The following is a 131,199-nucleotide window of genomic DNA, read 5'->3' as shown; positions in this document are numbered from 1 at the left end:
TATTAAACAGCCTACAGATGAAATAAAAACATTAACTATACTGTACAGTGGCATCAGAGACCTCAATAACCACAGGGTGGGGTTGTGCAGGACATTATTGTAAGTACTAGTTTTTTTATTCAAGACAATAGACATTAAATTATAATGTACACAGCACCATATAGAGGAAAATGTGTTAAAAAGCCATATTAGTCTCCTCTAATGAGAATATTAACTTATCTCTTACTAATCCCATGTCTAATGTCATGCCATTTTTCTGTGTGCACTTGTGTGAACTTGTTTCTCTGCATGCTGAGTCAGTGTTTGCTTTGTGAACACAATGAAGGGACTATAAAAACATTCAAAAAGATAATTAGACAGCTTTCATGCATTGTTTGTGGCAGTGATTGTAAACTGCGCCTTAGACGTAGCAATAAAGTTTATGATTCCGTGATATTACTGATGCAGAAGAGGACTACTTTTAGAACTTGGTTGATGAGATTTTTTTTAATTGAATTTCAACTACTTCTCTCTGAAATACATCTGAATACGGTCTTATTTAAATATATTTTTAAGCCTAATAAAGAAATAAATTGCAAAAAAAATCTAACTATTAGAGAAATATGTCAAGAAATGGTTGTTAAATGCATTTTAAGAGCATAATGTTTTATCATTTTGGAGCAGGACATCAAGTGGAGACAGGTCAACTGTAAAAAAGGTCCAGTTTGGAGGAATATGCAGCTTTTGAATGGGAGACTTGGACACAAACAGGTCAGCACAATAAACCCTCTCTTTAAGAGGAAGTTATAGTAAGGACATTTGGTAATAATGTACATTTTAAATAACTTTTATTATACAATTTAAAAGGAATATTGAATGAGAGAATAAACTAGAGGTCCTCAGTGACTTTAACCACCTGTGACAATATTAAGTTGGTCAGTTTTAGCCAAGAAAACCAATTACAGCTTTCAATTTTCCATTATCAGCCTGAGTGCAGTTTTTTGTTCACCGCTTCATTAATCATTGATCAACTGCAATCTCTGCCTATCTTCACGTGAGGGCAAAGGTCAAGGTGTGTGGAACTATAACAAGCACAAAGAGGCAGCTTGTTCTGTCAGCACATGTACAGCAACATGATACCAACATGTCGCATCATAAACTGAGCATGAGCCTTTTTTAAAGTTGCTGTGTGAATTAGTGCCATCTTGACACCAACTGCATCTCAACACACTCATTCAATTTTAAAGCTGTTAGTGAGTTTACAGACATAAGGGGTGAAAAAAACACGGGTGTAAGGACCAGATTTTATTAAATGAATGTGACACGGCTCTTACAATCACTTTCTAGTCTTTTACCACATCTGTGCACATGGAGCAAAGCACCAGAAACAAGTATACTGGCAGATCTTGAGATTAAGAGCCCTTTCTGTTGGCTGGTAGCTAAACAAATCCTACCCTAAGTGGAAGATGTTAGAGTTTTTTTTTTACTATTATTATTTTGATAGCACAATTCCAGTATCAAAATAAATACCACAGATAAGAAAGAAAGTCACAAGATGTTAGTAACCCTGCCTACTAATCTTTGATTGCAATTACATTATAAAAACAGCACAGTGAGTTCATTCATTTATTCTTCAAGTGACGTAATAAATCTATCATATGCAGCTTGATCCATGAGGCCTTCGAGTTCTTCCGGCTTTTCAATCGTCATCTTGATTAGCCACCCTGAAAAGTAAGTGATCAAAATGTTATCATGAACAAGCGGTGATATACGTTATTCTGGTTTATTACACAGCTTTGTTGAATACTCGATTCTGATTGGTCAATCATGGCATTCTACGGTCTGTTATTTCTTTATAGCAGACCGTTGCTACTGGTGCCTACAAAGGAAACTTGTGAGCTTGTGTTTACAACGTGGGAAGTCGTGTACAGGATATTGAAGTGGTTAAGTCGTGAGAACACCGCTGTTAAGCAACGGCAATATTAACGTTACTGCCAGCGACTCGAAGCCACAGAGGCTAACAATTTAGCAAGCTAGCAAGTGTGAAATTATTCATTGTAAAATTACAATATATTAACTTATTGTGCACCGAAAAATTAACTTAAATTTCTGACAACGTCACCATCCCATTTCGGGCTGTGGCTCAGAGGGTAGAGCGCTTTGAGTGGTCGGAAGACTAGAAAAGCTTCATATAAACACAAGTCCATTTAGCATTTGAAGGCACCATATCTATAACAAACCGTTGCTATGGACGCAGTTCTGAGGTCAGACTCTGGAGGACTATTTTATTGTCAAATAATTGATTCCTTAGGTAAGTAGCAATGTAATAAGCAGGATAATGTACAGCTAGCAGGTGTTTGTTGTGAAATAAACCCCTACAGGGTGATGAGAGACCCCCCCGTCGGGATTTATTTCACAACAATGACCGGCTCGCTGGACACTATCCCTTACTTGGCAACTTGTTATCTATCTTGGCAAGAAATCTACTGGGAGAAAAGGACTAGAAAAGGACTAGAAAAGAACAGTGGCTGCAAGACACTTACCCTCTGCATAGCAGGCTTTATTCACAAGTCCAGGGTTATCTACCAGCTCCGTATTGATCTCAGTCACTTCTCCTTCCAGTGGAGAGTAGAGTTCACTGGCGGCCTTTACGCTTTCCAAGGCACCAAACTCCTCTAAAACACACACAAACAGACACAACATGACAAATACTTCTTATCACACCGCTTGAATTACTTTCAAAACAGTGCAGCGTGTTTCAGGCTCTTACCCAATTGTTCAAGTCTTTGGCCAACTTCAGGGAGTCCACAGTATACCACATCACCTAATGCTTCCTAAAAGGATAGAACACAATTATAACCTAACAAAGTACTACATAAAAGTGAGTAATCCAAGGATGTGTTACATGCATTTATGTATTTTGAAAAGGATATAAGGCTGCCTATATTCTATATTCACTATTGTCAATGAATCCCATGAAAAGGGCAAAGCCAACTATGCTTCAGTCCAGTGATTCCCAAATCTCTGTACACGTACTACTGGTGGTACGCTAGAGCCTTGCTAAAGTTGAACTCCAAGTCCTTAATTTAAAACCAAAAAATTGTCATTTAATTTAGTTTTATTACAGACAACAGTTATTTATTACACATACACATCACATTACAATGATGTTAACATTAGTTTTTATAGGCAGGGTGGTTGATCTTGAGAAACTAGCAAGAGTACACTCGATTTTTATAAATCCAACTGAAAAAAAACAGGTCTTTTCCAATGAAAATATTTAGCAGCACTAGCTCTAAAAGCCCCTAAATCTAGCGAGAAAGTCGCCGAGTCAGCAACAATGACAGTCCGCCCATTCAGGTCTCTCTCCAAAGCCATTCCCCCACAATTATCTTAATGAACGTGAACGGCAAACATGACTATTACTCACAGCTGTCAAGCTAGCAGCTTGTGGAAGACTCGGATGACGAGCAATGAGTGCACGGGCAGAGTGCACGTAGGCAGGTAGGCATTCGGCCCAACTAAAATGATTGGACGGGTTTATTAAAGTCCTGTGACGGCCACATATACCAGATTTCTTTCTCTTTTTTTGTCAGAGCATTTGATTTATTGATTGCTGTCGTGATGTAATGAGAATTTCAACTAATAAAAACAATTTTTTTTTTCTAAAATCTTTATCAACACTGCCTTTAATCCTTTAAGTATTTTAGGAATACAATTTGGTTGGACGTGACGTCTGACATAGCATGCACTAGTAACGTTAGCGTTATGCCGCCAATTCCTGTGCCACATGCCAGAGGAAGAGCAAAGGCTGGATATAGGTGAGGTTGCTCTTTCATTGTTACATTGTTGGTATCTGCAGTGGGAAGTGGGACTTGGTAATTTGGTTTGATACATCGTGGGAACTTCTGCTTCAGTCAGTCTCTCAACACTTTATGACTTCCCCAGCCTGTCCGGGGTTCTCAACCCCCAAGCCCATTCATTTCTACTGAAGACGGACATCTTTAAAAACAAGTCACAAATATATACTTCATTCTTTTAAAAAGTAATAATAATAATAATAATAATAATACAAATATATGGGCACTGTAGTTTTAAGCTAATATTACTCAAACAGGAGTAAATAGTGCATTTGCTGGGGATTATTTACAGCTGCAGATTAATACACATTTGGTGCCCTAGTGAGTATTTATAGCAGCAAGACAGTGACATGTCACCCAGTGCAATGGTGTGGCTCTTTTAACATGTTTTAATAGTTTCTGAGCAACAATGGAGCTCAATGCCACAGAGGAATACACTATACATAAGCCATACATAGACAATTCTTGTTAGTAGGATCAATTAATTGTTGGTTTTAGTCTTTTCATGCGGTTTGTTGACAATAAGCAAAATACAGAATTTCACCACTTATTCTTTAAGTCTATCGACATTTTTAAAAGGTTGCTTAGAGTCAGATTTGCAACAGGGCCGTCAGTGAAGACAAAATTAGCAAAGAGAAATCAAAACTAAATCAGAAATCACTTGTCTCAACTTGTCTAAAACTTTCTCCTGCTCATTCATACACAATAAACTGGAATAGCTGTACCCAGGGTGTTCATGCTTGCAGTAACTGAATGCATTGTCCTAGGCCATCAGAAATGACTACTATTAAGAACTTTCTATACTAACTATACATTTTTGGGCCACATTACAAGGCAGGTAAAATTGACCAGTTAGATGTAATATGTGGTATAATATAATATAATAGTATCCATAAACAGTATAAACTGGTTGGAGTTATGAGCTGTCTGCTATCCTGTGGTTTGTTATATCCATGCAGTTGAGCTAGTGGGAAATGGCACATTTGATTTTGGAATTTGAAGCCCTTACATGAGAATCAAATGCAGTGGCTGGCTCAAGATACTCCACTCAGTGATGTGCGATTGGAAAGCAAGCCAGTCTCCATGCCTTCGTACACAACAGCATGTAGGGAAGTGGACTAACCTGGACCTCAAAGACCAGGGACCTCATTTACAGTATCAACACTGTGTAGACTTAGACCCCCTTTACACCTGGTATTAATGTGTGTCTCCAGTGTCCATATGGAGATCAGATCGCTCTGTCTTAAAGGGCTGAGAGGAAGCCTCTGGAGGCTGCACTATGCATGGGCTGGCAGCTGGGCACTGCCGGAGAAGCAGTGCATAATGTGTGGACACAGCCGCCTTGAAACGCATGCCTGGATTATTCTGTCTGTGTACAGCATGTCTCATTTGCTGCTCCTAAATAACCGCTTATAGTCAAAATGTTCCCTTGAGGGACTGCAGGAAACTTCACTCCTTTAACATGGAGCAGTCCAAGATAAGGAAACTATTTGGACACCCTGTAATTGTTGAAGCTGTTTTAGACTCAACAAACTTTAAGGTGTTTTAGTGAACTGCAGGAACAGTGACTTGATGCATTAGTTTATAATTTCACAACACCCTGAGAAAACTATTAGTAGCCTAAAGTCTATAAAAGACTATCAGTGTTATCTATGGCAATTCTTGTTTCCTTTACAGCTTGCTCATTCGTTCTCCTGGGCCATGGGCTGGCGGTATTTAATTTATAGTTCACCTTTCCAAGATGCTGTGGGTACAACACAGGGTCAGAGTTCTGCTCAAAGTTCACATTGTAAAGTACAGTAGAAGTGCAGATTGATTAAGTCCACACACTCAGAAATAATCACATCAGTAGTTGATCATTTCTTTTTGAATGTAGTGGTGATATGAGGGTTAATAAATATAAACCGAGGCAGTAAAACACTGCAGGGTGAACATGTCTGAAAACGTTCAGCCTGATATTGAGGTAAGCTATCTGAATAGCTGAGAGTATTGGAGGAGCAGCGATCCTGTCTTGAACCGAGCTAGACAATCAATGTTTGACAATGCAAATTAGAAACAAGCAAACAAACACAGTAGTTCGAGTTTCTCCTCTGTGTCTTCACATCTCCGTCTTGCACCACCACGTCCGTTCAGCAGCAGAGATCAAATCGTTTGAACTTTCGTTTTGAGTGGCAAACCTGAATGGTGCCCACTGTCACTGCTCAACATATGAAAACAACGCCTCCATGTATAGTAATAATCTCTAAAAGCTTTATTCAAGCCAAAGACACCGGCCTTCATTCAAAGCTTTGAACGTCCATAAGTAAATAAGTGCCTGCCCTTGAGATTTTCTGCACACCACTGTAGTTTGGCGATAATCAATTGTCTCAAACAATAGTCATAAAACAGTAAATTAGCTTGTTATAGGACAGTTGCTGCAGGTGAGGACAAAGTGCAGTACTGAACTGCAGACATTAGCATGTCACTATTTGAAGATTGCCATCAGTAAACCTCTGAACCAAGTGTGTCATAAATCAATGGTTAGTAAGTAGACCGGACGACCTACCTGAGCGTAATTGCTGATACCAACTGTGCCAATTCCATCTTCCACTCGCACCCACTCGTGCTTATCTGTGAACTTTAGGGCTGCGGAGAGAACAAAGGAATCATTTAGCTTGGAACAGATTAATTAATTAGTGAGAGTCAACAATAGGGCCAATCCGAATGCTTCGAAGTTTTGACCGTTGCCATGGTAACCGACCTCCAAATCAGTGTTTTAATGTTTTGTTTTTGTTTTTATATATAAGTATGTAATAATAATGCACAAATCCGGAAATAGTTCATGAAATAAGGAACAATCCCACAACATTATTCATTATTCAAATTCAGCATTAATTATTATTAGTTATTCTCAGATGGATATCGCTGTTTTTTAATGTGTAGAGGTGCATGTGTGCCCACCAGAGTCAAATCACATAATTTGGATGTCCTAAGAACATTTTACTGTACTATGGACCAAAGCTGAAGAGTAGGCGGTTTCTTATGAAACACTGTGTGCTGTCAATTAGAAATAAAGAATCTGGAGTTTGCTGGTTACAATGAGACAACCACAAAATGAACATGTCAAATCACGAGCGTTTTGCAGATGCAGTTTTGCATCCTGACCATTAATCAATCTTTATTTATGTAGCACCTTTCGAACAAATCAAATGCACTTCAAAGTGCTATAAATAAATTGACAAATGTCATAACAATCAACAGTTACTTAAAGTAGTAAAATGTGGATAAAACAAAATGAGTAAAATAAGAGTATAAATAATAAAACCACTTAAACTGTAAAACACTACATGAAAGCCAGAGTCAATAGATGGGTTTTTAGTTTACGTACATACGTCTGGAAGGCTGTTCCAGCGGCTTAGAGCTTAATGGCTGAAAGCAGCATCGTCAAATCAATTTTTTCTGTTTTGTGGAACAACTAAAAGAAAAGAACCAGAGGATCGGAGGGGTCTTCCTGGTTCATAAACCAAAAGTATTTCTCAGAGGTAGTCTGGTGCACGGCCACGCAGTGCCTTAAGAAATTTAAATCAATATGAAAACTAAGAGGTAACGAGTGTAAAGACTTTAAAATAGGCGTAATGTGTGCTCTTCTGTGGGTCTTATTCAGCACCCGAGCAGCAGAATTTTGAATTAGTTGTAGTTGATTTATTGTGTTCCTCGGTAGACCAGAGAGGAGAGCTTTACAATAATCTAGCCTGCTAGTTATAAAAGTGTAAATCAGTCTCTCTGAGTGGCTCAAAGAGAGAAATGGCCTCAGTTTGGAGATGTTCTTCAAATGATAAAATGCTGTTTTGTGACACCCTGCACATGAGCCTTGAAATTAAAATCTGAACCAAATATCACTCCTAGATTTCTTGGTTAAGGTTTAGTCCTACTGCATTCAGTGTTTTGACAAAAAGGGTGCAATGTCTGGTTGAGCCTGAATTAATAATAATAAAACAAACTGGAGTTAGAGCCTTTTCATTCCAAGCTCATGCTGTCATCTTTACAATACCCCTAAGGGAAGAATCACAATGCCTCAACAATTTCCAGCGTTGGCATGGCATCTGACCAAGCCGAAAAATACAGGTTTGAACCAGATTGTGAACTGTGGCAAGATTTCTGATGCATGGCCGGGGAGAGCAGAGTCAGTCCTGAGAGCTGAATACTCCTGCTGTAACGGCTGAAGTCACGTTTTTTCTAATTATTAAGATAAGATAAGATAAGATAAGATATTCCTTTATTAGTCCCGCAGTGGGGACATTTGCAGTGTACAGCAGCAAAGGGGATAGTGCAAAAAACAAGATGCATCAGCTAACACAGTAAAAAAAAAAAGAGCTAAACAAAGTGTAACAAAATATGAACCATTTAAATAGAAGGAAGTATAAAAGAAAAAGGAGCAGTATATACAGTATTGACAATAAACAGACTATTAACAAAATTGCACAAATGTGGTAAAATGGGTGAGAGCCTTAAAAAAAGGGCTGTAACATTGCACAGGCTGGCAGACTAATAAAAAGCAATAACTAGGAGAGAATAATTAAATTGTTTAAATTCTAGACCACATGAACACATGACATTCATCACTCCATCATGGGTGACTTTAATAAACTACTGCTTGGTGCACGAGACATGTAGCCTTGGTAATTAAAGAAACAAAAAAAGAAATGCATTAATAAATAAATAATAAGACTGCACTCCATAGTAGCTCTAGGGATCATCATCAAATATCATTTGCATGTTATTTTCTACCCTCTTTTATTTTTTGTTATTATATTATTTGATTTAGAATTTAAGTTATCTTTCCTATCCAATTGTGCCTTGTATGTTAGAAGTATTGAGTTTAGATTATAATGCCTTAACGTTTGTAAATTAAATATCTTCAATAACAAAAAAAAAAAAAAAAATGTAGCCTTAGTAATCTGTTGTTTCCGGTCATTTATAACATCCTAATTTGGAGCGTGGGTTTCACTGTTTTCCATGCTAAAGTTTTAGTGTTTGACAGCCACCTCCGAGTTAAAAACAAACTTTCCTCCCTGTTGCATTCCTCTGCCTTCCCTTGCTGGGAAAGTTAGTACTAACTGCGTGAGTTGTTTGTCCCATTACAGACAGACAGACAGGAATGTGTGAGACCAGCCGCAGCAGCAGCAGTCCGCATGTTAGTTAGTTAGTTAGGATGTAACACTGCAGCTCCTGTTTGTTAGTGTGTCTCTGTGTGTTTTGTTACCTGTGGACAGCAGGGCCGAGGTGGAGCTCAGTGTCCGCGGAGAGTCGCTCCTCCACAGCAGCAGCCGGGTCGCTGGAAGCTGCACCGCCGACGACAGCTGAGGCAGTCTGGGAGAAAAGTTAGCAGAGAGGAGGCACCGCAGCGCTGCTCGCATCGCCATCTTCACTCAGCCTGTGTGTGCGTGTGTGTGTGTGTGAGGCCAGTGCACTTACACTTGACCGCGGGAGCGCGCACCATCCCACAGTGTGCGGGCTCCCGCTGTGAGGGAGGAGGTAGGGAGGAGGGAGGAGGGAGGGAGGAGGCTGGGTTCAGTTTGGGTTCACACTGGTGAGTAAACGTTAACTTTATTGCGAAATAATTTACTTTTTTTCCACTTATTAATCACTACAAAGATCTTATAACTTTACTTTAATATAAAAGTAAACCTGGTTGCTTCCGACATGCCATACTAGCATGCTATTTAGTACACTAAGTATGTGAGATATTTTAGTATGTAACCAAACCTTATAGTATGAAACCAGTAGTAGTACGCGTACTATTTCAGGGGAAATATTTTTTTCAATAAACTTTATTTTAAATTTGTAAACAATACAAAAAACAATTAAATCAACACAGGTAAACAATAAATATAAAGGAAATAAAAGGATAAATACTAATACTAAAATAAGTACTCCCTCAGATATCGTGGTGTACAAATATGGAACACCAAATACAAGTTATCAAGAGCTCGTTATCCTTAGAACATTTTAAAAGGAAATTATCATCACATTTAATTAATGATGTCTAATTATCTTTTGATATGTTTAGATATATTTTCTTTTTTTTCTGTACTGTTTTTTGTATGTATTTCATTGTTTTTATTGGATTGTTTTCCAATGTTTGGTTGTTTTTTCCTGCACATTTTGTGTACTTCTTGTTGTTGTTTAACTTTTGTTGTTTTTATAAAATTATGTTAGTTTAGATCTTTCTTCCTTTTTTGTTATTGTTTTTTGTTCTCCTGGGGTTGGGGGGAGGTCCTTTGTATAAGCCTGTAAGGCTCCTTGACCTCTCCTGACACATTTCTTGTTTTTTTTTTTCATTGACTGGATTTTGTGCAGTTTTATATATGTGCAAATAAATAAAAAAAAAAAATAAATTAAATTAAATAAATTTAAAAAAAAGTAACAAAACACAAAGCATGCCAGGGGTAAATAGAAATAAATAAATAATAGTAACTTAGGTAAAAACATTAAAATGGGAGCACAAACTCACAGTTTTACTAGCCTTTTTTGTTTTTTGCAGAAGATATTGTCTTAATATAGTTCAATTTAAATGTGTAAAATGGCCTAACTGGTATCAGTAGCTGTCATAAATGTAAGGGAGTAAAAAGTACAATATGTTCCTCTGAAATGCAGAAGAAGAAATTAGAAGAAATATAAAATACTCAAGTAAACTAGAACCTATAATGTACATAAGTACAGTAATTGAGTACTGCAAATACTTAGTTACTTTCCTCCCCTGCAAATTAATACATTTATAAACAAATAATATGTCTGTCTTCTGTTGCAGCACTGACTGAAGTGTGGGGCAGTTCATTTTTACCTTGACTTACCATTCAGAACCAGTCAACACAATCAAAGCAGTTATGTGAACAGGCCTATTTATGGGTTGTGGCTAGAGTCCCCAGTTCATCTTAATTAGCTACTTAAGGACCAGCCAATCAGGTGAGGAGACCATTAGTCCTGTAGCTAACATGAGAGGATGTGAAGGTTACCTTGGTGGCCTGCAGCCTCATAACCAAAAACATCAAGTACCTGAAGTCTACTGCGAGCTTTGTGGCAGACATCAAACCTGGAGATGAGACTTCATATTATTCTTAACATTTTCATCCAGAGAGGAAACAGAGCCAAAAAGAGAGTTCACCCAGCTACAGAGGTCCTACAGAGCCTGAAGAGAAAATCCAGTGTTCAGATTTTGGTTTTGGGACAGGGGTGGGAAAGATCCTTTTATGTTGCTCTACTACAGGGGGCAAAACAATGTGTTAAAGTACTTTTAATTAGACAGAAATTATGGGAAATAAAAATAATTGTAAGATGGAATATGACAAGACACTAATTAATGATTAACAAATCATAGATTCTTCTAATTTCATTTAAAAATGCAGTCTAAAGACAGCCTAGTGAAATATAATAGCTAATTGCCATTTAATTACAATTTTATGCCTAGTTTTTTTCTTGCATAACTTACTGTAAATTTTGATTAAGCCATTTATTCAGCTGCAAGGTCAGTGTAACTATGCCAGACCCCATGCTCCTTCACAGTGGAAGAATAAATAAAGTATCATCTTGAATTCATGTAGATAATAATTCAAATGACGTGTCTCATTTAGAGAAAAGAGGGGTTAACATCGTTATTACTACCAGGATTATTTAAATCAGTGAGCTTCAAAGCCACTATAAACATATAAAACTTGTAGGCTCTTGAAATGCATTGAATTTTGTTCTATAAACAGACCACAAACATCACAAGAGAGCAAACCATGTTGATTCATATGCACTTTATTCAGACACAATGTTTAAATGTCTTGGCAGAGGAAAATTGCTTGAAAAATCTCAGACAAGGAATACAAGCAGACCTGGTAAAAACAGATGAATATACTGAGAATCACTGAAAATATCAGAGATGCTTGAGCTTTGTTATGTGGTGTATCTATAGAATCAAGCACCCCTTGAAGTATCTCAAAATATATTCAAAGATATTCATCAACAGCAGATCACACATGACTTCCTGATCAAATACCATCCATTAACTGTCTGGATGACAATGAGGATTAAAATGTCTCAAACGAGGAGGACGCAGCAAATATGATCGCAAAAGTGTAAGAAATACAAAAAAAGAAGAAGCATTCATAATTGTTTAGCACGGGATCATGTAACTGAGACAAGATGATTTCCCTTAATGCCAGCGAGGACCGAGCCTTTGACAGACTAACATGGATAAAACACAAGGCTCCACTGATGACCACAGTGAGGTAAAGGCTCCTACTTCATACTGACTCCTGCACAGATCTGAGAGCAGGAGAGGCCAGAGGTCATGTCATTAGACGGAGGTGCCCTCTACGGGCGCTGATGTTTTGTTGTCGTCAGGCTTCATGGCGGGGAACAGCAACACCTCCTGGGAGAGAACAAAACTGTCAGCTGAGGGTTTCATGTCTTTCAGCATGAACATAAGAGACGACCATACTGCAGCTCATGTATGTGTGCATGCAGTGCAGGAAATGTGCTTTCCTAATGATGTTATCTCTTTAACCCATTGTTCTTTATGCCCTTTTAATCCAGTGTTCTCTTGTTGTATTTCAGTCTGAACGAAGCCTAAAGTCCGCTTGCACCTCGACAATGCACCGAGGGAAGACGCCATGTGGTCACATCTAAATATAATGTTTCTGCTTTCTAAATGTGAACATGTAGACTATAGACTGTACTTGTTTCACAGTACTAATGACTGGAAAGAAGACAGCACTAAACAACTGTCCAGTATAGAATGAAGTAACTTTTCTTCATTTGTTTTTACCAGCGAGGTTTACCATAAGTTTGGGTCTACATCTATGACTGGCGAAATCTCTTCTTCAGTAAATCTCACTGGACAGATTGTGTTTTGACACTGTTAAAGTTCAGTGTCAGTTTGACTCTAAACGTTAACACAGTGCCCTATGTTACCAATCAGAGCTGGAAATTACAGTAAGTAGTGAGACTCTTATAGTGTAAACAAACTCTTAGTTAATTAGATAAATCTGTCGTTTTGGTCTTAGTCGACTAAGATTTCTTTAGTCGATTTGTTATTTTTCATGCTTTTTTTCATGCTGAATGACTTATTTCCAAGACATTTATGAGCACATCTCTGGTAAACACAAGATTTAAAGTGGTGCAGTAGTGTGATTCTCTGCGAAGAAACTAACACTAACTGACTAATCGCTGAGTTGACAAAATCTCATGAGCGTTAGTCAACTAAGAATTTCTGTGGTCGACGACAGCCCTAATTTACATTCAGTGTTGCTCACCAAAAAGCATTGTTTGTATCCCTGAGGTCTAACAAAGTTGGCGAGTACATTTTCTTCCGCATAAAACATTTGCAAGCTGCATTGCAGTAGATTTTTAGTAGTATTTACACCCATGTTTACTAGCTTGCTGTCTTTTTCCCTGCTTTTGTTGCATATTTTGTTGAATTACCACCCTCTGTTGATCAGTGTAATAGCATGCGTGCACGTGAGTGTACGAGGCAAACAAAAGGAGGACCCGCTAATAGAAACAGCTCCATAGCGCTACTAGTTGTCAAAACTCCACAGGGAACCTTTAATTCTCATTTTCTATCTCTATTTTGTCATTGAGGTACAAGGACTTCAAAGTGACTGCATCTGCTAGCATCATGACTCCTACGACAGCTTTACCTTGATGTTGTTGGAGTCAGTGAGGAACATGGCGACTCGATCAATGCCCATCCCCCAGCCGGCAGTCGGTGGCAGTCCGTACTCCAGAGCTGTGCAGAAGTTCTCATCAACGAACATGGCTTCATCATCCCCCTCAGCTTTGGCCTGAAAAAGATCAAACTCAAATTAATAACATGCACTAATATAAACACTGCAACAGTAAGGAGCCTGAACCTTCAGATAATGGGACAATGTACCAGGGGAAAAAAACAGTCCATGCTTGTATACACACCAAGGCTTGTTGCTCGAAAAGCTCCCTCTGTCTGATCGGATCATTCAACTCAGTGTAAGCATTGCAGATTTCCTTCTTCATCACAAAGAGCTCAAAGCGCTCCGTCAGCCCTTTCTGTGTTCTGTGCCTGTAACAGTTGAGGAAGTGTCAGCATGAACTGGAGCATCACATATTTAAAAGGATGAATATGAGGCTTAAACGAGGGGTTTCTCACCATTTAGCTAAGGGACTCATGATCTGAGGGTGATCACAGATGAATGTGGGGTTGATACAGGTGACCTCAAGGTAATCTCCAACCATCTGTGGGGGGAAAAAGTCATTAGTAAAGTCTGCATAGTAAAAAAACAAACGGAAAAAAAGTAATAAACTGTACAACAGAAGGCGATGGTGATGTTCATGAATGGAGGACCTTGTCAAGCAGGCGGGCGGTGGTTCTGGGTGGAGAACAATCAACCCCTTTCTGTGCACACAGGTCGTCAAAGAATTTACGCGTCTCTGAAGAAAAAAAGAGAGAAAGAGAAATCTGCTGTTAGGATAAAAACGTGAAATATAGAAATGACATGAAGAATAAGCCCTACATGTGTGAAAGACAGAGTGAGAGAGAGATAATGTCACAGAAACAAAGTGGTTTATTTAAATGGAGATAAAAGGGTTCAAAACATTGCCTCAAAGAGAAAAGAAAGAAAACAACAAAAGCTACAGAGGCAGTTGTCTTCTCACGTTAAGTCTATCTCTACATTTCTACAGATTCTCACCATCGCTGTCGTAGCTGTCAGTAGGAGGGAACTTCACTCCCATGATCTTCTCCAGGTCGTGTGTCATGCTCAGTCTTCTGAACGGCGGCGTGAAGTCGATCTCATGGGCCGGTCCCTCCGGACCGTCAGGGTGATAAGTCACCTTGTATCCTCCAGTGATGCGCTTCACCATTCCTGAAGCAAAGAGGAAACCACTGAGTTAAGTAGAGCAGCTTTACTATTTGTTCTTTGGACACTTTTCCTGTGACAAAACTGTGAAGACATTGAGAGGAAATGCACTCTGGCCAATTTATACAATAAAATATACAATAAATTCCTGTTGTGATAGTGCCATCCTCAATGACAGACATGAATGAATACATTGCATGTTATCAGTGTTTCTATACAACAGTTACATGCCAACTAGGCTTGCCGCGGTAGTCTGTGTTACACGGTGTTTGGGCACACACAGATTACATTACCTGCCCACCGTCGTTTGGCTTTTTTATAGAATTAAAATCTATTTAGTTAATTAGGCGGAGGATTTGGTGTCGAAGTGAAAAGCAAAAGCGCCTATTTGGTAATCTTTGAGTTTTAAACCCAATGCTATAAGGGAACCATGACGTTAATGAGGCAATCACTGAGCGGAGGACGGAGCGGTCACAGCCGGTGTGCGCGGCGGGGTGACGCTACGTGGAAACCTGCGGCCCCGCAGCAAAAGCTGGACCAGAGAGGCCAGACACACAGACATCCTACGTTAAAGATCAAAGTAAGCACGCTACACATATTGACCGTCATGTTTTCTTGTAAAATGTCCGGCGTAATCTGTAACACCGATGTTGTCAGAAGTTTATTAACCGGTGAGAAAATTTCCTCACCATCAAATCCCTACAGCTAACCTGCTAATTATCGGTTTAACAGATTTTTTGTGTGGAATATTCTCCTAATCCCAAATGGTATCTGTGGCAATTTACAGGGTCGGGCTCTCAGGTTTTTGCTAATCACTGCTGTTACTTTCTATTAACTATTTCTCACTATGTGTTTTCACTTACCTGAGAGTAGTTTCTCTGTGATGTCCATCAAGTCATTGTAATCTGCGTAAGCCATGTAGAATTCACAGGTGGTGAACTCTGGATTGTGAGTAAGATCGATGCCTTCGTTCCTGAACTGACGACCAATCTCATACACTCTGTCCAGTCCACCAACCACAAGCATCTGTGGGAAAGTTGTGATGAGGAGCGTTAATATCTGACAACATGAAACAAACCCCTTCAATTATAGTGAAGTATACAAAACGTATTAGCGGTACAAAATATTCACAAACCTGACTTTGAAATGACACAACACATTAACTAAAATATTCCCCCTGGAAGTGATTGATTACTGAGAAGGATGGCTCTTGAAAAGCAGATTACCTTGTGGTAGAGCTCAGGGGCAATCCTCATGTACAGGTTCATATCCAGATCATTGTGGTAAGTAACAAATGGACGGGCCACTGCTCCACCAGGAATAATGTTCATCATTGGTGTCTCAATCTAAAGTAACAACAAACACATTTTTGTAAAAATTCAAATATAAATCTGTGTAAACAAACTTTTTTCCATTCAAACTAAAGACTTAAATATACTGTTCAATTGATTAGTTGTGTGACGTTGTCAGTTTGGATGTCTCAATACACTACAGACACCAATTCTTACCTCCAAAAATCCCAGCTGGTCCAGGAAGCTGCGCAGGTATGTGATGATTTTGGAGCGAGTTACAAACTTTTGCCTCACGTAGTCGTTGAGAATCAGATCCAAGTAGCGCTGGCGGTATCGCGTTTCCTTTGTGAGAAAGATTAGACAGCGGTGAGAAAATAAATGCTTCAGCATTGGTTACCGCTGTTGTAACGACTGGTCACTTTGTCTTCTTCCTATCAACACAGGATACTGTGAGCAAATTCAATAAAATTAACATCACTTTAAAGGCTAACATCGGTATTTTTCAACCTGGACCTGGGGTCCTTGCCATAATGTTTTATTTGTTGTCTTATAATAACAATCTGAGACTTTCAGTGGCAAAAACAAGCACTTTTAGTGAACGTAACATTACACTGACGCTGCTCACTTGCCCTCTCAGCTCATTTCGCAGCTGCCGTCTACAGCGCTCTCGCTCAATACTGAACAAATTTCCAGGTTTAAAAATACCAAAGTTACCCTGACCACTGAAAAGCTTTGAGGTTTTCCACCTATGTGACATTGCAACTGGGGCTGACGGATATAAAAAAAGACAATTTCTAAACTGTAAAAGCCACAAATCTTTCAGGTAACATTGCACCAGATAAACTGGAATCTTCCCTTCAGGCACATAATTTATGAGAGCAAACGTTCTTACGGTTAAACTTTGACTTGTCATAGCAGGAAAAACATGAGTGGATCTTCTTTATCTTAATCTTAGATACATTTTTGTGTACTTATGTACTTAGACATATGCTTTCTAAATGTTTGCAGAAACACGTGATTTAGTGTCTTTTTGCAAACAAAGGTGCAGGGCGTCTCTCACTAATTCAGAGTGTCTCATCATGATGGGCATTACCTTGTCTTTGAGGCCAAAGTGGAGATGGGGCAACATGTGCAAACATGGTGACAGCAGCATCATCTCGCTGGGAACGATGCTCAACTCCCCTTTCTTTGTCTTCCCTGGGTTACCGCGGACACCGATTATATCACCGCGGCGCAGTTTGTTGTTGATGGCAGCAAAGGCCTCCTCAGACGTGTAGCTCCTGACAGAGTAAGAGAAGATAGGCAGAAATTAACTCACTGCACTCTTAATTATCCACATGGCGAAAAACAAATAGTTAGTGGAGCGATAATATACTGAATAACATTTCACTATGAAAATGTGGTGATATAAATAATCTGGCTGAAACAACCACATCAAGTAATCTTGATTGTGAGTTGAGTGGTTTGGGATGTTTACCCCAGTAACAGGACGGAATTTGCTGCAATAACAAACACTGACTCAATGTGAAACTTACCTAGAACTTTCACTTTCACTATTTTCCCCCACACCCTTCTCCTTTTCAGTTCTCTGTATGAATCTCTGCCTGCAGCCTCTAAAATGCTATTTTTTTTTACCATGGCTATCATTCTGTACCTTGAGTTCGCCATAACTTGCAACTTGACGCCTTCACCTCGCAGGTCGTAAAAAATCAGCTTGGCACCAGAAGCCCTCTTGGCATGGACGCGGCCTGGAAATCATATATCAAGTTTAGCTGCACATTCTACCGCTGGAGTACACTGCACATACAAAACGGACAATACATTTAAGATCATAAAACAATACTGGTACCTGCCACATTGAGAACAACATCAGACAGTTGGTCTCCGGGCTGCAGGTGATTGTATTTCTCGATGAACTCTGTGAGCGACAAGTCCACATGATACTTGTGAGGGTACGGGTCCTCCGCTGTGCCCTTCAGGTCCTGGATGGCCTGGGTGCGGATCTTGTAGTATTGCTGTGTTAGAGGGGAAACAGATAATTGTATTTATGCATCAAAACATTAAGCGTATAATAAGCAAAGAGTATGATCATGACAGGAAAATCTCACATTTGGGTCAAGCGTCTCCTCATCCAACTCAGAGGCATTTTCCGCTCCTTGGTCATTGGATTCCTTCTTTTGCTCCACCCTTTCTTCTTTCTCGGCTGCCTTCTTATCAGCTTTCATTCGTCTCTTCAGCTCACTGATAAGAAATTAACGATCAACAAAGGAATCAAAGATGAGTCATATAGGTTTGGTATTGTTTGCTGTCAATGATGCAACGACAACTGACATTGCATGGATGTTCAAACTGTTTAACTACGGGATTTCCCACAAAACCACACTGTACATTTTATTCTATTCCGGTGTTTAAACCCCCCCCAAAAAAACAAGGCCACGACACAATCAACTAATAAGACTCATGCAGAAAGGGAAAGGGGACCGCATTCTCTCTGGTGACAAAAGGTTGGTTGTTTTTCTCATTGGAATGGAAAAGCCACCAACCTTTTGTCACCTCTCCAACGAATCCAGTAAATTTGAGCTGGGACTGCAGCTGTACATGGAGGTGCTGCACATTTTAACCACTGTGCCCTGACCCCAAAGGCTTGGCACAGCTGCTGCCTGGCTGCCCTGACCAGACACAGCATGCTGAGCTACCACAGTCAGCGGACACACCTGAGAAAATAGACATATAATATATATACAACAGCATATACTTTGTCCCCCGAGCCATCAAACTGTACAACACCTCTCTAGGGAGGGGGTGGTCTGCAGGACAGATAATAATGCACTATACTCATTTTTATCAGTCTCTTCTGCACTATATTCATTTTTTAGTAGTCCTGTATCACAGCTGTTACCCTGCACTATATTCAGTTTTAACAGTTTTCTTCATCTCCTTGTATTTTTATATCTGGTATATTTTTTTGTACTTTGCACTACTAACTTTTGTTACTGCCTTTTTACTAACATGTTTTGCACTATGGAGCTGTGATGCTGGAAACTTGAATTTCCCTCTGGATCAATAAAGTTACTATCTATCTATCTATCTATCTCTCTATCTATCTACAGCAGAGTCTGTCTTTGGCCCACCAGGCACATTTAAACATTATATAACTCTATAACTCTACTAGTCTGCACCAAGACCCCTCTCCTGAGCACTAATCCAGTCATTAGGGTAAAAACACTTATATGAAAAGCTAAACTAGTAGAGAATTTGACATTAAATTAGGATTATTTTCACTTTCGGTTAGCCATGGGTGTGTCAGAGAGCATACCGTTACTAATAAAGAAAGTCAAGACAAACCAAGGAAACAAACTGTGCAACACCTCTCGAGTGGGGGGGGACGACGACGACGACGACGACAAAGGAGGGCGGTCTGCAGAACAGATAATAATGCACTATACTCACTTTTAATAGTCTCTTCTTCTGTGCTATATTCACTTTTGTTAATAGTCCTGTATCACAGCTGTTACTCTGCACTATATTCAGTTTTAACAGTTTTCTTCATCTCTTTGTATTTTTATATCTGGTATATTTTTTTGTACTTTGCACTACTAACTTTTGTTCTGCCTTTTTACTAACATGTTTTGCACTATGGAACTGTGATGCTGGAAACTTGAATTTCCCTCGAGATCAATAAAGTTACTATCTATCTGTCTATCTGTCTGTCTCTCTGCAGCAGAGGCTGTCTTTGGCCCACCAGGTTAATTTAAACACTCTATAATTCAACTAGTCTGCACCAGGACACCTCTCCTGAGCACTAATCCATTAGGGTACAAACACTAATATAAAAAGCTAAACTCGTAGATAATTTGACATTAAATTAGGTTTATTTTCGGTTTCAGTTAGTCATGGGTGTGTCAGAGAGCATAATGTTTCTGCTAGCAGATAAAGAAAGTCAAGACAAACCAAGGACAACACAGTTAGCATCATTTAAGACTTGTTTAGACGCTTTTATATCCCTAAAATACATAATAACAAAGCACTCTGCTGGAGTAAAATGACACAATTAAATATAACATAAGCTAATATCTAACGAACACAAGAAGAAGAAGAAAACCACACGATTTCACCATCAATGTGTGGAGGGGATTTCTGTTGAATGTATTCTGGATCTTGTAGTTTTACTGATTCGTAAAAGCCACTATCCTGATTGGCTTCAGCTCACGTCCAGGACTACAACTACCAGAGGCACACAACCGAACTGCATCCTGGGATACGTAGTCTTGTGCTACGTCTCTCTCCATATGGAGCCCTTTACTTTCGCTATCATCTCCTGACCTGATGCAACGCGGCGTTATATTGCATAGTTACATTGAAACGGTCATAACTGTTAAAACAGTAAATGACGTTAAAGCGTTGAGAACGGTTAAAATGCGATAGGAGACAGGTATTAGCTTACTTTTTGCTGACTTTATCTCCGTCCACCGCTGTCACGTCGGCCATGATGCTATGCTGCGCTGAGAAAGATCAACTGACGAGAACACACCGCAAACAACGCGAGAACTCGATGGAGCGTTGAGGTGACTGGTTGAGTGTCTGAAATCTGGAGACTGGAATCAGAGGAGACGAATGCTTCACTAAATACAAGCACATCAAGGGGCGGGATAATGTAGGCCCGGTGAAACTGAAAGAATGCACTAAATGTTAATCATAGAAAGTTGTTTATTAAATTGAGTCAAAGAGGGGTGCCCAATTACATAGTGAGAATCCTGATTTACTGGTATTCTCAGCAGACCATGCAAGTTAAATGGGGCATCAGTGTCTCAGCCTCATTTGGGGTTAGCAATGCTGTCAGACAAGGGGGAATTTTGTCCCCACTTCTTTTTAATTTATATATTGATGGTCTCTCCAAGCGATTGAAAGCCTGTAACGCTGGGTGCATGGTTGGGAATACTTTAGTGAACCATATCATGTATGCTGATGATCTTGTGGTCTTTAGTCCAAGTAGAGCTGGTCTTCAGCAGCTCCTCAATGTCTCTTCTGTGTATGGTGTGGAACATGATATATCCGATACAATGCCAGTAGGAGTGTATAGTCATGATCTGCTTAACGAAGGAGGACAAATGTCTAACATTTCCAGACTTCAAATTGTCTGATAACAATCTTTTTAAACATTTCCCCAACCCTCCCCCTCCCTAGAGAGGTGTTGTACAGTTTGTTTCCTTAGTTTGTCTTGACTTTCTTTACAACATTATGCTCTCTGACACACCCATGGCTAACCGAAAGTGAAAATAAACCTAATTTAATGTAAAATTCCCTACGAGTTTAGCTTTTTATAGCAGTGTTTTTACCCTAATGACTGGATTAGTTCTTCAAGTTTAGTATGTGTTCAGATAGAGTGAAGATGTCTCTGTTCAGAGCATATTGTACACCACTGTATATACAGCCCACTTGTGGTCAAACTATAAAAAAGCGAGCTTACAGAGACTTCAGGTTGCATATAATGATGCAATGAGAATATTATTAAAAAGACCAAGATGTTCCAGTGCAAGTGAAATGTTTGTGTCTGCAGGCATAAATACTTTTCAAACTGTATTAAGAAATTTATATGTCCCAATTTTCTCCGTTGGGCGTAGCACAGCAAAGATGGTGAAATGTTAACCTGCATTTGACCCACGTGTGCGCAGTTTGACAGCAAACAGCCTCGTGATGACAGCCTTCCCTGCTTTCTTCACAGCCATTGGATAAAAGACAGATTTTAAAAAAGCGACTGTCCTGCAGTGGTTTGACTTTTGAAAACTAGAGCGAATGAAAATGTGGGACATCGTCTCGATATGTGGGACGTGGGACAAGGGATAAAAATGCTGTGCAATCCCCCGTAAAGTGGGACACGTGGTCACCCTACTTTACAATATAATGAACATGTCTACTGTTTTCTAAACTAGACAAGATCCTAAATACAATCTAATTACTTTAAGTTGATAACGTCTGTGTGACAATAAAGTAGAATAAATTAAATGTCTGTCTTAGTTTGAGCAGTTTACAAGTTTGCACCTTAAGGGCAGCTGGTTAAGTCTGCATTGATGCAGACTCGCTGTTGGAGGGTTTTATAATCCACTTCCACTGCCTGCTAATTGGTTTGGGATGGCACTTAATATGGCGGACCCTCCACGTGAACGGAGTAGAAGTGGGTAGGTAGAGGGTGTAGGGGCCTGATTGGAAATGGGCCGTAATGTTGTTTGTCCTGATGGTGGCAATACAGGAGAGGTCAGAGGGTCACTAAAAAACGCTGGTTATTCTCAAGAATCTTGAATTATTACAGTAAAATTCTAAATAAATATTCTTGCATTTGTTTTTGGCACTACTACGATAAAGTGCTGGTCAACAGGAAAATTTGACCTGACAGTGCTAATCAAAGATTAGGGAGTTCTATATGTACATAACATTCAACATAAACCTTTATTCACACAGATACACCTTAAAACTCACATACAATTTTTACAGCTCATTTTTAAGCTTTTAATTTACCTAAAGTCTGGATCAAATCTCAAATGTGTTTTCAAAATCACACTTGAAAATGTAAGGCTACATATTTAGTTTAACACAAGAAAAAAGTTGAATGCCTGAATAATAACAGAAGTGTTAGATGGACAGATGGATGGCCGAGTGGCACATGTCTTCCTTTAAATCAATTCATAAATCCCTTTTCTACATGACATTACATCTTACATTACATGTATTTAGCTGACGCTTTTATCCAAAGCGACTTACAATAAGTGCACTCATGTGGGTACAACCCTAAAAGTGCAAGAGTCATGCAACAATTGCAACTTCAGTGAATATGCTGATAAACAGAAAACAGTCGGTACTGTAGCCGGGCCCCTTCTACATACAGCCAAGCTGATAAACCGTAGCTTAATGTTAGACTGAGCTGACAGGTGTTCTTTGATTTTTACTTTTACTTTAGTAAAGATCTACATTTAGACTGTAATGACACTCTTATATACGATAACTTATCAGGTGGGCAATCCATGTGGTTAATAAGGCCTCAACAGATTTCTATGAGTTAGTCACAACTTCAAATCCAACATTAACTCTAGCATGATGTAAAACAGACCACTTTACTTTTTCTTTTCTGTCTATATTTTACACAGGTACCCCTTACTATCACTCTAGATACCAGATACTAAAATTACACCTACTTTTTATGCAATCCACCTAAAGTGTAACACCTAAAGTCTGACCTGCAGGGCTTCTTTCTCAGACGCCTTCTTATCGGCTTTCATTCATCTCTTCAGCTCACTGATAAGACGGAGGAATCAAACATGAGTCATAGGTTTGATATTGTAGTTTCCTGTAAATGATGCAACTACAACTGAAATTGCATGGATGTTTTACAAAACATCTTTTACTTTTGTAAAGATCTACATTTAGTCTGTAACGACACTTTTATATATATGATAATTTATCAGGTGGGCAATCCATGTGGTTAATGAGGCCTCAACAGACTTCTACGTGTTCGTTCAAATCCAACAGAAATAAATGTAATGCCTGAATAACAGAAGTGTTAAACAGGTCACATACTGTAGCCTACAGTAGGTTGTACAGTATATGCGGATGGTAGCAGGATTAAGGAGCCAGAGGTGATGTTCTCACCCAGCTGTCGTCATTTGGTTTCCAACTTGAGGTTCATCCTTTTTTAATAAAATCAAAGCTAGGTTTAGGTGCTTTCCCAGTGTTGCACAATGACTATTAACATCTTATCCTGTATGCTAAAATCATTTTTTAATTTCCTTTATACTGTATATTCATATCTGATTGCAATCATTGGCCATTGAAATAAAACATAAATCCAAACTTTCCTATTATATATGGGAAGCATAGCACAGTCTGTGGGAGATGGGAACACTTCTGAACACCCCCATATATCTCACGACAGAGGTATCTCATTGTTTTGCAAGTCACAAGTAAGTCTCAAGTCTTTGCACTTAAGTCTCAAGTCCTAAATCAGTCCTAAATCAGTCATAATGTGCTTTTCACCAAATGTAATGCCATTTTAACAACAGAGTTGTAATATATTGCTATATTATATTATTATATTAATAATGCTTTTTAAAATTTGTATTAAAAAACATTATTTGTTAAAACAAGTTTGTTAAAACAAGTGCGACTGAACTTGAACTTGATTCAGGAAATGAAAGGGAAATGAATTGATTCGTGGCACACTTTTTAAACAACCTAATTTTAAATCTTTGGTCTTGGGGGGAAGGTATCAAGTATTTCAAGTCACAAGGCTCAAGTCCGAGTGAAGTCATGAGTCTCTGGTGTTGAAATCCAAGTCGAGGTTCAAGTCTTTCATGATTTTGTCAAGTCAAGTCTAAAGTCATCAAATTTGTTACTTGAGTCTGACTCGAGTCCAAGTCATGTGATTCAAGTCCAAATGTCCATCTCATAGTAAAGCAATTATTGTATAATAATCATGCAAGTTAAATGGGGCATCAGTGTCTCAGCCTCATTTGGGGTTAGCAATGCTGTCAGACAAGGGGGAATTTTGTCCCACTTCTTTTTAATTTATATATTGATGGTCTCTCCAAGCGATTGAAAGCCTGTAACGCTGGGTGCATGGTTGGTAATACTTTAGTGAACCATATCATGTATGCTGATGATCTTGTGGTCTTTAGACCAAGTAGCGCTGGTCTTCAGCAGCTCCTCAATGTCTCTTCTGTGTATGGTGTGGAACATGATATATCCGATACAATGCCAGTAGGAGTGTATAGTCATGATCTGCTGAACGAAGGAGGACAAATGTCTAACATTTCCAGACTTCAAATTGTCTGATAACAATCTTTTCAAACATTTCATTACTGAAGACATGACAGATGATGATACTATTTATAGCCAATGAAGCAAGATGTACGCACAAGCAAACATTCTTGCTTGTGCTCCTTTGTCCCCTCCACCCTCCCCCTCCCTAGAGAGGTGTTGTACAGTTTGTTTTCTTGGTTTGTTGGACGGTCTGCAGGACGGATAATAATGCACTATACTCACTTTTAACAGTCTCTTCTGCACTATATTCACTTTTTTAATAGTCCTGTATCACAGCTGTTACCCTGCACTGTATTCAGTTTTAACAGTTTTCTTCATCTCCTTGTATTTTTATTTTTTGTATTTTGTACTTTGCACTACTAACTTTTTTACTGCCTTTTTACTAACATATTTTTGCACTATGGAACTGTGATGCTGGAAACTTGAATTTCCCTCGGGATCAATATAGTTACTATCTATCTATCATCTATATACAGCAGAGTCTGTCTTTGGCCCACCAGGCACATTTAAACACTATATAACTCTATAACTCAACTAGTCTGCACCAAGACACCTCTCCTGAGCACTAATCCAGTCATTAGGGTAAAAACACATAGCCTATATAGAAGCTAAACTCGTAGAGAATTTGATTAAATGAGGTTTATTTTCAATTTCGGTTAGCCATGTCAGAGAGCATAATGTTGTAAAGGAAGTCAAGATAAACCAAGGAAACAAACTGTACAACACCTCTCTGGGGTGGGGGAGGGGTGGACAAAGGAGGACGGTCTGCAGAACAGATAATAATGCACTATACTCATTCACTTTTTTAATAGTCCTGTATCACAGCTCTTACTCTGCACTATATTCAGTTTTAACAGTTTTCTTTATCTCCTTGTATTTTTATATCTGGCATATTTTGTTATTTTGAATTTCCCTCGGGATCAATAAAGTTACTATCTATCTATCTATCTATCATCTATATAGTCTACAGCAGAGGCTGTCTTTGGCCCACCAGGCACATTTAAACACTCTATAACTCTATAACTCTACTAGTCTGCACCAAGACACCTCTCCTGAGCACTAATCCAGTCATTAGGGTCAAACACTTTGGTAAAAAGCTAAACTGGTAGAGAATTTGACATTAAATTAGGTTTATTTTCACTTTCGGTTGCCATGGGTGTGTCAGAGAGCATACCGTTGCTGCAGGCAGATAAAGAAAGTCACAAGGACAACACAGTTAGCATGATTTAAGACTTGTTTAGATGCTTTTATATCCCTAAAATACATAATAACAAAGCACTCTGCTGGAGTAAAATGACACAATTAAATATAACAGAACTAATATCTAACTAACACAAGGAGAAGAAGAAAACCACACGATTTCACCATCAGACGTGTAGCTCCTGACAGAGTAAGAGAAGATAGGCAGAAATTAACTCACTGCACTCTTAATTATCCACATGGCGAAAAACAAATAGTTAGTGGAGCGATAATATACTGAATAACATTTCACTATGAAAATGTGGTGATATAAATAATCTGGCTGAAACAACCACATCAAGTAATCTTGATTGTGAGTTGAGTGGTTTGGGATGTTTACCCCAGTAACAGGACGGAATTTGCTGCAATAACAAACACTGACTCAATGTGAAACTTACCTAGAACTTTCACTTTCACTATTTTCCCCCACACCCTTCTCCTTTTCAGTTCTCTGTATGAATCTCTGCCTGCAGCCTCTAAAATGCTATTTTTTTTTACCATGGCTATCATTCTGTACCTTGAGTTCGCCATAACTTGCAACTTGACGCCTTCACCTCGCAGGTCGTAAAAAATCAGCTTGGCACCAGAAGCCCTCTTGGCATGGACGCGGCCTGGAAATCATATATCAAGTTTAGCTGCACATTCTACCGCTGGAGTACACTGCACATACAAAACGGACAATACATTTAAGATCATAAAACAATACTGGTACCTGCCACATTGAGAACAACATCAGACAGTTGGTCTCCGGGCTGCAGGTGATTGTATTTCTCGATGAACTCTGTGAGCGACAAGTCCACATGATACTTGTGAGGGTACGGGTCCTCCGCTGTGCCCTTCAGGTCCTGGATGGCCTGGGTGCGGATCTTGTAGTATTGCTGTGTTAGAGGGGAAACAGATAATTGTATTTATGCATCAAAACATTAAGCGTATAATAAGCAAAGAGTATGATCATGACAGGAAAATCTCACATTTGGGTCAAGCGTCTCCTCATCCAACTCAGAGGCATTTTCCGCTCCTTGGTCATTGGATTCCTTCTTTTGCTCCACCCTTTCTTCTTTCTCGGCTGCCTTCTTATCAGCTTTCATTCGTCTCTTCAGCTCACTGATAAGAAATTAACGATCAACAAAGGAATCAAAGATGAGTCATATAGGTTTGGTATTGTTTGCTGTCAATGATGCAACGACAACTGACATTGCATGGATGTTCAAACTGTTTAACTACGGGATTTCCCACAAAACCACACTGTACATTTTATTCTATTCCGGTGTTTAAACCCCCCCCAAAAAAACAAGGCCACGACACAATCAACTAATAAGACTCATGCAGAAAGGGAAAGGGGACCGCATTCTCTCTGGTGACAAAAGGTTGGTTGTTTTTCTCATTGGAATGGAAAAGCCACCAACCTTTTGTCACCTCTCCAACGAATCCAGTAAATTTGAGCTGGGACTGCAGCTGTACATGGAGGTGCTGCACATTTTAACCACTGTGCCCTGACCCCAAAGGCTTGGCACAGCTGCTGCCTGGCTGCCCTGACCAGACACAGCATGCTGAGCTACCACAGTCAGCGGACACACCTGAGAAAATAGACATATAATATATATACAACAGCATATACTTTGTCCCCCGAGCCATCAAACTGTACAACACCTCTCTAGGGAGGGGGTGGTCTGCAGGACAGATAATAATGCACTATACTCATTTTTATCAGTCTCTTCTGCACTATATTCATTTTTTAGTAGTCCTGTATCACAGCTGTTACCCTGCACTATATTCAGTTTTAACAGTTTTCTTCATCTCCTTGTATTTTTATATCTGGTATATTTTTTTGTACTTTGCACTACTAACTTTTGTTACTGCCTTTTTACTAACATGTTTTGCACTATGGAGCTGTGATGCTGGAAACTTGAATTTCCCTCTGGATCAATAAAGTTACTATCTATCTATCTATCTATCTCTCTATCTATCTACAGCAGAGTCTGTCTTTGGCCCACCAGGCACATTTAAACATTATATAACTCTATAACTCTACTAGTCTGCACCAAGACCCCTCTCCTGAGCACTAATCCAGTCATTAGGGTAAAAACACTTATATGAAAAGCTAAACTAGTAGAGAATTTGACATTAAATTAGGATTATTTTCACTTTCGGTTAGCCATGGGTGTGTCAGAGAGCATACCGTTACTAATAAAGAAAGTCAAGACAAACCAAGGAAACAAACTGTGCAACACCTCTCGAGTGGGGGGGGACGACGACGACGACGACGACAAAGGAGGGCGGTCTGCAGAACAGATAATAATGCACTATACTCACTTTTAATAGTCTCTTCTTCTGTGCTATATTCACTTTTGTTAATAGTCCTGTATCACAGCTGTTACTCTGCACTATATTCAGTTTTAACAGTTTTCTTCATCTCTTTGTATTTTTATATCTGGTATATTTTTTTGTACTTTGCACTACTAACTTTTGTTCTGCCTTTTTACTAACATGTTTTGCACTATGGAACTGTGATGCTGGAAACTTGAATTTCCCTCGAGATCAATAAAGTTACTATCTATCTGTCTATCTGTCTGTCTCTCTGCAGCAGAGGCTGTCTTTGGCCCACCAGGTTAATTTAAACACTCTATAATTCAACTAGTCTGCACCAGGACACCTCTCCTGAGCACTAATCCATTAGGGTACAAACACTAATATAAAAAGCTAAACTCGTAGATAATTTGACATTAAATTAGGTTTATTTTCGGTTTCAGTTAGTCATGGGTGTGTCAGAGAGCATAATGTTTCTGCTAGCAGATAAAGAAAGTCAAGACAAACCAAGGACAACACAGTTAGCATCATTTAAGACTTGTTTAGACGCTTTTATATCCCTAAAATACATAATAACAAAGCACTCTGCTGGAGTAAAATGACACAATTAAATATAACATAAGCTAATATCTAACGAACACAAGAAGAAGAAGAAAACCACACGATTTCACCATCAATGTGTGGAGGGGATTTCTGTTGAATGTATTGTGGATCTTGTAGTTTTACTGATTCGTAGTCTTGTGGTACGTCTCTCTCCATATGGAGCCCTTTACTTTCGTTATCATCTTCTGACCTGATGCAACACCCTCGTTATATTACACAGCCACATTGAAACGGTCATAACTGATAAGTTATAAATTCATCTCTTCAGCTCACTGATAAGACGGAATGAAAGGGAAATGAATCCCCTTATTACCTCAAAATGCAGGGATGACTTCTTTTAAAATGATTTTGTTAAATCTTCGCAGAAGCCTTTACAAAGGCAGATTGTGCAGGCCTAAAGCTTTTGGTGGCTCAAAAAGCAAGAAAAGTCAGAGGGATGACACTTGAACTGCCCTTCATGTGTTTATACAATGTTTAGGATTAAAAAATAAAGAGCTGTACACACAAGCTGTAAAGAAGTGGCTAAATGTCGTCACATTGTCTGCCCCCGTGTGCACTTCTGTGGCAACTACATGAAAAAAAACACCAGTCATGCGCCAATATCTTCAGTTGTGTCAGCTGACAACTAAAAGTGAAACCACATATTTCTGAATGAATGTGTGTCCTCATCCCACAGCCAAGCATTCTTCTGCAGTAGCTTACACCGACAAACATGAAATAAAAGCTCAAAGGCCGAACATTTAAAGTATATATGTTTAATATAGATAGCAGCAAGTTTACAGAGATTTAATTGCAAGAGAATAAAAACATCCCAACAAAAGCAAAAATATAAAGAAAGGGGTTTTTCTTTTCTTCCCAAGGGTGATTATTTATGACAGTTGTTCACATGGTTAGAAACAAAAAGGCAAAATCTCCCCCCTTGTTATTTCCAGGATCAACAATAGGCTGTTTACTAGAGGAGTGGTTCACTTGTGTTGGGAGTGAAGATAATAATACCAGACTGAAGACAAATTACATGAAAAATTGCAGAATATCTAGTATGACTTTTACTGTGAGAACGACATGACATGCTGGTAGATTAGGAACCACTGCACCAGTAAACAGTAACCCTGGATCCACATAAACCCTACAAGCAAGGAAGCAGTGAAGAAGACATCACCAAAAAAAATAATTCAAGACTGAGATGGTTGTTGAGAGGAGAAATTTGCATTTTAACTGACTAAAAGATTAAAAATCGGTTCCAGGCGGCACTCAAAGCGTCAGAAAACATTTCAACAAGCAACATAAATAATAGAAAGAACGTCTACTTTGGTTTCTCCTTTATGCTGAAAACGGGAGATGCTATTTAGAAAAATATATATTCAAAAACTAACAGATCTACATTTACAGTATATTAGCTGCATAGCAGTTTCAGGGAAAATTTGTCTGCATCTACGTCGTATAACATAAATGCAATGGATACTTCAGTACAAACAAGTTGAGAGGCATGACAGAAATTTCACAACACGGTTATCAACATTTATCTGGTCACTGTTGTCGAGCTTTTAAAGTACATTTATGGCTTCAAACATTCTATTTAATGAGGACTAATCATCACTGGTAGGACCAGCAGGTGTTAAACAGGCAACAATGGTAAAACATCAATCGACTACAACATCTCCTCAAGGCACATGTACAATATCTACTAGTGTCTAAAGTGACATTTTAGGGAAAAAAAGAACAGTTTGAACACCTGTGATAGCAGATTAAATTTGTTGATATTAAATGAATGGGTAATGTTAAAAGTAAAACCAGTTGTTCTATTGCAAGAAACAGAGAAAGTTAGCCTGTAGCATCTTAAGGAAATAATATGAGAACTTTTATCGCCCTCTTTTCCATACAGTTTAGTAGTGACTATATAATGAGTCACGCTTTTATATACGTCTGATCTCCAGTTACATTGTAAGTACACAAATGGGGAAACTGTAATTTCAAAAAAGTAATTACCTCCCCAGTATGTGTACAAAAGAACATTCTGGATCTAAGTGAGACATTTACGCTGCATAATCACATTCAGTTCGATATTCATATGTTCATTGTAAAAATACTGAAATTTGTTGGTCCTGTTTTGAAGGATTTCTGATTTTTTGACAGTAAAAAACTGTTCAACTATTTGGTCAAAAAGGACTACAGGGCCAATTATAAGTCTTGAGCACACACATGATAGGTACATTTAGGTGTATATAATTATAAAATCACAGAAGAGTGACTGTGCACAGGAATGTACATGTTATTCATAGTGTACAATCTCATTAAAAGGCATCAAGGTGCCAGTTACAGTATCAGCAGGTGTGGGGGGGCCAAATCACATTGCCGTCATCAGGAACTGATTAGGGGAAACAATTTAGATAATAAACAACACACAAATAAATTAGATATGCTTCTCCGAAGAGAGGCACAGGTACTACACAGATTAAAAAAAAAAAAAAGATCTAAACTTTGTAAAACAAACAAAATCATAAATACTCAACACGGGAAAATCTTAGTTCTTCTATTTCACAAGTTGAAGAAAGCCGATCACAGATAGCTCTTTTCTCCAAAGTCAGGTTTCCTTCAGGAGTAGGGTCCCTTTAAAAACCACTCGCAACCGCTCAGACTGACGCGCCGTACGTAGCTCCTTAAATCACAGTCAAGTTTACATAATCTCCATCATAAAACAGCTGTTTCTGACTTTAAAGTGTACAAAATGTAACTGTGTTTCTGACAAACTGTACATAGAAAAAAACAAAAACGACCGAGGCATAAAACTGAGTTAATTGTCGTCATTGGAAACCAGCCCCTTGTTCACGCATGCACTTAAAGTCAAACTAAACAGAAAACACAACAAACAAACAGAAAGAAAAGTGTGGCAGCAGGACATCATGCCTAATAATGAAATCATCTATGTTTTTCTTAAGAAAAAAAAAAAGGAAATAAAAGCTCTGTAGCCATAAAACTGGCCTGTCATCAGGATTTATGCAAAGCAAGATTTGAGTCAAACTTTGGTCCTGAGGCCGCCAGCCAACTGCAGACGACTGCATTTACAAGAAAAACATGTAAAATGGGCTCTGTTCCTGCATGTTAATACCATAGACTGTATATAACGATGGACAACATACTCTCAAAAAGTTATTCCTAATTTACCCTTAGTACATTATACAGTCTTTTCAAAATAAACTTCCGTCTTCACAGGTAACTACTTGGTTAGGTTTAGGCAACAGAAGTACTTAGTTTGGTTCAGAAAGATTGTAGTTTGGCTTAAAATAACTCCAGAAGTGGCGTGACTTCAGTACGTCAGTGACGAGACAAAATAAATCAACGTTGACTTCTGGTTTCACACGGGACACGAACGCCGGTCTCCTGGGCGAAAGTTCGGTATTTCCTAGTTCAAGATTGCGTGGAATATACACAAATTGATTTAGTGGGATATACACGAATTATAGTGCATTCCTTTTCATAGGTATAGCTACGAACGGCGTATGAAACAGCCTGAGATGGACGACATGATAGCACCCCAAAAGTGAAGCCAAAACGTCTCAATCGCCCCCTGGTGGCTGGCTGCAGTATAGGTCATAAAGCCCGCCCCCTCCATGTTAGCAGATGGGCCAAACTAAAAAGTCAAAGTCAAATACATTTTTCCCAAAGATGGTTTCTGTCATTTTAGGTAGTTCTTATCACGCTGATGTATGTTCAAGTGTTAATTTTTTCTGATAAGTTTGGTTTTAAATCAGCTATTTGATGCTATAAAACAGGGGTGAGACGTCATGATTGGAAGCTGTGAGTCTCTCTCGCTATCAAGCTGCAACCATGCTCGGCTTGCGATTGGTTCGGGCGGGTAGCCTCGATACCGTGGCTACAGCCCGATCCCTACTGCGCAGACTCCGGCTCCAAATGACGTCCAAATCTAAAGATGACAGCTCACGTATCCGGGGTATATTTTTGTCTTAACTTCTGTACAGTGGGAGGAAGTGGAGACAGGTTGTCCATCTTTATATACAGTCTATGTTTAATACCTTAACCTGGATGAGATGTACAGTTGCTTCTCCTTAACATTCACTAAATCCATCACATTAATAAAACTGGTAAAAAAAGGCTCTTTTCTAGCTGGTTGAAGAATACTATTCCAGTTCATGCGTGCCTGACGCAGAATGATGCCATCAAAATGGCACTAAAATACATAATAATAATAATAATACACTATATTACATTCTACTCTCTCTACTGTAGATGTGTTTCAATAAGAGTTATATGTCCACTGAAATGAGATTATTTGAATGAAAATGTCTCGATCCACATTTTCCACTGTTTTTGAGGAATAAATAATGTATTATTAGGTTTTGGGAATGAATAGTAACAGCATGTTAGAAAAAATCTTCTTCACTGTAAACAATGAGGAAGAGGCGGCTGAAAAAGAACAAAACACGCCACCTCTTGTGGGACTGTACTGCACTCTCGATGTGTAAAGTGGTCACAAAGAACAGCATCGCAAAATGCCGATTATATATATATATATAAAAAAAAGTCTCAGCCAATATTTGTTATATTTCTACCGCCACACTTTCTTAAAAGATTCATCTCTTTATACTGAATCAAAAAGGAGAATCTGCTCCACAAAGTAGCAAACTGACACAGTTTGGTTTTGATGAATACAGACTAAATGTTAGCCTGAACATGTTTGCTTATCACAAAGTGCTATCTGTACACTGCGGTGGAGACGGTAAAGTATGTTTCACAGCTGCAGGTGACCGTCTTTTCTGCACCGCCACACCGACAGCTGTTGGCTGAACTTCAAATATTCTTTTATAGGTATTACTGCAATAAAACAGGTCCAGACAAGACTAGATCTCATTTCTCCAGGCCTCTTGTAGATAGCGACAAAATGCCATATTACTTTAGTTATCTGTTTCTTTCTACGTCATATCATGAATGAAAGTCACTTTTGTCGGCTATCAGAGACAGCTAGAGTGAGTATATTTATACTATATCAAGTGCAAGCTGCTACAACATTGAAATAATCAGCACTCACATACTGCATAACGCGCTTGTTTGTGACTAAACATCAGATTAGCGTAGCACACCTTTCTACTTTCTTCTACCTCTCATTTCTCTGCCTCATCTCTTACCTTCTCTCAACACACTTTTCTACACTGTTGGGTGAAAATAATTTCAAATCAACAGCAGCTACCTTCCACATCTACTACCAACACGTTCTCATCCCAACTCGTCACATACCGCCGCTTTTTCACGTCACTTTAGGTTTAGGCAACAAAACCACTATAGTTAGGTTTAGGAAATTACAACATGGTTGGGCTTAAAACTACTACGTTTGTACAGTGAAAATGACACTGAACGTTGTGAACCCGGGACAAGAGTGAACAGCTGATTGTGAAATGAAAGGGAAACTTGATGCACGGGACACAAACAGCGGTCACCTGGATGAAAGCCTTGTGTTTGTTGGACCCATCCACCTCCTCTCCCGTCCGCCACACCACACTCCCGGCGCACTTTCTCGGAGCGTTTACTGTTGCCGCGGATGGGTTTACATTGCAGTTAATGGAAAGCCTGGTGCGTTTCATACCAGCGCTAAGGGGTGCCTTGTGCGGCGGTATCGAATGTCGACGGCCGTGACAAAGCCTTTGCATTTGACGCCCTGGGAATGAGAACGGTCTGTTTCGATGTACTCAACCATACATACCGCAGTCTGTCTAAACCTTCCTGCTACACCGCACAATCCACCTTCCATACAACAAAAAAATACAAAAGAAGTATTAAAGGGAACACTATTCATGGAAACCACTAAACACTTTGGAGAACACTTTAGAAATCACCACGAGAACCGAAAGACGCTGCAGATAACATCACTGACCATCTATCTACAGATGCACACAAAACTTCACAAGTTAAATGAACAACAAGACCACTGAGTTCCTGCACTTCCAGAGGAAAAGTTGAAGAAAAGTGCCTAATGCTGCTTTTCTCAGAGAACAGTAAGGACAATTTGTCTCTTCTCGCCTGCTCACGTTTGTTTCACAACGGGGAGTCAGTCATTAAGTCAATAAGAGACATTCACTTTTCTCAGCCGGCCCTCTTAGCCAAGAAATTCCAGCCCGAATTCACAGTCTGGATATTAATTTGTCCTTAATAATGAGAGAACAGATCCAATTCATGCCACTCCGGAGAACAATCACAAGGACTTTTTAGGAGGAAGAGACTGGCTCAGCAAGGCCAGCGGCACCTTCACTGCTCTCTCCTGAGAAGTCCTGAAGTGAAACCAATAATGTGTTAGTAGGGCAGGAAAATATTTGGTGATCAGATATAAGAACTAAATGTTGTGTTTTGTATCAAACTTCATGATGCAGGGCTAATTCACAAATCTTCCACTGCATGTGCTAATCAACAACATTTTACAATCAGTCCACATATCAAAATAAAAGACGAATCCGTTAGTATGAACGCGTTAAGTTGCTGCCCGACTCCTGCAGGCTGACCAGCAGGTCATCAATCTTCTCCATGTTCTGAGAGCCCATGCTGTTCTGCACAGGCCCAGACTGGGACATGGACTGGCTGAGCAGAGACTGGATGTGTGCGTCACTCTCTCTTTGGTTCTGACCAGACTGGCTGATGGCTATAAGCTGATCCGACAGCGTGTTTCCAGGAGTGTTCATCAGCTGGCCACATTCTGCAAGGGGAGAACAGAAATAGTTTACAAACCTCACACTGAACAGTTTGTAATGCAAGTTTATTGTTCCACGTTTCTTTGTTCTTTTCATATGCACACATATGTTCATGTTCAACTGTAGTTCAGCTGGTAAAAATATGAGTTCATTTATTTCAAGAGTATTGAAATAAAATTGAAGGACATTTAAGACTACTGAAGGTGAACTAGACGACTACAGCTGAACTTATCATCACAATAAGGAGTATTTTTTCATCAAACAGTATGTCTTACGTATGCAAAACAATAATTGTTTATACATTTAGTGTAATGTGATTTATATTTACTTTATATAGTTTTATATATATATATATATATATATATAAAAATAACATAATACTAATATTACAGTGAATTCTTAGCACACTGCAGACCTAGAGAGCCCTTGAAATGGTTATCAAGCAATTTAGAGGGGAATACAGTAAGAATTAATTACAAATAATTACAATAAACTAATTTATAAATGGATAAAATTAAATGGACTAAATAAAATAAATCAAAATAGTATCTCCACGACAACTGAGCAACTCCATCCATTGAAGAAAGCCACAAGATCAGAAAGTCAATAGATGTCAGATCCTTGAGTGACCTTGTGATGAGAATTTCATTGTCTAAATAAATAAATGAATATTAAAAAAATTATGAAATCTGTAAACCAACGTTTTGGGGGAATTCAAAGAGGATTTCTTTTTTTCAGGTTGCATATAGATTTCCCAGTTAATTCCCCATTTACTTTCCCTTTTGACAACTCTACTATTCTCTGTGTGGTGTGAGGACCTTGTTATGGAAGGGAGTTAAACTAAAGCTTTTGTGTTGTAAATGGTTCATATAATATTTGCCATCTGCACTTGTTGGCAGTCATTAATACTACCCCAACCGGTTCAAGGGTGTGCACCTGTGTAATCAATTCCTCACCGTTCTGAATACCAAACAGGAAGAGGCCAGGTTGTTGAGGCTGGCTGGGCTGATTGATGCTCCCACTGACAGCGGTCTGAAACAGAGTCCCTGGCTGTTGAACAGGGGAGGAGGTGGTCGTCTGGAGGTTTGCCACGCCGTTCTGTGACGCAAACATGGCTGACTGTGCGAGCTCCTGAGCGGCCAGCCCCCCCTGCAGAGAGGCCATGTTAGACTGAGGCATGAAGAGGCCCACGGGCTGCTCCTGCCGGTTGTTTGAGCTGCCGCCCAGCTGCATCGGCTGTTGCTCCTGAAACATGACTTGCTGCCGTGGATCGGCGGGGTTCCCTAAGGCCATGGGCTCAGAGCGATCCTGCTGGTTTACTGTCACCACGCTGGCTTGGGAAAAGAGCAGAGTGGGGTTTTGGGGCTCTTGGGAAACTAGACTGCTGCTGGTCAGCGGCGGCATCTGGCCCTGGCTGCTGAACAGGAGGCCGGAGGCCTGATCCGGACTGGACAGGGGGTTGTTGCAGAACAGTAGGCCAGCCTGCTGCTGCTGCTGGACCGGAGAGAGTGTGTTTGCAGATGAATGTGGGGAGATGTTCTGAAACAGGGATGCCTGCTGGGCTGGCTGTGTGTGGGGCTGAGGCTGCGAGGGCTGCTGCTGCTCCATGGGGCTTCTCTGTTGGATGGGGGGGAGCTGGGTCTGAGCCTGAAATACTGATTGTGGTTCAGGGGCAGGTGTTTGTAAAGCATTGAGGAAGGCCAGCTGTTGCTGCTGCTGTTGTTGTTGCTGCTGCTGTTGAGCACTGCTGGTTGTGAGCTGAGAGGGCAGGGATGTCTGAGGGAGGAAGAGTCCCGGGGCTGAGGGCTGTTGTTCTGAAGACTGTAGTACTGTCATGGTGTTTTGGAAGAGGACCTGCTCCTGAGAGGCTTTCTGAAACAACCCCCCCTGTGGATCTTGCGTTTCTGCCAAAGAACTGGGATTGTGAAACATGGGTGGTGAAGGGTGTGAGGGTGTCTGCTGGAGGAAGTTGGTCTGAATAGAGAGCAGGTCACTCGCCTGTTGAAAGAGAACTGCTTGTTGCTGCTGCTGCTGTTGCTGCTGTTGGGCCTGTTGGAAAAGAGTCCCCTGGTTTGACACCACTCCTTGTGATGAGCCCTGCTGCTCCGCACTCTTGGCCTGGGCGGCATCCTGAAACATGCCACACTGCATCTGAATCTGTGACTGCTGAAACAGCTGCTGCTGTAAATTCTCTAAAGCCTGCTGCTGTTGAAGCTGTTGTTGCTGGATTTGTTGCTGCTGTTGCTGCTGTTGCTGCTGCTGAATTTGCTGTTTTTGGATCTGTTGCTGGTGCTGGATGTGTTGCTGCTGCTGCTGTTTGGTCATCGAGTTGTCAGGCTGAAGCGGTAAGTTACAGAACCCTTTGGCTTTAAGTTGCCTCACAGCCTCCTCCAGCTGGGCTACTTCGTCTGGGGGGAACAGTGGAAGTTGCTGCTGTTGAGGCGCTGGTTCTCCACAAAGCCTCCCCACAGCTCCAGAGCCGCTGCCGGGCCTCTCTTGTCCGAGGCCCTCTCTGGAATCCAGGAGGAACTGCTGTGATCCCTGCTGGAGCAGAGAGTCGGCGGGTACAGAGAAGGAGCTGGTGGCCGCTATGTCCTGCTTCTGGATAGTGCTTAAGGGCTCTGCTTTGGGAAAAACAGGAGCCTGGCCTTTGTCGGGGTCGCCTGCAGGCTGAGACAGGTTGTTGGAGAATGGTCTGTTTTTATTTAGATGGCATGTAGTCATGTCTGGGCTCTGCTGGGCTGGACACAGGTCACCACTCTGCAAACACAAGATGAAAGATGTGCTTTATTTTGCTTTTTTGTCAGTTTTATTGCGTTATCTTTATTGTAGGGTTGTCAAAGTTAATGCGATAATAACACATTAACGCAAATTCGTTTTTAATGAGGCCTTTAATTAGGTTACAGATCAATATATCACCTTAAATACACCAGAAGATTGGAGGTTGCTGGTGACTTCCATCGGAGTGACATCTTCTCTCTTCACTAAAGGCAACAACGAAGGCAACAAGGCACCGTCTAGAACTGTAGGGGCAAGACCAACAAATACATCTTATTCTTCAGCTATTCAGAGAAGTGACAGTCCACTGTGACCTCACAAGTACAGTATATTAGAAAATGAACAGCTTTCAAATGGGAGGCTACAATCATGGTTATGTAGAATAGTTAAAAATGGAAAATAACCTTTAATTTGTTCATCAAATGAACAAGTCTTCACTGGAGAGGGTGCCTCTTTCTTCACAGGGACATCATTTTTTGCTACAAGGACAAACATCAACAGATTTTTATCTCTATGAGCTCACAAAATTAGAAAAATATATGTAAACACACAGCACAATAAGTAAGGGATAATGTACAGCGAGCCGGTCATTGTCTTTCACAACAATGACCCGCTAGCTGTACATTATCCCGCTTATCACACGGCTACTTAAGTGAAGAAATCAATATTTTGACACAAAAACGGTCCGCCAGAGTCCGACATCTGAACTGTGCCCATAGCAACGGTCTGCTATACATAGCAATGGTCTATTATACAGAAATTGCAGACCACAGAACGCTGTGATTGACCAATCAGAATTGAGTATTCAACACAGCTGTGTAATAATACTCAATAATAGTTAAGTTACTTTGATAATCACATCTCTCCAAGTTTTGTATCAAGGAGCACTAATGCTGCGTTCCAGACAATCGGAGGTCCGCATTTTCCCGGTAGAAATTTCCAAGTTCTGACCTCCAAGCTTTCCAGATGCACAATGCCAAACGTAAAAAAAAAACCATGGCTGACCATGACAAACTAATGTTTCTTTGGCAAGGATACACACAATTGAACTCGCAACAGATTTGGCATTTTTAATGCTTTCCCAAATAACTTTTATGCAGAGAAGAGACAACTGCTACTTTGTGAAGTCAGGGTAGATGGATTTGCCCCGAGTTCACAAGGAGGAACTCTGACTTTGAGTGGCGTTCCAGTGTATTTTTAGAAATGTATCTTAGAAATGTTCAACTTCCAAGTTGTCTGGAACGCAGCATAAGCACCTCACAATTACAAAAAGTCCAGATGAAAGAGAGTCCTGAATGTGTTTAGAAATGGGCTGTGTATTGTGCTCTTGAAAGATATCTTGCTAATGATTGCCAATACTTGCTCTGATCCTACTAAACTGTAAGTGGTGCTCTCAAGTTGCTAAACTGAGTGAACCAGCTGTGTGACGGCCTCCTCTTCCACCTCGCCTGCAGCCTCTCTCTCTCTCGTGTCTGTGTAAGGGTGTGTCTAATTGCAGGAGTGGAGACAGCTGCCACTCACTATAATTAGCCCTGCCATAGGGCTGCGGTCGAAAAGTCAAAAATTACGTCCTAATGTCTTTTCCTAACCACTTGTCCTTGACCTCGATGGAAAGCGTCATAAGGTCAAGGAAAGATGTGAAGGGGAATTCGTAAGGAATTAGGAAAAGACAACTGCGGTGTTAAGAGAATCTGATTGCACTTACACTAGGCTCCCTAGTTATGATGCAACGGCGGCGGATGTTATGGTGCCTTCAAATTAAACTCGAAAACTCGTGTTTACAACATGGGAAGTCGTGTACACAATATGCTTGGCGGTGTGTGAAAGAGAGTTACTGGAAGTCCTTCTGCTGCTGGAACACTTTACATCGTTTTCATGCTTTCTAACAAGCTGCTCTCCTCATCAGTTGATTGTAAAAAGAGACAGATGAAGAAGATAAACTTTGTGTGATTTAGTCAAATAAACTGAAATTGACTGGAACAAACCTGAATCTGGAGTGTAGGTAAAAGGCTGAACGTCATGGGATCTCCCAGCATTCGTCACCACATAGATTCCCACGGACACTGAAGAGGTGATGGCTTGGTTCTGGTACGGAGGAACCTTCACTATCACGTGATTCTAGGGGGGAGATCATTAAAAAAAAGTCAGCAAAAAAGAATGAAAACTACAGTAGGTCTAACTGCATTTATCTAATCTGAGTTGAGTTGTTTAGACGATAGTGAATATCTGGATGAGCAGGTCATCGCTTTGTTTGTATCTTGTACCCTCCAACACATCATGAGCATGGGGGTGACGTGATAAACACTTCTGTGACTGCAGGAGGTTGTATTGTAAATGTTTATACTAGATTGGATTTACACAGTGATGACTGCTTTCAGTCATGACGATTTGTCTTATTAATATAAAGGGAAATAGTTAAGGTTTGAGCATGAAACATTCTCACCTTTTTTATACATTTGGATCTTAAAATAGTCATCAGTTATGCTCATAATATAGTTCATATCTCTTGGACATTCTTGCTCAGTGATTGGGCCAACCAAGTGAGGCCATATCTACCAAATGACAGGGGCAATAGCTGCATCTCTCAGTTTAATCAAGTTTTAATTCCACTTATTAACAGCTGGTGGCAGTAAAGCTCTGAAAAATGTAGCGTTGCCCCATAAAAGGGCAGGAAAGAAGACCACTAGCCAACTTAAACAGTGCTGGTTTCAAAAAACACTCTGAAACTGTAATGTTTTTTTAGTTAGGAAACACATTCAACATGTTTGTTAGTCCTTGCAGAGACACAACAGAAGTTTCAGTCACAATCAATGACAGTAAACAAAACTGTGCTTGTTTACAAGAAAACTCCAAAAACCCAAATGACATCCAACAGAAGGACCTTTTCTATTAGCTGCAGATCCATCAACTCATCTACTTCTGAGTGTTTTGTTTACAAGAGCAAAGGTTTAAACTGGACTGTTGAGACACACTCAGTATAGCCGCTGAGACTGAGTGTAATTAGGTCAGACCACAATGAGTCTACTCAAACCTTTGAACCAGCAGCCATTTAAGATGATTACATCTAAAGCCCCACACAAATCTGAAAAGGCTGCTTCTATCTACTTGGCATTAAAGGGATAACTCAGATTTTTGAAGTGGGGTTGTATGAGGTACTTATGCATAGTTAGTGAGACGAGGCCGACAGCAAAACGTATTCTAACCATTAAAAAATGAATTCAGTTTAAGTGTACACTATATTTAGAATATTTGTACTGCTTTACCTTGCCGTCAGACAGCCCTTTCCAACGGGGAACTGAAGTCGTTATTTATGCTCCCTTCAGACTAGACTCATTTAACGAAAACAGTCATTTTACCTTACAGAGCATGGGAGTTGCTGGTCTACCGCTGCCTTGATCGGTTAGTTTGTGTTTTTGTGTGACTTTGCTGAATCCAAACTCTTTAAAACACAAAAGTCACACAATAACACAAACTAACTAACCGATCGAGGCAGCGGTAGAACAGCAACTCCAGTGTTCTGCGAGGTAAAATTACTGTTTCTATCAAAGGAGTCTGGTGGCTTTGAAGAGAGCACAGATAACGGCTTCAGCTCCACGTCTGAAAGGGCTGTCTGACGGCAAGGTAAAGCAGTAAAATATTCTAAATATAGTGTACACTTTAGCTGATATTAATAGTTATAGGTGAGCCTTTCTTTTAGGTGGCTAAAATACGTTTTTAGCCACCCAAACTATCCCTTTAATCATTCAGTCCTAAAATGACACGAGAGCAATCCCATTTTACCTGGTGAAACAGCTCCATGTCAATTTCAGCCTCTGCTTTCCACGAGTTCTCATCTGGAACAGACAGAAGACTCAGCACGTTTACTAGAGAACAATTATAATGCATGAACCCAAAATTTACGCAGACAATTATGATCTAAAAAAATCATATCTTCTTACCAGAGATGTTCTCCTGAAATATGACTTTGGTGTCTTTAAGAAAGTTTTTGCCAATGATAAAGACCTCTTCTCCACCTCTCACTGAACAGCTGTGTAGTGACTTCTTCAGGATTTCAGGCACTCCTGCAGGCTGAGCTGAAAACAGGGCAAATACAAACAGGGTCACTGATGAGGGTCACTTTTACTGATTTTCACCAAAAGATATTCAAGTTGAAGCAGGTTGGTTTAAATGTATTTTCACACAAATTTGATGATGTTTATAATGCCTCAAAGTAATTAATTTGATGCTGAATGGTTAAACTACAGAAGGTTTGTGCTGGAAAAGGTATTTATAAAATCCAGACTAAAGGAGACTAAAACTCCAAAACAAAAAGGGATTAAACAGCCTCCTGCAGCCCAATCCACTGTTGCAACAATCCCATTTGTCTCTGATACAAAAACATTTTATAACTAAGACTTTTATGAAAGCAATTTAAGACTTTTTAATATTTTCTAAGTAAGGCTGGGCATTATGACGATACCTTTCGCCAAAACAATATAAAAATGTCATGTATATTTTTCTATATTGATTCTATCGCGATATAGGCAAAGCCTATTTTCCATTGTGTACTCAAGTTCTTAAAATGAGAAAATACTTTTCATTCCTCAAGTATTTAATTCACACAGGAGTATACAAAAATAGGCTTTAACATGCTATATGGTGATATATATCGTTATCGAGATATGAAATGATCTATATTGTGATAGAAGAATTTGGCCATATCACCCAGCCGTACTTCTAAGGCCTTTTTTAGGAAACTGATTGCTTTTGTGCTTCTCCCCTTTCCTTTAGGAGCTCAAAATAGAGGTGCTGCAGCACAGCTGGTATGAGAAAAGTAAAGAGTTTTTTGAACATTAAAGCATGAAAATATGTTCTAGTAGAAACCCAAAACACAAGTATGCACCTGAAAATAAGCACAATCAGGTCCTCTTTACAGACTTTTCAAGACCTGCAGGTACCCTGAACAAAGATGGGACGTTTACATACAACTAAAATTAAAACTCTTTAAATCACAAAAGTCACACAATAACACAAACTAACAAACCGCAACTCCAGTTTATAAAATCCAGACTAAAGGAGACTAAATCTCCAAAAATAAAAAGGGATTAAACAGCCTCCTGCAGCACAATCCACTGTTGCAACAATCCCACTTGTAGTTTATATTTGTGCCATGTCTCTGATACAAAAGCATTTTATAACTAAGACTTTTGTGAAAGCAATTTAAGACTGCAGGTACCCTGAACAAAGATGGGACGTTTACATACAACTAAAATTAAAATACTGTTACTGTTACTATTTCTCACAGGCCTTTCAAAATGGCATTAAGAAGTTTGAACAACCTGAAGCTCAAAATCTGCCCACGTTTCCTCAAACACATTTCATAAATCTTTTTCACGACTCTGCGCGCCACACACACACACACACACGCGCCAAGGGGGATTACTATTTTTTTTTGTTATGTGGAAAGATATTTCCCTGGATTGCATGCTAGCTCTTGTATAAACAATATAAGTCCACACACACCTCCATTGTTTCGTCCTTTCCTTCTCTTTCTCCCGTCTCTCCCAATCCACTTACACAGAAACTTTCTTATACCCCTAAGCGTCTTTCCTGTTTATGAAACCAACCACACCCGACATACTGTACACATTATTATCAAATAACACTTGAACCTGAAGGGATCTTTACAAGCTGTCTCCAAGTGTGGACATAAAAGAACAACTGTCTCCTGACCTCAGGCTAGATTAAAGTTCAGAAACCGGACATGTTAAAGAGGAGAAAATAGCTTTTATAATGGTAATTATTAACTATGTAAACTACAGGTCAGCTGTCTGTTTTGCTTCTATCAATTCTAATGAAACTGGTTTAATATAGTGAATCTATGCTGCATTTATTATAGCATTTCCAAAGAGACAAACACAAGGAGACTGACTTACTACACAGAATTGGAGATGAGGGAGTCTGTAGAATGAGCACTGATCCATCCGGACGGGGGATGTTGACCCGAAACACCAGCCGAGCGCGTGTGCTCTTCTTCTTCGACCCAGCCACGCCGATGCGAGCCTCGACGTCAGCATTACGGAGCTTCAAGATCCCAACACAGTCCACCCTGCACAGAGAGACCCTGTTAGCCTGGAAAACCTGCAGTTTACAACAACAACAACTGTATAGTGTTTGCTAAACTAGCAGCTCTTTACAACATTAAAATACCTCAAACCTAAGGGGATCAATAAAGTATTTATCCATTATGCAATGGCTTTATTAAGCAAGTGGTTTGAATTATCTGTGATGTACAACTGGGCAAACACAAAAAAGCAACACTTGCCCTGTTTGTGGTTAATTTGACATTAAAATGAAATACTTTATTGGAGTAATGCTAGTAAAACAACCCAATTTCAATCTCTAGAAGTACGTACGCTAGTGTCATGTTGGTGCTTGGATCAAGGGACACCTCAATGACAGTTGTCCCATCAATGTCCACCTCTTTGCAGGCTGTGGTGTTGCGGCCGGTCACCCTGCAAGCTTGGTAAAATCCGTGAGGCTTAACACGCCCGGCGTCGTTGCCAACAAACACCTGCAAAACCACTGGCTCATTCAGTCCCTCCAGCTGTGTAAGTAAAAACAGAAGACAACAATATATGCATTATAGAAGATGTTTTACACAGATCCTTCCCTACCTGTCCAGCAGAGTGTTGCCCAAGTGCATTAAGGCATCTTCTCATCAAATAATTAAGCTCCATGTGTCCTTTATTCATAGCTTGTTTATCAACCCATCTTCCTGTGGAATCTAGTCAGCCTTTTAAAAGCCAACCTTCGTTTATTCTCTTCTGTTTCTGACCTGTTATTTGCATCTGGTTCCACCTGCTCTTCACAAAACCTGACGGTACCAAACAGTAACTGATTCCCAGTATGTGTACTATTGTTCAACATACTTGTGTGTGTATAAACAGTAGTAGGTATCTTTTCTGTAATTATTACGTCACTTCCTGAGAGCCTCCTTGCCGGTTTGAGATGCATAACCATGGTAACCCGTGCCAACCTCATGTGACCAAACAATGATTTGTAAGAATCATAAAGTAGCTAAACTAATTTCAAAAATACATTATGCCTCTAGAAAAGTAAAATCCTATACTTACACTTAAACTGAAGCGTTATTGACGTTACAGAGCTGTCCACCATTGACTGTTATGAACATTGTTGATTCTACCACATTGCATTGTGGGATATTTATGCCGCCGTAGTGTCCAGTGTTTCCACACTGTAATATTTCACCGGAAATAGTATGCAATTTGCGTACTATTGGTTTCATACGAAGGTTTCGTACATACTAAAAAATCGTACATACTGTTTTAGCGTACTAAATTTCATGTTAGTATGGAATTTTGTACGAAACCTGTGTGCAGACACAAAACAAATACTGGATCGGACCTGGCACTGATAAGCAATTAGACTATCCATGTAATTAATTTTGATTTATCTATGTCCCTTTTTTTCTTTGTAATTTAATATTAGTAGTATTTTTTGTTTACATTTATATTTATTTACTTGGTTTACTAAATAATGTATGTGAATGTGAATTTTATTATCGCTGTTATTGTTTATTTTATTTTTGGGTAGCTCTGAGTGAAGATTATAAACAGAAGAAGAGGGGACGAGGGGGACGGGGGAATACATTTGTGTATGTCTTGATTTGATTTGTTGAAAAAACATAATACCAATAAATATATTTGTCAAAAAAAGCACTTTTTTTATTTAGGGGAAAATAAAACTTTATTGGGGCATCCCTACCGAGCATATTAAGTCTCTGCGGAAAAATACTTCTTGCACTTTTTGACACACTTTGACCTTGACTCTTCCACCCTGAACATATTAAACATGTTTTTTACCCCACTGCTGCTATGGCTCTAAAAATAGCAAACTTACAAACACATACTGTATTTCAAAGCCTCTGGGTATAACCCAATCATTAACCTAACCTTAAACAAATGGCCGAAAAGTTCCTTATAGAGGCTGTGTAGGGCATTTAACGGTTACCTTTACAGTAGGGAAGCCCTGCTGAGTGCGGTCCTTCACTGACCCTCTGCTGCCTTCAGTCAGATAGCGGGCTCGGTGCTGAGTCTCCGGCTGGACGAGGATCTTCACCTCCTTCCCTTCGCTCTTCTGTGGGTATTGTATCGAAAGAGCTCCTCCTTTCTGGTAAGTCCTCTGAGGATCATCAGAGCTGCAAAAGAGACCGGTTTAACAGAGACATCAGCAGATTATTTCTAATTCTAACATTTTATAGCAATGCTATTTTAGTTGGTGCAACCTAGCTGGCACCTTCTGGATTATGACCCCGTCCTTATTTATTCAGCCCCCCCCCCCTCTATGATGCTTTGAGCAAAGCAAAGTTAACAAGCCCTCCATCCACCCAGCATATTCCATCCCCAGCTCTTAAAGCGTTCAGAGTTATCTGTTTATTTAATCTGCTCTGCTGATCCTGGGTCTTTGAGAGAGGCTCTGTGATTCACTGTGGCTGTCCATTGTTTGTACTTCAGTATCCTGCCCCTCCCACCCCTCTCATCTAACCGCTCTTCTTCAGTCACAGCGTGATGGGAAATTTAGAGCCAGAGTAGTTTTGTTGAGATTTCCATCTGTTCGTGCAATGTGTGATTTCCTGATAATACCTATTCTGACAGTCAGGATGAGTGCTGCATGAGATTATCCACAAGGGCCTTTCAGACAATGATAACACAGATTAAAGTACCCACTTCAGAGTTGAACTGTGTAACTACCACCGGGAGAATATTAAATGAATAAAAAGTCAATTAACTACTCAGCAAACAACTTCCTATATTAAGTGTTTTCTTTGGTCACTGATGGGTGACAGATAACATGAGTAAACGAGGAGAAGAAAAATAACCAATGCAGATGCTTCCCTACAGGGTACGAGGCTTCAGATGATAAGAAGATGATGAGAATCATATGCTATAGATTTTGCAGTCAGCAGATCTGATTCTAATTGAACACGAATGGGAGATTTTTCAGCATTGGGTTGGACAACGCTATCTACCGCCGTCATCAAAACACCAAATGAGGGATTATTTTAGCGCTGCAACTAATGATTAATTCCATTATCGATTAATATAATGATTATTTTATTAATTGTTTTGGGAAAAAATGCCATTCACATTTTCTCTGTGTGATGCCTTCAATTTGCTTGTTTTGTCCGACCAAGTCCAGAACCTGATGATATTAAATTGAATTTATATATATATATTTATATATATATATATAAATATATATATTACAAAGAAAAAATGCAAATTTTCACATTTGAGAAGCTGGAAACAGAAAATATTTGGCATTTTTGTTTGAAAAATGACTGAAACCATTAATTGATTCTGAAAATAGTTGGTGATTAATTATTTCTTAAAAAATTCCAATAAGAGAGTTAATTCCTGTTCATCAACATTACCACTCACACTTTTGACACTGTTACGGCCTGTTAAAAGCAATATAATTTTGTTTTTATTTAAATAACCTGCTAACATAACACCAAGTTTATGGGAATTAACATTGTTTGATTATTAGAAGATCATAATTTTATTGGTATCTTATTGGTAAGCTAAGCAGCCCATTCATTAGTTTTGTCTTGTTAAGCACAGAAATACTTATTTTGTTAAAAAGTTTTAACCAAGGCTGTTAAGCAGAGGGAATTTAGGAGAGCCAAACTGAATAAAAAAGATGTTAAATGCAACTTTGTGTTTATTAAAACAATAATCTACTAAGATTAAAAAGGTGTATAGTTTTCACTTTTAATTTCCTAGCTTTGCAGATGAGATCCGCCTCTTGGCACTTCACTGTTTTCAAATCTGGCCCTTCTAAAAAAGTAATTGAATAGGTCTGGGCTAATAGTTGCAGCTTTAGAAAATCTTTTGGATGAATGTTGTTCATCACTCCAGCAGAGCTTCAGAGACTTTGACTTGGAAGCTTGTGGTGGCCGAACATTTTACCTTAAGACACCTTATATTGTTTTTTTCCTTTGACTACTTTATGAGATGTAAAGGGGCATGACGTGGACATCAGAAAGTCGGCTGAAGAGTAGCACAAACCTTCCTTTTGGTCCAGTCTTGCTGTCAGGGCCGAGCTGTGACAGGACAAAGTGTGGACCTTTGGCACTGTCTGCATCAAACACGTCCATGCTGGCTCCCCCTCCAGGCACAGACTTAGGACCGGGCCTCTGCCGAGGAGTGCGTTTGCGGGACTTTCGTGGCACCTCTGTGTTGTCATTGTAGGAGGAGGTGCTCATGACGCTGAAGTTGGAGAGAGAGTCTTCCATCCAGATGCTGCTACTCTGCTCCGAGTCCAGGGACGTTTCATCCTGGCAGGACATCAGGCTTTCATCAAACAGGTCTTGCGGAGGTGGAGAGATGTTCAGTACGGTGCGGCGCTTAGACGGCGTCATCTGGTGATGTGGTTGAGCCTCCTGGGATGTTACGCCTCTTCCTCCTCCTTGCTCAGTGCTGCCCCTGCTGCCGTTACCATTCCCACCTTCTGCTCCGACAACCTCTGGAACCGCTCTGCTGCTCCTGGCGTCCTCTGGGTCGACATTGCCACCGCTGTGAACTGGGTTCTGGTCACTTGCTGAAGCACTGGAATGCATGGTGGGGCTGGAAGAGGTGGGAAAAGCACTGCGGGGGCCTTCCATGGTCATAGAGGAGGACATGGCATCTACAGTGCAAATAATTAGACAGTGAATAAAGGCCTCTCAACCAGTGTTGGCTAGCAGTCCCATTTAAGCAGCAAAATTTGTTCATGATTGTTTATTTTTTGCTTTTGTTTTTAGCTTTTTTTTTTATACATCCAATTAAAATTTCCCCCTTTTCATTGGATCTTAAGTGTATGCATCTGTGGTGCTGGTGATATCTGAGGATTTGTAAATGTACAGTATGTGAGGCGCAGTATACTGTAGGTGTGGCTAAAAAGGGGCCATTGAAGAGAAGAGAGGTGAGCAGTCCCCCTTAATAAAAAAAAGAGATAAGACTGTGAATAAACTAACTTGCATCAAAAAAACCCTGAATGAATTTATCATTATTATTAGCGTTTTGTTCATGATCAACTGAAAAGATTGCCAAAATGTTGAAATGGAGAGGGAAGTCCAAAACAGTAATATGTACAATATGATGCATGCCAATTATTGGAGCTTTTACTTTCAATTTTTTAATTTTTCTTTTGCTACAAAAGTTCATTTCGTTGGGACTGAACGTAGCCACAGAGACAAAATAAACAAGCTTCTGACCTATGAAGCAGAGAACTGCAGACCATTTTATATGCAGACACTCCCTGCTTCAGAGGGAACTTCCTGGAATATAAAAACGAGACAGCGAATGAGCAATAAGAGCTGAACAGTAAAAACGTATTCAGATTTTTTAAAAAGAATAATAACAAAAAAAATGTTGCTCCAGCATGCCGACATACACTGTAATTTCAAAAGCATTCAAATAGTTACAATGAACTAGATGAAGAGTGGGGGAAAGTCTGGTTAAGTTGCAGACAGTAAAAAGGAGTTAGACTGCTGTTGACATTATGGACTGTTTGGTGACTCATTAGTTTGCAAAACACACAGTCGGAAAGAAAAAGAGGCACATAAAAAGTATTGAGGTAGTGTCATTTTGAGTATCAAAACACAAAGACATATAGTACATTATAACCAAAAACATACAATAGCAACCCAAATTTATGACCAAATACTGTCAGATGTCCAATGCTATTACAGATGTTGATAGGTGGGTTATGGTTGTTGTTGTTGTTGTTTTCCCTCTATTATACCTTATGCATTCCATGAAAAATTTTAAAACAGCAAAAACAGTGCTGCAAATGAAAAAAATATATATTATAACACTGTTCTGCTAAACACTGCATTTAGAAATGAGGTCACTGTGAACTAGTGAGTTTAAAGTTGAAGTGTGGAACGTCTGTATCCCCTCTCTGGCAGTGAGAGTAATTACCATAAAGACTATAGTGACGGAGCAGCAGCTAGGGCTGCACAATTAATCCAAAATTAATCATAATCACGATTTTGGCTTCCTACAAATAAATGAACATGATCGACTTTGATATTGACATTTAAAATGCATGCTCCGCTCACAGAAAACTCTGCGTATCAAAGCAAGCGCTTAACAGCCAGCCACCAGGGGGCGATGGGAGATGTTTTGACTTCACATTTGGGGAGATGAAGCGGCAGCCTGTGAAAAACTTTCCTGAATGTTGTGGCTGCAGTCCAGAGTAGATGAGTAATAAACTGTATCATACTTGTTTTTATCAATCTTCTCTCACTGGATTCAGGTGAAGAAGAATCTTATTTTAAGTATTATTTTAACCCAAATATATGTTAATTAGCAGGACAATGTGAAAGTGAAAGCAGTGCTCTGTTGATTTAATTTTAGGTAAAAAGATTTGTTACAATTTGATTTTGCTTTCAGGAGATGTACTGTGAATAAGGACCAATCTTATTTTGATGCAAACATTCTTACATTAGCAGCAATGTAGCACAACATGGAAGTGAAAGCAGTGCTGTATATCTAAATGTGAAAGTGCAATAAAAGGTTTGAAGTCTCATGTCACCGGTTTCCATTGAAAATGTTATGTTACTCGTAGTGTGAACACAGCATAGAAAAGTGTGGAGTGGAGTTTGTGGAGTGGATGCTACGGATAAAAAAGAAACTCTGCGTTGACAGGAAGGATTAAAGTGAAAAAAAATTGCAGTGAAGACTTTAAAAGAGCGCTCCGGGGGGACATGGGGAGATGCAGCGAGCTCACCTGCAGGCGCCAGGGCGGGAAAGTCGTCACAGACACCACAACCTCCGGTACACTGTGAAATACAGAGAACCTTCCCTGATGGCGATAAGCTTAATCAGCATTGTGTGAACTCGTAACGGACGTTCATTTATATGTTACAGTCCCACACTCCAGCTTTAAAAAAGCATATTTTTAAAATAAACAAAGAAATAAAAGCCAGATGATGTTATTGGCAGGTTTCAATTAAACTTATAGTCCCATGTAAAGTAAAATATACTTCACCTTCCTCCTCTTTTACAGACAAATTTGTCCACCAGGTCAGAGTGCTGCAAGTGGCTGTAATGGAGCACTGAAGTCCATGGATTTACTGAAACTCACTAGAGCAAAACAGCCACAGAGAAGCACACTCTAAATGTGATTTATTCTTATTTTATTTAACTATTCTCCTGATGGCCATTTGGGGATTTTCAGAAATGGATTGGGACTGAAGAAAATTAACATTTCTTAAAGTGCTTGAGACAAAAAGTCATATAAAAGCTATATTTTATAACATTATCTGTCCACTGACTAAATTCCTTGCTTTTGTGACCATCATCAGACAGCAGCAGGAGAAAGGAAACCATGTATGCATGTCTGTAAAACCAATGACAAGGGTGTGGAGCTCTTTTTTTCTTTCTATACTTCTTCTAGTGCTTTTACTGTTGTACGTATCACTGCCCTTAACAGTTCTTTTTAATCAATTGCCAATTGGGAGGCTGGCCAAACAGTCAATTCTCAGAGGAAAGTTTTGTATTTGGACACCACAATGAAAATGTGAAGGGTCAAAGGAAAAGCGAATAAATGTCTCTCGACACTTTACTAAAGTTCAAATATGATTCATGTCCTCTGTTGTGTAAGCACTTTGTCCTCATCTTGTTTTGTTCTTTTGCACTGTTTAATGTCAGAATGAATGACAAATTTCAGCTGCTTATTTTTAGTAAAATGTGTAACTTTTTCCAGTAACTGGTAAAATATCTGTTTGAATGAAACACTGTCTCATCATAACACATCCCAAAGAACATCTGTTGTTCATCTAAAATGCACCAAACAGCAGTGTTTTACAAGATGAGAGTGCAAAAAGGAATGGGCAATACCAAAGTTTTATACCGATATATTTTGTTACAATTTTACCAATACTGATGTGAATTTTCAGAATAATGTTCATTTTTAGAAAAAAAATTATCATTACACTGAAAGATAAGTCACATGACACATACCGGCCATTAATAACTTACATAATACATAAATACTACGATTAAATAATAAGCCTCCTTATAACTTTCAGAGTGTGTTGTTTTTAAATGTTTGAAGAGCTTACTCGTGTTGCTGTGCGTGACACTTTATTGTCACAAGTAGTGCATCTTGCTTTATTTTTATCTACAGGTGAAAGGTAGCACCCCGCTACGTTTCCTTTCTGCCTTTCTCTCACATGTTTGATGTGGAAGTGTGCGACTGTGCGCCGCTGTGCGCTAGGTTCTGATGTCACATTGGTTTCCACAGTCATGTGACACACAGGTCAGCTAAATATGTCAAACTCAGGGCTGTTTTGGCAAAACATTAAATAAAAGTAGTGAAAACATTTAGAAGTGATGCAGCCACCCACGTTTGTATTTATATCATTTTATTCATATTTTTTTAAATAATCAATACCAAATGAGTAGCTTGTGGGTATCAAAGTATCAATACCACAGTATCGATCTGGCCATCCCTGGAGTGACCCTTTTCTATATGACCACTCTGCAAGCATAATGATCAAGATGTTGTTCATTTCTAAAAGGACTCTTTGCTGTGAGGCCAACAAGCTCATCAACCACAACAACTGGCCACAGCTTACATTGTATTTATCGTAACATATATTCACGCACTTCTGAGTTTCTCTGCCAATATGATTTTCTTCTGTGAACAATAGCTCCACCTTGGAAGTGCAAAATGGTCAACAAGGTGATTACAGCCACTCAGAGCTTCCTAATTCTCTAAAAACAAAAAGTGAAAAATAGTTAAAACAACCAAATGCTTTGTGCTGAGTATGCAACACTTTGAAATAATAAGCTCTGTTGGGCTCTGTCATCATTGGGTTCTGTGTACGGTTTAAACCCCTGGCAGCCCGAAGTGGGGCCTGCGGACCAAGTTGGCCCGCCATTAGGTTTGATTTGACCCGCCAGATGTTTCTAGGTAAAATGTTCTTTAAATATGTAGGATCCCACATTTCATTTACAAGGCCTATTGAAGGAGGCTGGGACATGGGCGGACACGGGTCTTGGGGTATAACACATGCATAGTCTGACTGAAGATGCGGTGCGTTGCGATTGGCTCAATTTCGGCGAGTGCTGACCAGATTTTACTGCACATGTGTTGTACCCCAAAGATATGACGCGTTGATGACATGTGACCCAGCCTCCTTCAATAGGCCTTGTTCATTTAAGAGAACTTCGGATCCTAGCACCATTTTGCATCTTACCAATACAATACAATACAATACAATACAATACAATACAATACAATACAATAGGTGATGCTTTTGGCCCGTGGCCCACCATAAAGTTTCAGCTTTGTCCCTCCAAGAGGAAAAGGTTTGGGCACCCCTGGTTTAAATTATTGATGTATTTTATAGTCTGTGTCATAAAGGAAGATGGCAGAGGGGTCTAAATACTATCTAAACCTGCGATACATGACCCACATTTCAACACGTTGTTGCTGCTGCAAGAGACCATGACATACAGTAGATCACAACAGCATGTATTCACAACAACAATCCCTTGACCAAATATTTCACAAGAAGGTACAAATAGATGGCGTGTTGAGCTGACTTAACTCCAATGATGTAAAATCTTTTTTAAGCATTTTTTTTTTGGACTGACATGAGGATCACAGAGCAGCAGGCTTGTTCATTGACAGGCTTTTCTGTCATGTGCAGGTGTTTGTTTTCCTACAGGTACAGACGGTTGCACAAGTTGTGTTTTTTGGGGTGGGGCATGATCAGTCCTGCTTGCAGAGGAGAAATAAAGATAAGAGGAATAGGATCCTACCTGATGCTAGAGCAGCTGAAGGGGGAGGCCCTGCCTCTCCGCCGCTCTTTTGACTCATGACTTTTGGGCTCTGCTGAGTGGAGGAAGGCAGCTGTAGCTCTCTAGGAAGAAGATCATACGCTGATTCTGTTGAGAGAGGCGGGAACAAATAAAAGGGATGGTAAGGTGACATAGCAACAGGAACACTACGGCTTTTGTTCATGAGAATCATGAATCACACATGTCAGCTAAAATACTTTTTGTAGACACAACACGTGAAAATTATGTATTGAGTCATGCTTTTCTAAGAAATACCATTTCTCTATTCAATTACTGTAGATTTCATGTTGATGAGCAGCGGGCTACAGCGGTCTGGTAAACTTACATCTATCTAACTCAACACTCCTTTTTTTCATTTTCAAACTTGTAGTCTTCAATTACATCACTTGAGACAATTCATCAGACTTCACACAGCTCCCTCTGGAGACACAAAAGGCTTTCTACAACATTTTGGCTGGACCGCAAAGGGCCAGCCCCACAAACGCAAAATTCTGTCACTGAGTGATGAAGTTACACGATTGGTCGGCCGAGTGTTGGAGTTCCCTCATTGGCCGTTGCTCTTTCAAAATGAAAAGGCGGGAGACAGTCCTTTATGCAAATGAGCCAGTCCAGCGCAACACGTCCGTCTGACAAAACTTGGACCAAGCTGTCAAACTATGCAATCTAGTTCTAAAATGAAACGAGATTCAGCAGTGGCATAGCCTATTTATCGCTTAAAATGTTTTCAGAGGTAGATTTTTGGTGGATTGTTTAGACGGAATAACAAAAAGTTTATAAGCAGGCTGCCATGTTGTTTCCTGTTTGGAACGGCGAGCAGAAAACCAGGGACCAATCAGGTGCATTCCACAAGGGGGTACGTCACCGCTTGAACGGCCAGTTGAGTGTAGCAGCACGTCCCCTAGTGTCCTCAGCGGACCTGGTGGACATGTACAGCTGGATTTAACATTATAGACATGAACACTGACTATTTGGGTAGCAATTTAGCCACAAAGTCACAGACTGACCATACACGTTCCAGCCATATAAAAAATCATTCACCAGAAAATAGATCTACAACTATTTTGATAATCAATTAATCACTGTCAGTTATTTTTTCTCTTTTCTCTGGTTCCAGCTCTTCCAATGTGAGGATTTGCTGTTTTTCTTTGTTTTATATCATTATAAATTTAGTTCATTTGTTTTTTTGGCCTGTTGGTCGGACAGAACAAGACATATGATGACAATGATAATAATGCAGAAAAACCGGAAGATTAATCGAAGATTAAAATTATCATTAGTTGCCCTATTTGTGACATTTCTGTTTACCTTAAACCTTGTTAACCAAGGAGATGGAAAGCTAACATCCAAGCTACATCTTATCTATGGAAGTCTAACAAGATTGTCCATTTCATTGAAGCTAAAATGGTACACAAGGCACTAAATGATGAAACTACTGGGGTAAAAGCAAAAGCTGTAGCATACCAAATAAACAGCACATCTCATTACAAACAGACTGGTGGTACAAAGCCTTTTTCTCTCCTGCCTCCCTCGGGGCCAACGGGACACGGGGAGGGGAGAAAGCCTTGGGTCAACAGCATGACAACACTTTTACTAGCAGCCTGATTCATCATCCAAATATTATGGTATGAACTTAGAGCGGCCATTACAGTCGCCTGACTCTCTTCTCTGCCAACTGCCAGCTTTAATTACTTGCAGCTGAGTCCCAGGGTCCGGTGTGTATATCAGATACTTAACCCTCCCATTGTTACCACTCGCTGTGTACAATAGACAAACCTGGGACATACTGAAACCAGCCCATGCCTCTTCATTCCCAAAGCCCTCCAGTCTCTTACAGCTCGATTTAGACGAGCAGGGAATGCTGGTTCCCAGAAAGGGAGCTTAAATCTGGACTCAGCAAACTCATATAACTGAACCACACATGCACACACACACACAGGGTTCTAGTGTGGTTTCGCTGGTTATTTGCTAAGTTCTCCAAACAAAAATCGAAGACACACATGCACGCACATGCACACAGTCGCCCCCCCACCGTCTCCACAAAAACACTTTCTCTGCCCGTGCATTTACACTTCTTTAACTCCACAGTCTTCTTGGGGCTCGCTGACTGACTGCACATGCAGCAACATGTGCTCTGAGTGAGCAGCACTTCCAGTAAACAGATTGCCAACCGCACAGACAGAAAATATGTACTCTTCTCTCAGAGCAGTGGTCTCGAATCACTGGCTGGCCTGTTCAAAGTGTTTCCACAGTCCCTTGACGTTTTTAAAAGGCTGAAAAAAATTGAGCATTTTGCGGCATACTTGTTTCCTCGTAAGCAGACAGAGTGCAATTCTTTATTTACACGTGACAAAACACTGTCCCTTTCACACAGGAGACGATTTAAAAAAGGTCAGCCTCGTTAACTGGGAAATAAACTGTACGAACTCACACGCCACGTGATGTTTTCACTTGAACTTAAGACTGCAGTCATGTTGTGCAGACCGCTGACCACTGAGGAAAACCTTTCATTTTCTGTCCTTTCTGTGATCATCATAATAACAGATTAAAGCCTGACCAAAAACATTCACACTGACAGACACCATGCTCGTGTGGTCAGTTTAAATCAAGTCTACTCATGCTAGTATTATTAGATTTTGGTGAATATCAACTGAATTGAAAAGTGGCTCATTAACTGTTTCACACATTTTGTTTCCATTCAATGTAAAAAACAGAAGGATAAATAACAAACACTTAAAATCCACGTCAGAAATCCTGCATAAAGACAGATATATTTGGAGCCAACAGTCAAATATGTTTGCTTTTGATACCCTCACCATACCTTGTGATATGTTTATATGGTAAGTAGTGCAGGCTAAAAGGTGAAAAAAAAGAAAGCACTCACCATGTGAATGGCAGAACTTACACTCCCATTCATTTCCCTCACATTCCTGCTGCTTGCTCTTACTAGCCCTGGCACCTGGGGCGTGGCACTGTTTTTTGGCTGAGTGACTGATTTAACTCCCCTTCTGTCCCCCTCCTCCACTCCACCTACCTCTCTCCCTCTCCCTGTCTTGTTTACTGTGTGCTCCCAGACCCTTTTCGCTACTTGCTCAACTGGTTAGTGGTATTGTCATGTGGAATCCTGCCAAGCAGAAATGAAGCAATAGAATAACCTGCTTTATGTAGGTTAACGTTAATGTGTAAAATTCAGGCTACGGAGATTCACAAGGTGAATTTATTGAACTTGACTGATCAAAAAGTGATGGGGAAGATGAGATTAAGCTCAGTACATTTGGAGATTATTCCAAGCAGCGAAGGTGAAGCAGAAACAGTGAAGGAGCTGGCACCTGCAGCAAACCATGTACAACAACCCTGAAATGTTTACAGCCAAGCCTACATGAAGGCTGCCAGGGACTCCATAGCAACGCATATCAGGGGACTGAAGTCTTCTGAGCGTTTGCGTCTCTCGTGAGATAATGTGGAGAAAATTGGAAAATAAAACAGGATCATCCAAACTCAAGTGATGAAACGGGCATTAAAAATGCAGGATATTTATACATGAACAATATTAAAACAGTGTGGCAAAACTTTGAATCATCTCTGTAAAATGTCACCATCGCATATTATCTTATTTGACACTGCAACCATTACTAAGAGATTACACAATAGCCCGAATAATACTCTTTACAATATGAGTATACCATTCATGCTTAATTAATGCATAGCTAATGCAAGAATCAGTGTATGATAGATCACAACTCTGGTTTAATATTAATAATAACTGGGCAATATTCACATGGTATCAATATTATTAAAGCCCGGCTGATAAAAGTTTATTATCCAACTGCAAACAAAATGCCCTGCTCTGGTAACTTATTTATAAGTGATCAGATTTAAGGGGTCATTATCATAAATGTTTGTTTCGTCATATTTTTCTGTTTAAAATTAATATTGGCTGATAAATCATTATCATATTTTAAACGACACAAAACAATGACAAATATTGTCCAGAAACCCTCACAGGTACTGCATTTAGCATAAAAATATGCTCAAATCATAACATGGCAAACTGCAGCCCAACAGGCAACAACAGTTGTCAGTGTGTCAGTGTGCTGACTTGACTATGACTTGCCCCAAACTGCATGTGATTATCATAAAGTGGGCATGTCTGTAAAGGGGAGACTCGTGGGTACCCATAGAACCCATTTTCAGTCACATATCTTGAGGTCAGAGGTCAAGGGACCCCTTTGAAGATGGCCATGCCAGCTTTTCCTAGTTTTCCAAAATTCAGTTTAAGTTTGGAGCGTTATTTAACCTCCTTCCGACAAGCTAGTATGACGTGGTTGGTACCAATGGATTCCTTAGATGTTCTAGTCTCATATGATGCCAGTATCTTCACTCTATCTTTAAAGCTGAACCCGCTACAACCTAGAAATCGCAAGTTGCGTTAATGCGTTAAAGGTTTTTAGGTTTTCTAGTTTCATAAAGCGTCAAAGAAATTAGTGACGTTAAAACGAATGTGTGTTAACGCCTTATTATCATGTTGACTTTGACAGCCCTAGTTTCTTTTCTTCAGTGTATAATCAGCTGAAAATAAATTGTGTTTTTGTAACCTTAGAATGAGCTGTTCATGACCCGCTCCCTATGTAGATATAAACTTTATATCTACATAGGGAGCGGGTCCGCTTCACTGAGCCGGCCGCCATTTTTCTACAGTATCCCAGAACGGACAAACCAAACACTGGCTCTAGAGAGGGACATTCCTGTTTTCATGTCAGCCACTGTAGTTCTCCTACACGCATGGCACATGAAGAGAAGTTTCAGCAACCTCACCGCGAGATGCCGCCAAATCCTACACACTGCACCTTTAAATGGGACTGCAATATTGTGATGTAACTTACATTTATGTTTCCTGGTCTTAAATACTGCATTAAGGGACACAAATGTGAGCTTATCTTTGAGCTGATCATCATACCTACATTACTGATGATTTTCTATGTCATTATTTCCTGACACCACAAATAGTCATCCCCAAAATCCCAGCCAATTTTATCAACGTACTTTAATATTGAGATTAATTTGGTGACACTTAACAGTATCAATGAAGGCAGACTAAATATCAGAAGTATTTCTCAGTGTGCAGCCTCAAAAATGACCACAAAGTTGAATCATCACCTCAACAAAAACTGAACGTTATAACCCTCACAACGGTAAGATTTATTGCAGGAGGTATTGCTAGGTGTACCTAATAAACCGGCAACTGATTGTACATTTACAAGCTGGACAAACTTGGCAAAGAGTACTGTAAAAGTGGAGTGACAACATGATGAACATGACAGCATGCGGAGGCGTAGTGAGAGTAGGTGTGATTAAGTGAAAACATCCGACGGGCGTTACCTCTGTGGTCAGAAACTATTTCTTCAATGACAGGTGGCAGATGGGAAAGGCTACAGGCAAGAAAACAGCAACTGGTAACAGCAGTGATAATCAGACTGACATAGGCCAACTGTAGGTAATGTGATGACGTGTCAATTAATGCATGATCTGCTTGCAATGCTTCCAACGCTTCCTGATTTTGATGAATTTGTGCATTTCATCATGACAAGTCATTCATTTGCTGTTGCATTACTTAGACATGAGCTGTGAATCCTTTTCATACAGTGTCAGCCATTAAAAGTGATCAATATCTGTTGTAAGATTGCGTCACCTTCAGGTCACAAGTTATGAGTCATATTTTAATCAGATTGTCTGAGGTGAGTACAGAATGTTTTATATCATTTTACTGTCATAATTTAAGTAATAAATAGAGCTATAAATATACCGCACACTTCATTTTTCCGGCAGCTCAAGTGTTTGATCTACAAACTAATATTGCCTCGTAAAATAATATCAGTTACAAGTGGAACCTAGGGCACATAACTTTCATTTTGACTGCAGCCTGTCACTAATATACACCTAATGATTACATCAGACATGATGACTCAAATATGTTGAAATAAAAGTCGCCAGTGATTACTCAGCCTCCTGCACAATAGCAGCCATTACAACTGGAGGTGCCATCATTGCATTTAACCACCTATTGCATTCAGAAAGGATCATGGCACCATCATTACTTCTGATAAATTGTTCTCCTGATGAAGAAACAGACCAGAATTACCAGAATTAGAGAGGATGTGTGAAACAACAGTTGTTGAATAATAGATGTAGCTACAGTAGCATCACAACTAGGGCTGTCCTGAATACCACTTTTTGGGCTTCGAAGCTTCGGTGAGAAATATTCAAGATATTCGAAGCTTCACGATATCCGTCTGAGAATAACTAATAATGATTAATGTTAAATATGAATAATGAATAATGTTGTGGTATTATTCCTTATTTCATGGGCTATTTTGGGATGTATTTATTATTACATACTTATGCAAATAAAAACAAAAAAAACCCTGAAGCATTCGAATATTGATTTGGAGGTTGATTACCATGGCAACGGCCAAAGCTTCAAAGCATTCGGGTCAGCCCTAATCACAAACACACATTTTTGATTGTTTAACAGCAACAGCATTTTTAGTCAGGAACTGAGAATGATAAGTGTATAATAGTAGGGCTGTCCTCTACGAAAAGTTGAGTAACACTCGTACAATTTTGTCGACTAATCGATTAGTTGATTTAATCGAGAGATCTGTAAAACTGAGTTTCTCCACAAAGAATCACACAAAAGCACCACTTTATATCTTGTGTATTCCAGAGATGAGCTCACAAGTTTCTTGGAAATAAGTCATTCAGCATGAAAAAAGCATGAAAAGAAATCTTAGTCAACTAAGACCAAACGACCAATTAGTCGACTAATTGGCTACCAGGGGGGCAGCCCGAGTATAATATCATATTACCTTGAAAACCATTTTGTTTTCATACTTAATGAGCTTGCATAATATAAGATTGACCATAAGCCAGTATTTCAACATATTTCTATCAGCTTTCTAACCTAATCCACCTTGTGCTGATCTTACTGTACAAACAGTGAAGGCTGCTTAGGCCGGTGATAATCTTACAAGAGTAATTAAAAAAGGTGAATCCAATGGATCACTGTGAGCAAAAGAAAGGAAAAGTATAAAGATCAAACACTGCTCACAATATCAATTCATATTCCCTGTAGAAGGTCTATCTGTAATCTTACATCGGACCTGGACCAAGCTACATGTCGGCCTGCAATTCAGGGTGAAGAAACACCAAAGAAAAGAATGACTGTATTTGAAACTACAATTACCGCCTTGCGGTTTTATGCCTCTGCCAACCAGTCAAGTTGCAGTTTACATCATCAACATGTCTGTCCTAAATGTTATCACGTCATCCTTTTTTCATATTAGACATTTATGTAAAATGGTCATAATTAGCGTAAGAATTCTTGAGTTATGGACAAAAACGTCTTTTGTTAGGTCACAGTGACCTTGACCTTTGAACACCAAACTCTATACAGCTCATCTTTGAGTCCAAGTGGATGTTTGTGCCAAATTTGAAGAAATTCCCTCCAGGCATTCCTGAGATATCGCCTTCACCAGAATGGGATGTACATACGGACGGATGGACAACATGAAAACATAATGGCTCCGGCCACGGCTGTCTCCGGCACGGAGGCATAAATATATATATTTTAGGCCAAAAACAAACGAGGAGTTCAAGTTTGGAGATAGATATTTTATATCAGCCGCCCTTGAAAATAATGTGCTCATTCAGAAGCAGCTATAGTGTATGGCTGCAGCTCTTAATTAGGTCAATCCCAAATGAAAAGACCTAATTGTAGACATTTTGTATTTTGGCTATTAATTCCAGCAATCCCAATAATCTTTGAGTTCGGATAAGCTTTTTGAAAAAGTCTTACATGAGTTTGTGGCAGCTCTTTCAGTCCAGCTAATCCTGAAGTGACCAGGAACGACCTCCAGGCATCAGTTTACATGACTTGCTTTCAACAAACACCCACCACCATCCTGACTTTACAAAACAGCCCACTGAGGCTCCTGTGAGGGCCCAACCACCCAGCTACAGGTCAAGTTTGTTAGTCGTATTTAACATCCTCACACAGCACTTACTCAGATTACTGGAAGTATACAACTGGGAAAAATATAGTCAAATTCTGGCTGAGTACTAATCTCATCTGCATTTGGCTCTGTGTTTACCAGCGGACTCAAAAAGATGAAACAGACACTGAGCTTAACATGAGAGTGTGACTTCAAAAAGCAGAGGAATTCAAAGTATTTACAGAAGACAACGCACACACGCATGCTCACACACATGCACACTCACCAAAAAATGCCATGCTAACACACAGATACTGGGACGTGCTAAACTTCTACACGACTCTTCCAGTGAAATCAGGCCAAACTGGTGATGGGAAGTTCCTAAATGACTGTCTGTTTTCTTCTGAATCAGAGGAGACCACAAACCCACAGACACACACACTAACAACTTGAAGTATAACAGAAGTGTTCAACAAAATGTTTGGTGTGCCAACAGAGGGCGTTTCTGTCCGGCTCTCAGGAAAACCGTGCTGAGGCAACAGGAAGAGCCTTTGGCAACAACGCACACACTTATCGACAGTGTGACATCACCAAGCTGCCACGCTAACCGCATTTAGTCTGAACCTGGTAAGGAATCACAGCAAAACTGAATTCATAAGCTACTCACAGTCTGCAAAATAGTTATTTAGTTTAGTTTTTATTTCTATTTCATGCCAAACATTTGGCCTGGGCTGCACAATTAATCAATTTTATCAAAATCACAATATGGCCTAATGCAGTTTTCAAATTGTAGGAGGCGCAATATTTGTTAGAGGCGTCAAAACGCCATTTTAAATTAAATATTGTGGTGCTGCAGAGATGTCCTGGCCTACACATCATATTCTACAGACTTAATAAAACATCTTTGTTTCATACAGATCCCCTCAAAAATCACACCATAATCAATAAGTTTTTCAAAGAAACGTATCAATCAATCTGATATCGCAAATCATATCGCAATTGCAGAAATCACTCAAAATAATCGCAGTTAGATATTTTTTCAAAATCGCTCAGCCCCAGTGCGTTAACACCTGTACTTAGAGCTGTCCACTCGTGATCGGATCACCCAAGACGCATGTTAATGCCAGCTCCGAACAGGGCATCCAATCACAGTGAGCATGATCTAAAAATAGCTTGTGGCTTCACAGAGGTCTTGTTTTGGAAACCTTGCGGGCTGATTTCTGATGGAAGCTGTTGACAATTGATAAGAAAGTGTGAATAAACAGATAGCAAACAAAATAGCTGGCATTGGGTCAACATTTAGCGTAGACTGGGAAGGTCTCTTTGCGTCTTGAGGCACTCAGAAATTCATAATAGAATGTATGAGTGTAAGAATAAAGGACTAGATATGCCAAAAATTTTGTAAACTGAGAAGCCATTTCAAAACAATCACAGCCTTAAAAAAAGCAGCAGAATATAAAACCATAACCTCAGCCTGCTCCAGTATTTCTGTCCATTTCCCAAGTTTTATTTCTTTAAGACTTGCCATTTTCCAGATTTCTGACAATGTGTCCCTCATTTCCAGAGCCAGACTGAGCCTATACGCCTCCAGACATTAATTACTTAAGACGATTTGGCATAAAGTCTAAATAAGGATCTGGAATGTCTACCGATTAGTCAGGCGAAACCCACAGTAGACGGGGAGAAAGGGGGTCAAGAATCAGCAAATGCCACCGCTACCACAAAACTGAATGAAGTTCTTCTGGCCTTTGTTTGACGGTTTTACTGAAAAAGTAGGAAGAACTCATTTTGGGGTCACCACAGATAGATTTGGGTGAGATTCTTGTCACAGTCTACTGTCTGATCAAGTAAAAATGTACTTTTTATTGCTCAAAACACCACTGCTGCAATCAAAATGTAATTTTAAGAGAGCCTATTAGTTTTTTTTCTGTCTATCTGAGCAGGTTGTGGCTTGCTGAGAGGGTGAGAAATGAACATTGTCATCTCTGATGATGACGTCTTATTTAACTCATCAAAAAAACTCCAACTCTGATGCATGAAGGAGTGGCAAGAGGAGACAGACAAAATATTGCTGACACAATATAATGCTGTTACTACTGATTAACACAATGACAATTTGATTTATAATTCAAATTAACAATAATTGTTATTTTCTGAAGCTGTAACAAGGCGCCTGACTTCAACAGGTGCAAGGGATTAAAAGGAACGTAACCGATGACCTACATAAATGTATGTAATGCTATTAAGGAGAGCGCCAGTTCACCTTGACTTGTCTTGACTTGTCCCGAGGCAAGGGATTCCACTGTGTGGGGGCTGGAAACAAACATGACTTTTGATTTTAAATGACACTATGGCAGGACAACGTTACACAAGGTTAAAAGGATCATAATGTATTTATGAGCTAAGCAGACCTCCAGTAGTTACTGAATGTGTTTCAGGTATCATAAAAAAAAATTCAGTTGGCGACCTTGTGACTAGCTGTTTGATGTTTTTAGGTATTGATTTACCTGTTCTGACAGTTTGATTTGAGTTCAATGTGAAAAACAACTTTTAAATCAACTAATCCTCATCCAACATATATACATAAGTCTATTTTTCTTAAAGCATTATGTCCTTATAATACTATTATTATACTTGTGACATTCTTGTGTATCTATTCAGTTATCTAGTTTCAAAACTAAATGAAAGTGAAATAATGTCTTTAATACTGTGATTGGAACAATAGGAGCTTCATGTTAATAAAAATACAATAAAAAAAACATTGCGCTCAACCAATAACAAAAAAAGAGAGCTGGGACGCAAGCAACCAAGTCAGAGTCCAAAAATGTAGAGAAAGGGTTTACACACCTAAAATCAATTAGATTGTTCCTTTTATTCAGTTTTCAGTGTGCACTAGTCCTTTAGTTTCATAGTTGAGTATTTTTAAATTTTCGACAACAATCAAGTTATAGAGTGCTACAGGAGTGAGTCCTAAAACCCAGAAATGAGTTTGCATTTTAGCACTTCAGCCTTACTCGTCTGGAAGTCAATGGGTTTTTTGAATGAGTTTTTGGTCAGATGCCTGAAATAAGGTCTGTGGTTAACACAAGCTGAGGAGGTTTTAACATTTTGTTCTACGACATAAAATACATCAATAAATCTTAAAAAAGGCGGTTGCTAACAAGTGGTTAAATGAAAACTACTAAACGTCATCACGCCAACTCGTCCGCCGTTACAGCCTCGTGGTGTATACTCACGCTCATGCGACCGTGGTGTACTTCGTTTATAGCCTAACGTTAGCTTTTTACTTCCGGCGATTGCATTTACACTTCAAAAATCATAAAAGTGGTGTTCATTTGTGGAGATAATCTTCCTGAACAAAACGTGTAAGTATCATAAACGTTTCTTTGCCACAGAGCTTATTTTCTGCAATAACCCAAACCCCAATGGAAAAATCCCATTGGGTTTTTGTCAAGGAAACCAGGGTGATGCCAACTTCCTGGTTGGCCTACCAAAATACATCATCCCTGCAGCACTCTATTACCAACAGGAGCACAAGCGTCTACCTGTAGTCAGAGGCGTCCTCAAACCGTCCTAACACTTTTTGTCCTTTTTAGGTTCAGTATTTATAAAAATCTTACATAGGAAGTGCCTAATCTTTACGTGATTATATCATCTTTCAAATTATTCTGATGGCATATGTTTTGGTTTGTAGTTGTTTGTTTATCTACCCTGGGGTGCCAAAGTCAGGAATTAACTTTAACAACAAATTTAACAAATACGAATGGTGTTGGTGCTTCTTGCATGAAGTATGAATGAGTTCTACAAAGCTCTGTCCAGAATAAAGATTTGTGATTTTGCGCCCCCTTCAATGACATCTTCCCTTTTCTAAACAATCCAATACCATCTTGATAAGGGTTATCCCCTGACAAGTTAACAAAGAAAAGACAGAGGCGCTACAATAATCAGTCATCCTTTCTCCGGACCTCGGCGCCACCAGGCATTTCTCTCAGTATCCAAACCCTTTAGTGTCACGTCAGTAAAGACAGAAAGAATACCAACAATGACAGGATGCAGGGGGGAATCAGCCAGCCTGTTCCAGACCTGCTGCCAGTCTGCCAAGGAAGCAGCAGATGACTCAGAAAAATGAATGAAAACAGGATATTGAGATAACACAACCGTTAGCCTGTAGGATGGATTGTTTGACTACTCTATGTCAAAGGAATTCAGCATTCTTGAAGGTCATGAAATACCTCCCTGTATGAGCCGCTGTGAGGAGACATTGTGATGTGACAGGTTGTGTAGGCGCCAACTATGACTATGTCTCATCACCTACATAAAACAAACAAAGATATTGAGTACTGATACCCAGCCCTAGTTGTCATACAAGAAAAAAAAGTTGACTGTTGATGGGAAAAAGGAAATGAACAGCGAACAGATGAACATTTGATAAAGTCACCTTACATTCTAGAAAACCGTTGTCCCTGGCAGATTATTTGAGAATGAAAACAATCTACCCTACATGTTATTTTTCCTACTCTCCATTCTGGATAATAAAAACAATTTTCTCCTGTGATGATCATGACGCACCACAAGAACGGAGCCTATAGCGAGTCCGCTCAGATCCACTCAGGTATTAGACATATTGACACGCAGACCTGAGACCTGTAGCAATAGATCAACTCCCTACGCAACCTGAATGTCTGTGCTGCCTTTACCATAAGACAATTAAGTGAGTGTTGAATTAAATGCATCTGTGCCAACTTTAATTGCAACCGCGAATCACTTCAGGATGCTGTTAAAAAATGACAACATAGTAGGATGATACATGAGCTAATTACCGTTAACAGCATAATTCACATCACTAACAAGACAACATGGCAACTGCTGCAGAAGGAAGGGGATGATGAGAGAAGGAGTACAAGTGTTAAAGGTCAACTAAAATTTTGTTTCAATCTGAAGCTTATTGTAGAACATTACAATCAAACAATACACAACCACAACGTTCAGCCTTCAAAAAGACCTAAGTCAACAGCTCTCTGGCACCGTCTCAACAAAAACTGAATATGATCAACTTCACAAAGGGAGGGCTTATTGTAAGGCTGGTATATTGGATTACATGAAGCTGGTGTTCTGGTTTGTGGTATGTCAGTATTCGTTTAAAGCACTACACTGCTAAAAAAACAATTTTTATTTGACTATGTTGTAAACAGAACCCATCTTATTATTTAAATATGTTTTAAATCCCTACAATGATTTGTTTTTGTTTCTACAGATATAAGATTATTAATGTCATAGCCACTAGGGATGTCACAATACCAGAAATCTAGTAGTCGATACCAATAGCAGTGAAATTCCATGATTCTCGATACCAAAGTAAAAAAAACAAAATCAAAACAATAAATTCCACGTACTATAACATACACTCTTTTATTTGCATACTGGTTTTTGCAAATTTATTACTAATCCCTGATGATCTGCCCCAACTTTCTTGCCAAAAACTAAATTTTACAAGATTACATTTGAACACATCATGATAACGTTGTAATTTACCTTCACCCAATACAATTTTTTACTGGAAAGAGCTTGAACACATCATAATGTAATGCAACCTCTGTTAAAGTTAGCTGTTAGCTCCGTTATTTAGCCAAGAAGGACTGTGCTGCCCACCGGCTGCTAACAAATAACATTACTCTCCTCCTGCCGATTTCAACACAGATTTGTTGTTCACAATGTAGCATTATCAGGGAAATTTTCGGTCATCCCCGGGATGACGGGACGCCATTAGTCTTGATCCCTGATCCCCGGTATCTGTGGTACAGTAGATAAACGAGTACTGTCACATTTTCAGAATTTTGGCTTCGACTCGGTACCGAAGTATCGGTTCTCGTGACATCCCTAATAGCCACTCCTTCTTATAGGCTGATGTGGCCTCATACGTGTGCTTAGGATTTAATATACAAAAATATTTATTTTCCTATGAAGAAATGTAATAAATGACAGTTCAATAGGTCACATTTTAGGTGCCACTTTTCCCTCCTTTTGATCCATGAAATACCCTGGCAGCGGGTAACACGGTGTGCATGACCTGTTTATGAGCTACTGACACCTTAACTACTGCTTCTCATCTGCCAATGGAAAGCCTCCCGCCTGCCAAGATTCACCCTACTTAATAATGAATGTCTTAGTTCAGAATCATCTTGCTCAGGAGAGAAACACAAGGGGTGGATGTTAGATCTCACGGGTGCCTTGGGCTTTTCACAGGAGAGTGTGAGAAATCTTCCGCAAAATGATTGCGAGCAAAAGCATCATGGCCTCCTGCACTTCTCCTTACGACTAAGAAGACACTGTGTCAACACTAAACCAGCTAAATCTGAATATGCATGTTTCCGCTCTATTTTGGCCTGTGAAGACAACATCATCTCCACATTAATTAACAGAAATCCTATGCTGAACTATAAATGAATGCCGGTGAAACTCTTCCATCCAGCTTGACACAGAACTAAAACAGAAACAATGCTTTCTGGAAGATAAACACCATCTTGTTCCACTTTGTAGTTTTTCTAACAGCTGATATGTGTTTGTGGTTGCTTCGAGGCATAAGCAAAGATCTGCTTCCATTTCATGAGCACAGTTGACATAAAATAGGCTAATTTTGTTTGCTGATAACTTCATTGCGGATCATAAAATCTAGTGTGCTATATAGTACATACATACTGTACAAAACTGCATAAAACATCCACAAATGTTAATTCACAATGTAGTACTAATAATATACCACCAAAAATAGCAATATGAGTATTACTAAAGTAAATCAAGTGACGTTAAAATAAAAAACGAAGATTCATAGTTAATTTTCCTAATTTTTGTTGTATACGATTAATTTTTTCTAATAATTTGGGGATATTTTACATTTTTATTTTTTGGGGGGAATATCTTACATTTTTTCATATATTTTCTGATATCTTGCTATTTTTCAGATCACAAAAAATGCCGACACAAGCTTTTGTGCGCAAAGCAAAATATTTTGTTCTTTAGTAGAACAACAAAAGGTAGGTAGAGGATCTAATAAGACATCAAATTAACAAATTGTAGCAGAAACAGCCCTAAGACTGCAACACTGATGAGAAAAAAAAATCCCATAAAATTGACACGTCAGTATCAGGTGCTACAGCAGCTTCAACAGGTTAAACTCATATATTGATTTTCCGCGGCCAAAACAAAGTCACAAGTGTGCAGTAAATACCAGAGGAGGTGATATTTTGACCTGGCCCTGATTAGTCGTTTTACTGAGGTTTGGTTAGTGTTAATGATTAATCAAATAGCCTAGATTTAAAGGAAGTTAAGGAGGTGTGAGTAATTTGCATAACTACAAGACACACACACACACAATGAATCTATCAGCACTTATCAGATATGCGAGAAATTTATATCCAGTATCATTACCAGTATTATTCAGGCTTTACATTTGACTCATTAATAAAAATTATCAAATATAAAAAAGATTTCTCTTTTATTTGAACATATATACTGTCACAAGTTCATAAGCAGGATTCAACTAAAAAGACTTCAGCTATGTTCACACTATCAGCCACAAAAGCGACAAAACGGCGAGCATGGTCAGCTAAATTGTCAGCGAGTTGAAGTGTTGCTCAAGTGCTCGTTTGATGTAGCCATGTCACTAAATAGCACAGCAAACTGGCTAATGGCATATTTGCAGACGACTCAAAACAGGATGAAACAAAAACATATGACTGGTTGATGCATCGCTGCGCCGTTGGAGCGGTTTGTAGATTCTTGTCACCAGCTTCCATTGAAAATTACTTGTAGCCTGATGCTGTTTGGCTTGTTGTGTGAACACATCAGTAAAGGTTCTCCATACAACACTCAGAGCATTAACATAATAAGTAATAATAATCGCTTTTTATAATAATAAGTAATGTCCTCCTGAACAGAGAACGACTCCCTCTGTGCGTGTTGTAATCCAAGCTTCTCTGTGCTTTGTTTACATAGTCGGTCCGGTCGCACGTGCATGTTAGTGCATGTGAGTTAAGTTAAGTCAAGTGAGTCCCTGTTTGTGCGCCACTCTGCACTGCTCTCATACGGCGATATCCGCTGATAACGCTGTCCTGATCCACGGCATCGTCGCGGAAGTGTCGCGCGGAAAGGATGACACAAGTAAAATAGTCAGTGGGACAGATCGTAAAGTTCTGGGTAGTCCTTCACTAAAATGATTAACTTCTCCTCCATATATTTACTAGAGACTAATATTTACGGAAGAAAGAAAAGACATCTGGTCCTCGTCACATGACATGCGGTGATCGCTGCAGCGTTCCAAAAGTTGAACTATTTTTATCTCGGAGCGCAGCCACCGCACCCTGAAAAATAGGCGCTTGGGAACGCTTGCGCGTCACGATGGCTTCGCTCCCACGTTTGAGCCCACTTTTCCGTGCATCTACATTGACAACAATGGAATTGAGCGTGCAAAAGACGCAGCATCTGTACGGCCCCTTAGACAGACGGTCCTGATGACAAACTTGACAAAACCCAAGTGCAGCATTCGTAGATGGAGCCTGAGGGCCAGAACCAAAGGCCCAAGGTGAATATCAAGGACCCTACAAGAAGTGTGTACTATTAGTAGCATCTAGATTCACAGTAGTAGATTCTCAGACAGATAGCATACGACCGATGTGACCCATTTTTATGGGAATCATCCTGGTTTCACTGTCTGAAAATGATCGTCAATGTCAAGCATGATCGTGTGGTTGCTTCCTCTGTGAAACCTGGCGAATAACCAAGCAAATCTATACCAACTATACTGACTGTGTGAAGTATGCAGAACAGGTCGATCTTGATGTTAAACAGATGAAGACACCGTAAAGAATGCCGTCGTTGTGTTTATGACAGAACAGTCACTAACCTAATGCAACAGGATAGAATACACTTTTACTTATTGTTCAGATGTATTCCCTCTACGGTATTTCTTCTTTCATCATCAGATATCAACAAGCTTTCAAGGCAATCAAGTATTTTTAAGCGCATGCCGCTAAGTTTGCTTAACACAGCAGAGTCAATATTAATAGAGTGCTATTTAAGCCCAGGTTTACACACAGGGCAGCCAGAGGGTTAATGATTGACCCGGCTTTGGTGGGTGTCAATATGAAAAAAAACAACTGTCGAGATCTGTGGTCTTGCAATTGTTAACCGGGCTTGATAGAACTTATGGGAAAGCCATAACATTCCTCACCTTTGATGTGGGAAGACATTTTATGGCGTCTATTAACCTGCTGTCCTTTACGGACCACAAAAGTTGGTGTGACCAATGCATTCCTATCCTGAGCGCCATTGTTACAGTTTTTCCTTGATATTCCCTGAACTACTCGCATGCTAAAAATATGTATTCCTTAATTCCTCAATTTAGCTTTCTGACAAAACAGCCTTACTGACCAAACAATCTAATAAATTACTACAAAAAGCTGCAACAACCTACTCTATATTACGTTCATAATAGAGAAGAATTCCTTTTTATCCAGATGTGAGGTATGACTTGTCAATGCTGAGCATTTGATGAATTAAATAAATGATATTTGTCTTTTTGACCAAAGGGCCATCCCACAGACAAACGGGGGGGTTGAGTTGGCCTTGTCGGCAAGATGCAACACTAACTTCACCTCTCACACACAGCCGCGTCGACTGTGCTGACATAAATACACAATAGTGTGATTAGTAAGCAAACAAGGTAGGCTAAAGAACAAGTCACTATTCGTCTCTAAGAGATCTCAAAGGAATTTCAGCTGACTCATGAATTGATTGAAGTCTACAGTATAACAGGCTTTCTGACGAGTCAGTTAAACTGAATAAATCAATGAGCACTAAAGTGAGTTCAATAATAAAACAAATCTTAAATAGTTTTATTTTATTGCCAATGGATCTTGGTTCCTCTAAATAATATTAAAGGATTGGTGCTTACTACTTTTTAATTGTTTTATTCAGTGAGTGAACATTTTAGTAAATGTTTTTAATACTGTGGGGTAAGAATTAGAAGATTTTCAGCGAACAGACCCTTAAAAAAGAAATTGTGTATCGGAGAACTTGCGTGTTGACTTAATTATCGGAGTCCTTGGTAGTAATTAAGCACTTCTGAAGGTCAACCCAAAGAAAACTCACTCACTTACTCAGAGCTAAATGAGAATCAATTAACAATTTCATCTCTGTACAACCAGAGATTAGCATGAGAACTATTCAGCCTAGTTTAGCACGAATAATCAGTTAGGCCTACTGGATGTGTAAAATGAAAACAGCAAATATACACAACTCCAACTGTGTTGTTGGATGATGTTGTGTTGCGATGTGGCAACGCACTGGAGAGACGCTATTTCCTAAATTACAAAACAGCTGTAGTTACACAAAAACCCTCAGAAGTCCTGACGTCATTGTAAAGTAGAGCACGAACGACTGGCCGACATTTGCTTATTACAGATATATCGGTATCGGCACATGTATCAGCCGATGAATAACAAGAAGATGACGTATGTAAATCTCAAAGATATGTTTGCCCTAATGTAGAAAAACGCTATAGTTAAAAGCTTCAGTAGGCAACAATTTTTTGGCATCATTGGGCAAAAATAACATAATAACCTTTCAGCATATTGTAATTCAAGTGTTCTGAGAGAAAACTAGACTTCTTTACCTCCTCATGGCTCTATTTTCAGGCTTTATAAAATCTAGCCTGTGACGAGAGACTTTGGCCAATCACAGGTCATTTCACAGAGAGAGTGTTCCTATTGAACGTTCCTATTGGCTGTGCTCCAGCTGGTGGGCGGTGCTTGGTATTTCCTCAACAGATCTCAACATGGCTGCCGGGTCACAAACTTTCTCATTTTACAGATAAACAGTACTCTACAAGATGTTTCTGAAAACATTTGAGACGAGAAATAGGCATTACAGTTATCAGCGCTGCCTAGTTTGACCGTTTGGTCGGAGTTCGCGAGTGATTGACAGCTGCTCAGAGACGGCAGACTCCAGCCCGGCTCTGATTGGTTGTTAGTTCTCCAGTCTGTGAAATCTTTTAAATGCAATTAGGAGCACCGAAGGACACAGAGGCACATGATTTTTTTCAGATTACCTGTCTCATGCACTACTGTCATTATATAGCGACCGTTTTATAAAAATAACTTTTTTTAATCATATTTGCTCCATTTCTACCAAATGCAGCTTTATGTTCATTTCTCAACTACATACATACAGTAAATCTTTAGTAACTAGATTAAAAAGTATACTAGGCAGGATTTTTCTAAAAACAATGTATGTACAAAAATAATAAAAAGAATACTCTCAATCATCATTTATGACCAACTAGAAGTGTGTGGTGTGTTCGGGACGTTAAATGTTGTGTTTACAAACAGTAAGCGTCAATTCCTGCATAGTATGCCTTTAAAGGGACTGTTTGTAACTTCTTACACGTATAAATCAGCCGGGTCGCATACGCGCGCTGGCGTGTGGCTACGCTGTTCAGACAAGACTCCAACACAAACTACACTGAAGCACCAAAACCGCAAAGTTAGATCTAGTGAAGCCCGTCTTGAAAAACAGTGTTGGCCGCGGTCGGAGGACGCGGGGGAGACCGTAGCTTTGGTCTCCAGGGCCGGAGTCTCTGCTCCTCTGCCTGCCTGCCTTCACTCAGCTCGCTCCACCTCACGTGTATGCGCGCACACTACACACTGCAGAAGACTTTGTAGCTCTGAGAATATCTAGTGAATGTAAAGTGGACGTTTGTACAGAAATAACTGCTGCAGCAGTTTGTTTCTTACCAGCACTGCACTTTTCCCTCTGCTGGTATGATGCAAATTAGCATATTTCCACTTACGTGTCTGAGTGGGAATTATTCAATGGATTAACCTTTTCTGTGAATAAGCATACTACAATACACATAATTATACACCTGCTCCAGGGCTCCAACTCACTGACAGTACACAGTTTTAACTGTACGCAGTATCCACTAGGGACAGTGTGGAGCATGATGTGTGGAGCCTCAAGGGGGGCCTTGGTGGCCTAATCAGACAACCCACAAAAAATATGCACAGCACTGCTTTTCAGCTGGCAGGGGGACAGTAAACTGGTCTGACCGGTGTGCATGCAGCTGCTGAGGGCTTCAGGTTGAGAAAAAAAACAAAAAAAAAACAGAAAGAAAGAGAAAACACAACTTCACCTTGCCCAAAGAAACACAACCAAGAGTACAAGCTGAAGGACTTCTTAGTACACAGAGACTCACACTGTGCTATCAGTGTGACAGTGAGGGGGCTGAACCACACCACATGAGTTACCACCAGGTAGGAGGAGAAAGTTACACTCTCAAACTACAACTTTAAACACTTCAACTAAACAACAGGAGACAATATAAAGAGCATTTGTTGTTACCTTTGGAGTAGAGTGATCTGGGAGCATTCAGGTCGAGGTCCCCGCTGAAAAGGGAGATAAAGTCAGAGGGCATCGCAATCCCTCCGAGTTGAGGAAACCGGACACCTTAAAGTCGTCAGTTTACCGTCACTGAGCGATATTATATTCGTTCTCTCTCTGACTGTCAGAAAACCTTCACTCTCGTGTCCAGAAGACTGTAGTGTAGTGAGTTAGTTGACCCTGTCGCTATGGCTGGTTAACCGTCTCCGCTGTCACTAGGCTCGTGAGTCCCCCTCGCGCGGTACGACGCACGTTATTGTCAGACGACCCGAGCTCTGCTCACACCGAGAGGCCACGCCCACTCACTGATGACGCAATGACGTAAAGAGCACGTCGGGATCATATTATTAACAGTATGTGGTGAGTATAAGGAGATATATGTGAGTGAATCTATGCTAACTTTGTACAGTACACACAGTATTACTGCTACTTATATACTGCACCGGTAGTGACAGTTTGTACTGCGCACTTTACTGTCGTTTTACCTTATATTTTTCATGTTTTTTGAAGCACATTAACTTTTTGTAGTTTTATTTTTTTTTTTATTATTATTATTATTATCACAATGTAGGTTATATTCAATGTGTTCTATCTATCTATCTATCTATCTATCTATCTATCTATCTATCTATCTATCTATCTATCTATCTATCTATCTATCTAGTATATCTATTCATTATATCTATTCTATAAAGTATTCATTATATCTATCTGTACAGTATATCTATCAATCTATCTATCTATCTATCTATCTAGTATATCTATCTATATCTCTCTATACAGTATATCTATCTATCTATATGTATATATCTATACAGTATATCTACTTATCTATCTGTCTACAGTATCTATCAATCTGTCTATCTATCTGTCTATCTATCTATACAGTATATCTATCTATACAGTAGGTCTACATCTACCCATCCATAGGCTACAGTATATCTACCTATCTATCTATATCTATCTGTCTAAACAGTATATCTATCTATATCTCTGCCGTATATCTATCTATCTACAGTATATAGTATATCTATCTGTCTATACAGTAGGCCTATTTCTATCTATCTATAGGCTACAGTCTATCTATCTATCTATCTATCTATCTATCTATATATCTATCTATCTATCTATCTATCTATCTATCTATCTATCTATCTATCTATCTATCTATCTATCTATCTATCTATAACCTTAACCTGTTAAGATGCAGTGGGCCTCCAACTCCTCACTATTGGTCTCAGCCGACCCATCCATACTGCTCCGCAGCTGGCATTTGTTGTCATCTGACCTTTACATTTAGTTATTATTATCTATTTCTGTTACAGGTCATGTACTTCCATCACAACACCTGCACCCTACAAAGTTAGAGGATCAGTCCAACAAAATCGTAGAAAAAAACAAACAAGAGTTGGGAGAGCACATCAAACCATCTGCATGAGAACAGATTATACCTGGTAATAATTTGATGACATCTAGCCATTCATCTATTTCATTGCACATTAAAGCCACAGGTGAATAACAGCAGCAACACATTAAAATGGTAAAAAGGCATTTAAAGGCACCTGGCAATAGATATTAAGTGCATACTAATGTTTATGGTTCACAGATCTGCAGATCGTATTACATTACATAATTATCTATTTTGACTGTATACACAGTAAAATGATATCTTGTTGAATCTGATAACATCCAGAGGTAGTAGCATCATATGCCTGAAGTAGGGCTACAACTAACAATTATTTTCTAGACTAATTGATTAATTGTTTGGAAAATGTACAAAAATAGTGACAAAATGTCCGTTTCTCACAGTCCAAGGTGATGTCTTTAAATGTCTTGTTTTGTCAGTCCAAAAACCAAAGATTTTCAGTTTAATATGATATAAAACAGTAAAAAAGCAGGACATTTTCCATATTTTAGAGGCTGAAAACAGCATTTTCTGCCATTTTTGCATGAAAATTATCAAAATAGTTGCCAATTATTTTTCTGTTGATCAACTAATCATTTAGTCGAGTAATCGTTGCAGCTCTATAGCCTGCACTGTTGTTTTTTATCACTTCTATTTATGCAGCCACCTTGTGTTTGTTGTCTAAGTGTGGGCGCTAAGTTGTATGATATACTGTATGTCTACTCATAGACATAGTGATAAGAAAAGCTTGGTCTTGTTTCATAACATGCAACTGTTATAGATTAGTCAGATTTATGCAAATACACTGTTTTGATAGTATCCATGAATACTTATTTTATGGAATAAAAGCATATTGTACAAGATTTAGTGACAGAAACACACATTTATTTGGTTAACAAAATATACTGCAGCCTAAATACAGTGCCTCAGTGTGTAACATAAGGATCATCCTCAGTTCCTACTTTCTCTCAGGGTTTCAGCCTACAAGAGTGACATGTCTGCAGCAGTAGAGCGACATACTAATGGACTTGCAAGGGTTAATATTCAGTCACAAAGCAACAAAAGCAAAAACTGAAGCAAAGCATTCTGTGGGAACGTGTCAACCATCACACATATTCCCAGAAGAAATCGTTGAGAGTCCGTTATTTGAAGCAGATGAAACAACCGGCTTCTCATTTAGGCAGTCGTCACCTTGTTTCTTACATTTGAGTCCAAACAAACTGAAGAGTTTCATCAGCATCAGGTCCACAATCTCATCCTCTTCTGACGGCTGTAAGAACAGAGAGTAATGTGCATAACTCAACGAGTATCAAGTTACAGTATCTGTAATGGTAATAGCTCACGTCTTCTACTACGGAAGCCCTAAACGGACATGATTCAAACATTCTTTTTTTTAATATGATTTTCTCAAGATCACAAGTTAATTATGTTGTTAATTTGAGAAACAAAGCTTTGTTATCTCAAGATAATTATATAATTAACTTGTTATCACCATAGACTGTATATATAAAGATGGACAACGGAAAATGACTGAAGCCATCTTAGGGGAAAAATTATTTGACGTGTACTTTCACTTTGTAGTTTGACCCACGTCCAATCCATTAACATGGAGGAGGAGGCCTTTATGACCTATACTGCAGCCAGCCACCAGGGGGCGATCCATATGTTTTGGCTTCACTTTGGAGAGCTGTCATGTCATCCATCTTTGTATACAATCTATGGTTATCATGAGAAAACAAAAGATTGTTTTCTTTTATTACTCATAATGTTTGGGTCAAATCAGCATTCTCCCTCAATACTGGACCAGTTTCAAAAAGTGTTGACCCCATTAGTCAGTTAGACACAAAAACATGGGAAAATAAGGTCCAGGTTGAAAAATACCAACATTACCCTTTCATTTATAAGGGACACAGGTAACAGGTTTTATACTGCTTGTGAATATAATCCATTTAATCTTATTTCCATATATTGTATGTAACCTTGTTAACACCTTATTTTGAAAACAGGACGTAGTGACACGTGTATCCTTTCGCTAATTTCACCAAGTCCAGCACTGTCAGATAAAAAAGGCTTGTTTTCGTGAGACGATGGCATTAAAAAAATGTTTGAATCATGTCGGTTTAGGGCTTCCGTACCCGATAACATGTTTACAATAAGACATTTGAGACTCAGCATGGTGAGTTACCTTGTGATGGATCTGCTCTTGACTGAACGCCACCAGAATGACAGAGATGAAGAGGTTCAGCACCACAAAGGTCATGAACACAATGCAGGAGCCGATGAGGAAAGCTCCCAGCACTGGATTGTAAGTCAGAACCTGAGGGATCAGGACGAATAAATACACTGAAGAAGACGGGTCAGCTTTCATAATCTGCTGTGGTACAATTATAATAGCGTCATACTAACCTCGTCATAGTTAAAAATGCCAAGCTGCAGGCTGACCATGGTCTGTGCAGAATCCAGCAGAGTCCGATAGGAGTATAGCTTCCACCCATACATCAGGTTAGACTGAAAAATAGATCTGTGTTAATAAATGAATGAAACAAAGTCTAGATAGAATAGGATAAACTGCAGTGACTCCAGCAGCATGCTGATGTTGAAGTGTGGGAAACTGCTCACAGCGATGGAGTAGGCCAGGAACATGATGGTCATGACCACCAGGAAGCCTGAGATATCAGTCCAGGCTCGCTGCAGCGTGGCGGTGATCATGTGCAGCTTCGGGTTCAGTCTCAGCAGGTGCCACAGTTTGACTGTAGCCAACAGCACCAGGAAGGCAATCAGATAGCCCAGCACCGCATCGGCCTTGGCTGTCTCATGGAAACTGGCGTATCTGGAGACAGAGCGTGAGCCTTGTTTTGACAATGTATTGAAAAAGGTTTTGAGGAATTAATAGTTGACTTAGTAACGCTTTCTTATTTATTGAGTTGAAATTTAATTCACATAACAGATTATCTGTGTAAGTATTCATGTCCAAAGGTTAAAATGAGGTGTTCACTCTGAGCATTTGTGAGATAACGCTAATTATAAAATGTAGACAGCTTCTAATTTGCCTAATATGGTCTGAGCAAAACATCAGCTTTCTACCACAGTATATACTGTAAAAGCTGTTTGTTCTCCTTCTGTAAAACAACTCAAATATTTCTCTCATTTTCAGGTTTTGTGTCAATGAGTGGTGGTGACTATTTATCAGAACAGAATTTTAAAAAAGCACAGTTGTTGCGTACTGGTGAAACTGTGAAAAAAACATCTACTTAGGGCTGCAACTAACGATTATTTTCATTGTTGATTAATCTGTAGATTATTTTCTCGATTAATTGATTAGTTGTTTGGTCTATAAAATGTCAGAAAATGGTGAAAAACGTGGATCAGTGTTTCTCAAAGCCCAAGATGACGTCCTCAAATGTCTTGTTTTGTCCATAACTCAAAGATATTCAGTTTACTGTCATAGAGGAGTAAAGAAACCAGAAAACATTCACATTTAAGAAGCTGGAATCAGAGAATTTATACTTGTTTTTCTTAAAACATGACTCAAACTGATTAATCGATTATCAAAACAGGCGATTCATTTAATAGTTGACAACTAATCGATAAATCGTTGCAGCTCTACATCTATAGTGCAGAGAGGATGTGCTGATGACTACAAGATTTAACCCATCAAGAACATTTTAGGAGCAGTGGGATGCTGTAAAGTGCCCAGGGAGCAGTGTCCATCATTCAAGAACACTTCGACATGTGGACAGTAGGAGCCAGGGATCAAACTGCCACCTTTAAACGTTAAAGGACAACCCACTTTACCCACCGAGCTACAGCCGCCCCGACGTACTGTACATTTAGAAAAAACGCAAAATACACAGTAAATGAGCAAAACTTGTCGTTCACACCAATGTTAAAATAAAACCCTTCAGTATATACTTGTATGGGTTGTGTTATTCTTATTGCTTACTGGTCTTTGTGGTTTTGGTAGTACTCTATGTCTCGGTTTCCCAGTAAAGTCCTCTTGATGAAGACAGACAGCGCGCTCCAGCTGAGGATGATAATCGCCAGCTCCAGCAGGTTCCACTTACTCTTGAAATAAACCCATTTCTGCTGCTTCATCAGCTTTCCCTGTCAGGAGGAGAGGAGAGTTGTAATTGTTATTACTACTGATGGTAGTAAATTGGAGGTATAATGAATTCATACCTGGACAAACATGTAATAGATGATGAAGAGGAAGTATATGGCTTCAGAGGCCATGACAAAGATGTGAAGGCCGCCGGTCGACTGGTAAAGACGCACGCTCTGAAGCTCGCTGCGGAACTGGAAAGCTCCTGGAGGAAACACAAAGTGACAGAAAACATGATTCTTATAACAATTAAAGCTTCTGTGCAGCTCCACAGACATGAACTACGTACCTATGGCTGTGGTCTCCAGCATGAGTGTGACAATACAGAAGAGGTTGACGTTGGCATTGTACACAGTGAACTCAACAAAGACCGCTTGGGTGTACACATCAAACCAGGTGTTGTCATAAAGGTACTGAAGGGATCTACAAAGAGAACAACATGGTACGATTTATAAATGTTACACCTTAAAACACAATTCTGACGCAGACGCCAACTATGTGTCATTGATACACTAATTTAAGGCTAATTAAAAGCAAATAAAAACACTTACACTAAAGCTAAAGACATGTAGATTTGTAAATTTAGTTTTAGGATAAAAGTATAATAAATTATGCTTTTGTCACCTCTCTATCATCTGTAAGGCTGCAACTAACAATTATTTTCATTCTCTAATTATTGATTTGTAGAAAAGCTATGAACAAAAGATGTAATTCCCCACACTTAAAGGTGCAGTGTGTATGATTTGGCGACATCTAGTGTTGTTGTTGCAGATTACAACCAACTGAGTACCCCTCCGCTCACTCCTCCCTTTCCAAGACTGCGGTAACGTGAGCCACTGAGTGCAAAACCGTGGTAACGCCTTTCGCCTCTCTCAATGGCCATCCTTACCACAATAACACAACAAGCAATGGAAGTCAGACGGCGGCTGGCGGTACCACGGTTTTGCACTGTGCGTCTCACGTTACTGCAGTTTCACGAGCGTGTCGGAGAACTACGGTGGCCTTCAGGTAACGTAAAACATGAAAGGCCCTCTGCAGAGCCAGTGTTTGGTTTGTCCGTTCTGGGCTACTGTAGAAACATGACGGAGCAACATGGCGGACTCCGAGAAGAGGACCCGCTCCCTATGTAGATATAAAGGGCTCATTCTAAGCTAACGAAAACACAACAGTTCTCAGATTCAGGTGATTATACACTAATGAAAACATACTTTTGACTATTATATTCCATTTCTGCTAATAGATCCCCCCGAAATGTTACACACAGTTCCTTTAAGGAGCTGAAACTTACAAATCTTCTTCTTCTGTCAATCAACTAATCGATTAGTACACTAGTCATTTCACTTATCATCTGTCTGTCATTCTATTGAGGTTAATTTCAGTGGGCTCTTCATATGTTACAATGCCTACCTGCTGGAATTGTGTAAGTCTGGCCCCAGATCCACCACAAACCCTCCTCCTCTGTAGAGCATCACGCTGCCCCAGACGGGGAAGGCCCTCAGTTCACCCTGGGACTGGTACGTCCACGGGCTGTGAAGGTTCAGCGAGGTGTTATCACCCACAGGGCGGCTCCAGACCGGGCCGTAGGAGTCCATGTCCTCCAAATCCCACGAGTACGGAGCGTGACAGTCCCGCCCAGACTGCTGCATGGAGGGAGCCACCTGGCAGGAGTTTTGATGTACCCTCACCTGGCGAAGACGAGCGTTACCCACCAGCTTGGAGTTTCCATCTGTGATGAATCCTGTGACAGATTCAGGTAACAAGGATAAACACATTTAAAGGAAAGATCAATTATAAGTGGTCGTTATCTTGTGTCTGTGACGGTGGTGGAATGTATTTCCCTTTCATGCAACTTTACACTTCTACTTCAATACATCTCAGAGGCAAATTCATTTTTACTCCACTACATTTGTGTGACAGCTTTAGTTACTTTACAGATTACAGTTTTTCATCCACTTTAGTGAAAACCATTGATTGATTTTGAATGTTTAGAAAATTCTCCTACTTCTCCAGCTAAATAAACTATTTAAAAGCCTCTTGGATCAGCTGGAAAATGCATCGTCACAAAGCTGAAAACAGGACTGTTTTTCTGACACCATGAAAAGTGGACTTTTTAGAGATGCGTGGTTCTCGAAGGACAGCGACGCTACAAACATATGATGATCTTATAGATCATGATGCATTGCTGTAGATTAAACTACCAACAGTATTTAAAGAGTTAAAAATAGCACAACCTTAAAAATCTACAGCAGTAAAATACAACAAACACATCAATGCAGCAGTAATAGTAATCCAGAAACATATGTAATAGGAAATCACTGACAGGGAACATTTTATTGCACAATCAATAAACAATAATTTTACCTTTCATATTTTCAAGTACATTTTTCTGATAATACTTACTTTTACTTAAGTAAAATGGTAAAGGGTAAATGGACTTTGACTTATATAGCACTTTTCTAGTCTTCCGACCACTCAAAGCGCTTTACATGTCAGCATTCACCCATTCATACACCCATTTATACACTGATGGCAGAGGCTGCTAAGGTGCCAACTTTGCACACCAGGATCTAATCTAAATACTCATTCACACACCGATGGCTATGCCTTCGGTGTGCCACAGGTTTTATATGCGGGGCAGTTACTTGCAGTGGAATATTTTCACAGTGTGGTATTAATACTATTACTTACTATTACTAAAGGATCTGAATACGTCTTCCACCACTCGTCTGTGAAACCACTTTTTGCAGATAAAAAATAATTTTATGTGGCACACTCAGCCAAAATAAATAAATAAAGTTCAGTTATGGTCACAACTAACTCCATATTTTGAACCACAAAAGGCCTTTTTTTTCTTCTTCTTTTTACAGGTTTTAATGTGTCCTGTCTGAATGTGATATGTTGTTTTAATGTATCCTTTTAATAGCAGTTTTTGCACATGCAAACCAAAGACAAATTTCTGCCTATTGTACGTGAAAAGCAGACAATGAAGTATTTTCTATTTCGAATGACAGGAAATGTTTGAACACATTTTATAGTTTACTACATAAATATGCTGTTGATATCATGTAGTATAGTAGACAGGAACAAGTGAGAGTCCAATTTTAGGCATTGCAAAGTGATATAATATTTAATCATATTTAACAATACTATTTTAAGAGCAAAAGGTCAATTTCCATATCTAGTACATCATTTAAATGTGAAATACTCGAAAATCCTTTAATATTATAATATATTATATTTTATATTTATATTTTATTATTATTATATATATTATAATAATATTATAATATTTTATTGTCAGATCCAAGTTATAGTTGGTTTGGATTTTAATTTATTGTTGGTTCTAATTTGCTTGTACACAACAATATAAAAATACAATGAGCTTTACAATACCAGACTTACCATCAGGCAACCGAAGCCAAAATTAGCAAAAAGCTGATATTAGCTACGTATTTATTTACCAAATAACGACAGCTGAATGATTTACATGTGTTTTCCATTTTGTTATAAATAGACAAACACAAATTTGCAAATGTTATTCATCGATCATGCAAAGCAGTCGTGTGTGACAGTTAATTGTAACAGCACACTGACCTGGGTGCTCTCCGAACAGGTTGCTCAGTAGAGTTGTGTTTGCCCAGTTGAACACATCCTGGATACTCATACTGTCTGAGATCCCTTTGCTGAAGCTCTGTCGAATGTGTTGGGTCAGAAAGTAAGCGTTGGGGTCCCTCTGACCGTACGCCACCAGGAGCAACATCCACATAAATCCCATGTAGGCTGCATCACAAACAAACATCTCACATCACCTTCTCAAAACGTATCACATTGCTTCTTATGTTTATATCAAAGTGGTTCTCCTACCAAGAATCTCCCGTATGAGGACGAAGACCTTCTGTTCTTTAATCATGTTGTTCCTCATCCTCTCGATGTCAGTGGGAGGTGGTGGCTGATAGAAACTGCATGTGCTGTCTCTTCTGGCTGCGCGCACTGCATCAGGATCATCTGAGAGAGGGATATTGTACTGATGTGTTTTGTTTTTTTCACACAAAACAATACAACAAAAAATGAAAAATGAAAAAAACGTACTTGTGTTCCTCATTGTGTCATCTATCTGAGGCTCTCCGTACTCCTCCTGGTCAACTTTCTTCAAAACGAGAGCGAAGAAAGCAGCAAAACCAAGAACCTGTGACGGAAGATGTTCACACTTCAACCCCAGAGGATCATAATGATCAATGTATTATAAATACAGTATGAATGTACACATTATATCTGATAATAGGTTTCTATTATATTTAGGGCTGTCAAAGTTAACGCGATAATAACGTGTTAATGCAAATTTGTTCTATTGCCACTAATTTCTTAAACGCATTAACACAATTGACCTGTCGGAGGTTGTAGCAAGCTCAGTTTTAAAGCTTGCTCTTCCTGCTTCAGCCCCGGCACCGAACCGCTTTTCCTGCTTCAGCCCCGGAGGCTGAAGCAGGAAAAGCCAACATTAGGATCAGCAGTGATTCATGGAGAGACCTTCGTCTGGTCAGCTAACATTACTGCCAAGCAGGTGAAATATAGAGTGATATTGTGGTTTTAGCTGACGTGTGTCACCTCACTGTTTTGAGCGATGCTCGTTCATGTCTATTTAGAGCGAGCAAGCGCGAGCCCGAGGCTGACTTTCGTTGACTTAACGGCCACAGGTGTCGCTGTTAACAAGCATTTCTGAAAAGTTACAAATAGTCCCTTTAATGAATGACTTTCTAAACATTACATCCCTGTATGTTCTGACCAGAGCTGTAATGTCGCTCACCTTCAGAGGCTGAGTAATAAAGAGACTCTCAAAGAAGGAGACCAGCATGGAGATGAGCCAGCTGATGGAGCGGTCTTTCCCGTACGTCAGCCCGTACATCATGGTGAAGTATCCTGACACGCCACTGGTTGCGATCACTAGTATCCAACCAAGAAACACAAACCACCACGGCAGCCCTCCTTGACAGCACTTCTTGGCAGTGTCTCCGTTGACGCTCTCTTCTGGACTTGGGCTGTGGTCCAGCTGGTCTCCGTCCAGACTGGATGAGGGGAGGTGGTACTCCAGAAGACCCTTCATTCCCTGAACCTGCTGCATGGCTCGGTCGTAGCTGTCTGGGTCTGGAAAACGAGAAGTTCCCAACAAAGCCAGCTCCTTCTCAACATGACGCAGCTGCTTGTACAGGTAGCGGCTGTTGGTGCTCTTCTTCTGAGCTTCATCTGAAGTCTTCTCAGGGCTCCCCCACACACTGGTTTCTGTCCACGCAAAAATCAGTATTAGTCTGTCAGGATGCCAATGTTTATCATTCAGGGTAATTTTTAGAAATAGAAAATAATTACAAATTCAGAGCAATTAAATTTTCCATCAACATCATTTATTTTTTCTTCAGCAGGACTTTCTTTGAGGTCGTTGCATTATTTGTTTTGTCTTTCAGTATGCAAATGAGAGCACAGGTAGGCCATGATCAATCTAAAAACTTAGGTATGGTGTAATTTAGACCACTGACAATATCACAGATCACATCATCATCATCAGACTAGAAGTCTGGGACTATCAGGAGAATTTTCTTGACAATTTATCATTTAAAAGAAAAGATACAGTTTGCCCTAAACCTTAATCCAATGTTTCAATGGATATTGAAGAAAATAATTCTACTTGATCATTTTTATATCCGTGTTTCATAGATAAAATGCATCAAGCCAGTCCCATGAGGAAAATACTGCTTAAGAAAATAAATCCTGAAGAGACGGTAATACGGTATATATCTTTAGATATCAATAGATTCTCAATTTGTATGTATGCTATTTACATATTTCCTATGTATTAAATGGGCATTATATCAATTTATTACATTTTGTTGAATACTCGATTCTGATTGGTCAATCACAGCCATTTACATTCTGTTATTTCTTTATAACAGACCGTTGCTATGGGCGCAGTTCTGATGTCGGACTCTGAAGGACCATTTTTGTGTCAAATAATTGATTTTTTTAAGTAAGTAGCCGTGTAATAAGCGGGATAACGTACAGCTAGCGGGTCATTGTTGTCAGGGCCCTGTCGGTGTTTAATTCACAACAATGACCGGCTCGCTGTACATTATCCCTTACTCGTTGTGTTATTTAATTTTTCTTAAAGCTGCAGTAGGTAGAACTGGAGCAAATATGATTAAAAAAAGTTATTGTTATAAAACGGTCACTATATCCTGGCAGTAGTGCATGAGACAGGTAATCTGAAAAAAATCATGTGTCCCTGTGTCCTCCGGTGCTCCTAATGGCATCTGCAAGATTTCACAGACCGGAGGAAAACAACCAATCAGAGCCGAGCTAGAGCCTGCCGTCTTTGAGCAGCTTTCAATCACTCGCGAACTCCGATCAAACGGTCAAACTAGGCAGCGCTGATCAAATATGAATCAATATTCTGTTACTGTAATGCCTATCTCGGCTCAAATGTTTTCAGAAATATCTTGTAGTGTGCTGTTTAGCTGTAAAGTGGGAAAGTTTGTGACCCGGCAGCCTTATTGAGATCAGTTGAGGAAATACCAAGCACCGCCCACCAGCCGGAGCACAGCCAATAGGAACGCTCTCTCAGAAATGACCTGTGATTGGCCAAAGTCTCCTGTCACAGCCTAGATTTTCTAAAGCCTGAAAACAGAGCCATGAGGAGGTGCAGAAGTCTAGTTTTCTGTCAGAACACTTGAATTACAATATGCTGAAAGGTTATTATGGAATTTTTGCTCAATGATGCCAAAAATATTCTGCTTACTGCAGGTTTAATAAGTCTGGTCCTCCAAATGGAGCAGCTAATAAAATCAAGACTGTATTACATTTTTTTTTACCTTGTAGATTAACTGCACGTAAACTGAGTATCATGGAGCGATCCCTCTTGGAGGCGTCGGTGTAGAAGTCTCCTGCCGCGCGGTTCTGCTGTCTGATGATGTCTTCCACCAGAGACAGCAGAGTGTTGATGTCTGTCTGCTGACCGGGCCGGAGCTCCAGGTGAGGCAGCGGACTCTTCATGGCCTTTGAGAGTGACTGAGCAATTCTCTTTATGTCCTAATGGTGAAACCATGTTAAGCACTTTAGACATGTGGAAAAGAGGATTTATTACGACGTCCAAATCATCGATATGGATTTCTGTTACCTCACCTTGATCACAGTGTCTGGTGTGATGTCCTTCAGCTCTTTCTGAGGAGAAGACGTCTGTGAAGGAGAAACCCGACCAGTCTTTCCTTGTTTAGACGTGTCCGTTTTGGCGCCCTTCTCTCGAGGACGAGTGTTTCTGAAGATACTCACGATGAGGAGATTGATGGGAAACATGATGATTGAACTTTGAACTCCAATCATAACCTGTTGCCAGGTGAACTCGATGTGACCTGCAGAAAAGTAAAGTGTTACTTTAAATCAAATTTAAATGGATGTGAATAAAGGACAGGTCTTTTTAGGATTTGGAAAAAACTTGCCCATGCATTTATCTTGAGTAGACTCGACTACTGTAAAGGTGTGCTTTACAGGTCTCCTTAATAAATTGATTGGACAGCTGCAGCTGATTCAGAACGCTGCTGCTCGAGTCCTCGCTAAGGCCAAGAAAGTGGATCACATCAATCCAGTTATGAGGTCTTTAGACTGGCTTCCTGTCTGTCAAAGAATTGATTTCAAAATACTACAATTGGTTTCTAAAGCACTGAATGGTTCATTTCTGGTCTTCTGCTACATTATGAACCATCCAGACCTCTCAGGTCATCTGGGACAAGTTTACTTTCCATCCCCAGAGTCAAAACTAACACTAATGAAAACTTCATCATCATCAATATTATATTCCATTTCTGCCAATAGATCCCTCGAAATGTTACACACTGTTTCTTTAAGTAGTTTTGTTACCTACCCAGGTCCATGGTCTGCTCAGACGGGTCACTGGGGATGCCCCAGAACATGATGCTGGTCAGCATGGTGCAGAGCAGCAGGGAAAAACAGCAAGACACTCGCTGCACACGTGTGAAAGTGCTGCAGGGAGGCCGACTAATGACAGAGAACCAGATGTGGCCGTCCCGGAAATCTTTGGCTGTCTTCATGAAGAACAAGTTACTGGAAAGAAGCATTGGAAATTTGGCCTCAGGATGAATCATAAATCAGTAAGATTCCTTGGTGAAGTGTTTTTACCAGATCCATGGCCGGTCTTACCTAAACCTCTTCAAGTCCATCTCTGTGGCTACTGGGAAGACCTTGTCGAGAGAGCACTCTCCCACATCTACAGCCAGCCAGGAGTTACACAGGAAGTGCCATTTCTGACCACTCTCCAGATCCTGCACCATAACTTTGTTGACATACCTGCATGTAATATCAATAATTATCTTGTGCGCTTATAGCAACAGTACAAACTCAAGCTCAAACTTCGTGATTTAATCGTCTTCGGCGTCACATTACCACCTCTTAACCCGTACCATGCAGGATGTGCTCCTGAGTTGTCGTGCCACAGCCTGATGCTCTGCAGATCTCCAAGGGAAAAGTGTGTGGTCAGCAGGAACATGTCCCCCCCGCCCCTCTCGAACACCGGCTTCTCAGGATCGGTCAGATGGTGGGGCTCGCTTTCTCCCTCTGTGCCCAGCAGGGTTATCGTCACCTAAAAACAAAAAAAAGGTCAATCAAGATGGACAGAGTCGTCAGCATCAGAAATGTACGACTAGAGCAGCAGGCAGGTTTCGTTTCTGAGTCCCCTCTGAGCTTTAACAGATATTACTGACCTGAGAGGAGGTGGAGGCACCATGCCGATGCCCTGTGCTGATATTCAGCATATAATGATACTCAGCCAAGGGGTCATTATCCTCCAGCACCGTTATCTTCACCTACAAGTGATGGCGAAGACACTTTTTTTAATTGGTAAATTCAATGACATAGAGTGAATGTTTTCATCAAATATAAGATAAACGAAGAAATTAAAGGCATTTAAATCATAGATGGCTTGAATATTTTAGTATATACTCATATTTACTGAGAAAATATTGCACTTTATATTTCTTTAAATGTAACTGATGGATGTAAGCACTCGTTATTTTGTAGAATAAGGTGTAAAGCACAAAAATGCTCATAAAATTTGATCCATTATTAGAGCATAAACAGGCCAACTGGCGCCACCTTATCTAGCAGAACGAGTGCACCCTCATACTCCAGTTAGAGCACTGAGGTCGACCAATCAGATGCTCCTGGATGTCCCCAGAGCTGGACACAAAACCACCCCAAATCTCTGGAACAGTTTACCTTTCCATATAAAAACTGCTCGGAGCACAGAAACATTTAAAGGTGCTATTGATAACATTCAGCTACTAGATGTTGCATTCTCCCTCCTCGTTGCATTGCATTTACTTCACAACAAGTCGTTGCCAGATTTACTGTCAATCTCAGCCATTTATCCGTTTTTTTCCACACTAACTAACGACCCAGAGATACCATGCCATACCAATGTTGTTTTACTATTAGCTCACAAACCTTGTTAGAAGAGGGAACCAAATGTAAGATATTTTCTACAGATTTTTAACAAAACATTCATTTTGGACCCACCAAGATTTTTAAAATGATTAATTCACAGTCATAATATTTTTTTTCAGGAAAAGACATTTTTATTTTTATCCTGCACCTTTCTAAAGGCTCTGGAACACTCACCTCTTCTCGCTGGCAGTTGATTGAGTCACTTTGACTTTATTTTCTTTTGTGCTGAAATTAATTTACTACTATTATGTGCACACCATGTTTATTGTTTTCCTTTGTTCTTATTGTTGTTTGCTTTGTATTCATTTGTATTTTATGCCTGTTCAGCACTTTGGTCAACTGCGGCTGTTTTTAAATATAGGGATGCTGCAGTTGACATAGTAAAGTGACATCTCAAAAGCAGAGTTTTTAATGGGGTATTCTGCTGTGGTACTGATACTTTGAGGCTTTCATATTATATGTGTGGCCAAAAAAGTCTGAATTAGACTTCCCAAATGGTCTGGCATTTCAAATAAAACAATATAAAGTGGTGAAAGTGAGTAATGAGAATGACCTTGGCTGAGTCCTGGATGTCCTTTCTGCGTGCCCACACAACCACCAGGAGATAAGCAACAAAGATGGCCCCCACAAAACACACCACCACGGGATTGTTAGTGAACGTAGCGAAAAGCTCTGCTGTGCGTGACACATCCACCAAGTTCGGCATGACGAAGAAAGAGCTGCCGAAGAAAGTTAAGTGGTTACAGAGGCACTGGGTGACGAGAGGCGTGGTGAGCGGACCGACCTGTAGGAAAAAAGAAAAACAGCTCACAGCTCACTTTTCAAGGATGCATTGATGGAACAACTGTGGATGTGTGTTGTTGTTCTTTTTATTCTCACCCTGCAGCCATTTTCACTCCAAGAAGACTCAGTTTCATTCCAGTATTTGCACTGGGCAGCGATGGAAATGACGGTGACAGTGGCATTGATGGATTTGACGCCTGGCTCAACAATGGGCTTCATGACAAGGTAGTGCTCTCCAACTTCTCCTGTTCTGTCTTTGGGACTCAGCACCCAGGTGTATCGTTCCTCTGTGTTAAAATGACAGATATATTCATATATGTAAAAACACACACATGGAGGCTCACATGTACATATCTATGAATATAGTTTAAATGTGACTTTCAGCCATATTGTGTACTTTACAAAAAGCAAATCTGATAGTTTTAGTTTTACCTTCTTTGGTATTCTCTAGAGGGATCTGAGTCTTGGCTACATAATTCTCATCACTCGGATAATCTTTATATCCCAGGAATAGCATGAAGGAGATGTTTTCAGACGGCTCCATTTTCAGCACCAGTGTTACATCCGGCGAGGGGACGTCAAGTATTAATGTGCTGAAATTGGCCAGGTCCAGGACCGTGCTGTTCTGCTGCCCAACGTCAAGCCTTGGTAGGAGAATCTGAAAACCCAGAAAAGACATTATGCTGAACAATCTACCAATGTTATCCAAAGTAACTAAAAGTATCTCTGAAACAAATATTACCTCTATCTCATCGGGTAAGTTCTCTACAGGAATGACGGTGCCGTTTAATCTGGTGAGAGAGACGGATCCAACAGTTCCTGTGATGTTTCCCCCCCTCCAAGAATACGGGTTCTTCTCAAAACTCATCATCTAGAAGAAGGTGAACATACTCTGATGAGACAGATTACTTTAAAGGAAGCAGACCTGATCCTTTATCTACATGTTTTACAGATGGCATGGTTCAGTCTTTTTCTGTTGAGGCCATAGTTGTAGATCACTCCCAATCCCAATTTAGGGGGTCCTGATCCCCACTAGGGGTCGCCAATACTTCACAGGGGGTTGCGAGGTCTTCTTGATATTAAGGGGTGTAATACTTCTTTTTTTTTTTTATTAATATACATTTGGCCTCTCAGCATTTCATTCATTCCTGTGGCTTATTATTTAAGATATAAACATTATAAGGGCACAGTGAAGACCTGAACACAAGTTATATCCACAGAGCCTTTCCACTCTGCTAAACAGCCTCATTCTGCATTAGAGAAGTACGCAGTTAAAACAACCAAAGAGCTCATAGAACAGTAGTCAAACGTCAGGGGGAAGAAAACACTAGATTTGTCAAAAAAGAAGCCTAAGTGCCTAAAAATAAGAGGAAACTCATATCTGATGCAATATTCACAGGAAATAATCTGCTCAAAATTCATCCAAATCGCTGGTTTTACACAAACTTCCTGCAGTCATTGCGTTCATTATTTGGGTTAATTGTAGAGTTTATCGGTTGTTCTATACTGTTATTGTTATGCATTGAATATAATATGAAATATTCATAAAATATGTCACTTAGTCAGTTTACTCAATGATAGGAAAGGGTCCCTTAAGGAAAAAGGTTGGGAACCACTGTCGTAGATATCAGATATTAATAATGTTTTGAGATACAATGCTTCTCTCCTCCATATTCTTTTTTTAGCTTTCTCAAAATGACATGTAATGACCCAATAGAGTGCAAACATTAAAGTTAAGGAGGTAACGGATCCAAATAAAAACGTATTAATGAAGAATAAACTAGTTGTTTACCTTGTCCAGGCATTATGACTTGAAAAAGGCCATAGACATAATAAACATCAGGCTGTCACACACACTTACTCTGACATCCACTGGCTTGTCTGGAGAGACAATATGAGCAGGCAGGGAGGGGAAGGAAAATCTGGAGGAGCTGTTCTTCTGGACATTTATATCCTGCATCTGCATCTTCTCTGGAGACACTCTGCAGGAAGCAGAATCAGAATTATTTTAGTAATTTCAGCAAACTCTAGTTTATTCTTAAGTACGTGCTACAGCAGTCAGTGTCAGTCATCTCTTACCTGTTGACATACACACTGATATGACCAGAATCGATGATGGCAGGTTCTCCATTCAGCTTTTTATTATTCAGCAAAGCACTTTGAACATTGCTTATCCCAGTGAGAAGAAAATCTGAGACTTTTTTCTGAGGAAAAAATATTATATGTTGTTTGGTGTAGGGAAAAACAGGTACATATTTAGCAACATCAGTGATAGTTTTGTTCTTACATTTGACGAAACATTCAAAATATTACTGGCTGCTTCAACTATTGGTGCAGCTGCTTGCACGACTTCTCCGTCGTCTCCGTCGTCCTGATTAACGCTGATGGTGTTGAGGGAGGAGCTGAGGTCGACCAACAATGAACCCGCTTCTTCCTGGAGAGGAAATACGGCGACGGGAAAGATTACAGTTGATCTGTGTCCAACTTTCAAACAAGCTGATGAACATTTATCATACTAAGAGCAACGCAATTTAATAAGGAATTGATTTTCTATTTTGAGAGAGGCCGTTAAAGAGTTGAACATGCTTTTAAATAGCCTGGTCTGCATGTTGCTGCAGATTTCTAACATTAACTGTCCTGCTTCTTAAACAGGATGCCAGCTCATCATAAAATTGAGGTGCACAACAACTTTTTATTTCCTTCCTCATATGTTATTTTGTGACATTAATTCAGACTTAAAGGTTCTATATGTAACAATTTCCATGTATCAATTGCTTTGTATTGCCAATGTGTGAACAGATTGTATTGTAACTTAAAAACTGAGATCTTCTCCGACTTTCTCTGTTGCCTATAAAAGCCCGTGGACTGATTTCTATGTAAAGGACTCGGGACGGTTTTGCTTCGTAATGTTAGCTGATGAAGTAATTTGCAAATGGCAAGCTCGTTAGTATCATGGAGATTGGACATTACAGATAGTAATGATGATATGATTGTAATCATAATCCGCCTACGGAGTGCAATCAAGTACAAAAGCAACAGGATGCCAACTGCAGTTCACTTAATGGCCACCGGTGTTATTGATAACAAGGATTTTCTAAAAGTTGCATATAGTACCTTTAAGCCTCCTCTTACAATGGCTTAAAATAAAGGGCTGTCTGTACTGCATTTTTTTAAGTTTCCCTAAAAATTCCCTCAAGCCTTTTGGACATTTTAGAAACTTCTACTTGTAATTGTTTTACATAACTGTGTTTTATTTTACATTTTAATTCATCAATTTATCCATCGTAATTGCAAGATTCTAGGGCTTTTGTATATACTGTACCTTATTTTAGATCTAAAATTCCCAAATGTATTTATCAAATTATTTTTCCTATTCGAAAATTTTTAATGGCATTTACTATTTCTATAATGATATTGCATCTTCTCTGTTTGTATATCTCATTGTTGTTGTTTTATTTTCCTTTTCTTTGCTTTGTAGTTGACTTGATCTTCCCTCAATGATCTCTTGAGTAAAAATAAAGGTTGAATGAATGAATGAATGAATGAAGGAATTGTATTGTACTTGAGCAGCGGGACTGAGCTCGTCTGGGCGCTGGGTGAGTCCCGCCACAGCTCTGGCCGTCACTTGCACTTCCTGCGTTGTGTTGCTGGGTGAGTCCAGCAGAACTATGGTCATTTTGGTCAGCATTTGCTCTCTGAGCTGAAAGAAGAGGAAGTGCTGATTGAGACCCTCCACTCGCCCACAAGAAAACTTATAAACCTCACAAATATCACAGCAATATATTACAGTTTCAACATGGACCACATTCTGTTACCTCCGTCCTTGCATCCTTCTGATCTTGGCCGTCCTCTGTATTCAGTATGTCAGCAACTGAGGTAAATATTTGTCCGAGTGCCTCCCCGGAGAGAAGACCCTGCTGCTCTAACTGACTCACAGTGTCCTCCACTGCAGACTGGAGAGCCTCCACAGACGAACTGGAGCTGCTTGTTCGTACCTTAAAGGAACATAAACAGTCTGAATTAGTCAAAGACTTTTATATCTCTAATCCTCCTTCTTGACACTGATCACCCCCTCAATCAACAGGCCACATTACTTCCATCTGGTCTGAGATACAGGACTCCAAAATAGAGACAATCTGTCTTGTTGTCACTGTTGTGAGCTGGGATTGATGAATGCATAAGGATTTAATGTACTGTCTACATCTGTATGTTTCTGTGTACTGGCTGTGAAAACTCCTTCTAGGACAATAAATCAAAATACATGATTACTGGCGGATGACAAACCTGAGTGGAGACGGTCGTGGTGGCTTTCTCATATTCATTTTTCACCGTCACCACAACAGACAAACTGTAATTGTTGTTCTTATCTCCGAGAGGCAGGAAGACAGATTTCACCTCATTTGCGTTACTGCAGCGCAGATGTTTTCCTTTCAAGACAAAAGAGACAATTTAGTAAAACTGTTCCTGTCATGAATTCTCGGTTGTTTATCTGCATACAGGTTGCTAAACGGCCAAAGCATTGACATTAATCACAGGCACTTATTTTTAGAGCAAAGGGCATATTTCAAAGGTCAGCCATCATCATCAAACTCATTCTACATTTGTTTTTTATGTGCAACAATAGCTCAAATATCCCTTCCAGACAGGTTTTATGACTTAAAAAGTACTCTGTTTTGAATAATGTTTTGTGTTTGATATGGTTTGACAGCAAAGTGCTCAATTACCTACCTATTTAAAAATAATCATATTCCTTTTACATTGCATCTACTCCCTCTCCCTCACTGAAAAATCTAAGATCTATGAATATGCAAATCTTCACTTCAAAAGTTTAAATGCGCAACACAAGTGTACGTGCACTGGAAGTTTCAAGTTTCCACATCAGACTTGTGTAAATTTCATACTGGACTATGCAACTATGCACATTTATCACTCTGCATTGTGAAGTAACAATAAGAGACAGTCATTATTGAGTGATGGGGACTTTATATCTCACCAACCAAATACAAAACTTTTCTTATTCTGGGATACTTTTGTAATATGCATAAAACAACTAATTGACACAAACTGTGATCTGCCTTTTCCTCACTTCCTCCCAACAGATTCATACTCCTCCTGATTCCTTCTCTTTCTTTCTTTCTTTCTTTCAAATCTGCCCTGTGGCAGAGCTTTTTTGTTTGTTAAAAATTGAATTAAATCATCCTCAGTACACTCCCAGTTCTGCCCAACATGTAAAACTGGTATAGGTACACTTATGTTCTGGACCCAGCAATCTAGCATCTTTGTAATTACATTCTTTTACATTGTTGTATTATTCATCCCCAAGGCTGTTATGTAACAAAACCAATAAAGACAGTGTTGAAAAAAGGTGAATTTAATCAAGAGGTACCACCTGTGTCTGTTTTGAAGCAATAAAAACAGCCTGTAGAGCAGAAAGAGCTCGCTGTGCAGGTGATGTCAAAAGCGTCGAGAACTGTTCCTGACGGAGGAGATATGCTACATGAAGGAGGTCTGGGGTCTAAAGGAGCTTCAGTTACAGCTGGTTCAGTTGGCTCAGGGCCTGGTATTGGAAAAGTGTACTTGGCAAAACCTGGCTCATTCTTGCCTGTAACAAAAAAGAAAACATGTTTTGTAAATCAATTTATCAGCGTCTTTCAAAGCCAGATGTTTGAAATTAAGTTGAAATTAATTTGTAGTTTTGAACAAAGCACTGGGTTTCAAAAGGCGTTCAAAAGGGCCCAAACCTCTATTGATACTAATGTAGCCCTTAATCTACATCTAAAAAGAACATTATGACTGACGCACCATAAGCAATAACACTGATGTTGTGCAATTTGTCTCTTGAAACCTTCAGATGTCGGCTATGTACAACATATTCAGTGTTGCCGTCCTGCCTCTCAATAGGAGGCCTTCTTCCTGCTTTGGAGTAACATTTGCTGAGGTTATCCTGGGAAGAGATCATCAGTTAATAGTTGACACATTAATCTCTTATGCCACAGTTTAAAATCAATTTCAGTTGCCGCTCCAGACTTACTGTCAAAGGTTTGGGGTCCTCAATGAACCAAACCACATCTGGGCAAGTTGTCACACAGCTCAGTCTAAGCTTCACGTCGTCGTTGACGTTTATCGAAGCGCAATCTTCACAACTGCAAGAATAAAAGTAAATATATAACTGTCATTTTCAGTATTTATAAAACCTGCCAACAAGCTGCAGAATAAATACTCTGAGGATATTTGACCCTTTTACCTGATGGTGACATCTGTGAATTCCTTTGGTACGACAGTGATGCACTTATGAGCTGAAGCCAACTCAACCCATTTCCTAAACCAGGTTGTTCTCCTCACAGTTAAAGCATATTTGACAATATCAAAGGGATTTGGAAGGCAGTCTTTTTCAATAACATGAGTTTCATCCTTTGTTTTATTTTTGCATTTGCAGTTTCCTTCTGTGGAAAGAAGTAGAGGCAGAACTTAGTAACTTACTTAATAGCACTTAACAATAAAGAAATTACAGTGACAAATATCATGAATCACAGTATTTTTATATTTATAGGGGATGGACAAAATAACAAGAACACAATGCAATCTAGTAGAACATCACCACGAACTACAATCTCAGAAACTACAATACAATTGAATCAATACCCTTAAGTGCGTTTTTGGGGGTTTGCAGGATGTGAACATCATATCCTGGCTTCATAAATTTGGATAAGCACTCGGTTTTGAGAAACCAGAGTGTGCTGATGAAACCAAAAGACCTGAAAGGTTTCTGATCATTGTGATAATTAAGGTTGTGATGATGATTTACACTGAAATGAAACTGAACGTCTGACACCAGTAATGCTGAAATGAAAGTGAAAGTTGGACACTGGTAAGGAAAAATTGCCTTCGGGCTCTAATCATCCATTAGTGGTGATCAGATGGGGGAAACCAAATCCAGCTGTGTAAAAAAATCCAGCGGTGTCCACACAGTCAAAGACCAAACGAGGAGTATCCTCAAAGATTCAAAGACACACATGCAGACAAATGATCTGTAACCTCGATACTGATATATACGGAGAGCTGAATAACCAGGTTTGTCATGTTTAATGCGAAATTCACATCCTGAATATGATCAAAATCAGGAAAAGACTAAAAACTGGACTCATAGTGTGCATGAAAATGTTCTCACTGTCAAAAACACTGAGCATTTAAAGCTTCACTGTTCTTAAAATGTTATAGTCTTGGATTGTCTGTGTTCTTCTAATTGTGTTCACCCCCCCACGAAAACACTTTTTATGGTTTTAGCTGTTAAAGTCCTGTTGTACTTACTACATTTCCATTCAAATGCGAGTCCTTTGCTGGGCAGTGATTCAGTTCCAGTTGTGCTCAGTGTGACACTCTGAGTGTCGTCAACCAAGGTATCCGGAGTAGCAGTTATTTTCAAGTCATCGATACTCACACTACCTGTCTGTAGATGAAAACAAAGTTATTGTGCTGTAACAGAAACAAGCCTGAACATATGCACAGATCATTATCATTTGATGCTAATCTTTTACACACTGTGTTTCCATGTTCATCTGATGAAAAGTCAGAGTAATTCTGGCAAGCCCGAAGTATGTTCTCCAAGTCCACGTCCACATCAGAGGCAGAGAAGGCATTCAAGGCTCGTACCTTCACCTGCAACGGCCCTTTAGAAATAGAGTTTGTATTTAAGAGCATTGAGCACATGTATTATACACTACAGGTGATTGATTTCATTTAATTACTGCACAGCTGAAGCTGTTAAGTACCTTCAAGTGGGCTGGAGAATGTATAAGCCTGTAAGCTGCCATTGAGCATGTCTCTGGTCTCGGAGAGTTCATCCCCGGCTCCAGTCAGATTGAAGAGCAGCTCCGCGGGGGCTCCTTGCTCCAACGAAACACTAATGATGAGATCAGCAGAGTCTGGACACATGTCATCCTCTGCTGTCACCGAGGCCTGCAGGCCTTCAATGGGCTCCAGCAGACACAGCTCCAGATGAGTGGACACTGCGTGGACTGTGACCCTGTTAGAGGCAGCTAGAGTCAGGTTGTGGCAGCCATGTCCGAGCTTCTTCACCACACTTACTCTCAGTGTAATGTTGTGGGGTGTGATCCCTCTCTCCACTGATGAGTTTGCAACCAAATGGCCTTCGTGTTGAATTGTGTAGGAAACATTTGAACCTATTTAAAGAAAGAAAAAATCAAATGATTCTGTATTTTGGTGATTTATTGGAAGCATTTATCCCCTACATTGTTAGACCGACTCACCTGCCTCCACCATAACCTGGATCTGAACAGGCCTACCATGAAGCGCATTGCATTTGGTGCCACCTGTTGAAATATTCCTGCTATAGCACTTAATGACACCAAACTCTCCAACAGGCTCCTGAATGGTGATGGCTCTCTGAGCTGTAACATGCCAGTCACTGGTAGTGCAGTCCACTTCAACCATGAAAACACCAGGACGGCTGAATGTGTGCATCACAGTGCTCTCCATCCTGTGAGACAGGTAAAGTAAAAGCTTAAATACAGTTTCATAAACTACATAAAAACCGATCTGGTTGAATGCAAACTCTCACTCACTCTTCTGGGCTGTATGGATCAATGGTGTGGCCATCTCCAGCATTCAGTGAGCATGTCAGGTTTCCCTGAAAAGGATGAAGGAGCCACTTCACAGTGATGGTCACATTATCAAAGACGGCCGCCAGCTTGCTGATCAACAGGTGGAGTCCTGACAGGAAATCACACTGTTAATTTCACAATATAGTGCAGATCATCCAAGTTCATTCTGCTAATTAGACTAGTGAGGAAATCACTTGACTTGGAAGTCAACTGGCAAGTTTAGCTTGAGAGTCTACATAGCTCTGTGGGCAAAGTTAAGTGTCAAGGATAAGAAATGTGGTTCAGTCACGAAAACGAGGAACACAAGACATGCAGGGTGACGACATCAACCAAAGTTTTGGCTAACCCCAGACTAGCTGTGAACTACACATACATGCCTTGTATAGATGTCAGGCAATAATACAATACATTAACTATATTGGTATTTATAGCTGCAGTCGGTAACTTTGAGCAAATATGATAAAAAGTTATTTCTATAAAACTGTCAATATATCCTGACAGTAGTGCATGAGACAGATTATCTGTGAAAAAAAATCATGTTCTCCTGCCTCCTCCTGTGCTCCTAATGGCATTTGCAAGATTTCCCTGCGCCCGAACAAAAACAAACCTATCAGAGCCGAGCTGTCTATCACTGCTCGCAAAACTCGCCAACTCCAATAGTTAATGCCTATTTCTCGCCTAAAATGTTTTCAGAAACATCTTGTAGTGTACTGTTTAGCTGTAAAATGAGAAAGTTTATGACCCGGCCGCCATGTTGAGATCAGTTGAGGAAATACCAAGCACCGCCCACCAGCCGGAGCAGTGATTGACAGCTGCTTAGAGACAGCTGGGCTCTGATTGGTTGTTTCCATTCGGATGCAGTGAAATCTTTTAAATGCCATTAAGAGCACTAGGAGGACGCAGAGGCACATCATTTTTTTCACAGTTTATCTGTCTCATGCACTATTGTCAACATATAGTCACAGTTTTATAAAAATAACTTCATAAACTTCAATTTCAACTTCATATTTGCTCAAAGTTACCAACTTCAGCTTTAATATGACTAAAGTTATATTTTCCAATCTGCTCTATCTAATAATGATCTTAAGTATTATTTAAAGGTCCAGTGTGTAGGATATTATATTATATTTCTGCCAATAGATCCCCCTAAATGTTACACACTGTTCTTTTATATATCAGTATAATTTTAGATAGATAAAGTCTATGTATAGTGGAAGTAAAATCTGACCTTCTTTGCAGCTGTACTCTACAGACAGGTAACTTCCTAGCACAGGACATGGTTCTCCAAAAGAGCTCAGATCCACCGGAGCCTGGCAGGCCTGCAGTCCATGGCAATGGGCTGTAACGACACATAAATCAAGTCAACGGCGATGAGATGCAGATTATGGGAATTATTTTCAAGATTATTGATCAAGAAGCTTTGAAAATATTGTTTTAGTACATTTAAAAAGCATGACATCCCATTGAATTTAAACAATCTTGCTGGTGTTTCTATAATAACCTTCTAATGGGAGGGTCTAATAGCTCTTTAAAGAGGTGTATTAACAATAAGGTATTTGCTTAGTAACTGCATGAACTCCTCCAGCATATGTAATCCCAGACTGATATGAATGTGAATGTATAGTTACCCCAAAGCCCATCTATTCAGCTCCCAGGAGGGGATTTGCTTAATGTCTTTTCTGGAAGTGTAATCCTTTTGTCTGCACTCACACGGCAATGAGGGTTTTTGTGTTTGACACAAAGCATGAAACAAAAACGTAGTTTGTGGTGATTTTAGTATCTGACCCTTTTGTTAAAGCGGCTTTGACAAAGCCAAATGTGTTCCCATAGCTTTCACTGTAAATACAAATATTCTTTTAAACAAACTGTTCCATTATTTAAAGTACCAGGTAGAAGTAAATATTTTTGTCAAACAAATGCAGAGTAACCTGATCTATTAGACATATGTATACTCATAATACCTGTTACAGAGTCTATCACATCTATCCAGCTGCACTCCTCCTGGGATGATGTGGGTGAGGCTGTGAGTTTGGATCGGCAGTAGTGAATTGTTTTTCGACCATAGAAGCTGTCATCTATCTCTAAAACTTGACCAGAACCACATTGCAATGTTGCATTTTGTCCGTCACATGCGATAGATCTCCCAGAATCTGAGAAGAGACAAAATCAAAAATTATATAAAGACGAGCAAACACAACGTACGTTTAATGCTATTTGGTGATTTATTTAGGAGTGCATACCAAACTGGCAAATGAAGTCGAGTTCCTTGCTGCAGTTTCCTGCCGCTTCCCACTGGAAGCCTGAATGTCTCAGGATATGTCCACAGGCTGCTTGTGCTTCTGGCATGTTCACCCAGTTACTATAGCTGACATCTGAGCCATCCAGCCACGCAAGTGAAGCTGGGAAAGGACAAAAACAAATACATACTTCTATTTCCAATTCTGCTATTTAAGCAAAAATGCTGCAGAAGACGTTATCTCCACAGATGGTTGTTTTCCTTATCTTTTCTCTCTGTTAAGTTAATTGTTATGGTGCAATTTAGGGATCATAAAACAACAAAGCTGGTGACACTGTGAATGAATGATACTCATTCTCTGTGAAGGGACATAAAGACACATTTGTAAATCAGACCACTTGACAGCAAGCCTATTGAAAAGTTCATATGAATGAGGAATCTCTTTCAGTACACCTGCTGCTCAAGGGAGATATCCAAATGGGCCAGTCTTCTAACAAATGTCAGCAAACAAACACATTACAGATCTATACAATGGACATGCAAGCTGCCCAACGAGATAACAGCTGAGGTGATAATCTTCATTTCTGATTATTTTATACAATCACTGATCGAGGATATATCACATTAGTTTCATATATGCAGCAGAAATGTTACTGAAATACTAGTTTTCAGAGAAATTTACAGGCTTTTATGAATAATCTAAATTTAGCACTTACACTCAAATACATGTAAACTCAAAAAATGTATATAAACCCATTAGATATGGTGCAGTGTCTACTCTTTGCCCTCTCACCTTCTGTGGCAGCAGAGTCGAGCGTGAGGTTTGGAGCTGCAGGCGCCAGCCCGAGCCACCAGTCCTTCTCCGGGTCCAGGTGCTTCTGGAGAAACTGCTGTTTTTCATCATTCAGGATGAAGGCCAGGTGTCCTCCGCCTCGCTCACACCACCCCTGGGCACTGAGGACGGATCGCTGCAGACCCACAAACTCGTAGCAAGAACCGTCAAAACCCTCCTGGTGTTTTGGGCAGGATAGAGCTTCTGTATCCTCCTGAGCAGAACAAGAGAGGAAGAGAACCATCAAAGTCAGGGTGGGGAGAGTGGTGCTCTCCATCTCTGCACCTGTACACTGTTCAGACTCTCTGGTAACATCACGTCTTTAAAGGGCACTGACGTCAGCGATTCTGACACTAAGTCAGCACTTCAGGATGATTTCTGACAATAGGATTGCTTCCTTGATGGCTGTCCAGCTTTGTGTTGCACCCATAATTCTTGTGTACAAACAAAGCTCAGGCCTGTAGTGAAAAGGGACCAAAGCCCACTGTCAACAGTCACTGATTACTCCTCGGCCTCAAATAACGTTGGGCTCCACAGCCTGCAGGGTGAGATAAGCTTCTCATTCAGACCTGCTCCGACCGTGAAAATGTCAATCTCAACTTTAAAAGGAGCCTCTGTTGTTGTTCATACTGATATGTAAGGTCGAACTAAAAGTTGTTAGTTTTTATATGGGGTTATCTCCGTAACAAAAACAAAATGAAATGGCACCACTGTATAATTCTGAAAAAGTATAAGCTGCTCAGTTTGGAAAGGTTTTATCAAGTTTTCTTTTATCAAATTGATTTTTTACAATTTTTGAACAATCTCGCCCCAGCTGTACTTTGTCCATATGTGGAAAAAAATGAATACCAATAGAATAGCCACTAGGGGATCAACAAATGGTAACTGTAGAGTGGCACAGCGCAAAACAACCTTCAGTCAGTCATCTTTTTTAGTAAAAGGAACACATTTCTGGAACGCCCTACCAACAGAAATAAAAATACAACCTGACCTGAAAACGTTTAATGAAAAGGTGAAACACTGGCTGAAACTAAACCAAACCTGCGATCACTGATTTCTGATTGGGGACATATATGTACATTGATTATCATGTACAATGTTTTATTATGTGATTTTATGTATGATGTGGTATTAGGTATTTTTAGTTTTTTCTTAAAAGCCTAACCAGGGACAAGGTCTGCATATATACATACATATATATATATTTTTTTTTTTAATTTATTTTTTATTTTTATTGAAGATAATTCATTCACATGGATAGGAAAGATAACTTAAATTATAAAAAATAATATAATAACAATAATAAAAGATTTATTTATTTATGCATTTCTTTTTTTGTTCCTTTAATTATTTTCTACCCTCTTTTATTTTTGTATAGATGCAATATACATTTTGTGTTTATATTATGACTGTTATGAAAAAGAGCGACTCGTGAAGTACCCGGATGTCTGACGTCATATTGCTGAGACGCTGCTCTCTGAGAGGACATGACTTGTTGAGCAACTAGTGTGGATATTTTATAAACATCTCGTGATTAAAGTGACGCAACATCTTCCCCAATGTTGTCGTGTAGACGGAGCCTGACCGGCTCTGTGCTCTCTGCTCTCCGGGTTGTCCGCAGTAATCAGGTAAACACAGTTCTAACAGGAGTTCAGTGTTATGCAGTTACAGTCTGTGGACGCAGCTCATCCTCTCAGTGTCTGTCTCCTCAGGTTGTCCATGTGCAGAGACAGAGATGTCTGTGCACACAGACAGACGGAGAGGCCCGCATCGCCACCGTGCTGAAGGAGAAGTTTCCTTTAGCAGCATCGCTCAGAGTTGTTGATATATCAGGTAAACACGTGAAACACACATCTGTCAGCTGACTGGGTGCACCATGCTCCTCATACTCAATGCATTTAACATCATAGTGATTATTATGTAGATCTGAGGCCTGTACTACGAAGCGAGTTCAACATACCCAGGGTATCTTCTCATTATCTGGCTTCACTAACCCAACAAACGAGATCCCACTAAACTGTACTACGAAGCTGGTTATCAACTCAGTAAGTCAACCCAGGGTTTCTCAGTCTGGCTGTGAGCGCCATCACATATGGGGCAGTGTTTTTCAGTATGTGACCAATCACAGACAAGGACAAGTCTACTGACAGCAGTCAAGACTGGCAGAGAGACACATTTTACAAAGGAAGAGTTAACTATATTAGACAAATACGAAGAAGTTAAACTCTTAAACCAGGCTAATAGTAACACAGTTGAAGCTGCCAAATTCAGGAAGAACAGCTGGCGAAAGAAAAAACTCCAGATGTGTGAATGGGTAAATTAACAGACTTATTAATTTAACGGAACACTCAAAAGTCAGATATAGTCGTCTAAATATAAATAGTTTTAAAGAGTGTAATAGATGAATAGAATACAATTATTTTTACCCTGTGATTAGAAATGGCGTGTATGACTCTTTCAACCTTCTTTCAGCTGTGTCTCCCTCTCCGGCGATGTGAAACAGACTCAAGAGGAAATAAAATAAATAAATATAAAAACATAATTCAAAGCGGTAAACACCCACAGCATAAATCCAGCTGTTCTTCCTGCATCTGTCAGTTTAAACTGTTAATTTAAGCCTGGATTATGACTTAAACTTCTTCATATGTGTGTAATATTATCATACAATCACCGCACTGAGCTCTGATTGATCAGTAGGAGGTGATTTCATAGAGTTGATCTCTTATCTGGAACATAACCTGCTCCAGAGCAGGTTGGCTGTTCAGCATCTGTTACCATGGTGATCTACCCCGGTAAGAAGTGATCCACCTTCGTAGGACGGAAAACCCAGAAGGGTTAACCCTGAAGTTACCTCGATAACCACAAATCCTGCTTCGTAGTACAGGCCTCTGGTGACTGGGTGCGCCATGTTCCTGATACTCAATGCATTTAAAATGTAGACATCATCATAGTGATTATTATGTAGATCTGTTCTGTGTAGAAACAAGATGGTGACAACATACTGTACACTTGGGGAAATGACAGTGTTGTTTGTGTGATCCTGTGCTGTGTGTAGGAGGTTGTGGGGCCATGTATGAGATCCATATAGAGTCCTGTGAGTTCAAAGGAAAAAGGACCATCCAACAACACCAATTAGTCAATCAGGTAAATCACAACGATATCGTTATTAGGGGTGTAAGAAAATATCAAATATCGCGATTTTGTGTTTTGTGATACTGTATTGATTCTCAAAAACGTTTTATATCGATTTTTAATTAATAGTTAACATGCAAAGATTAGCTCAGTCAATGCAAGTCAGTGCCCTCTCAAAGTAGTGCTTTGTTCGATGTTACAGGGATCCTGCTGTTCTTATTGCATAGAAAAAGTAAACTTTTCTTCCTCAGATTTTATGCACATGGTGGTGTGTTCTTTATACTATCACAGTTTTCCTATAATTAGATTAGAAAAATCGCAATATATATCTTTATTACTGTATCGCAATACACAGAACACCACATCGCCCATTACAGATAAATAGAAAATCTTCCAAAAATGTAATCCACCAAATCACACTTCAGGATATTCACTTACGAATTATTTAATTCGGAGTGACAAAAAACTGATTTATTAAAAACGGTGTATGCAAAAGTAGCCGACTAGGCTGCTGCAGAAGTAAAGAAGATATCGGCCAATTAATCGGTGATCCACTATCGGACGAACTCTATTATAAACTAACAAATAGTCCAAAACTATATGTGACATATTGTACAGTTAGATTTCTTTGTCTATGGTCCATATCGTTCTGTCAGCCATGCTTGTGAGGTTTTTTAGCCCCTTAACTTTGGCGGACATTGTACACTTGTAGATGTTTATACTTGTACTGGTTGAATGTTATTCATTAGCTGTTGTGTTTTGTCCTCCACAGGCACTCAAGGAAGAGATTCAAGGAATGCACGGACTACGAATATTCACTGATGTTCCAAAACATTAGAGAAAGTCCTTCCACTGTTGACCCACAACTTTTTCCTTCGTTCACCATATCTATTATGAATGTACAGTTTTAAACAGGATATTGTGTAGTAAATGAATTCCATGATAAGTGTTAATGTGTCAGTGGCAGAAAAGCAGAGGGACATTGTCTCATCGTCTCTGGCAGTTACACACTGACAGTGTGAAATATGTAATAAATGTAAGATTACACTAAGTTATGTATTATTTTTCTTAACTAGTGAGATATCTTCTACTCTGAGATAGTACATAAAACCGGTGAAGGCTACAATACGCACAAAATGACTTGGTAAAATGCTAATAAAATGTCAAGTCATGTAGGTTTCTGCCCAATTTGGGGTCTTCTCAGGGTTGATAATAATGCTGGTGTAATGCTAAGCATTCAAGGAAGTAATAAATAAAACCGTCATTGGAGAATTACTACAGACCCATGTTTGAAGAGCATTATTTTGCAATATTTTTTCTTATTAAAACATGTATATCAGTATCTGTTTTAAATATGTAGTGTGGCTCAGGCTCTACTGAGCATGGCTGGGTATTAGCTAATTTAGCTAGTTGATGTGATTGTGTGATTTGCTCACAGTGATGAACCCAAATCTGCACTTTTTCCAGATCTTTTTTTAGCCACTTTCACCTTCTTGTTTATTCTGTTGTTGTTGTTGTTGTTGTTTTTTACCTCAGCAGCAGTTAAACCAAACAGCAGATTGACTAAGCTAATTAGCTAATGTTAGCATCTAGCCATTTTTTTCAGTTGGTGCAGCTTCGAATCACAGAGTACGGGACGAAGATACAATTAATGTTAAAGGTCCCATATTATAAAAAAGTGAGATTTTCATGTTTTTTTTATTATAAAGCAGACAAGTCCTACATAAATAATGTGAAAGTATCAAAACACTCAATCCACAGGGAAATACACACAGCCTGTATTCAGAAACTCTGCATTTGAAACAAGCTGTCAGGATTTCTGCCCATTTGTGATGTCACAAATATACAATATTTAGACCCTTGACACAATTTTAAACCTAAACATTCTAAATGTGCCCCAGTTTATTTCCTGGTATCAGTGTATGTGAATGTCACCAGCTGACAGGAAGTACACATGGACCCAAGCTGTTGCATAGCAACGCAATCTGTCAAAATGTACTGAAACGGAGCGTTTCAGACAGAGGGGTAAATACAGGTATATTCAGGCAGACAGTGTGAGGAAAATAAAGTGTTTTTTTTAACATTACAGCATGTAAACATGTTGTAGTAGAAACACAAAATACAAGTATGAACCTGAAAATGAGCATGATATGGGACCCTTTAAGATAACGGCTAAAAGTCTAGCAGTATTTTTACCAAGTGTTTTGAAAAAAGTAAGTAAGTTTATCAAAATGTTGAGCCTTTTTTAAGCTGCACCACCGTTCTTTCTTTATCCACCACGTTTTCCACCCATTCACTAAACTAAAGCATCGATAGATAGTTTACCTGTCAAGCACCTCATGGTGCCTTCAAATGAAACTCGTGAACTCGTATTTACAACATGGAAAGTCGTGTACACGATATGCTTGGCGTTCAAGTGGTTAAGTCGTTAAGACCACCAGCTGCTAATAAACTGCAATATTAATGTTACTGTCGGCGTCTAGAAGCCACAGAGGATAAAAAATTAGCAAGCTAGCAAATGGGTAACACAACGCAGGAAATACAAAGGCATAATGACAAGAGGAAGAAAGATGAAGCCTGTTGGGAATATCAACACTTTCCTTAGACATATAACATTGCAAAGAAAAACAAAATATACGGCTAAAATTACAAAACTTATTATGCACCGAAAAATTAAACAAAAACATAGAAGTACATTTCCCTAGCGCACATGAAGGCACCACACACTAGTGATGGGAATTACAGCTCTTTTTAATGAACCAGATCATTTGGCTCTTCTCACCAAGAAGAGCCGGTTCTTTCGGCTCCCAAACGGTTCTCCGTTTTACCACTTCTGCCTTTTATAATTCAGCCAAATTTAGCGCTGTTTTGACCTATGATTAGTATGTGTGCACATATATCACTTAAATATTCAATATAATTATACTAAACCTTATAATTTCCAGAATGCCACAATTTTACATGCTGCTTCGTTTCCGACTGTCACTCATCTTTTCTGCTATTCGCGCACCGCATTCCTCTCTCTCTTTCTCTCCACCTCTCCCTCCTGCTCTGTACCTGTAGCGGAGAAGATCGTCCTATCATTCTGCCTTGAATTAAAGGGACTGTTTGTAACTTTTTACGCGTATAAATCTACTGGGTCGGTTTCCCATGCGCGCTCGCGTGTGGCCGGAGTCTCTGCTCCTCTGCCTGCCTGTCTTCACTCACCCACAACTGCTGCAGCTCCTCCAGACCAACAGAGGTTTTCCATGTCTTGTGAAGTGACGGGGCTCCGCAGAGAGAAACATTATCGTCTCTGACCGGGTGCCGGAGGGAGACACCGGCACCCGGTCAGAGACGATAACCTTCCTGCTTCAGCCCCGTAGGCTGAAGCAGGAAAAGCCAGCACTAGGATCAGCAGTGATTCATGGAGAGACCTCCGTCTGGTCAGCTAACATTACTGCCAAGCAGGTGAAATATAGAGTGATATTGTGGTTTTAGCTGACGTGTGTCGCCTCACTGTTTTGAGCGATGCTCGTTCATGTCTATGTAGAGCGATGCTGACTTTCGTTGACTTAACGGCCACAGGTGTCGCTCTTAACAAGCAATTCTGAAAGTTACAAACAGTCCCTTTAAAAGAGCCGGCTCTTTGGACCGGCTCGTTCACGACCAACACATCACTACCACACTTGTTGCAGGGTGTGCATCTAGGGTGTATGGGTTGCATTACCAGACTTTAAATAAAGTTTTGTTCACACTTCTCCAGCAGATGGTGCACTTCTCTTCATACTTTATTTAGCCCGCTGCAAGCATAAAGGCAGAGACAGTAGCCTTGTGATGAATTATATTCCAGACACTTCAAATAGGGCAAACTTTGGTTGAATTAACCAGTATCTATGTGATTGTGATGATTGAATAGGAGTGTAGACGGTGAGATTTTGAGGCTCCACCGTGGATAAGCATCCACACAGCTCCTGCACAGACAGGCTGCACAACACATCATCCCTCTGAAGCCAGAGGAGAGGAGGAGCGCAGAGAGGCAGAGCAGCAGGTCTCCGACATGGCTAAAGAAGGAGCAGATATGACAGAGGAGACCGAGTACATGATAAACAAAAACGTGCTGAAAGAACCGGAAAACGTGGAGTCGTCCGGCTGCAGCGATGCTAAAGAGATGCGAGCGGTCATCCTGGCAGGTTTTGGAGGTCTAAACAAACTCAGAGTGACCAAGAAGGCAATGCCCGAGCCTCAGGATGGAGAAGTGAAGATACGCGTCAAAGCATGGTAAAAATATACATCAACATATTATCAGTGATGCATTTTACAGCTATGTATTAATGGACTGTAATGTGGCCTCCTTGTTTTGCATGCCCACGCTTCACTGTATTTCTGGCAAGTGTATGAACGCTGCTGAATGTTTCTGGAAAAATTTCGCAGTTATAAAGCCACAGGTCTTTTTCTAGTGCAGCAGGTTGGCTGGCTGGCTGGAGCACAATTCATATACCAGGAAAACTGTTGTCAAGCAAACCAGCATTTTTCAGGCAGATTTTAGTCATTTTAAAATCATCATTTCTGTTTGATAATAGCATGCATTTACAAATGATTGTTTATAGCTCATTACTGCAGAAGATTACAGCTATGTCAAATTCAAAGTTAGAAAATATAGTTTTTTTGTACATTTAGTTCAAAGTCTTTTTATTGGTATTCTGTACAAAATCCAATAAATCACAGAAATAATTGTATAAACAAATTATACCCCCCCCATCCCTATACGAATATTACTGCACCATTAAATAAGCAGAATTAATTTAATAAACAATTACATTTATACATATACATGAACGAAACATATACAAAAAAAAGGAAAAAGGAAATGACCAAAAACACAAAAAGATAAGTAAATTAAAATAATAATAATAAATAAATAAAAAAACAACAACAACAACAACTAAGTATAAGTTGTGAATTATATGTAATATGGGGTCAGCAGTTTAAAACTTCAATGTCAGTGGTATCCATTTTTTCTACATAGATTAAAAAAAGTCTCCATATAGCATAACATTTCTGAGCACACCCTCTTGTAGTATAGCGAATCTTCTCCAGTACCAAATGATGTATGAGATCTTCAAACCACATCCTAAAGGTTGGCGGAAACTTCTCTTTCCATTTAAGAAGTATAAGTCGTCTAGCTAAGAGAGATGCAAAAGCTATCATATTCTTTGCCTGGCGACTAAGATGTATGTCTTGTGGTGCTACTCGAAATACTGCAGTGATAGCACAAGGTTCTACGGGTACTTCCAAAACATCTGAAAAGGTTTTAAATATTGACTGCCAGAAACTATTTAGTTTTGGACAGAAAATATAGTTTAATAGAGAATGCCTTGTATTCACATGGGAATAGCCAGTGATTAATAATAATTATATAAATTGGGCAATCCTTAAATTTCACAACAGCTCATACTAAGTATTTGTATTATTGATTTAATAGCTGTCAGTGGGTAGAAACAGATGCATGAATCAGAAGGATTTAATGTCAACATTTTGTAAGGTTTGTCTATTTATTCTTTGTTGCAGTGGCTTGAATTTCCTGGATCTGATGGTACGTCAGGGGACTATTGATAATCCTCCGAAACCTCCTCTTGTGCCTGGGTTTGAATGCTCTGGAATAGTAGAGTCAGTAGGTGAAAACACAGCAGGATTTGAGGTTAGTGACATGAAGGATTGTAACTCTGTAATGCGAGCTAATGTTGTCTGTTTCTGAGCAACCAAATCTGCATCAACAGAAGTAGAAATGTGCTGTAAGCCTAATAATGAGCTACCCATTAATCAATCCATAATGTACTAACAACTGCTTGTTTCTCATTAGTGTGTATATATAGTGTCAGCTTGTTATCCGGCTACTCTAACATGTTTCTTTCAGATAGGCGACAGAGTTATGGCTTTTGTCAATTACAATGCCTGGGCAGAAGTTGTTTGCACACCGGTGGATTTTGTCTACAAGATGCCAGAGGAAATGACTTTTGCTGAGGCTGCTGCCTTCTCCCTGAACTTTGTGGCGGCCTATATGATGCTCTTTGAGGTCGCCAATCTGCGAGAGGGGATGTCAGTGTTGGTTCACTCAGCAGGAGGTGGTGTAGTAAGTCCATTTCTTTTATGACTATTGCACACTTCTTCATCCGATTCTCATGATAACTGACAGCTTCATACCTACAAATGGAACAAGTTGTTTGTTCCCTGTTGTTGCTTAAAGGAACGGTGCATTTAGGGGTATCTATTGGCAGAAATCGTTGTGTTTTTGTAACCTTAGAATGAGCTGTTGATATCTACTTTTTACACGGCTTTGTTGAGTACTCGATTCTGATTCGTCAATCACGGCGTTCTACAGTCTGTTATTTCTTTATAGCAGACCGTTGCTATGTATAACAGACCGTTGCTATGGAAGAAGTTCTAATCTCGAGTCTGGAGGACCATTTTTGTGTCAAATTATTGATTTCTTAAAGGACCAGTGTGTAACATTTAGGGGCATCTATTGGCAGAAATGGAATATAATATTAATAAGTATGTTTTCTTTCGTGTATAATCACCTGATAGTAAGAATCGTTGTGTTTTTGTTATCTTAGAATGAGCCGTTTATGTTTACATAGGGAGCGGGTCCTCTCCAGGGAGTCTGCCATGTTGCATCGCCATGTTTCTACAGTAGCCCAGAACAGACACTGTTAGCTTTTCCTGCTTGGGCCAGAGTCGATAATGTTACTCGCTCCCGTTACCGCCACTCTCTCTCTATTTTGTTTCACCACTCACTTCCCACGTACACACACTGTACGCATTGGCTCGGCTCCAAATGGCTCTAGAGAGGCCATTCGCGTTTTCGCGTCGGCCACCGTAGCTCTCCAACATGCTTGGCACATGGGCGAGGCTTCAGTTGGTTGCAATCTCCTAACCTCACCGTTAGATACCGCCAGATCCTACACACTGGACCTTTAAGTAAGTAGCCGTGTAATAAGCAGGATAATATACAGCTAGCAGGTCATTGTTGTGAAATAAACCCCTTCAGGGCGATGCAAGACCCCGACGCAAAGCCGCATCTGTCGGGGTTTATTTTCCAACAATGACCGGCTCGCTGTACATTATCCCTTACATATGGAGCTGGTCCTCTTCAGGGAGCCAGTCGCCAAGTTTCTACGGTCCCGGGATATCACGGTGAGGACATTTTCCCACCGGTTAATAAACTTGTGACAACACCGGTGTTACGGATTATACCGGACATTTTACAAGAAAGGATGACGCTCAATATATGCAGAGCGCTTACTTTGATCTTTAACATTGGATGGCTGTGTGTCTGGCATCTCCGGTCCAGCTTTTGCTGCGAGGCTGCAGGTTTCCACCTGGAGCCGCTGCGCCGCGCACACGGGCTGTGATCGCTCCGTCCTCCGCAAGGTGATTACGTCATTAACGTTATGGTTCCCTTATAGCATTGGGTTGAAATCGGAAATATTGCCAATTGGCGCTTTTGCTTTTCTCTTTGACACCAAATCCTCCGCCATCGTCTTGTCTGTCAACTCTCTCCTACTACTCCATACGGAGCAGACACTTTCACTTTCAGATTGTAGCGTCCGCTGTCCAACTATGTATTGATAACACGCCACTGATACGCCAAAATGAACTGAATGGGTTTCACTAAAACTTCTTGAACATCCTTTTGAGTAATTTAAGATTTGAAATAACTGAAAGAAATGCATAATTATTCAAAAAACAGTTAATGTTAACTAATGATTTAATTATAATAATACAATGTAGATTTACTACACCACACATCTCATTCTCTATAAATGTCTTTGATTGTTGTCTCATGGTGTACATGCTGTTGCCTTTGTGTGATCTTGGTATATTTAGAGTTAAACCTCTGTGTTCTCAGGCGTTGATGAATTGTTGCATCTGTTTTGTTATTTTCAGGGTCAAGCGGTGGCTCAGCTGTGCTCCACTGTACCCAATGTCACAGTGTTTGGGATCGCCTCATGTTTCAAACACGCAGCCATCAGAGACTCGGTGACTCACCTCTTTGACAGGAACGTTGATTACATGCAAGAAGTGAAAAAGTAAGCATTGAAGGTTTGTCCGTATTATGATTGATTTGAGGCTGTATTTAGTTCCTCATGGAGTATTTTCACAACAGTAACTTGTCGATGTTAAAAAATGAATTTGAAGGCATCATCAGCCATGTGGCATGTTATACATGTACACTAATGTGATGACGTGGACCTCACTGAGAGCAGAGGGTTGTGCAAGGAGACAGATGTTACCTGCTGCCTTATTTGGTCTTGTGTGGCCGTGGTCCCCATGGCAACTCACGGCTCATCTGAGAGAGGAGCAGCAGCATTGTGTAGGGCGGAGGTCTGCGCTGGCAATGTGGAACAACTGAGCCAATTAGGGCCAAGCATTGATGCCCTACACATTCCATTCACAACACAGCACGCCGTCATGCCGTTTGCACTACAAAGACACCCCCTTGTAGCAAACACTGCCTGAGTAGTATGATGCAGGTTTACTGCTATTGTGCCGTGATGTTTTCATCTGTTTTTGAAGCTTTTGATTATTTAGAGAACACCATCCTCTGCTTCAGAAAGCCTTCACAGTAAATTGTGTGGCTACACTGTTGAGTCATTTAATCAGGATACATGCACCATACATGAAACATGCTGTATTATTTTATTTTTCAGATTATAATAATACATATTTTTTTTCACGAGCACTGATTGTCTCATGTTTTCTGCCTACATATCAACAGTGGTAGTGGATTAATATGCCTTTCATGTCTCTGGCCCGCACATTCTTCTCAGGATCAAGAGCAAAGTACAATTAAATTAGTCTTTTTACAAAAGGCAAAAACCATGGGAATCACAAGACCACCAAGCAGTTCAGCCAAGCAGGTGTCCAGGGCCACAAGGCAGAAAGTAGTCGCCTTGATTAGAACATGCCTTTCATTCTTTCATGTCCGTGTCTTTAACAAGTCTCATTATGGCAAACCTTTTTGTCTGATTGATTCTGTGTGTGATCATTAAACCTTTGTGTAACATTATAGAAAGCATGTTACTGATGAGGAGTTGTTGTGGGCATTGCATAACATCAAGTTCTTTATAAGAAAACTGTAGGCAGAGTCAAAACAAAATAACGTGGGCTGTATACTGCAACTTTTTCTCAGAGTAATACTCCAGAGAATCGATGCTCATAACTTATGAATCCATGATTGGATGAAACCTGAAGCAGCTCCAGAGTATGACTCACACAGACTGAATATATGGACAGATGGAGAAAACAGTTTTGCTCTTTTACATTTAGTGCTCATAGTCGTAAATAAGGTAATACAGCCACATCACTGTAAATGTATGAAGCTGACCTCTGATTTAGAGCTGCAACGATTAATTCATTAATTGATTAGTTGTCAACTATTAAATTAATCGGCAACTATTTTAATAATCGAAGAAATTCTCTGATTCCAGCTTCTTAAATGTGAATATTTTCTGGTTTCTTTACTCCTCTATGACAGTAAACTGAATATCTTTAAGTTGTGGACAAAACAATGATTGACATTTTTCACCATTTTCTGACATTTTATAGACAAAACAACTAATCGATTAATCAAGAAAATTATCGGCAAATTAATTGGCAATGAAAATAATTGTTAGTTTCAGCCCTACTACACTGTATCTCAGCTGAAAGCTGAAACGGTTAGTCGATCAACTGATTAGACGATACGAATGAGTCTGCAAATATTTTACGGCTGCAGCAAATTTTCATTACTGATTAATCTGCTGATTATTTGGACATAGTATGTCAGAGGATAGTGAAACATGCCCATCACAATTTCCTAACGTTCACGGTGATGTCTTTAAATTGCTTGTTTATTATTATATAATGTTAAGAAAAGCTGAAAATGCTCACCTGTATATCTGGAACCAGGGAATTAAAAAACAGTTTGTTTTTTAGCTTAAAAAATGACCCAAACTATTAATTATCAAAATAGTTAGCAATTTATTTTTTGTTAATCAACTAATCATTTAATCGACCAACTAAAGGAACAGTGTGTAACATTTCGGGGGCTCTATTAGCAGAAATGGAATATAATATTCATAACTATGTTTTCATTACTGTATAATCACCTGAAACTAAGAACATTGTGTTTTCGTTAGCTTAGAACGAGCGCTTCATATCTACATAGGGAGCAGGTCCTCTTCATGGAGTCCACCATGTTGCTTCGCCATGTTTCTATAGTAGCCCAGAACGGACAAACCAAACACTGACTCTAGAGAGAGCCTTTCATGTTTTTATATTATATTATATTTTATATTAGGCCACCGTGGTTCTCCAACACGCTTGTGAAACTGCGGTAACGTGAGCCACCGTCTGACTTCCGTTGCTGCTAAAGTAGTGTTATTATGGTAAGGATGGCCTCTGTGCGAGGCGAACGGCGTTACCACGGTTTTGCACTCGCCGGCTCACGCTACCGCACTCTTGGAAAGAGAGGAGTGAGCGGAGGGCTACTCAGTTGGTTGCAATCTGCAACCACACCACTAGATGTTACCAAAAATCCTACACACTGTACCTTTAACTAAGACATCAACTTGGGCTCTGGGAAACGGTGTTGGGCATATTTTAAAATGTTTTGACATTTGATGGACCAAACAAATTTTTTAATTGAAAAAAGCATTAGTTGCAGCTCTAATGTTGAGACTAAAGAATTAGTAAAGTAGATTATATAAATCCTTTTTTCCCGTGGACCTCACCTTTACTTTGTTCTTAATGTTTTAGGATTTCTCCAGAGGGAGTAGACATCGTATTGGACTGCCTGTGTGGGGAGAACACAGCGAAAGGCCTGACTCTGCTGAGGCCTTTGGGAACCTACATACTTTATGGTGGGAACAGTATTTATGCTTTCTATTTAGTACTTTCAAAGTGGAAATAACTAAAAACGCAGTGTATTTGTGTGCAGTCAAATTTGAGTCGATTTGCTTCAAGTTAATATTAGCAGTTAAAGGAATAGTTTGACAATTTGGGAAACACGCTTATTTCTTGCCGAGGGTTATATGAGAAGATTGATACCACTCTTACATCAGCAGGTGTCAACGTTGATGTTTCTTTTTTCCATTTGCCTGATCGGTCAAGTGGGTCAGAAATGTACTTGCCCAAAGTCAGTTTTTACTTGCCCCTACACAAATTGTTTTATTTATTTGCGGTTATCAAATAACAACAAAGACCAAAGTTAATTAATCTGGAGTTTCACCCACATCCTCTAACGCCACCCAACTAAACTCTAAACTAAACTAAGCGCTTCAGCCTTCAGCTCATAAACTTTCAACTCATAAACGCCAATTTCTCGCGAGTGCCCGATCGTTACTGTGATGGAATTTTACATTAATTCCTCTCTTCTTGGTCGGGAGGTCAGAGTGTTTGTCAGAGTGTCCCTCTGTTGACATTATTGGGTTGGAGTCCTGTCTAGAGGAGCCACCGTTATCTGTACAGCTGTGTCTGTAGTGGGGACCGTAGAGCCAGTCGCTAGGGCAACCAGGGTCAGAGATGCCAGAGGAACGGAGTAAGTCAAAACATGATAAGGGGTAAGACACTGAGCACCAAGGAGGAAGGACAGAGTTGTGAGGCCTTCACGCAGAGAGCACCTCAATGTGGAGACCTGATAATTGCTCCTTGATCAAGCTTCAATAAACCTTCTTTGTAAGACATCATCAGCTCTGGGACCTCTTCCTTCCTTAAGTTAACTTGTGTATCAATTATTCCATCACAGTTACTGCGCATGTGCGACTCTCATCAGAGATGTGAAGGAAGCGAGATGGCTCACGCCTTAGCTACTTCTATCATCAGCTCCGGGTAGCGTAGCTTAGCATTAAAGACTGGAAACGGGGAAACAGCTAGCCTGGTGACAACAAGACTTCAGGAAATCACTGCTCCACGCCAAGAAATAGTCCGGCACATAACCCTCTGTAAAACGGCTAAAAACGTTTTTACACTTTGGTTTTTGTGCGGATTAAACAAATGAGATAGAACATGTTAATTTGTGAGCTTTAGAGGTGCTTGTAGGTGGATTTTGTTACCTTTGGACAGAGCTAGGCTAGCTGTTTCCCCCTGTTTCCAGTCTTTATGCTAAGCTAAGCTAACCGTCTTCTGGCTATATTTTCATTTTTAACAGACAGACATGAGGGTGGTGTTGGTCTTCTTATCTATTGTAACTCTTGGCAAGAAAGCAAATAAGAGTATTTACTATATGGTCAAACTATTCCATTAAAGACAAGTCTTGAATTCATTACATGTGTTGGCAGCCGGACTGAGTGTGAGACAGCGAGGCTCACTTGAACAAAACGCGCTCCATCCGTAGCCTGCAAACGAAATGTATTGTCCTTCACAACTACTTATCTGATTTCTGTTAATTAGTTTAGTTTGAGTTAAGACTCATGAATCAAGTAACAGCATTAGAGGGAGATTAATTAATTTATTCTTTAGTTATACTGAATATGTGCGAGGCATGCTTGCATAGATCTATGGGTCTAAAGGTGCCATCTGTTCCTCCCCCACCTTCACCCATCATGCTTTGTGGCTGCCTGTTATTGACCAGTCACTTCTCTGCCTAGCCTCTTGCACAGCACTCAGCAATCCTTCTATTCTTGTTTTTTCAGGCGCGTCAAACATGGTAACTGGGGAAACAAAGAGTTTCTTCAGCTTTGCAAAATCTGTGAGTCAGAGATGCAGTCTGTTATCAACATCTGAAGGAAACAGTAATGAACATTTCATCATTTCACAGCAAATGAAATGCACACAAATGCGTCACTCGGGATGAACGTGTCTCTCTGTGTTTCTGTTTTTTTTTTTTCCTCCAGTGGTGGCAGGTGGAGAAGGTGAACCCTATTAAACTATACGAGGAGAACAAAGTCATAGCAGGATTCTCGCTCCTCAACCTCCTCTTCAAACACGGGAAATGTAGTCTTGTGAAATCCGTGATGGACAAGCTCTTGCGTCTCTATGATGAAAAGAAGATCAAGCCGGTAGTGGACTCCCTGTGGGCGCTGGAGGAGGTAAGACCCCGGGGGGATCGGAGCGTGTAAGACAGTGAATGATGAGCAAATTTAAAATGATCTGATTGCAGTGGTTATATAAATGGAGATGCTAGGTTTAAGATTCAAGAGAAGATTTTATGCAAACATCTTGGACAGCGTTTAATCTGTTGTTTGTCACTGCTGCTTTCTGTGGGACATTGTCAGCTGTTCTTGGACATTCTTCCACAGATGGTGGGTAGGTTGCATCTTACTGTTCCACGATTATTTCACACCAACACAAAGCCCAACAAGCCATACGTCAATCACTTCACTTTCGATTTCTACAAACTCTTTAAGTCTCCATTTAACTGTGGTTATTCCATTTCTGGGGAATATTTGTACAGTACACCTGCACATACCTATTCTCATCACAAAAGCCACTTTTCACAAAGGCCACAACAAGTTTTAGTGCAATGTGTGCTTGCTTAGGTCTTGAGCTTGCTCAGGACCATTGACTGTATATAAGAAGGAGTGACCTTGACGTCACCCATTGGTTTGTGGACTGCCGTTTTGAAGCCTTGAGTTCAGCATTTTGTTTTTTTGCAACCAGTAGTGACACGAGAGGGTGGAGCTATGTACAACCGAACGCTGAATAAGACGTTTTCAGGCGACCAAAAACGTTACAGTTAACTTTCATGAACTGAAAACACACTGTGAAAGGATTAAAGTTGTAAGACGAGAACACAGACAACTCCTAGACCGGACAACGCCGTGGTAGAGACCTGTCAATCAAAAGGTAGCCACGCCCTAAAGCATCCCCTGCTTTATGGTCTATTTGACTCTAAATGGGACCATTATTACTAAATGAACATCATGCTGTATTGAAGAAGACTTGAAACTAGCGATTGAGACCATAAACTCATGTTTACAATGTTTACTGAGGTAATAAGTAGGGTCATTTTCTAATAGACTTCTATGCAATCAAACTTATTTTTGCAACCAGAGGAGTCGCCCCCTGCTGGCTATTAGAAAGAATGCAAGTTTAAGGCACTTCAGCATTGGCTTCACTTCTCTCATCACCTACAAGCACCTCGATCTCTGTCAGAATGAATAATTTTCTTGGTTTCCCTCTCAGTAGTCACCGTGATTCATGAAAAACATTTATGAGGTGTAGAGGGTGGGATATAAGGCTGATCCACGTGTGTACATTTCCAGGTGGACTGATTTATAAAGGGAACATTGTCTGCAGGTGTGCGTACCGCAGTTTAATAAGTCAGATTTTTTTTGGGAGCACGCCATTTTTGACTTTTGTGCGAACGGACATTTTTAGTATGGATCCTACAGACTGTTTTATAAATGAGACCCCTGATCATTACAGTTTGAATATGAAAATGAAAATTAAGATATTTTGAATAAAAAGTGACAGAGTGCGCTTGATTGATTAGCTGCACCTGAGATGGGAGGAGCTACACCTTTGATTTGTCTTTTTGGTTTATGAAGTTTGGTGACGTAATGTAATTCTGACATAGCTCTGCACAAGTTCAACCTGAGCAGGCGTCTAATTAGCTGGAATAAGTGAAAACATCTGTGTGTGCGTGCACTGTGCAGGCCCTTTAAATTGGGCACTTTTGCACCAAATACTAAAAATCGAGTAAATGTACATGAAATAAATAATAGAGCTCTTTCACGGCAGACATTTTGACTGCCATAGCAGGAAAAACAAAGACGAAAAAAATGTGTTAACGATGGCTCAGTGCTTTTCCTGCTATCACATATAAAAAATGTCTGAAGGGTTTATCCCTGGCAGCCGGCAATACTTGTCCATATCTTTCATGAGCCACAACTATAGAGTCGAAAGGATAAAAGCTGCTGTCTGTGGTAATGGTGGTTTATCTCCATTTCCAGTAGCTCCATATTACTGTACTCATGGTACCATTAAACATTAAGCCAGAGACATTTGGGAAATGAGACGGTGCACTGGGAGTCAGTTTCCTGTATCTGTGTCACGTGGGTTTCACCACTGCCCCGCCCCTTTAGGGTCTAGTGGTATGTCCTGAGTCTATTAACTCTGATCTCTGATTTGTTCCCCTGCCATGTCCTTATAAAGATATAATTGAAGGGCTTTTTGGCTCCAAGCTATAGACCAGACCAGCATTGCGTCATCGCCGAGGCTGCGCTCCCGTTTTGGGGAAAGAATCTCGCCGTCACAGGAGAGAAAATGATGAAAAGCTGTTGTGTAGCGGGTTAACCGACGTTTTCACACTGAGATTTGAGGCACATACGATACGTGAATACTCACTGTCAGTGTGGTAAATGGCTAAAAGATGCTGGTTACACTCAAGCCCCCAGGAAGAGCGCCGGTCATTGATGCCAATTTTCGTAGTGGCCAAACGGTACTACAACTTCTGTGTCCGTCCGCTGAGTTACAGACGTCTCTTTCCCAATGCAAGTCTATGGGAAAAAGTATTTTTGGGTCCATTGGCATCACGTGACGGACACAGAAGTTGTAGTAACACCGTTTGGCCACTACGAAAATTGGGATCAACGACCGGCATAAAGTTTTACCTGAAAGCGATTTGCCTAATTGTTCCCATCAGTGATGTGAGAATGCATCTAACACATCCTCACACATCCTCACACGCCCTCTTTACAAGTAAAATATTGGAAATTTTTCCACATCCAAAAAATTTGAGGCAGCGCAGGTAATCGATCACGAGACGCTGGTAACAAGTCATTCTGAACTTTGTATCTACAGTCAGAGACAGAGAACAGGCTGATGAAATGATCTTCTGATTTTCATTTCTCATGGGAAACTCCCCCGCTACTGATCGTCATTAAACTTTGGGAGCTTTGTCAGGCCATTCACTGGAACCATTGCCCATGAGGAATCTCATTAGAGGGGAGGATGGCGTGGGATGTAGTGTCAGGGGCACAGCCTGCCTCGTCTGTTCATATGCCTGGACGGAGAATTCAGAGGGCATTAGTTTACATGTTGTTGTTTCTGTGGAGAACGTGCGTGACCAAAACAGAATAACTGGAGCACCAGCAGTTTTAGTTAGGAAAAAATGAATCTGTCTCTTTCACCTAGGAGTCCCAACATAAATAAATACTATTTAAAAAATAAAATAAAAGTGAGCCTACACAGAGATTGTTTGAAAGTACCAGAAAAGCACCATTACACCAATGCCAGTGGATCTCACTCCCTCTCGCTACCTAGCAGCAAAGTGCTGGACAAGTTTCTGACCTATTTTTGCTCTTGGCTTGATATCCGCTATTTCTTTTAGCAAATGAACGCTTGTGACACAACAGCTTCCAGACAAAGAGGCACATTCAGTTGTGTCTTTGTGTGGACTGTAATGAGAAAGCAAGATATGACATCCCGAGTAATCTTTTGTGATGTGTGAATTTTTTCTCAACACAATTGAGTCAGACGAGCTTTAATGAGTAGCATTATTAGTGTTTCATTGTTTCCAGGTTTTGACCTGCTAGGTGTAGAGAAAATGTCACAGTAAATTCATTCAGTGAGTTCATTGTTTTCATGCAAATACAAACCATGTAGACTCCACTTGGACCCTACTATTATTTGATCTTTGGCGTGCAGGGTTGTTATACAGTAGTAAACTAAAACTGAAACTATAAATGAAAATAAGCAGTGAAAAATATTTTTAGTAAACTAAATAAAAACTATATCCTTTAAGAAAAACCAAAACTAAACTGAAACTGTATTGCCTGGGTAAAAAACTAATAAAAATGAACAAATTAATTCCAGTTTTAGTTTTTTAACTACTCACAACCGAAAAAAGGAGACAAATGAATTTCCATCAACTCTCGTGACGTTGAACCACAGAAATTGAACTGACTTGACCTTCCAGGAGATGGCGCTATGCCGCAATTGCTTTACATCGGACATTAAAGAAGCACAAAGATTAAACATTAAACATTATGGCCATTCCTACACAGTTTTCCAACTATGTATTTTGTATGTATATTCTGAGACATTACAGCTGGCCCTAACAAAAACAAGCTAAAACTAAATATATAAAAACTAAACCTTTCTGAAAAACAGAAACTAAACTAAAACTAGCAAACGCACTCTGAAAACAAACTAAAACTAAACTAAAATGAAATTGAAAAGCCAAAACTAAAATAAAATAAAAACTAATTGAAAATAAGCCTTGTTGGGGTGCTGTACATCGATGGGGCAGATTGAAGCTTTAAAGCTGTGGTGTGTTTTTGAGTTGGAGAAAATCATGAAAATAATTGCAGTTGCCCTACTTCTCCCATTCCTCCACCACCCTGCTCACAGCAATCAGACTGCAGTTGATTAACAACATGGACCAAAGCTCAGATTTTCTTAAACTGACGGTTAACTGGTCAGATCGCACAGCCTTAAAAGATTCTGACATATTGTCTCACTCAGTTAGGTTCGCCTATCAGTAGAAACTGGGATGAGATTTGAATTTATACAAAATGTCAGCTAATAAAACATATTGCAGACACATGTTTCCACAGACTCCCTGGTGGCAGACGTCCAGACTTCAGTTTGAGTGTATTAAAAGCCCCGCCTGCACTCTTTCTCCTGTTAAAATGGTTGCAGTGCATCTACACTACTGTAGGTGTTAACTCTCCTTTATCAGTATAACAGACTTTATGAGTCAGTCATGGTACCATCTGTAATGTTGTCCACAGTTTATAATGTGTTTATTTCTGAGAGAAACACAATTTCTGCTTTACTATGCAATGTATCATTTAGGTTATTCTAGATTTATATGTTTCTGCCTTCATTGACAAAAAGTCTCACTGCCTAAATCTGTTTGAAAATGGGGAGTCTGGTGTTCAATAGTGAACAATGTGTCTAGTCTTATGTTACATTTAGGTATTCAATAGGGCTCTCAGAGTTAACGCGTTAACGCAAAATCGTTTTAATGCCACTAATATCTTTAACGCATTAATGCAATCGATCTTCCGTAGGTTGTAGCGGGATCAGTTTTAAAGCTAGAGGTTGAAGATACTGGTATCATATGAATCTGGAAAACCTAAGGAATCCTTTGGTACCAACCATGTCATACTAGCTTTTTGCAAAGGAGGCTAAATAACGCTCCAAACTTACGCTAAATGTTGCCGAGGAAAAACTGACATGGCCATATTCAAAGGGGTCCCTTGACCTCTGACCTCAAGATATGTGAATGAAAATGGGTTCTATGGGTACCCACAAGTCTCCCCTTTACAGACATGCCCACTTTATGATAATCACATGCAGTTTGGGGCAAGTCATAGTCAAGTCAGCACACTGACACACTGACAGCTGTTGTTGCCTGTTGGGCTGCAGTTTGCCATGTTATGATTTGAGCATGTTTTTTATGCTAAATGCAGTACCTGTGAGGGTTTCTGGACAATATTTGTCATGTTTTTTGTTAATTGATTTCGAATAATAAATATATACAAACATTTGCATAAAGCAGCATATTTGCTCACTCCTGTGTTGATATTACCATGTTGAGATATTTGACAAATCTCCCTTTAAGGTACATTTTGAACAGATAAAAAATGTGCAATTAATTTGCGATTAAACGTGATTAAATATTTGAATCGATTGACAGCCCTAGTATTCAATAAATTATCCTTAGAACTGTTAGTATAAAGTTATTTCATACTCACATAAATGAATAAAAAATAAACATCTCCATGAGGATATTATGTTTTTCCAGAGCTGAGGACTTTATTATGTTGGTCAAGAAAGTGAATATTAAAATCAGTTGTTTTTGCAGGACGTGACTCACTTTAAAGTCATCATTTATTTATTATTAGAACCCATTTTAGACGGCGGTCTAAAGCTTGTTTATCAAACCACCAATGCAAATTACAGCCTACAATGTCCCTGCACTCACAGGTGAAATGAAGCTGTGTATTTGTGTACTTCTCTTCTTGGATCAATGCTGCAGGCAGTCAAGTGTTCAATGTGATGTCAAAGTAGCCCCGCAGGGTGAGTCAGCGTCATTTAGTCAGCATTAAGGCTAATCATTTTTCTCGCAGAGTAAGTTTAGATTATGGATGATCTGAGGAAATAGCCTTGTGTCTGTAATGACCAGGAAATGGTTGCAAAAGTGTCTTTGTGTGGATTCAGTTGACAAAAGATGTTTTTCAGCAGGTGCTTTCAAATGTTTTTTCGATGTTACAGCGGGCTTCCTGTCGGAGAGCTCAATTCATTCACCAGTTTTATCAGCAGAAGTAAAAAGTTTTTTCGGCACCCTTGTTTCTTACATGTTTAGTACACATTTAATACAACATGTTACAGCTCAAATCATTCAAAATTTAACTTTTGTTCACTGGGCACTTTCCTTTCCTATAAAATGATCCGGATTAGACTTAGTTGTAGTACCAGCCTTATACTGCTTTATAACAAGAACGTTTAGAACTTCTCTGATAATATAAAATAATCATACTATTTTTTTTATAGATGTTAAAAATAAGAGTTATTATTTGATTTATGAGATTTTATTTGTGATATCGCAGTTGATGTATGAATATATGTTGTCAACAGTTCAGCTTGTTGAAAGTAGGTTAATTGTTGTGTTTTATTCTCAGGTAAAAGAGGCCATGCAGAGAATTCATGACAGAGGCAACATAGGAAAACTCATTCTGGATGTGGAGAAGTCTCCAACCCCGCTGGTAACAGTTTTAATGTGTTTTTTCAGAGTTAATTGTAGGAATGAAGTTATTAAAAAGCTTACATCAATAAACGGGGCTGTTAAGTAGCTCTTGATCTTAAGTGCAATTCTACAAATATTTTTCACCCTGACTTATGCAACAGCACTTTACATCTTTTACAGTAAGAGCAAGATGATGAATTGATCTCAAAGGCTAAGTCTGTATGCCATCTTATGATATCAACAAGCATAAAATACTATTTATAAGTTGAACAGGAGACAAAACAGACACTTTATATACTCAAAATGTCACTGAACACATTATAAAAGTATGATCTACATTTACAGCTTTCTGTATCTTATATAGTATTATTACCAAATACAAGTAAGACTAAGATAATAAAGTTGATTTAGTTTGATTTGATCAATCTGGATGCCAAATTAAGTTATTATATGAATTTGATAGACAGGAGGAAGTTACTGTATGTACGTTAATAGACTGACTATAAGGGTGTGTGTATATAGTATACTGTATATGTAGCAGCGTCATCATGCAGAAACCTACGTCAGGTCACGTTGGAAAAGGTTTTTAGAGGGGCTTGGGAAAATAGCATTTTGACACTAAAACATACATACTTTGACCACAATTTTAAAGTTTGGATTTGAATACATAAGGAACACCACTGGGAAGCTACAGAATGATTTAAAAACCTGAAAGAATTATTAATAATAGAAATAATAATAATAATAATGATAATAATAATAATGGACCCGCCGTTAAACCACACAACTGATTTGCTGGCTGACTCGCTGTGTGGTATTTGCTGTTGATAAATTCTTACATTTGACATTTCTGATGCCTACAGCGCATTTTCAGGTCAAGTCAGGGTCATAAGGAGGCAGCGAGTAGGATTGTTTTATAGCAGTCGTTTCCATGGTGATCTCAACATCGAACCTAGAAACTCTATTAGATGTTTAGACATGCTCGTATTGAAAGTATAGACCCTGAATACAGCTGCACCTTAGCAGAGTGCAGATATACATACTGTACAGTATGTCAACTCACATCTTCAGCTCTGTTTCTCTGTATGGGGAGCTCAGTATACAGTTAATGACAGCTGAATAATATTTGACCACTAGATGGCCAGCGACAGCACAGAGACCAGCGAGGCAGGAGAGGAGGAAGAGGAGCCAGAGGGAGACAACGACAGCAAGGAGCGAATGCCTTTCATCCATTAAACCCCACCGCAACACGCCTAGAGACTGCACAGATTCACCACAGAGGAACACAACCACACACACACACACACGTGTTGTGCAGTATGTATGTATGCATGTGCTGTATGCATGGATGCATGAATGGATGTATGTACAGTATGTTTTTGTGCCTCTTGTCTGTTACCTATTGTTTGTCAGTTGATTTATCAAGCAAATGTTTTGGGTACATGAACAACATGTTTGTCACCCAGGCAACAAGTGCAAGTGCCATTCGAAGATATAGTATTATTATATTCTTTTACGGTATTATGAAGTCATGTTATACTAGCCAGTAATGTGAATAGGGTTGTGTCCATTTCACAGTTAATTGCATCTGCCAGTTTGTTGACTGAATAAGCATTTAAACCTGCTGATTTGCTGTTATCACTTTAAGATTAGTACCCTTAAAAACAGATTTACTAAAGCACACAAGTGTCATACTATAACAAGCTTAACATGTCTAAACGTTTCACAAGATAGTGTACAGTGGAAACCTTTTATAATGATCACGTCTGTCCGGGTCGAATTGATCACTACAAGCGGATGATTATTATAAACTATTTTTTTTTCTTTATTTCTCATGCAGATTACCATCGAATTAACATTTGTATATTTATTAAATTAATATAAAGTAATGAAACAGACAGCTTCACTATTTACTGATTTTTACTGCTGTTATTTTTTGTTCAAATTTAATTACTGTACTGTGTGTAATTAAAATACACTATAATACAGTACAGTGCTGTTCATAAAGTATAGTTTATTGTTGTTCAAATTATAATTAGGTTATAGCCTAAGACAGCATTGTGCTGTTAACAAATACAGTAACATCAGCCGTGCAAAATACGCTACTAAGCCACAGCTTGGCGACATTTTCAGTGCGTTTCTACATTTTTAACAGGCCTGAAAATAAACCGAATCAATGCCTAGTATAAAAATACAATTTTTATAATATATGATAATATTTTTTCCATAAGTTATCTTGTATGGAAAGACCCAAAATTAACTAGAGGCAAGAGTTGAAAATTAGCAATAGCTATAAACTCTCAGACATCAGTTTCATGTCCTGTATGGGAACTATGTTAAATTGCATCTTCCATATCAAATAAAATTCAATTAAAAAAAATATATACAATTTCAAAAAACACTGAAAGCAGACTTCTTGATTACACTAATTATTATATCTATAAATATTGTTATTTAAACAGCATTTTTATAGGAATGATTCTGAAGCTTTTTGATCCATATAAGCGGTTTCCACAATGATTTTATTCTCGTCTGTCCTCAGCGATGGCAGCTGTGAAATGAAAGCAAACACTTGACATTAGTTTGAGAAAATGACCAGAATGCTTTTAATGCTTCTGACCAAGACAGTGAATTACTTTCTTATGATAATGATGTGTAAGCCACAAGAGGTAGAAAGGTCTGTGTGTAGATATTTGCATGATATTTTATTCTTTGGGGCTAACCTTTGTAATATTACGGGATCACCAGTGCCTTTGAGCTACAAACGAGCGTTTGATACTTGAAATGCTTTCCTCGTGTGAAGTTCGCATTGAGCAAACTAACAAAAAAAGGTATTTTAGTACGGAAACGGATGCATAAACTATTAAAAACTCCCCGTCTGATCATATAATTTGTAGTGAGGTGAATCTACGGTGCCACCAGAGCTCTGTTCATGTAATAAGTTATTGGATTGAGGATGTTTTCCCTCTAAAGTGTATATTCAGAACTTTTACTAAAATACATAATACACAACGCTACACAGCGTTACATTTATCGAAAGGTCACAAACATTTGATAAGAACATACTGTATGTAAATACAAGATAACATGAGATAAATCAATGAATTGAGAATTTTCTTATGGGGAGGATAATGAAGTGGTCAACATAAATTATTTTTTACAATGAGCTGGTGTAAAAAGGCATTGTGATTTAGGTCTGAGCAACGCTGTGTATAACTTTATTTAACGCCCTCAGCTTTACTCCACATCTGCGAGCATACTTGCCAACCCTCCCAATTTTCCTGGGAGACTCACGTTTTTCGTCGCACTCTCCCAGTTTCCTCCTGGGGTCACAATTCTCCCCAATTTCTCCCCATTTTTGACAAATGTTCACACCTTTTTTTCCTTTTCATTATCTCAACCTGTTTGCAGCAGAGAGCTGCTCACAGTTTGTGCTGCGATCGCTGTTCGATGCAGCACCCAAAGTTGGGCTTTGCTCGATGCAGCAAAAAGCTGTTGTGTGGCGGTGCAAGCTATTGGAAATAGCAGGGGTTTCAGGGCGCAGTGGTGCTGTTGTCACGTTGTGTCTGAAAGGACCTTCAGTGAGTGAGAGGAGAAGAGGGAAATGGAAAGTAGGAGAAAGAAAAAGGCCCTACTTATTTCCATTCTTTAAAAGTCACCACAATGCAGGAAACAAAGTCTCTGAAACTCTGGTTTCAAAATCCTCCCTATTTTGAGGTCTCAAGGTTGGCAAGTATGTCTGCGAGTTGTTATTGAAATGTAAACAGCTGACAAGGAACAAATGTTCACACTCACATATTCAAACGACAGATCTGTTTTAATTTAGAATTTATCAAACTAAAAACAAACTATATTGTTTTCACTATTTTTGGAGCCTTGCTTATTGAGTGTTTTTTATACATATCGGTTAGTCCATCTGAATTAGGGCTGGGATATATGGGCAAAATCTTCTATCTTGATGTTGGTCATTTCATATCTGGATAACAAGATATATCAGGATTCTGGTAATTCAATAAATAAATAGTCTATATGAAATAACCACATGGTAAAGCCTATTTGTGTATACTCTTGTGTGAATAAGAACTTGAGTGCAAAATGAAAACTGTTTTAATTGAAATTATAGAGAAACAAGAAATTAATATAGCCCTAGAAATAGAAATGATATAGAAAAATATAATAATAATATATAAATAAATAATAATAAATAATATATACGATAGACATTTTTATTATCTCGTCTCGAAATAACTTCTGATGTGATTTGACGCTATATAAAAATAAATTGGATTGAATTGAATTGACTCATTTTGACGATATATATCGTCATTTTTCCCAGCCCTAATCTGAATTATTTATTGCTTTACTTGAATTATAAAAATGAAACCAGAGTACACATCAAAAAGCATTTTCTCAAATATAAAAACAATAAAACAAGTCTTTTGTAGTCATGCCATTTCTAGAACTTAGTAACAGCAAACGCATGCTTTGAAGCTGAATGATGAACGGTGGAGAGACAGTGTTAACAGGTGTACAAAAAGTTATTTTAGAAGTTGATTTATAGACTTGGAAGTGAGGATAATGATGTGTAGACACTTTGGAAACACAATTTTGATGCCTTTGATGTCAGGTTTGTTTGTGTGTGTGTGTGAGAGAGAGAGAGTGCATGTTTTTGAGTGTATTCATATTGCCTTGTAAAAAAAAAACGTGTCTAAAGAAGTGTTTAGCACTGTAGTGTGTTCCTTTTAAACTGGTTTACCTGTGGTCGTATATTTTTGTCACATTTTCTGTTGTGTACTTTCTTTGAGTACAGCTCTGTTTACTTGAATAAATGTATCTGCAAAGTATTTCGGGATTGTGTTTTTGTCTTGGTTCAGCGTTTGAATTTATTTCACATGATATTTTACACCATCCACAATCTTACATTTTAAATTGTCCCTCTTCTCCTTTTAAAGCTGCTATTGATCACACTGATGACATTCAGCCTCTAGATGTCTCATTCTACCCCGTTCCATTGCATTCACTTCTCAACAAGTCGTTGCCAGTCACTTACCATCAATCTCAGCCATTTAACTGACGACACAGAGATACCACGTGATATCGTCGTTTCACTATTGGCTATGGTTAGAAGTGGGAACCAAAAATCAGATATCTTCCACAGAGATAAACAAAAAATTCATTTTGGACCCGCCAACATTTTTTAAATAATTAATTCACAGTATTTTGGAGGAAAAGCCATACTTTTATTCAGCACCTTTCTAAAAGCTCTTTGGATGTATTATTATTATTAAATATTTGTCCACATAAAAATTTTATTAATAAGACCTTTAAATTATTATGTATTTTTTAGCTGATGGAATCAATGAGGAATAAAGTCTTTCACCTGGATTCAAATCATAAGTGAACATCATGAGAACTTGAGATGTTAAAAATGTTTTTCGGTGTACATTACATTTCAAAATATGGACTATGGTACTAGTATATACTGCACATTCTGCACAATCCCTCAGTTTGGCACCAGGTGGCAACAAAGTCTGGGATTTTCTACAGACAGTGGTTTTAATGCTTTTGTGACACAGAACTGAATATGTGTGAAATATATGCTGCTGTGTAATAATGAATGATTGTGGTCAAACATTCCTCCATTGTACGAATGTTGACCTTTGCCATGATGTCATGTAGTCACTATAACCAGAGTCAATGCATGTACTGTTGGCAGAACTGCTGCTAACTGAATTGAAGATCGATGTATTTGGCATCTTAATCATGGATTATGAATTGAACCAGAACTGCTGACCCTCATTCTCATCTCTAACTCAGCGTTCGGTGTTAGTCTTGGTTTCATGTCTGCCTCGAGATTGAAAGAGAGAAGTGTTAGCAGAGATCGCACACAAGAATGTGCTAATACAGCTTTTTTTTTACGCTAACTAAACATAGAACTTGGACTCGATACTGGACTTGGACTTGATACTGTCTAAACTAAATAGATATTACATACAGTACCTCTTCACATCCGTTATGTAACAGTAAACACAAACAAATAATGTGATTTTCATGTATTTTTTTGCAGGAAAACTACACATGCTCATAGAAGACCATCTTGGCATACATGTGGGTGTACTATTGCAACTAATAAAAACTATCACGTGTTAAATTAACAGCCTTATTTTGTTACATTATTACATATAATATTTCACTTAATTAGTACAGCCTTGAATGAC

At 39.5% G+C, this 131,199-nt stretch overlaps 6 protein-coding genes across 11 annotated transcripts; 1 reads left to right on the top strand and 5 right to left on the bottom strand.

Annotated features, from left to right (window-relative positions):
- Positions 1-1,271: 1,271 nt before the first annotated feature.
- gcshb (glycine cleavage system protein H (aminomethyl carrier), b) lies at positions 1,272-9,338 on the bottom strand. The gene is made up of 5 exons (XM_074617686.1): positions 9,082-9,338; positions 6,385-6,464; positions 2,750-2,813; positions 2,523-2,654; positions 1,272-1,703 (listed from the first exon to the last, which is right to left on the bottom strand). The coding sequence occupies exons 1-5, from the start codon at positions 9,239-9,241 to the stop codon at positions 1,606-1,608; spliced, it is 534 nt and encodes a 177-aa protein (XP_074473787.1). The 5' UTR covers positions 9,242-9,338; the 3' UTR covers positions 1,272-1,605.
- A 2,264-nt stretch (positions 9,339-11,602) lies between these two features.
- On the bottom strand, positions 11,603-20,593 carry kars1 (lysyl-tRNA synthetase 1). 2 transcript variants are annotated; one of them, XM_074617653.1, is made up of 15 exons: positions 20,435-20,589; positions 18,534-18,704; positions 18,099-18,231; positions 17,840-18,005; positions 17,645-17,738; positions 17,084-17,270; positions 16,207-16,332; positions 15,925-16,044; positions 15,562-15,724; positions 14,531-14,704; positions 14,185-14,270; positions 13,990-14,075; positions 13,776-13,902; positions 13,505-13,648; positions 11,603-12,234 (listed from the first exon to the last, which is right to left on the bottom strand). In XM_074617653.1, the coding sequence occupies exons 2-15, from the start codon at positions 18,674-18,676 to the stop codon at positions 12,160-12,162; spliced, it is 1,824 nt and encodes a 607-aa protein (XP_074473754.1). In that variant the 5' UTR covers positions 18,677-18,704; positions 20,435-20,589; the 3' UTR covers positions 11,603-12,159. The 2 variants fall into 2 exon arrangements, with proteins under 2 accessions (XP_074473754.1, XP_074473762.1); XM_074617661.1 differs by lacking the exon at positions 18,534-18,704 and having other exon boundaries at positions 20,435-20,593.
- A 5,768-nt stretch (positions 20,594-26,361) lies between these two features.
- LOC141757287 (lysine--tRNA ligase-like) lies at positions 26,362-27,642 on the bottom strand. The gene is made up of 4 exons (XM_074617674.1): positions 27,447-27,642; positions 27,012-27,144; positions 26,753-26,918; positions 26,362-26,651 (listed from the first exon to the last, which is right to left on the bottom strand). Exons 1-4 carry the CDS (start codon positions 27,587-27,589, stop codon positions 26,377-26,379), a joined length of 717 nt encoding a protein of 238 aa, XP_074473775.1. The 5' UTR covers positions 27,590-27,642; the 3' UTR covers positions 26,362-26,376.
- A 2,047-nt stretch (positions 27,643-29,689) lies between these two features.
- Positions 29,690-74,983, bottom strand: nfat5b (nuclear factor of activated T cells 5b). 5 transcript variants are annotated; one of them, XM_074617548.1, is made up of 13 exons: positions 74,668-74,983; positions 54,245-54,370; positions 48,494-49,112; positions 46,434-46,620; positions 44,816-45,006; positions 44,336-44,508; positions 42,359-42,493; positions 42,201-42,253; positions 40,406-40,538; positions 38,825-38,899; positions 38,562-38,665; positions 36,599-38,402; positions 29,690-35,647 (listed from the first exon to the last, which is right to left on the bottom strand). In XM_074617548.1, exons 1-13 carry the CDS (start codon positions 74,738-74,740, stop codon positions 35,412-35,414), a joined length of 3,909 nt encoding a protein of 1,302 aa, XP_074473649.1. In that variant the 5' UTR covers positions 74,741-74,983; the 3' UTR covers positions 29,690-35,411. The 5 variants fall into 5 exon arrangements, with proteins under 5 accessions (XP_074473649.1, XP_074473659.1, XP_074473668.1 ...); XM_074617558.1 differs by lacking the exon at positions 74,668-74,983 and adding an exon at positions 62,558-62,585; XM_074617567.1 differs by lacking the exon at positions 74,668-74,983 and adding an exon at positions 57,165-57,307.
- Positions 74,984-76,713: 1,730 nt separating this feature from the next.
- On the bottom strand, positions 76,714-104,954 carry LOC141761727 (polycystin-1-like protein 2). The gene is given in 43 exon segments (XM_074625310.1): positions 76,714-77,381; positions 78,297-78,428; positions 78,518-78,619; positions 78,731-78,941; positions 80,055-80,215; positions 80,291-80,418; positions 80,503-80,636; positions 81,621-81,951; positions 83,808-83,993; positions 84,078-84,218; positions 84,303-84,399; positions 85,018-85,490; positions 87,071-87,287; positions 87,381-87,607; positions 88,117-88,316; positions 88,413-88,559; positions 88,673-88,851; positions 88,973-89,074; positions 90,268-90,498; positions 90,594-90,784; positions 90,930-91,155; positions 91,240-91,368; positions 92,359-92,479; positions 92,577-92,701; positions 92,785-93,012; positions 93,916-94,197; positions 94,313-94,492; positions 94,782-94,924; positions 95,887-96,099; positions 96,300-96,441; positions 96,529-96,640; positions 96,742-96,940; positions 97,806-97,941; positions 97,944-98,164; positions 98,267-98,677; positions 98,765-98,994; positions 99,080-99,227; positions 100,347-100,457; positions 101,080-101,268; positions 101,359-101,517; positions 102,148-102,400; positions 104,613-104,648; positions 104,925-104,954. Coding segments are annotated over 43 exon segments (7,785 nt in total). The 3' UTR covers positions 76,714-77,210.
- A 4,135-nt stretch (positions 104,955-109,089) lies between these two features.
- On the top strand, positions 109,090-128,118 carry vat1l (vesicle amine transport 1-like). The gene is made up of 9 exons (XM_074617538.1): positions 109,090-109,578; positions 110,869-110,998; positions 111,215-111,430; positions 113,248-113,390; positions 116,101-116,204; positions 117,975-118,030; positions 118,176-118,370; positions 124,917-125,000; positions 126,119-128,118. Exons 1-9 carry the CDS (start codon positions 109,358-109,360, stop codon positions 126,215-126,217), a joined length of 1,248 nt encoding a protein of 415 aa, XP_074473639.1. The 5' UTR covers positions 109,090-109,357; the 3' UTR covers positions 126,218-128,118.
- Positions 128,119-131,199: the final 3,081 nt, after the last annotated feature.

The sequence above is a fragment of the Sebastes fasciatus genome, chromosome 2 (genome assembly GCF_043250625.1).
Source record: "Sebastes fasciatus isolate fSebFas1 chromosome 2, fSebFas1.pri, whole genome shotgun sequence".
Classification (NCBI taxonomy): Eukaryota; Metazoa; Chordata; class Actinopteri; order Perciformes; family Sebastidae; genus Sebastes; species Sebastes fasciatus.
The sequence above is the reverse complement of the archived record's forward strand: the minus strand, read 5'-3'. Positions and strand labels throughout refer to the sequence as shown.

Coding starts and splice junctions, on each gene's coding strand:
- gcshb (XM_074617686.1), bottom strand. CDS start 9,241: ATGGCGATGCGAGCAGCGCTGCGGTGCCTCCTCTCTGCTAACTTTTCT. Junction 6,465..9,081: donor CTCGGCCCTGCTGTCCACAG/GTAACAAAACAC, acceptor TTCTCTCCGCAG/CCCTAAAGTTCACAGATAAG. Junction 2,655..2,749: donor CCAAAGACTTGAACAATTGG/GTAAGAGCCTGA, acceptor TGTGTGTTTTAG/AGGAGTTTGGTGCCTTGGAA.
- kars1 (XM_074617653.1), bottom strand. CDS start 18,676: ATGCTGTGTCTGGTCAGGGCAGCCAGGCAGCAGCTGTGCCAAGCCTTT. Junction 18,006..18,098: donor AGGAGACGCTTGACCCAAAT/GTGAGATTTTCC, acceptor CCTCTAACACAG/CAATACTACAAGATCCGCAC. Junction 13,903..13,989: donor ATGAGTCCCTTAGCTAAATG/GTGAGAAACCCC, acceptor CAACTGTTACAG/GCACAGAACACAGAAAGGGC.
- LOC141757287 (XM_074617674.1), bottom strand. CDS start 27,589: ATGCTGTGTCTGGTCAGGGCAGCCAGGCAGCAGCTGTGCCAAGCCTTT. Junction 27,145..27,446: donor CGTTGGAGAGGTGACAAAAG/GTTGGTGGCTTT, acceptor ATTTCTTATCAG/TGAGCTGAAGAGACGAATGA. Junction 26,652..26,752: donor TGTTGTTCTCAATGTGGCAG/GTACCAGTATTG, acceptor TATGATTTCCAG/GCCGCGTCCATGCCAAGAGG.
- nfat5b (XM_074617548.1), bottom strand. CDS start 74,740: ATGCCCTCTGACTTTATCTCCCTTTTCAGCGGGGACCTCGACCTGAAT. Junction 44,509..44,815: donor AGCACCAACATGACACTAGC/GTACGTACTTCT, acceptor CTCTCTGTGCAG/GGTGGACTGTGTTGGGATCT. Junction 35,648..36,598: donor CCTGTTTGGTATTCAGAACG/GTGAGGAATTGA, acceptor CTCCCCTTGCAG/AATGTGGCCAGCTGATGAAC.
- vat1l (XM_074617538.1), top strand. CDS start 109,358: ATGGCTAAAGAAGGAGCAGATATGACAGAGGAGACCGAGTACATGATA. Junction 109,579..110,868: donor AAGATACGCGTCAAAGCATG/GTAAAAATATAC, acceptor TCTTTGTTGCAG/TGGCTTGAATTTCCTGGATC. Junction 113,391..116,100: donor TACATGCAAGAAGTGAAAAA/GTAAGCATTGAA, acceptor TTAATGTTTTAG/GATTTCTCCAGAGGGAGTAG.